This window comes from Canis lupus, chromosome 5 (genome assembly GCF_048164855.1).
Source record: "Canis lupus baileyi chromosome 5, mCanLup2.hap1, whole genome shotgun sequence".
Lineage (NCBI taxonomy): Eukaryota > Metazoa > Chordata > Mammalia > Carnivora > Canidae > Canis > Canis lupus.
In genome coordinates this window covers 58,723,845-58,845,318 of record NC_132842.1, presented here as the reverse complement: position 1 = coordinate 58,845,318, position 121,474 = coordinate 58,723,845, and the positions used below count along the sequence as shown (strand labels likewise).

The following is a 121,474-nucleotide window of genomic DNA, read 5'->3' as shown; positions in this document are numbered from 1 at the left end:
CTACCAACTGAACCAGCCAGGTCCCCCACTTATTTACAGTTCTTATCACATTATCTTACCAATCCTTATGTGTTTTTGTTTGTTTGTTTTTTTAATTAGCTAGTGAGGAAGAGCAGCGAAGAGGGGGAAGTAAAAGGAGAAACAGATTCCCTGCTAAACCGCAGCCCGGTGCTGCGGGATCCCAGGACCCCAAGATCATGACCACAGTTGAAGGCAGATGCTTCACTGAGCCACCGCCCAGGTGCCCACCCATCCTTACGTTAATTCCACATGGTATATGTTATCTCAGTTTCACAGCTGAGGAAACAGAGCCTCAAGATAAAGAATTTGCCATCTTATTAGGCTTCTTATTAAGCCAAGCTGGGAGCTGGCTTTAACATTGTGTGACTGCAAAGCCCTCTATATTCGCTGCTTCAGTTTCTTAAAAGTATTCTACTTTCCTGTGTTTAACCACCATTTCTGATTCACTCATTTACTTAATAGATACTGCGTACCTGCTATGTGTCAACTAATAAAGCACGTAAATAAAACCCCATGTATACGATGAAAAACCGAGGGATATACTAGCAAGTGCGGCGGAGGGGCTATTCCAGCCCTGGGAACTCTTCCCGTGCCCCTTCCCGTGCCCCTCGGAAACACACACGCACGCGCACACGCAACCTGCTCTTACGGAGCAAATAACACGGGTTGGACGAGTTGAGTGGCTGGGACTCGAGATCAGGAAGGCAGACTCAGACCCTCGCTCGATGCGGGTCCTCTGGAGGGACCCGACCGCACGTCTTCTAGACCCCGCTGGGGACACCCCGGCCCCGGGAGCACGTTCCCGGGAGGAGCGATCGCGCAGGCTCCAAGCCCCGCTCGCCCTCCACCCCGCGGCCCGGGCCACGTCACGTGGCCCGCGTCCCCGCCCCCGTCCCCGTCCCCGCCCCCGTCCCCGCCAGGCCCTTCCCCAGACGCCGGAAGTGCGCGCGCGGGGCTCTAGGGCCGCGGGGCCGCGGGGCCGCGGGGCCGGGACCATGGCGACCCGGGCTAAGCGCCGGCGGGTAAGTCGCAGGGTCCTCCCCGCCGCGCCTCGTCCCTACCCTGCCCGCAGCGCGGCCCCCCGCCCCCTCCCTCCGCTCGCGCAGGCCCCCGCCCTCTCACCGCGCCCCTTCCCCCACCCAGAGCACTTCCTCCACGCGCGCCTCGGCCTCCTCCGGGGCGGGCCGTCTCCGCGGCGCTCGCTCGTTTCAGGTGGCGGGGCCCGTGCGCGGTAGCGACCCGGACCCGGACCTGGACCCGGTGGCCGGCTTCCTGAGCTGGTGCCGGCAGGTGGGGCTGGAGCTGAGTCCCAAGGTGAGGCGGCGGGGGCGCGGGCGCGGGCGCGGGCGCGGGCGGGCGGGGGCGCAGGCCAGCTCGGACCGGCCGCTCCCCCGTTCAGGTGACGGTGAGCCGGCAGGGCACGGTGGCCGGCTACGGTATGGTGGCCCGGGAGAGCGTGCAGCCCGGGGAGCTGCTGTTCGCCGTGCCGCGGGCCGCGCTCCTGTCGCAGCACACCTGCTCCATAGGCGGCCTGCTGGAGCGAGGTGGGTGCGCCTGCGGGAGCGGGACGGGGAGGCGGGCCGCGGGGTGGCGCCCGGGCTCTCACCTCCCTGTCTCCCTCAGAGCGAGGCGCGCTGCAGAGCCAGTCGGGCTGGGTGCCGCTGCTGTTGGCGCTGCTGCATGAGCTGCAGACCCCAGCCTCGCTCTGGAGCCCCTACTTTGCGCTCTGGCCGGAGTTGGGCCGCTTGGAACACCCCATGTTCTGGTGAGAGCCTCAGTACGGGTGGGGAGCACCAGCACCATAGCCTAGCTCAAACAGCCCTGGCCCGGGGACAGGGCTCCCAAGCACTAGTCTCGGTGGGATGTGTGAAGGGAACCCGGTGGGGTCTCCCTGCAGGCCCGAGGAGGAGCGCCGGCAACTGCTGCAGGGCACGGGCGTACCGGAGGCCGTGGAGAAGGACTTGGCCAACATCCGCAGTGAATACTATTCCATCGTGTTGCCCTTCATGGAAGCCCACCCGGATCTTTTCAGCCCCAGGGTTCGCTCCCTGGATCTCTACCGCCAGCTTGTGGCTCTTGTGATGGCCTACAGGTCAGTGAGCAGAACGAAGGACTTTTTTGCTTTAGAATTCTATTGAGGGATGAGAGGGGAAAGAACACTGAACCACACCCCAGTCTCTGGGCTTTAGCAAAGTTCTCTTTGTGGCAGCTTTCAGGAACCACTGGAGGAAGAGGACGATGAAAAGGAGCCAAACTCCCCTTTGATGGTGCCTGCTGCAGACATACTAAACCACTTAGCCAATCATAATGCCAATCTAGAATACTCTCCGGTGAGTGGATCCCTCTTAGTTATTCCTTTAAAAAAAAAAATTTATTCATGAGAGAGGCAGAGGCAGGCTCCCCATGGGGAGCCCAATGCTGGATTGGATCCCAGGACCCTGGGACCACGACGTGAGCAAAAGACACTCAACCATTGAGCCACCCAGGTGCTGTTATTATTGCACGGATGATCAGGCATTTGATTCAAACCAGTGCTTGTCATTTATGCTGGTGGGACAGTTGGGCTAAGTGGGCTCCATTCTTGGCATGGTATAAATGCATAGGTGAAATTAGCTTTTTTTTTTTTTTTTTAAATGTATCTTCAGTTTGTGTATTCCCGTCAAATAGTTTGAACACAAAACCTCAGCCCACAAAGAAAGTTTTGGTTAAGTCTCTGCTAAGCTACTGCAATCATTTTTTTGGTGCTGGAGGTTGGCTCCTCTATGCAGTCTGTACCAGTGAGCCAAGGCAGTGTTGGGGCCCTCCTGACATCAGCCTGGAACAGCTATACAGTCATTACTTTTGGGGAAGGGGGAGAAAAGGGCATGGCCATAGGTCAGATCTAAGATGATACCAGTGTTATGTATCAATTCCATTTGCTTTGTGGAAAGTTGCAAGAAAAGATCCGAGTTCTTGAAATTAGGGAATGGCTGTTTTTTTAATCCTAGCCTCTGTCTGCCATTCCTACTTTGATCTGAGTTTAACTGTTCATTTTTAAAAGCTAGTAGCTTTAAGTTCTGAAGAGGACTAAGGAGAGAGACTTACTTAATCAAGTAATGGGGCTAAACTTGACCTTTCTAAATCACACCTCTTTCATCCTATTGTACAGGCATGCCTCACTTTATTATACTTCAGATAGATTGTGCTTTTTACAAATTGAAGGTTTGTGTCAATCCTGTGTTGAGCAAGTCTATCAGTGCCATTTTTCTAACACCACATGCTTCACATCTGTTTTATTTTGGGAAGAATCTTAGTACAAAATTTCTCATTACTATATTTGTTTTGGTGATCTGATCAGTAATTACAACTCACAGAAAACTCAGATGGTTAGCACAGTTTAGCAATAAAGCTGTTTTCTACAATAAGATTTTTATATGCACTGGGATGTCAAAGTTCATTTCACTCGCATTTAAAAAAACTTGTTTTGTGGTGGTCTGGAGCTGAACCCTAAGTACAATTTCTGAGGTGTGCCTATACAGGATCATAATAGGAACTAAAAGTAGAATGTTGGTAGGTATGTGATCAGTCCCATTGTTGAACTGTACCCACTGGGAGGCTTTTCCTAAGAGGGAATTAATCTTCATGGAGCTGCCCAAAGAAAGGCCAGGTCCCAGCTTCTCCCTTCCACCCTAGAATTGTCTTCGGATGGTGGCCACTCAGCCCATTCCTAAAGGCCATGAAATTTTCAACACTTACGGACAGATGGCTAACTGGCAACTGATTCATATGTATGGTTTTGCTGAACCATATCCTGACAACACAGATGACACAGCTGACATTCAGATGGTGACAGTTCGTGAAGCAGCATTACAGGGTGAGTGTCTGATTGATCCAGTCTTGGGAGACTGGTGGACAGGTCTCTATCCCCACCCCGGGTGCTCTTACATAGCAGCAGTTGTCCTGTTTTTTGGATACTGGGTTGTAGACTAAAAAGCAATGATGATTTTAGACGGAGACTTTCACACTATTACTATCTACAGGAACAAAAGTTGAAGCTGAAAGGCTCTTACTGTTGGAACGGTGGGATTTCTTATGCAAACTGGAGATGGTTGGGGAAGAGGGAGCCTTTGTGATTGGGCGTGAGGAGGTACTGACTGAAGAGGAATTGACCACAACACTCAAGGTAAAGGGCTGAGAATGGCTAAAATGTTTAGAGGTAGATAAAGCTAGATGAGAAAGGAAAGGTGGGATGGAGGGAGAAGACACTTATTAAGCTGCCAAAATAGGCTTCTCTAAATTCAGAAATTGACAAAGGGCAATCAAATTCCTAATCAAAAGGCCCAACAATTGCTTCTAGGTACTATGCATGTCTGCTGAGGAGTTCAGAGAGTTTAAAGACCAAGATGGATGGGGAGATAATAAAAGGGAAGAGGACAGCTTGACAATCAAAAATATCCCCAAACTTAAAGCATCATGGAGACAGCTTCTTCGGGACAGTGTTTTGTTGACCCTGCAAACCTATGCCACAGACTTAAAATCTGAACAAGATTTACTAAGTAACAAGGAGGTCTACACCAAACTCAGCTGGAGGGAACAGCAGGCCTTACAGGTTCGCTTTGGTCAGAAGATGATCCTAAACCAGTTGTTGGAACTGACAAGTTAGCAGGTTCCCTGTTGTCTGAAGGAACATGCACGAGAAGAATTTTATTTGAAGCTAATATTCACTGATATTTGAAAAAAAGGAAATTTGCATCTTTTGCTTTGGTTTCCCTTTATTAAATACCAAAAGGAAAAGTAGCAAAGATAGTGTGCTAGGTAGGGTTAACTAAGAACTGTGTAAGAACCGGGCATAGCAGACTCGGGAATTGCTGCTGGTCACTAAGACCAATAAATTTTATAACTATTTTGTTCTTGGTTTGAACCAGAGTTAGCAGAAATGTGATAGTAATAAGGTCTTTAGTATAAGCTAGCATTTAGTAACATGGACTTTGAAAGTAGACCTGGGTCTGTTTTGAGCAAATTTTTCCCCGCAAGACCTTGTTTCCTCTTTAAGGGAAGAAACCCTAAGACACCAATGACATTCAAACCTCATTAAAATTTCTATTTAATCTTGAACCTTTTTGTCCTCTGTGGCCATGAAACTTGACAGTCATTAAAGGTAAGGTATATTTTAAGTGGCATAAATTTTAAATATTTTTTAAAAGGAAGAGGTATATATCAAAATACTATGAGGATAAAAGGGTAAGAAAAATAGTTTTTTAAACTGTTTAACCACAGAAACCTGCTCCAGTGATTTCCTACTGTTGTAACACTGTACAAAATTCACTTCCTTGCTTGTTTAAACAGCCAGATTAGTGGGAAAGATCTATCATTCAGTAAGAAGTGATGTTTCCCAGTGGCCCCAGGCTCTGAGAGACTGGGTTGTCCACTTCCTCCTCACCACCAGCACTGGCTGCTGCTACTGAGAAAGGCACAGTGGACGACTCACATGTGTGTCATGACTTTAATGTTTTGACTACAGTATGCATACACATACAAGAAAGGGAGCTAGAGCCCAGGAACTAGAAAGGCTACAAAATACAACACGTGGACCAATACATTTACAAAACATTCAAAATCCTTACAAAAGGGGCTGTATTGGTCCTTTTGACTTTTTTGTTGTTGTTCACCATAGCCTGTATGGCTATTCACTGGGATAATAGGGAAGGGTAATTCATCCACTATTTGTTCCCTTTCCCACAATTTACAAGTATGAGAGAGCTAGGGGCACTTTTAGGCCTGGTCTGGTTTCCCTTTATAAAAAGAGGTGACTGCATCTCACAGGGCCTAAGGGGGTAGTTCTCCAGTAGAAATGAGAAAATGATGCTCTCCCAGCAGTCAGCTTTAGATTTGGGGAAGAGGCAAAACAAAAACCCATGGGATCTCCATTGTGAGCTCTTCCCATGTTCCCTAAGCATACCAAATAGTAGCACATACACATTTTTAACAACTTTGTGATTTTTCAGGGTCCCCTGTCCACGTTAAAAAAATAAGTTACACAATATTTAAACTGGCTTTTTTGCTATTCTTTGGGACACCAGGAATGTCAGAAGACATGGAGCTATGTTATGTCCCCGGACAAGTGCATGGCATCAACAGCCTTTTCAATTACAAGCTGGGCAGGTACCAGTTTATCTACTTGCCTTGGACACATTTTGCACAAACCCAAGAAGTTCCAGACAAAGGTTTTGTCTTTCATATATTTACACAAGTTCAAAATGATATTCACAGCATCTTCCAAATTTTGGCCAAGAGTCAAAAAAATGCATTTAAACTTTGGAACGTGCCCACATAGACAGGAAGCTGACCCAAACAGTAATTGGGACAGGTACCCGAGAACCAAAGGGCTGGGAAAGTCAGGAAGAGCTGAAAGGATTCTTCAGCCGGTTTATAAACCTGGTGCAGTGGGACCTCCAGACTGACATGTTTACAGCAGAGATGCAGTTCCATCTAACTGGCACCTGTCCCTTCCATTACTTGCTGAGCCTGCTTCTGTCCCATGCAGCACTGTGCAACCGATTGGAATAACCTGAAGAACAGAGACAGTTAAAAGTTTGAGAAAAACTTCAGGCCAGCAATATCTTGTGTCACATTAGCTTTGACTATTATTACCTTCTTAATCACCCATCCTAAGCTAGAGCCATCATATGTTTCTCATTCTCAAACAAATTACTTTGAACTCACTTTTCAATTTCTGGGGCACAGTGTACAAACTCATGGTTCCAGAACTTAAACGCTGGATTTTTAATCAGCTCAATGAAGGTAATAAGAAGACCCCAAGGATGTGGCCTATTTACAATCAACCGTTCCAAGAGAACCCTGAAGGGGAAAAAAAAAGATTAGTTAATGCATAGAGAAACCTACAAATTTATAACCACACTTCTCCTTTACCTTTTTTCCTAACTTTTCTCCTTGATTACTAAACCACATGCAAAAGTTATTACCTTTACAAAAGACAAATGGATTAATGTCTACATACAGCATGGTTACTGCAGATGGATTCTAGAATTAGAAATTCTGCCTCTTACCATTAGTGAGCCTAGAAAACTAAGTTACGGTAAAGGATAGTATTAGATTACATGGTTCACAGAAAGTAACACACACAGTGAAAGAGGAAATGAATTCTACCACCAGTGGATGTGTAAATTGCTGTTTTTCTGAATGGTGGTCACTATTAGCTTACATCTTCCTATCTTTTGCCCTAACCAATTATACTTCTAAATTTACCATAAAAATACAAAAACAAAGATTTATGTACAAGAAGTTCACTATAGCTTTATAATCACAAATAGAACATTCTCATTTAATAATGAGAATATGATACATAATACACAGACTATTGGGTAAAGGGACACATTTTTAAAGTCTGGCCCACTTTTTAAAATGTGTTATATATATCTCTATCACCTACTGTCCAATATCCAATGCTATACACAGTCCAAGCAATCTGCAATAGATTCCTATAATTAAACAAACAAAAAAAACTACAATCTTGTTATTTCTCCTTCAAACCTCTCATCTTAGAGGATGAAGAAAAGCTCAAGCTCTTTAATGTGGCTTTTGGAATGCTTGGGTGGCTCAGCAGTTGAGAGCCTGCCTCCAGCTCAAGTCATGATCCTGGGGTCCAAGGATAGAGTCCCACATTGGGCTCCCCGCAGGAAGTGTGCTTCTCCCTCTTTCTATGCCTCCGCCTCTCTGCATCTCTCATGAATAAATAAATATTTAAACAAAAACAAGAAACATGGCTTTTAATAGGCTTGTGCAGATTCAAGACTCTGGATAAGAATGTTCTCATTAAAAAAAAAAAAAAGTTGGGATCCCTGAGTGGCGCAGCGGTTTGGCGCCTGCCTTTGGCCCAGGGTGCGATCCTGGAGACCCGGGATCGAATCCCATTATCAGGCTCCCGATGCATGGAGCCTGCTTCTCCCTCTGCCTGTGTCTCTGCCTCTCTCTCTCTCTCTCTGTGACTATCATAAGTAAATAAATAAAAATTAAAAAAAAAAAAATTGTCATCACCACCTGAGACAAATTGATTTATAATCAAAATGCTGGTAACAACCTTCCATTGAAAACCATTTATTTTAGTAATGATTAGAATCTATAATTCTCTGCTTGTGATTTTGTGTCCATCAGACTTAATTGCTAGGGCAGGAACCATGTCCATTTTGTTCACAACTGTATCTCCTATTTAACACATGTAAAAGATGTCTTAAATGGACATGTAGAAGATACTTAATGAACACTGCACAGGAAAAAAAAAGATTAATAAGAAAAGGGAAGAGGCATTACTTTAAATTATCAAAACTTCTCCCTTACCTTGTAATCTGTTCTTGAATAGCTTCAGTGTTGGCTTCTGCAAAAAGGTACAGCATGGTACAGCTGAAGTAGTGAGTGTGGCTATTTGGGTACCGCAGTTGATTTGCAATGGCATTCAGGAAGAGATACCGACCTAGAAATTCAGAAAACTTAGTTTATTGCAAACCTACTGTGAAAAGCCAATGTAAAAAGGATAAATCATTCTAAGTGGCTAGGGTTTGATTTTCTGATACAGGCTTTCGTAGTATCCTTTCAACCAGTGGTACTTGGGATCCCCAATGCTCCCATTTCTGGGGGGTTTATTTTGTATTTTCCACATTAATTTTTTTTAATATTTAAAAACAGGTCCACTGCATATAAATATTTTCCAAAACAATGTAGGTAAGAATATTACTGTTTTACATTTCACAGGTTTCTTTAATGTCACTTAATAGGAGACAGCTAGATTCTTATTTCTGCCTCTGTGTTCAATCTGTTCCAGTATTGTTTCATGTAGCTCTGGAAAACTCCACTGTATACTCATGACAACATGAGTGCAAACAAAACAATAAAACACAAATGTTGTCATTATTTTGAAAATAGTTTTGACCTTACAACTCTTCTAAAAGGTCGGGACACCCTCAAGGGTGTCCAGACCACATTTTAACAACTGCTAATTTAGACTATAATGGAGTATTAACTGGGTTTGGCTGTCTGCCTCTGCTTGGTATTAGTCATGTGTGATATGGCTATATCCAGGTGAGCTTTAACACTAAGGGCTACCTTTTTAAAAATTTTTTGCTGGGCTCTGGATAATCAGGTATTCAATTTTGTTAAATCTTGATTTTAAGCTATCTCAAATCCTTTCTACAAATAGACAAGCAAGTGTATGTATATCTCAAGATTAACCTCTCAAGAACTGATAGCAAAGTAGGCATCCATTCTAAACTATGCGTGTTTTAAGGGCACCTGCATAGCTCAGTGGGTTAAAGTGTTCAACTCGATCTCAGAGTCGAGTTCAAACACCACAACACCACATTGGGCTCAAGCCATATGTGTTCAAATAAGCAAGACTACGTAGTTGGTTAGTACCTACTGGAGTCTCTGTAATAAGAATGAATCTAGAAGCTCAAAAGAAATGTGATTACACCATGCAAGATGCAACTTATGGGAAAAACTATACTGCCAACTTTCTGCAAAGCAGGTAGGGAAAGTCTCATGCATTAATTTGTATATACCTAATACTTAATACATTGCCTAACAGACACTAATAAATGGGGGGAAAGGCAGACTAACAAAACAATGTAAAATGAGCTTATTTTTAAAGAGAGCCTAGTAAAAAGAATGTTGTTTATTTTCACACTTAAATAACACTGTAATCATACACATTGAAGTATTAAGTGATGTGGTAAGGATTCTGGATTATTTCTTTCCTTTACATTTTCTGAATTTTCTGCATTAAGCAGATACTATGCAATTGAAATAGCCAGCAGAGAAAAAACAAATAACATGATTTCACATGTATATGGAATTTAAGCAACAAAACAAGCAAAAAAAAAAAAAAGAAAAAAAAGACTTTTAATTATAGGAACAATCTGATAGTTATTAGAGGAGAGGGGGACGGGGAGATTGATTAAATAGATGATAGAAATTAAGGAATGCACTTAGGATGAGCACCAGGTGATGTATGGAATTGTATTACTATTATACACTGAAACTGCTATAACACTGTATGTTAACTGGATTAAAATAAGAAATTTTTTTAATAGAGCCATAAACCTGTTGACAAAATATTTGTCTGTTGTGGCTAAAGCATTTTATGACCAGACTGTAGCAAAAAGTGCAAAGAACTTAACTCTGAGAATTGTCTGGCTTCACTCACCTTCAGTGTCCAAGTCCACAGCCAGGTTCTGGAAGATGTCCATGTGAGCCGAGTGGGTGATCGTGCTCATTGATGGCGTGCTACCCTTGTTGTGGATGTGCGCAATGGCCTGAGTCCCTACATAGAGCACCAGTGCATTGATGAGCTGGAGGTTGTAACGATTGCCAGGCTCATTGGATACCTAAATGAACAAAACAGAAAGCTCCTTATTCACAGAGGATTCAGTATTTCTAAATCGTTTTTATGCCTTCACAGAAAAGGTGAACTGCTCTCAACAGTTTTTTTTTTTTTTTCCAACAGTTTTTGATTTAAATTTTAGAAATCTGCTGGACTTTGTGAGGTTGCTGAACAAAATACACAGCAGCCTAAGGGTGGTTGGGTCAATAACAGAAACAGGAGTTCCTTTTAGAAGCCAAAGCTTCAACAGGTACCAGCAAAAAAAAAAGTTTGTAAAGTCAGACTGCATTATCTTAATTACAGAAAGTATTTGGAGGGGTGCCTGGCTGGCTGTGGGTGGAGTGTGTGACTCTTGATCACGAGGTTGAGTCTGAGCCCCGTATTAGGTGTGGAGATTACTCCATGAAATCTTCTATTTGGAGGGGGTAAGTAGTGTGGTGTGGAAAGACTGGAAGGTAGTAACACAATTTCAAGTCCTCTTCTGTATAGCAAACTAAACTAGAATCCATTTAGAACAATCTTGAGCGTACTAACAGGTGCCAATTATCAGCAGTACAATTCTTACAGAAAATAAACCTATTTCCTGGTTGTCTCTTCCAAGGCAATAGCTTTGTGTTGGTGATAAGACAACTAGTAAAATGCATAATCTAGTTAATCTCATCCAACCATTAGAAACAGTATGTTTTAAAAATTTTAAATCCAGTTGAAAACACTGACTTCCAAATAATATTATACATAGTGTTGTGGGTAGCCTGAGTGTTTTTCTAAAAAGGCAAACAAATTAACCTGTAGGTTGCTTCGCAAATCAGACAGAAAAGTGACCGGTGATCGAGTTTTAAGATAAGAATCCAAATCCTTTTTGAACTGAGGTGGCATCACTCCAGTAAAATTGGTAAGAATCCGGGGTGCAATGTTAATTTCACTCAACATATCCACCTGCCAGACAGATAAAACAATCAAAACCAGAAGCATGTGTAGGAGTTAACAGCAAATTTTCTCTGCCTTAAAAAAATAAACTGCACATTGTAAATGTCTTGATAAAAGCTGCCACTTTTTATTAATTTTTAATTAAAAGAATCTATCTACAAAATGATAAAAATCTCTCATTCTATAATAAATTATCTTTTCAAATTAAGGCAGGATAGGTACCTTTTGTGAAGAGGTCTAATGTATATTACTAATTGTTTCCTGGACTTGGATTTCAAAGAGTACAGAGGAAATTCCTCACACCAAGATCCCTAGTCTTTGAAAAGATGCCCCAGCAGAACAGAACATCATACTTGTTACTTTAAAAAGAAAATAATGTATTTGAAATAGACAAAATACATAAAAATTACAGTAGCCAAATCAGGGCTATAGACATAAAAAACACCTATGGAAAAAAAAAAAACACTTATGAAATATGAGCATTACAAAGGTCTATCCTGCAAATCTATGCCATCAGGGCCAGCCAGCAAATAATACCTCAGTTGAGGTTCTATAAAAATTAATTGAAAATAGCAAGTAGGCAAATACTGTGAACCAATATTCAGCAAGCTTAATATTAATAACATGATCACCCCCGCAAAGACCATCCTTACCTAACAAATGTGTGCGTGTGTGTGTGTGCAAGGAAAGGGGTTAAATAAGTCTACTACCAGAGAAAGGACTAAAATACTAAGACAAAACTTTCTTTTCCTTAAATTGTTTGGAATTTACCTTCAGATTAGGAGTGAATGGGTCCGGGAGCCTCATGTTTCTTGGGAAGGCACTCAGAATGAGATTTCTTAGCTGAATACAATTAGGTGGGATCACATCACAAAATCCATAATGGTAATCACAAAGGAACTCAGGGAAATCATGCAAAAGAACCAGCAGCACCCTCAAAGTGCCCTATTTTTTAAAAATGAGAAAAACATTGGCTGTTTCCACATTGTTAAGAAATGAGAGTAACATTTATACTATTATGAACATAACAAGTAAATACAAAAGTATATACCTCAGTAACAAATTACAGGCTTAAATCACCAATAACTAGCTCTGAGGAGTTTATACATTAAATGTATATGCTCAAAGAGGCTGGCAAAAAGTAATTAAAATGACATAAGTCTGCAGAAGATGGAAAAAGCAGCTAATGAAAACCAAGAAAGTAAAAGAGCCAAAATCAATTACATGTTTTAAAAGTACTGAAGGAAAGATGAATCAAAGCTCGTTCTTTGAAAAGATTAAAATCCAGGCCTCGATAGCTTTACTGGTAAAAAATTAATTATCAATATTTAAGGAAAAATGAATACTATTTTCATGATCTCAAAAATAAATTTAGAAAGAATATTTTCCAGCTCTTTCAATGAGATTTGCGTAATATTGATACCAAAACTTGATGTGAAAAATCACACAAAAATGCCAAATATCGGAACTAGAAATCACAATGATATATCTGACCAAATGGCCCAAAATGTAATGGCAGTTTAAGTATTTGTTGGAGTTAACAACAGAAAAACGTTTTTTATTTAAATATTTTATTTATTTATTCATGACAGAGAGAGAGAGAGAGGCACAGGAGAAGCAGGCTCCATGCAGGGAGAGCCTGACATGGGACCCAATCCGGGGTCTCCAGGATCACACCCTGGGCTGGGAGGGCACCAAACCGCTGGGCCACCGGGGCTGCCCGAAAAAATGTTTTTTAAAAAAGATGTTACTGATTTATTCATGCAAGACACAGAGAGAGAGGCAGAGACGCAGGCAGAGGAAGAAGCAGGCTCCCTGCAGGGAGCCCAATGCGGGACTCAATCCCAGGACTCTTCAGATCACGACCGGAGCCAAAGACAGAGGCTCAATCACTGAACCACCCAGGCGCCCCCAGAAATAATATTTTACATAATCTTGAAAAGGCACTCAATACCCATTGAATGATTTCAGAACTCAACAAATTATGAATAGCAGGGCATTTCCTCATTTAGATAATGATACCTGCAAAACAAAACCGTAGATTTATAAAAACATTACACTTAATGCTGAATTACTGAAAGCTTTTTTTTTTAAGGAGCATTAATGAGACAAGCATGCCATTATCACTCTTCTATTCAACACTGTCCTGGAGTTCCTGGCCACTGCAGTAAGGTAGGTAAAAAGCAAAACAAAAACCCACTGTTATATGCAGATTTAATGACTGTGTATACAGAATATACTTCTCCCCACAAAAGACACAAGAAAACTCGCAGAGAAAGTAAATATTGCAAGGTAGCTGGCCAATATACAAAAATCAATTTTGTTTCTATACAGGATCAACAAATACGAAAAAATTTAAAAGCTGTTCTACCACTTTACAAAAAACATCAAATATCTACAGATAAGTCTAAAGAAAGAGGCTGAAAACTTCTACGCTGAAAACTATACAAAAGCACTGCAGAGAGAAATTAAAGACCTAACTAAATAGAAATACACATGTTCAGGATTGAAAGTCTCAATATTATTAAGAGGTCTATTTTCTTCAAAGTGATCTACAAATCCCCTGCAATCTCAATCTAAATCCCAGCCAGTTTTCAAAGTCAAGCTGACTGCAGTTCTTTATGCAATGGCAAATGACACAAAATAGCCAAAATAATTTTTAAAAGAGAGCAAAGTTGAAGAGCACTTACTCTGCTTGATAACTCTGACTTTATAAGTTTTATGAATCAAGACAGTTTGGTACTGGCCTCTACAAACAGATAAAGAGATCAACTAAGACAGCCATACACAAATAGTCAATTATTTTGACAAAGGTGCCCAATCAATTCAATATGGAATGAAGAATGGCACTGAAAAGCCTTGTATTATTTATTGGGGTGGGAATATAAAGGAAAAAGAAGGAAAAGAACCTCACCATACACAAAAATAAATACGAGACACAGATCATATCACCTAGGCATAAAAGCCAGAGTAACATGGCTTCTTGGTCAGTGAACAGAGTGTATACAGAACAGATTGCAATTTGGGATTGGCAAAGATTTCTTACATGAGATTTAAAAAGAAACATTTAATGAAAGCAAAAACTTGATTATTTTTGAAAACTTCCATTCCTCAAAGGACACCTAACGTTTAAGGGAGTTAACAGGCAAGCCACAAGAGTGACAACGGTTTGAATACGTATTAAAGGGTTTATATCCAGAAATACATAAAAAATTCCTACAAAAAAAATACAGATAATCTAGTGGAAATTTGAGCATAAAACTATAAAAGGAACATCACAAAAGAATACCCAAATGGCAGGGTGCCAGGGGGGCTTAGATGGTTGAGGTCGTGATCTCCAGGTCCTAGGATGGAGCCCCACATGATAGGCTCCTAGCTCAGCAGGAAATCTGCTTCTCTCTCTCCCTCTGCCTTTCCCACTGCTTGTGCACCCACATGTGTGCTATCTCTCTCTAATGAATAAATAAAAAACTCTTAAAATCCAAATGACTAATCTATACTCACAAAAAGAAAAAAAAAACAAGAATATACAAAATAAATCCATAATGAGATCCTACTGTACAACTGCCCAAAACAGTTAAAACAAAAAGCAGACAATAATAGGTATATGCTGGTGTAAGAGTTAATGGACATATCTATTTAGTAAAACTAGTAGTATATACTAAAGTTGAACCTATGAATCCCTGTTCAGGGACTGACTGCGCAAGCACATTTGATTTTTGTACTTTTCTGAATATGTTATCCTTTAAAGGCTTTATAAAAAATTGGGGTAACTGGGTGGATCAGTTGGTTAAGTGTCTGACCTGAACTCAGGTCACGATTTCAGGGTCCTGGGATCTAGCTCCGCATCAGGCTCCCTCTTCCTTTCCCTCTGCCCCTCTCCCTGCCCTCTCTTGCAAATAAACAAAATCTTTTTAAAAAACCCCCGAAACAGAAAACTTAATAAAAGAAAATTAGGCTTTATAACTCCAAATTAATTACCTTATAGAGGATTTGCATAGGTTTGGTGAGTTCCACATTTCTAAGGAAAGGAGCCAAATATTTGAACAAATCTATCAGTAGCTGGGCATACATAGGCCATCCCTGAAAGAAAGAAATATACATGAGTCATAATTATACTCAGCTGCTGATCTACCACCAAAAAGTTGCCCAAGCAGCTACATTGTGACTTATTATCTTCCTCTTACTAATATAACTAGAGAATACTGACATATATACCTCTCTTAAGGACTGACTGACATTAAAAAGGAGTAAGCGTAACTATGGCAATAGTGAGAAATGGTATTTAAAACAAAATTGCTCCAGGGGTGCCTGGGAGGCTGAGTTGGTTGAGCATCTGACTCTTGATTTCGGCTCAGGCTGTAATCTCAGGTCATGAGACTGAGCTTCCCGGCCAATTCCACACTCAGTGGGGAGTCAGCTTGGATTTCTAGCTCTTTTTCTCTAAAGATAAATAAATCAGGGGATCCCTGGGTGGCTCAGCGGTTTCGAGCCTGCCTTTGGCCCAGGGCGCGATCCTGGAGTCCCGGGATCGAGTCCCGTGTTGGGCTCCTGGCATGGAGGCTGCTTCTCCCTCTGCCTGTGTCTCTGCCTCTCCCTCTCTCTCTATCATAAATAAATAAAAATAAATCTTAAAAAAAAGATAAATCAATCAATCATGGGCGGGGGGGTACTCTCCAGAAATTCCTATAAGCAAAATTTAAAGAGGAGGAGATAACTGAGAAAATTTCAGACACAACACAGAACAGTCAACTAAGAAACTGACAGAGGTCTGTTTTAATTCCCTCTTTTAATTAAGCCCTAGGTCTCAATCATTTTTCCCCCACTTCCAACTCCTGTCAAATAACCTAATCCAGTTTACAAAAAGTTCACAACATAAATCCTCTATTTTCAGCCAAACTTGGACTGTCACCATCTCCCAATTATATTAATCATGTTTATTTTTGGACAATTTTATTGTTATTGTGTTCCTCCTCCTGAAATACCAAATAAAACCCACTCCATTTAAGGACTGTCTCACTTTCTTTTCTGCCAAGCATATTAGTCACATTTAATTGGAAGGGCCAATCAAGAATACTTTCTACAGTATTCATTTGCCATTTTCTCCCATTTAAATGGGAGAAAAATTTCTCATGTTAACTGTGTTTATTTGCAATTACACAATTAAAAACTCTTTACTAGAACTTGATCCTAATTTTCTTCAAATATAGACCAGTGGTCTTCACCCTTGAGTGTGAGAGCTTTAGCATTTAGAGTGAGAACTTATAAAACTGGCAGGCTGTAGAGCTCCATTAATTATCCAAAGCTTTATACAAAGGTGCTCCAAGGTTTTAACTTTTTTTTTTTTCAAAGATAGATTTATTCATGAGAGACACAGAGAGAGAGGCAGAGACACAGGCAGGGGGAGAAGCAGGCTCCATGCAGGGAGCCCGATGTGGGACTCAATCCTGGGTCTCCAGGATCACGCCCTGGGCTGAAGACAGGCGCGAAACCGCCGAGCCACCGGCGCTGCCCAGGTTTCAACTTTTTAATAAAAGTCCTTAAGAGAGATTAATACAGATGGCTCACAACAGACTTGGAAAAGCAATACCCTTATCATTGAAGAGTGGCTTCTAGGCAGAGGCAGTCAAGTACTGGTTAAACCTCTCTCCATAACTATACTCCACATTAAATAATTCTCGACTAAGCCTGGGAAAAGTGCAATTATTACTAAATGACTGAGTGCTAATAATAAGCTCCAAGTAGTTACAGTCTTCATCTGTAGAAGATAAACTGCAGCCACACCTTCTGCTGTGGCGTATGTGCCAGCATTCTTGCAATAAATATCCGGTGGGAGATCAGTTCAAGCCAGGCATACACAAAGCCAGGAGCTTTGGTAGGCCTCAAGATGTGGAATGTATTGCTGAAGGGAAAAAAGACTTAGTCAGAACCAAGGTCCAACTTAAATATAGTAAACAATAGATCAACATAAGTAAGTAGACAACATGGAAGCTATTTTTCAAATCAATATGCTTCAAAATCCACAAGATTACTACTTCTCAATTTTACCACTAAAACAGCAATCCTTAACAAGAACGGTCTATTAAATTCAACAATACTCACCAGAAAGCTGTAAGTGTCTGGAAATTAATGGTTTCCAATACATGCTCAGGTGCATTGAGTTCTAAGAGCAGCATGATAAAAATTCGATGGTAGGGAAGCTGCTGAAATTCACTTTGCCGAACATCATGGTCCTGCAGGAGAACTCCCACTACTATACCAAGGACCTACAGAGTACATATATTAGAGCTTATAAATTATGAAGATAATTCACTTATCATTCACTAGACATACTTTGTTATCGTACTCTTAAGCCCCACATTAAAAGAAAGGATATATACCGTTTGAATACACAATTAAATGCTGGCAGCCAAGGGGGCCACCAAACACTGGTTTGATGTGGCCTGCAGATTTGTGTATTTTCTTTGAATTTCGATAATCTTGGACCAGAGATGTATACTCTTCACAAACACCCACCAGTATTAAAAGGTCTAGAAATGAGCGTGGTACATCATATTCTATTAGTTAATACAATCTAAAAACCTAATTTTTCTGGTCTGATGTGAAGTTGCCAAGAGGCGAAATGGTTGGCATTTAGTAGATGGAGGGCCAACCAGGAAAGATCAAGGCTGTAGAAATGTGTCAAAGGACCATCCTGCATTCCACCTGATTTTCCCACTTCACAGCAAAGGACAGTCATTACCAAATATTAACATACTGAAATATCCTGTTCCCCCCACCATCTTTGGTCTTTTAGTTAAGGCACCACACTCTTCAAGTATTTAGTGATTATCTTTATAATTTAATTTCAAGACAGAAAAAGGATGTTACTAAATGTTTTAGGAAATGGGTTGGGCCCTGAGAACCACTGTTGTAGATTTTAAGTGTACCAAGACTAAGGCAAAAGAGAAGTTCAGACCTTGTTCAGCAGATTAATCTTTGTGACAGTGTTGGTGGCTTCCCCTGAGTGCTTCACTAGCAGTGCAATGAGTCGGACAAAAGCATCCAGGTTGTGATAACACTTGGCTCGGATCATGGTAGGATTAGCAGCAGGATTGTGCTGCTGCTCTGCCTGAGCACGGTAACTGATTTCAACACACATTTCAGTACATAGACGAAAGAACCTTGTTATGAGGTCATCAGTCTTCAGGATTCCTTGCTGGTGCATCTATCAAGGGAACAACAACAACAATAATATATACACACACATATATAAAAAACAAAAACACAGTAAGATAAATACACAAATTTTAAATTTTCATGCTTAAGAAATATTCACTCATTTATTCCTTGTCACATTTCTAATTCTTACTTTAAAAAACGTGCCATGAAAATGATTTCTCCATTAAGGACTGGTGACAGAATTCCTCAGTTTTAAGTTTAATGGAGAACAAAAAAAGACTATAATTGAGAAAGATAATAACATGACAATTTATTGTCATAACATGAACAATAGTCCACAGCCAAATATTGTGGAAATTTAACTAGGCAAATAGACAATTTTTAGGAACCCACTGAAATCATATAAAGACATTCTAGACAACTCATTTCCCCAAGTATGAAATTAAATTACATATATTTCACTTTCCTACAGAATTTAAGATAATTTTTTCCAGCTGACTTAACCAATGACAAAATTTTCAAAACGCCAACTAGCTGCAACAGGAAAATCAAGTAATAATTTGTACAATTAAGTGGGTACACCAAAGAAAATAGCCACAGATCATATTTGGCTATTTTAATGAAAACTAAAGTTTATTTTAATGTAAATTCACAGTTTAAAATAAAATGTTAAAGGATAAAAGTACAAATTTTATGACATGATTTGCAAGTGAAGCGAAGCAGAGCAGTTACTTGGCTAGTACAAAAAAAGGCAGCAGCATAACAAAGGTTAAGGCTGCAGACGGAGAGCAAAGTCAGTGCTTACTTAAAGAAACCAAGCCCAGAATGAAAACTTGATCATTATCTTGGAAACTTTAAAACAATTTCACTGTCCCTTGATAAAAATAAAATAGCTGAATTGACATTAATGTACCCTAAGGCAAGACAGGAGGTCAGCAGAGGGACTTTTGTACATTGAAATCTGAAAAACTAAGGGGTGGTGGTGGTAATGAAGACAAACTGCTGTGATCAAAAGGGAACGCAAGGAGGAAAGAATTCTCAAAAGGATGCAAAAGGGAACAAAAAGTATAAATTATCCTTTTTTTTTTTAAACAGAGAGAAGAAACGAGTAAATAAGCCAGCAGGAAGAGCTGAGACAGGTGCCACATCCATACCCATGAAATACTGATGATCACAAAAACCAACTGATTTAAAGTTCTTCTATCCAAATCAAGTATCAAACTATAACATTCAATAACAGCTTTGCATTAAGGTATATTTTAGAATTCTGTTATGGTACAGACCTACTTAGTATGATTTATTTAAATAAGTTAACATTCATCTTGAAAAGTAAATTCAACTTTAACTTCTGAAATTCAAATCAGCTCTTCCACATTCCATTGTCATTTATGTGATAACAAATCTAATTTGCAATCTTTGGTAGCACACCTAAACTCTGGTCTCAGTTTAAAGAAATACAATGGTCAATCTGCAGAAATAACCAGATAAATATCTCTCCCTAAACAAAGAACAGTTCTACTAAAGGAATTCTAAGGCCAGTTCAGCAAAAGTACCATTCTTGCCATTAAGTAATATGATTAGTAGGACACACTGACTAATGGGTATGAATCCCTCACAGTGGCTGAAAACAGACAGTAATGATCAAAAACAGAATGCTAAATGGTACTATGGTTCTTTTCCTACATTTTTGTTCATCCTGTTCACAAATACTCTTTCCAAACCTAATTATTCTAGGAACTTGTTTCTTAACACTTTAACTCAAAGTCCAATTTAGATCAAATCAAATGAAAATAAATACTGGAAACTATTTCCCAAAAGAATATGTTAATCAGTTTTAGGTAAGTAAGCTACTTAATAATAAAAGGCTCTACCATTTAAATATTTTAAGTTTTTTGTTGTTTTCCTATTTTTTTAACATGAGCTATTATGAGAATTTTATTTATTAGCCCATAATCCCCTCACTACTGATTATAGAGCTAGTGTAATTACTACATACATCTGGCAATTTCATTTTTCATTATCTGATCCACTGTACTTTGTAATTGTGACAACTGAAATGGGATAAAGTAGAACTAAAGGGGACATGAAATGTTGAATTTACTGGTTAGGGTCCAAAGATGAGGAAAGAAATAGGCTTTATCAATTTAACAGAATAATGATGATGACATTTTTGGTTTACATGAGTATGGAGGTAAACTGTCTGACCACAGGTACATAATACTGAGCTTAAATATTGGAGGCATCACACCCTACTTATGTTGAATAAAAAGCACCTTTCTTTCCAAAAGCTCTACCTGTCCAACAAACGCAGAGAAAGCTTTGGTACTGTCACGGCCAGCTGCTGCTGAATGGTAGAGATTCACCCATTCCCTCAGAAGATACTCTGCCTTCTCCCTCAGGCCTGGAGGATCATCGTACTCTGAGGCTTGAGAGATTCCAGAATGCATCATGAAGTTAGGGCCTCCATGAGCACGATCAATCATTGCTTCATAGTTGGATCGCACTACTTCCATCAGCTGGGGCAATCTAGTACAATAAATCCAGAGTGAAAATCAGTCTACTCATGGTTGTGACTTCACAGACATACAGTTGGACAATTTGTTTATTTAACAGAAACCACTTTAGTGATTTCCATACATAAACAAAATTATCCTTGGGTTCTTCTGTTTACTCATGACCACATAACATGCAAAAGACCAAACTTGGGTATGCCACTTCTTGACGCGCCCCCCCCCCCCCCCCCCCGCCCCGCAAAAAGTGCCAGTTGAAATGGAGCTAATGTTCATGGTCAACAAATACTGACAGTTTGCCTACCCTGTGCCATGGTTTATTATTTATCTTATCAACAATTCTTTGAGATATTTTACTTCTATTTTATTTAAGAAAACATAAATCAACTTGCCTAAAATCAGATTTTAAAAGTGCCCTAAACACAGGGCTCTTAATATCAAGTCTAGTACTGTGTGTACTACATGCTCTATAGCAAGAAGCCTTGTCAATTAGTTAAGCTTTCATACTTCAAGGGACAACATCAGGCCTCATTAAAGTTTTCCCACATATTGTAGGTACAGCAGTTGTTAACAGGTATTGTTAGTAAGTCTGCACATTCATTTCTAAAGCTCCTTCATAGACTACATACACAAAGATCCCAAAACATTTCATCCTCACCCTTCTGGAGCATTGCCTCTGGAGTGAGCATTAATCCTCATGAGAGTTTCAATGGTGTGGAATAGATCTGCCTCAGTAACATGAGCAACACTCCTTTCATCCACCAATAGGATTTTTACCAATTGCATAGCAAATGCCACGGCCATGTAATTTAAACCATTCTCCATTGACTGGCAACACAGAAAGCACAATGTAAGATAGACAACACTTAAAGCAAACACACTTCCCAACTACCAGAGTCTCTTTTCCTTTTTAAGAAACTTTCTTCGGGACACTGGGGTGGCTCAGTGGTTGAGCCTTTCAGCTCAGGGCATGATCCCAGAGTCCCAAGATCGAGTCCCGCATCGGGCTCCCTGAATGGAGCCTGCTTCTCCCTCTGCCTATGTCTCTGCCTTTCTCCCTGTGTATCTCATGAATAAATAAATCTTAAAAACAAAAAACAAACTTTCTTCCATACCTGAGCTAGGTGAAGATCATACTGCTGCATATTAACCAAATGATTGCGAATGAGCAACTCCACTGCTTCCACATTATATTTATACTCATCCCGACATTCAATTAGGCACCTAGAAAAATTATGTCTTTAGAGAAAAGACCTAACCATACCGTATCAAGTAAAATAACCCGTTTTATCCAATTGTAATTTGTTCTAAATTAAGGATGCTTTGAGAACCAACTGCAAATTAGTATCTAAGGTTCAAAAGAGCCAATAATGAAGTAGAACAGACAGCCTAGTGTTATAACTCAAGTTTTTCTTTCAAAGCCTAGAAAACAAAGCATTCCACTTAAGACACTGAAATATTTATATATGAACACCACTGCTATGAAATCATCGAAACCTTCTAAAACCAATGATCTACAATTTATCCCCCAATGCAAGGTACTGGTTTTCCATACTCATCATGTGTACCAAATGGGAAAAGGCCAACCAATCAACTATTCTCAGTACTTAGAATTGGACAAATGTCCCATTTACCTTCTAGAAAAAGGAAATCTCTGGACACAAACAGGGCATGTATGTTAGAAAGCACTCCAATAAATAGTACTCTTCTAAGATGGCTACTAACCTTGTGATCTGTTTGTTACACCACGGAGACCCATATGCCCGGCCATCTTGAAGAGCTTTTAACACCAAAAGGTGGCACTCCCTGTAGCGCAGCAATAGGTCAGCATCAGCACCACTTGTGGCATCTAATAAACCCTCTACAGCCTATGGAAGAAAAACAGTAGTCACAAACATGGAAAATACAGGACTCGCGGCCCAACCATCAAAGTCAAAAACCAAACCTTAACAAAAACCACAACATAGCTTCTAAAGCCTCCATTTAACAATGCCTGCACTCACCAAAATGCTTTTCACTTACCCTAACACACACAACTCTTTAAATTTTATCTAGTTTATATTCAGTGTTCTACACAGGAAATGCCCCACCATCCCTACAGGGTGAAAATCCAATGTTCCCCACCAACCCTCCCAACATCACCCAAGTACTTGGATCAATCTATTTCACCAAATCTAAAGTGCTATCTTTTAAAGTTTCTTAACTATATTTTCAAAAACTCTTAATGAAAAATTTCTGTCCCATTTCACCATTGATGACTGTCATGACTACATTCTAGAGAAAATTACTTGCCTTATTACCAAACAGAATTTGTTTTATCTGAATTCTAAAATCTTAGGATAACTTAAGGAGATGGTGGTGTGAGTCACTATATTTTAGTCTCTTCTTAAAAGTAACATTTAAGGGGATCCCTGGGTGGCTCAGCAGTTTGGCGCCTGCCTTCGGCCCAGGGTGTGATCCTGGAGTCCCGGGATCAAGTCCCATGTCAGGCTTCTGCATGGAGCCTGGTTCTCCCTCTGCCTGTGTTTCTGCAAACCGCCCCGCCACCCCCCCGCCGTATCTCATGAATGAATAAAATCTTTAAAAAAAAAAAAGGTAACATTTAATAACTAACCTTCTGGAGCAATCCAAGAGCAGCTATGGCATCCCGAGAGTTTCGAGATAATACTACAACCTCCAAAAGACTTCTAAGAGCCTGGGCTTGAGGATTCATGGCCAAAGTTGGTGGGATGGCATGCAGGTGCTGCTCCAATTCTGTAATGCACTTATCATAAATCTGAGCTACATCATCTGTTGCCCAAGCTTGCTGTTTTACAGAAGGAGACAACCAAAAAGGAAAATTTTAAAGATTTTTCGTGCAGCAATTAAAAAGTCATTTAGTATGTTTACTCACTGAATTTTTTTCTCATTGAAACATAGAAGGGTTCTCTTCCTTTCCCCTTCCTGAACTATTCAATCTTAATAACATTAGGTGGGGCAGTGAAGTGCAAGGCAGGGATTGCCAGTGGGGGTGGGTGGGGGTGGGGGGGTGTATTTCATTTGACTGAGGAAAACCCATCACACAATCAAGTAATTAAAGCAAGCAAGATAAATAATGGGATAGGATACAGCCTAGGAAATTAGGTAATCCAAATCATGGAAAATAGTATTCAGTCCAGCTATCAAAGCCTGATAGAATAACACAAAATCATTTCTGTGATAAACCTATCAAAAATGCACTATCTATTCCTGAGAACATATATTGGACAAACCCAAATCAAGCCGTTCTAGAAAATAACTGGCCTATAGTCTGTAGAAGTCTTGAGATCATAAAAGAGGAGGAAGAAGTGTTCTAACAGACCAACCTGGGGTGAATTTAAAAAATATAACTAACTGAAATGTGCGATTCTGAAATAGGGCCTTTTACTATAAAAAAGTGATACTGAGACACTTCATAAAACCTGAACGAGGACTAATTAAGTATCAATATATCGGTGTTAACTTCCTGATTTCAATGGCAGTACTGGCAGGAGAATGTCTTTTTAGATAATACAGACCAAAGTATTCAAGAGTGACTGGGACCTAAGGGTCAGCATTGTATATTCAAATGGTTCAGGGGGAAAATGTTTCTTCCTATATATTCAAGTTTTCTGTATATGACTATTTCAAAATGTCTTTACAAAACAAACAAAACCAAAACAAATAAAAACAGGCGAAGCCATGTGGATCACCCATGTAAATTCCTCTAGTTAGGCCAAACATGAAAATCAATTTCATGGGGGGGGGGGGGGTGTCCCCCATATGCCAGTGCTGAGCTGATACAAAGAACAGATATACTCAATAATTGTGGGGTTAAGTTTTCCTCCTAACTTAAGCTCACAGGAAGCAAGTGATAGGTTAACAGATAAAAACATTCAAAGTAAAATGTAAAACACTCAATTTAATCCCAGGCAATGACTTACCTTCATGGGTTGAGCTAAAAATCCCGTGGGCTGACTTAAATCATTTGTGGGCAAGAAGCCAGGCACATTGCGTGCAAACTCCTCATAAACAGCCAGCTGCTTTGGGTCCACACCACCAACCTGGAAAGAAGAAGAACAATTTTGACAGGATCCTCTTTACAGAACTGAACCCAAGTTTTTTGAAAGTGGAAAGTTTGCATAGGAATAATCACGGGGGTTCTGAGAGGGGACTGAGGAGTCACTGCAACATATTGACGTTGTGTGCATGACTGAGTACGGTTTGCACGCAATTCAGTGTTTCCCATTTCCCTGATTCCTGTCAAGAGTCCCCTTCATTGATAAATTCATTTGAGTTTTTCCACTGGAAAATGCTTCAGATTGGACCAAAACAAGTCCCAATTCTCCAGTGGAGCTGGTAAAATTATCAGATTTCTCACATGATCTTTTCATAGTAAGTAACTAGCAATAAAAACATAAGTACCAGAAGGAAAGACCAAGTTGTAAAACCAAACAAGGACATGAACTCTTTATGGTAACACTTCAACCAACTGGGAGGTGCATACATCTAAGGTTATCCTTTTTTTTTTTTTTTTAAGATTTTATTTAATTATGGGGGGGCGGGAGGCAGAGAGAGGCAGAGGCATAGGCAGGGGGAGAAGCAGGCTCCATGCAGGGAGCCTGACATGGGACTCAATCCGGGGTCTCCAGGATCACACCCTGGGCTGAAGGCGGCACTAAACCGCTAAGCCACCTGGGCTGCCTCTAAGATTACCCTCTTTAAATATATACGTATTTGAAAGATTTTATCTTTAGGAAATCTTTTAAAGTAAGTAACTTTAAGTAATCCCTCACATGAGGCTTGAACTCCATCCCTAAAGTCAAGAGTCACACTCTACCAACTGAGCCAGCCAGGCACCCCCATCTAAGTTATCTTTCATGCCTTCTCCACAGGTAGCCTTCAAATGATATGCTACTGAGGTAGGATCTGTCTCAGAAATATACAACCCCACTGTCTTAGTGAAGAGCTTAAGCAACAAGAATAGAAAGAAAACAAAGATGGTCAGAGAAAGACAAAGCCCCGATTCTCACTTTCAGCCTGATTTGCTCTGGCATCCGCTCAGCTTGGTATGTTAACACAACAGGATCACAGTACCTGCGCCCTTCTTGCCTAGCGTGTTTTCTCAGCTCAAATTCCTGCAAATAAAAAAAGTCACTGAGGTTCTTGTTATGAGGCATTTTCTTAAATAGGAAAAAAAAATACTTAAATGGTAAATGTAAACACTTACAGTTGCTAATCTCTTGTCCATCTCAGGGCCCGCTTTTTCTACTGCAGTCTTCTGAATAAAACAGCAAGCTAATTCACAATTGTCCTGAGCTAACTGAGCAGCTGCCTGATCCATCATTTCCCTTTGTTGTGGGGATGCAGTCTATTGGAAGAAGAAACAAAAAGAAAACAATTTAAAGTTTTCTGTGGATGGTTAAGACATAAGAGTGGATGTCTTTCTGTGGATGGCAATACCTAGACAAATAAAAAAAACAAAACGAAACAAAAAGCCCTGACTCCACTTATGACTCATCAGCTGTGACCATGAAATAGCCTAATAATCATTTTCATCTGTATACAAGATGAAAATACTATTCACCCAAAACATTTTACTTATCAGGCTGTTCTGATATGCACAATACGAAAACAGTAAGCAATGAAAGAAAGAAAATATGACATGCAAGACTCAAAACAAATGAGTTACTGGAGTGTGTGCTTCTGCGTGTGTGTGCACGAAGTCACTTTCCAAAATTACTTTGTACTATCCCTATTCCAAGTGCTTTAATCTAAATTTTTAGTGATAAACAAGATTGCTAACTTAGACACTTTTTTCTATCCGTCACTTCCTTAAACCAATAAATATTTGGAGATCTACTATCTGCCAAACACCATACTGAGGACATAATAGTGAGCAAAAAACAAATGTGATGCTTCACCTCATGGAATTTACAATCTGAGAGAAAGGAAGGCATCAAACAAATGTGATATGCAAAGAAAAACTCTTTCAGACAAGAAATAAAGAATTGTGTACTACACCAAGAACATAATCAACGTACACGTAGGGCTGAGGCAAAACTGTTTTTCAGGTTGGTAGATATGCTCATTAGCAAAGGTTCCCTGCAGGTAATCATAGCCATTCCAGCTGTTAAATTACGCATCATGTGATGAGCTGCTATTCGCATTCGAGATTCCTCAGAATCCAGGGCAAAATCCTTCCTGACTATTTGCTCACAAGTAGTCATGGCAATCTTAATTGATCGATCCACCACAGGATGGACCAGCTCCTGGACAGCCCGTTCAATTGCCTGGCGCACACACTGCTTCAACTGTGGATGGGCCTGAAACAACGGAATCTAGGTGGGGAAAAAACAAGTTAAGTCAACAGTTGTTTAAGACAACCCAACTTTCATCGGTAATCACACCCATGACTTTTGGAAGTTACTACAAATTAATCATTAACTACCAGTGTCTACCTTAAATTAAGCAGTGAAAAACACAGGAAATAGAAGCTAAGCTACAAAGAGAGTAGTATTCAGTATACCTTGTGATATGTGACAATAGATGTATCTTCAATTTTTTTAAAAAAGTCTAAGACAGATGGGCAAATTTTTTATTATAGGGTACATTACATGCTTGCTTAGTTAAAATCTGTGGCTTAAGTACTTTTTTTTTTTTTTCCTTAAGATTTATTTGAGAGAGAAAGAGAATCTGTCCAAGCACATGAGCTGGGGCAGAGAGGGAGGGAAAAGGAAACTCCCTGAGAGGGGAGGCCAACACGGGGCTCAATCCCAGGACCCCAAGATCATGACATGAGCCAAAGGCAGATGCTTAACAGACTGAGTCATCCAGGCACCCCATGTAGCTTAAGTACTTTTTTAAGGTTTTATTTATTTACGAGAAACACAGAGAGGGAGGCAGAGACTCAGGCAGAAGGAGAAGCAGGCTCCTCAATCCCTGAATCCTGCTGTGAATCACACCTAGAGCCAAAGGCAGATGCTCAACCACTGAGCCATCCACGCGTCCGTAGCTTAAATACTCTCTTAAAGAAAGTAATTTTTTTAGTTGCTTGGAGAATTGCAAAAAGAATCAAGTTTACAGTGAAAAGGATTTCTTAAAAAACATTACTACAAATAATTCAGAATAGCAAACATTTATACTACCATATGTTGAAAGCCATTTTGCTTTACTTTAAAGACTATTTACAATCTTTTATCTCAGGGAAACAAACTATGCCCTAATACTTCATCTATTTAACTTAATGGCTTTGTAGGAAATTTTAAAAATATTCATGCTGGATACAAAAAAGTATTCAGATTACTGACAGTGTCATAAAGGGAAATCACGTTTTCTAGATCCAGGTCTGCCCCCTCTCCCCAAAACATAGTGCAGGGGGCAGGTTAAAATGATCTCTTTCTTTATGTCCTTAAGGGGGGGAGGGGAGGCTCGATGTATTAATGTTATTTACTCCTGTATTTGTGAATATTTTCAGTTTCTAAAAAACAAAGATCAGGGACCCCTGGGTGGCTCAGAGGTTGAGCGTTTGCCTTTGAGCGGTTGAGCGTTTGCCTTTGGCTCCGAGTGTGATCCTGGATTTTGGGATCAAATCCCACATGGGGCTCCTTGTATGGAGCCTGCTTCTCCTCCCTCTGCCTGCCTCTCTTTCTCTGTCTCTCATGAATGAATAAATAAAATCTTAAAAAAAAAAAAGTAAAAAATAAAAAAGACCATTATCATACTCCAAGTATCTGATTTTGAACAAGTGTAAAGGAGAATAAAAACCAGAAGATAATCATCACTCTGAACATACCAGAATAAAATACTACCTTTTAAAAATAGGAATCTTAAAAAAAAAAAAAAGAAAAAAAAAATAGGAATCTTACAGGACTTCAAACTAAACTTCCTCCTATAACCAAGCTACAGAAATTTAACTTAAAGTATTAAGTTCCACTTCTAGACCCTTGCCTAGAGATTTAAATACACACATAGGAAACAACTCAGTTCAAACCGTCTGCCAAAAGAAATGGCATAATGTAACGCTAAAGATGGCATGACAACGAAAATAAAGAGCAAAAAAGCTATGAACACCCCAAGGATCTTTTGATTTCTGGAAGGAATTCCTGGTGACTGTAATTATATTGCCAGCTGATTAATCTCGGGATTTAGATATGAGGAACAATACAGATGATACTCTACTCTTAGAGTAGAAAAAAATCCAAGCTGTACTACATAGCAGTTCCCAATTCCTGCTCTTTGCTAAAAATCCAGAAGAAGGGGGAAAAAGGAAAGGAAGGTGGCCAATTTATCCTGTCACAAAGTAGGAACTGGGGAATGGAGCAGTGTTTACTTACTGTTGGATTTAGGGTAATGTGTGGTGCCAGGCCTGCAAGGGAATAGACATTGATGTCGTGGTAGCTGTACTGAGGTTGTGGTGGAACCGTGGCTGTACAAGTGGTACTGGTAGCTGGTGTTGTAGAAGTTGCTAAATATTAAAAGATAAAACAAGAGCTAATAAAAAGCAAACTTCTTTACTGTAACATTAGCAGGCTATCAAGTGATTTTTCATTAGATTAACTAGATTTAGTTTCCTGGGGGACCGGAATACAGGTCAGATTTTTTCCACCCTAAATTACAATAAGAAAACTTCTGTTGTTTTAAAGATTTGAACAAAGTATGTAAAACTATGTCAGTGACAATGCCCCAGAGCAAGTAAATCAACTGTGAGGACATGCTGCATTAGTAAACCCAAGCCTTGCTGGATTATTCTTTGTTCCAGTCTAGGCTGTTGCCTGGTTTCATTTGGGGATTGTTAGATACTGCAGACTAAGAGAGAATGAAAAGCTAGTTTATTCTAACTCACATCTGAATCTTTCATTCAACACTCCCATAGCCCCCATACTTCCAATTTACATGATCCAAGTATAATAATTCACTCCCCATGCAGTCTAGTTGGTAGTCTGGCCAGCCTAAGATTTGAGGAATAACATAGACCATCATGCCATGCAGTTCTGAGAATTCAAACAATGTAAAAGATAATCTGGCTTATTTGGGATATGATTAATGATACTGAGTTAAGAATATTTTATGAATTATTAGATGGCTTCTAATACCTAAGGCAATGCCTACCTAAAACTAACTTTTCCTTAATAATTTAGATAGCTTACCAAAAAGTTTGTGAAATTTCAGCACCACATTATGTGGATATTTTTAACTTGCTATATGCATGAAGATGAACCATTTAAGAAGATTCTGGTAAGCAGAGGGCTAATTATCACACTTACTTGTGGTTGTGATGGGAGGGAGTTCTTCTGGCTGCTTGACATCTTTCTTTGGAGCAGAGAGTTGCTCATCTAAGTTCTTTAGGCGATCTTTATCCTTTAGGAGGTTTCCAGGTTTTAGCTCATTGATGTCTAATGCGAGGTTCTTACAGAGGACCTCAATTTCAAACTTCAAGTTTAACTGCAGGATTCAAATATTTGAATAGAATTGTTTTAATGTAGCTTTATTCACAACATCTACTGTTCTCACCCAAATGTTACAGTGCTTCCCTTCCCCCCACCAAATACTCTACCTTTCCTGTAAATTTTAATAATGTGAAGGCAGAGAATGCCCCAAAGGATAAAGCAGCCTTTAAATTTACCTTTAAGTCATGTTCCTGATGTAGCTCTGCTAATACATTCATAATTGCCATTGTCCAGGGGTTGGGTGGCCTAAAAACCTAAAGAAAAGCTACTATGTTAAGCTGGCCCCAAAAACCATTATTTAATTTGTATTATTTAAAATAGTTAAGCACTTATGTGCCCATTACAAAATCCTTACTTTTCCAATCTATATCATATTTTACGAAAACACCAAAACCAAAAGCCATCCATTAAAATCAGATTTAAAATAATGTTACCTTAGCCTCTCACACTGGAAATCCAAGTTTCTCTAAGACTGACTAAACTAGCTCTACATTCCTAAGAACTAAGGATATAATCTCTTGCCCTTTTGCTGAAACAAACTAATTATTACAAATTAACCATCAATAAAGTATTAAAATCTACTCACCACACTACGAATGCTAGATTCTAAGACTTTGGCAACAAAGGGCACTACATAGAGCAACTCCTGCTGTCCTTTTACATAAGCCTCTAACAGCAAAGATTTTACATCCAAGTCCTAGAATAAGAAAAATATTTTAAAAGTTGGGAATATACTTCAAAACCCCTCAAAAAGTACTAAAAGAAAGGTATCTTGCCAAACGGATTCCCAAATTAGGAATCAATATAATAAGACCCTGCCTTACAAAAAGGAATGACAGCCATCCCTTACTGGCTTGTGTTTATCCTGCTAAATAATGTAGGATCATAAGCATGCCACAATTTGATTCAAAACATGCGCCAAACTCTTACAAACACCCAATAATCATTAAAAAAATAGTACCAAATAAAGTCCAGATTTTTAGACATAATATGCTATATATGAACATTCTCAAGTTTTACGTAACCTCTGGCTGGAACTCACAGTGTGTAAGATGGGTTTATTTTTAGCTAGAGTGATCATTCCTAGCCAATGTCCCAAATTCTTCAGCAAAGAACGATCTGAAAAATTTGCTGCGGCTTTATCAGAGGTCAGGAGCACCTGAAATGGTATAAGATTAAGAAAGACAGAAAATGAGCTTAAGAAAAAAAATTCTCAAAAAAAGAAAAAAAAGAAAGAAACTCAACTGAGAATTCCACTTTATCCTACATTTAAAATGAGCCATCAATTGTGAGAACATGTCCCCAGAGTAGATCTATTCCATATAACTCTACAAAGGCTCATTTATAGTCCCAGAGAAAAGTATTTGAAAACTGATAATTTTAGCTAGGTTTGAAGCAGACACCCAATTGCAAATCTAGTTTTGAAGAGCAAACATTCAATTCAAATGATGATTAAAGCGATGCTTCCAAGTCCTTCAAGACAACAAGCATATGGAAAAACGTAACCACGTTCACAATTACCTACTGCAGTCTTTAGTATTATCCAGGTCACTATTTATCACTACAGAGAACTAAAACAGCTTTCTGAAACACAGTATAATAACACTTCTTTTAAAATTTCTAGAATAGCTATTTCTTTAATTCTCTAGTTCTTAATTTCCAATGTGGGACATAACCATCACATGAATGTTTTGGGGCATGCACATTACATACATCTACTATAGGTTACCCCATAAAATTTATGGCTACAAAGTTATAATTTAAATTTGTTTAAAAGTATCTTGAAATTTTGCTTTAGAATATGTGGAAACTTTCACATCCCAATCACACTGCAATCAGATAAAAAAAGGTGATTATAGTTATGTTCCTTAACTCTATTCAGCAACAGCAGAATGGCACAATGTCAGCTGTGCAGCATAAAGAGCCAGGAATTCTTTTGCACTACAGCGTAACCAAGAATGGGGAAAATTCCCATCCACAGGTTTAAATATAGTGCTGATTCCTAAACCAATGCCCCAAGTTTTTTTTTCTTTCTTTTTTTTTTTTTTTTACCAATGCCCCAAGTTATGCAAAGAATAATTAGAGCTGTATGCTGCTTTCTTGAAACATTAATCCTCCTGAAAAATAAAATACCTAATTTTATGGAACAAGTGTTAGCACACTAGGAAATCTCTGACTCTAAACTGCGGAGAATCCTTCACAATAGCTATTCCACAAATAAGGCTAGAATATGTGGCACTTAAGAAGACATAAAAGGGGATCCCTGGGTGGCGCAGCGGTTTGGCATCTGCCTTTGGCCCAGGGCGCGATCCTGGAGACTCTGGATCGAATCCCACATCAGGCTCCCGGTGCATAGAGCCTGCTTCTCCCTCTGCCTATGTCTCTGCCTCTCTCTCTCTCTCTCTCTCTCTCTCTCTCTCTCTCTCTGTGACTATCATAAATAAATAAAAAAATAAAAAAAAAGAAGACATAAAAGATTCACTGCAACATTGTCTTTTTAACAAAGTTATTATAAGTTATTAATCTTTCTATAAGACCTGAAAAAGAACCTGAGGGACTCCAGCTAAGAGCCTATTACATATATGAAGGGGAAAAAAGTTAAAGACATCAATAGAAGATAAAGATTCTAAATTGTGCATGGAATGATGAAAATAGAATAGTATAGCTACTTTCAAAATAAACAGTACACGTCTATAAAACTAAATTCTTTTAAAAAATAAATAAATAAAAATAAAAACAAATTCTTCGTGAATTTTAATTCCATATTTGAAACAAACCCTAGGGCAACTTTCATAAATAACCTAATATAGACAACATATAGGAAAAAAACAGCCAACCTATCCCCCAAAATTCTGCTTGTACAATCAGGTATTTCCAAATTCAGAACAGTAACGAAAAGAAATACAAGAACTAAATTTTACTTTGATGTTTCTGTAGGTCTCGTTCAGAACCATCTTATTAAATTCAGGGTTCTTCAGCGTGTCAAGGAAGTTTGAATAGAGGCTGTGGAAGTTTGGCTCAATACTGACTCTCTTCATAACCAGGTATTGTGAAACCCAAGGCATAAATTCTTCCTTCACAGTTTCCTTTAGTTCTTCAACCTAGCCAACCAATATGACAATTAAAAGATAAAATACAGTCTTGTGTTTTTTCCTGTGATCAATACCACAACATGTGGCTCCTTGCAAAATTTGATGCTAAAGCACCATGCTTTATTTGCTCCCCATATCAGACATATGCCATTAAGTATATATATTCAATTCCATGTTAGTACAATCAGTCATCTCTCAAACTGTGGGAGATAAGGACTAAAACATCTATGGCCGCTTTCAGCTTTAAAATTATAAAACATGAAGTCCCTCACCTCCATTTTACTCAACTCTCCATTTGACAAAAATTGAATAAATTATTAATGTACAACCTATCATAAACAGACCTAATGCCAAAACTTTTTTTTCCCTAAATTTCCATCTCCAGGAAACTTCTCTTCCAAAAGGACAATAACAGCTTATTTCCCCCTAATCAATTCTGGTGGGATTTTGAAAGATGGCATATGGATAATATCTCAAAAAATACTTGTTCAGGCTAATCTTACTGGCTAAAGTACACATTTCCAATACCTTATAATATAATCTTGAAAGGTAAGGATTTCTTATGCTTTGCACAAAGTCTACCTCAGTTCTTAGACACTTAATAAAAACTCTGAATGGTCTCTGGGAGGACATGAGTTGCGATGAGACAGAAGTGAAACCTTCCACCATGATGAGACCATTACTTCAAAAGCCTGTGAAACTAACTGCAAAACTAGTGCTGTTTAATGTCTACAAAAACCTTAGCCACTAATTGTATATCTACATTCTCCTTGTTTTGATTCTATCAACCTTTAAAGTATTACAAAGGGTGCAAAACATCAAGAATAAATCCCCCCAACCCGTTATGGGTAAGAATAGACAGCATTCATAATGGTATATAAACTATTACATTGTGCTCACCTTTTGGGTCATATTTGACTGTGAGAGATTATTGAAGATAAAAGCAATCTTCTCTTGGATATTTTCTGGGGGCTCTACAATTCTCTCAGTTTGATCTGTGGCCACAAGCAACGTGTCTATATTTGTAGTATTAATAGAAGGCTAAAAAAAATAAAGTACAGAACATAAACTGAAATGCCTGCTTGACAAATCCCAGGGGAAAATGTATACTGATTCCTTTAGTAAAAAAACATACACATGGTATATACACAACTGTACACTGGAAAGTGTTGGCAAAAATATATATTGAACTATTAATAGTGCCTGCCTCTGGGAAATCTGGGGAGGGGAGATAATAAAGAAGAAATGCTGGTCTTTACATTTAGTAGGCATGTGATATTTATATTAAAATTAAAATAATGCTCACTACTGGAGACATTACAACATAAAATACCCGAGAAAAGAAAAAAGATCTACTTACTGGCACATCTTTCTTAAAGCTGACTCCGGTTGGCCTGGTGACTGTAACCGTTTTAGCAACAGTGGTGGTTGTTGAGGTGGTTACCATCGTGCTAACCTGACCAGCAAGGGGAGCTTTTGCTGGAACCTGGGCCTGAGCCTGGGCCTGAGCCAGTGCAATACTTCCAGGGGTTGTAATAGAGCCCTGCATTTTCACAGGAGGATCTCTAGATTGTTGTCCATACTCAATATACTAGGGACAGGGAGAGGGAAAGACATTAAAAGACTTTACAAAAACTGAAAATTCAGAATTACATTCCCCTCACTTCTCAGAAGGGAGAAATCCTCAGACCACTCCTCTGGTTCATCTATATCCCTCACTCCTTGCCTCATTCTGGTCCATATTCATATATATATATATATATATATATATATATATATATATATATATTATACATAAGTAGATACCATGAACTCTTTAGGAGGTAAAATATTGGTATGTCTTAAAATATTTACAAGGGAACTACTCTAGAGAAGAACTTACAAAACAGCCGCCACCGATACCTTCATATATACTTCCATAAATCCCTTAATACATGTAAACTTTAACATTTTTAATTTCTATACTGAATTGATCTCTTTTATTGGATGCTGATGAGAAACCTAAGGCCTAAAAAAATACACTGTGAGTTACCTCCCAATAAAGCTATAACTACAAAATAAAGGAACACATTGTAGAAAGCCCAGCCAACGAGAGAGTAATAAGCAAGAGGGCAGACTTCTTTCAATTTCACAGACCACTCAACCACCTTTCCATACACAAATTAGAAAACTGATAGATGGTTCCTGATCCTATTTCCAGCAGTTTAGGCCTGAACAAAACAAAAAAAATACTATCCAGAGGTGGCTGGGTGGCTCAGTCGGTTAAGTGTCCAACTCTTGATTTCAGCTCAAGTCATGATCTCAGGACTGTGATATCGAGCCCTGCACGCATCTGGCTCTGAACTGGGTGAAGAGCCTTGCTTAAGATTTTCTTGCTCCCTCTGCCCCTCCCCCTCCCTTTCTAAACAAAAAACTATCTAGACATATAACTTTAATCAAAAAAGGACATTTTCGATGCACCTGGGTAGCATAGTTGGTTAAGCATCCAACTTTTGATTTTGGCTCAATCTCAGGGTTGTGAAATCAAGCCCCGTGTTGGGTTCCACACTCAGCAAGGCTTCTGTTTAAGACTCTCTCCTCCGCCCTTCCCCCCCAACCTCACTTTTGAAATAAATAAATCTTTAAAAAAAATAAAGGGCATTTTCAAATAGGAAAGGCAATTTCTGAATAAAGTATAACACTTTAAATTGACTAAGTATAGGGACGCCTGCGTGGCTCTGAAGTTAAACATTTTTCAATGTTCAACCTTCGGCTCAGGGTATGATCCCAGGATCAAGTCCCACATCGGGCTTCTTGTAGGGAGTCTGCTTCTCCCTCTGCCTCTTTCTGTCTGTGTCTCTCATGAACACATAAATAAAATATTTTTAAAAATAAATAAATAAAAATAAATTGACTAAGTATAGAAATACAAATAACCTCTCTCTCACCCTCTAGCTATTATCTTGTTAAGAGGGGTTGCTGGAGACCACTATTTTGTGTGATCATTTCCATGCCACTTCTCTTTGTCTTCACTTTTCCAAGGTCTATATTCCCAGATCTGAATTCCAAACACATTTTATTGTGGTAAACCTCTGACTTCTCATGTTAGTATTAAAAACTCTGCTTTCCTACATCGTACTACAATAGTGGCATATTCTCCCAATCCCTCACATGAATGAGCAATACTCGTGGCTCATATTAATATTTTTTAAAAGATTTTATTTATTCATGAGAGACAGAGAGAGGCACAGGCACAGGCACAGGCACAGTCAGAGTAAGAAGTAGGCTCCTTTCAGGGAACCCGATTGCAGGACTCGATCCCGGACCCAGAATCATACCCTGAGCCAAAAGCAAATGCTCAACCACTGAGCCACCCAGGCATCCCACCATGCAGGAATTCTTAGCAATAGCACAAGATGTATATTCTTCAACAGCATTATAAAGCTAAAATAGCTGATAAAAACTTTTATTATATGAAGCAAAAGCACTAAGATAATCCAAGCATGACATTTTTCATGACCTATTATTAAGCTGCAAAATGGCAAATAGTATATATCCCTGTATCATGCCAATCATTAAGAAATCTTAATGCCAGTCCCAGAAATTCCAAAATCAAATTAAAATAAACTCTCCAACTAATAGATTTTAGATATTAAAGACACTTACCTCCTGTAAATGATGTGGAAATTGCATAAAGTGACTGATAGAAGCCAAGTGCTGACAATACTGGGGATAGTCCTTCAATCTGTCAACAAAAACATTTACTCATTCATTATTTCATGTAAGGGTCCTATTTCAGTTAAAATTTGATTACAATGAACCACTAAAATTACTATCTGGAAATAATTTCAAATGTTCATGAACAGGTAAATGGAAAAACAATTCACAGTTAATCCAAACAATGGAATGCTACTCAGCAATAAAAAGACACAACTACTGAAACATACAATACAGAATAATTTCAAAACCATCATGCTAATTCCAAGAATACTGTGCAAGGTTCTGCTTAAAGAACACTGGAAATACTAGAGAGAAATCAGATCAGTGACTGCCAGGGACCAAAGATGATCACAAAATTACAAAGGAGGAAACAAGAAAACTGCTTGGGAATGACAAAAATATACAGTATCTTCATTACGATAGTGGAGGCCACATAACTGTGTAAATTTTGCCAAAACTCAAAGAACTAAAAGCTAAAATGGTGACTTTCACTGTATCTAAAGTATATTTCAATAAACAGTAACAAAAGAACTATTTTAGTTTATACTTTTCCTACCACTTCTTTGATAATTATAAAGAAATTTTTTCAATTCCTCCTCTTTTACTTCATACAGTTGTTAAAATACATATAATAATAAGGCATAACAAGAACTAGTTGATAAATGATAGTTATTATTTTTTATTATATTAAAAAAGAGATGCTTCAGGGGTGCCTGGGTGGCACAGTAGTTTAAGCACCTGACATTGGTTTTGGCTTAGGTCAGGATCTTGAGGTGGTGAGATCAAGCCCCAAGTTGGGCTCTCTGCTTAGTGTGGAATCTGCTTGAGATGCTCTCTCCTTCCGCCCCTCCCACTCTGGCATATGCTCTCTCTAAAATAAATTAATTAATTAAAAAAGAGAGAGAGAGAGAGAGAGATGCTTCATAGAAAACCTATTCACTCACCTATTTTTAAATCTATCTAGTGCAGCAATCCCAAAATAATACATTTTGGAACCAAAAGGCTTGCGTAAGGCTTCAAGAACGTATCGCAGGGCAAGACCTAATGCCATGTAAGTGACCAGTCCTTTTTCAATTATCCCACCAAACAGGCAGGCTGTTATATGTAACTCTTTATCAGGGTACTGGGGGAAAAATCGATATTCTTCAAATAAGTTCCTCAGCATACAGTTAAAGACTTCTCGTTCCCTCTTTATGGTAGAATCTTTAAACCTCTGTAACATTTCTAATACCTAGAAAAGGCAAGACAAAAACAAAACACGCATAAAGAAAACTATTATGGAAAGCATTCCTTACATATTCTTCAAAGAATTGTTAAAAAGAATATACTTTTAAAAACAAAATCTTTAAGGTTGGAGGAGGCTGGCTGGCTCATTTAGAAGAGCAAGCATCTCTTCATCTTGGGGTCGTGCATTCAAGCTCCACATTAGGTGTAAAGATTACTATAAAGAATAAACACACTTGAAAAAAATCTTTAAAAAAAGAATTGTTAAGCAAAATATTTAACAATACACTGAGCCTGAGATGAATGTTAAGATTTCAAAGGGTACATAGATATAGGAGAACATTCGGAACTGAATTTCTAAAAACTTCGAAAGAGATATTTACTTTCACATTTACATAAAGTATTAGAATACCCTAGACACTTACCTCATCAACAGACATAGTTGGATGTGGTGGGTGATTATATATTCTCTGAAAATAGCTGTTTGCTTCATCATCTATCTCTTTACTAAAGTGCTGATTTGCCTCTGGCCACACCTGAGACAAGTCCGCTGTTAGAACAGAAAGGCAACCAGTGGGCATTTCAACTTATTCCCCAGTCGCCCATAAAACACACAGGATAGCCAAAGAGAACAATACGATTTTAATTTTAAGGGAAAAAATGAAGAAAATGAAGAAATTATTAAGTGGCCATGGATCAATATTCAAGTATTTTAGGTACATATAAAAGATTTTATCAAAATTGTCTTGTGACTATAGTTCTTATTATTTCTTCATCAGGCTTTAACCATGAAAGCTCACTACATTCAAATTCACAATGCACTTACCCTTAACCTCACTTGCCATGAACAAGTCTTCACTACTTTATAATAAAAACATCTAACATGTAAGAATTACCAATGCATGTGCATGACACACTGATATAAAACACAAAGCATGCTACAGAACATAACATTCAGACAAGCCTTTCACACTAACATTTTCAAGTCAACTGGTATACTTTCAAATCCTGTATAATGAGTATTTTGTCCAAAAACACGGGTATTTGTAAGTAAATCACACTTATGTATTTACAAAGAGGACTTCTGACTTTGAGAGTTAACTTACATTAAAAACTGTTTTCCAAGTTACATCATACATGTTATATGGCAATATTTATTAAATATAAGGCTAGACATATCATAAAAGCTTTAACCTTAAAATAAATTGCTTTATAAACTGCCAGGCTGAAACAGAAATCTGAAATTCTCATGGCTGCTCCTGTATTGTTAAAAACAAAAACAAAAACCACCACCAACACAATTTTAGGGCAAGTATAAAATTTATATACATACATTTAAATTCCTAAAAGTGACTTTTTACAGTATTTCTTACTTTTAGAGTAATGCCCCTAAAAGATGCTACCTCTTACTAACCGTCATACTTTTCTAACAATCCAGATCAAAGGTGGAATGATACCTTAATTCATTTTAGTAACTCAAAGTTTGTAAAAAGTAATTCCTACTGATCCAGGAGGCACATCAACATATGGCCCTAGTAACAATATATTAGGATAAGTCAATATTTTTAAGTTAAGAATAAGTCAATGTTTATTAAGTCCACATAACTCTAGTGGCAACAAATTGGAAATCTAAAGAGCTTTATGTGCATCAGTCACACTTCACAATCACAGACAACACTACCACTTACAAGGTTTCATCTTACTCTGCTGGAATGTAGGCTGGTTCAATCCAGAGGTGCCCAGTTTCCTCTGTACAAAAGGATCGTTATTCACTGCAGGGAGTCCGAGAGCCCCAGTTCCTATACCAGTCAGGCTGCCTGTGCCAAGACCACCTACTAGAAAGAAGGAAAGCAGCCAGAAGTCTTATCATTACTCATATTCTTGACTTCACTTACATCACAGATACAGTATCTCATTTGAAAGAGTGATCTTTGTAAATTCCCTTAGAACGTCTATTTTATAGAGAATCTAAATTAATAAAAGTAGATAAAAATGGACAATCCCTAAAATGTCATCAGCATTTAGAATTATTCATGAGTCTACTTTCTTAATAAGATTATAATGCAAATCTTTAACTGTATATTCTCATGTGATATGACAAATAAGGGAGTCAAAATAAAAGGAACTGATTTGCTTTTCTAAAGAATTTCATACTATCTTCCAGGTGGCATGAGCCGGGACTTTCTTATTCCTCTCAACTCTGGCAAACAGAATTCATAATAATTAGAACTATGCTAAGAAGTTATTTCCTTCCTTATGAAGGAAGTTAGCTTTGACTTAAATAAATCAACAATCAGGGCTAAAACCATATAGCAGCATTGTTAATTAGGTTACAGTCATACATTTTCAGTCCTTAAATTTTTGTACACTAAAACTTACACTCTGAAGATAAAAGATGCAGAGAGCTTAGGAGAAACAAATGGGTAAAGGAGAAGAGAAAAAATGTAATCTTCACTTCAATATAAAGTTCAAAGCCAAAATACTTGCAGTAACTGAAAAAGTTTTAGGGTTTTACTATCATTTTCAAGGTAGGTGAGGTGCAATGAAGCAGAACATATACCTCAATCAGATATGTGAAATATTTTCTACCTTTATTATACCAACCTTGAATGATTCATAAAGCTATGAATTCTTTAGCTAAACCCCCATCTTTCAGAGTGTGATTAATAGTTGTTACTGTCTATACTATCATTTGGTAATACAGAATCCTTACAATTTGAATATTATCATAGTATAGTTTTCTCTTCCCAGCTTTGAAGATTGAAACAGCCTTTATAATTTAAACAGCTTTCATTATCAAATTGATTCCAAACACTTTACCACACACTAAAGTGAAGTGAGATTTACAAATAATCTGCACTCTCATCAGCCACCACTACCTCCCCTCCCCCCTTACCTGGAAGCTGTGACGAAATTCCTCCAATAGCACTGAATGCAGTTGTCTGATTTGGGGTTGAAAGGGGTGGAAATGCTTTTGCTGGTGACTGAGGGGTACTGAATGCAGAACCCAAATTTGGAGGAAAACCCTGCATACTCTGGGTGTGAGGGGCAGCTGAACCACCTATACTAAGAGATGCCATTCCAGCAAGAGGGTCAATCTAAAGAAAAACATTATAAAAATGTATTAAACATACTTCAAGAACATACAGACATATGACACAGGTAAAGAAATCTTTAGCTCTTCATATAAAACTGCAAAACCCCGAGCAATCATGATGATACCTAAATCCTCAAATCAAGTCAACTGTGCTAGTTGTTTTTCTTACTGTATGACAGTAGGTTTAAAGAGTTAGCCTCTGCCAAAGGACCAGAGCCATAATATGAGGAATACAAAACTTCATGAATAACAGTTAGTAACATTTAAAAGAATTGCCCTGAGGCCATAGCACTAAGCACTTAATAGTGACACAGGACAATTGTTAAATAAGGTCTTTAAATTTTCCAATAAACCCCTTTACAACAGAAAGAAACTATGTTATTTAATTTTCAACATAATAAAAGTTTAGCAATTAGAAATAAATCTTTCAGTCAAAACAAATAAATCTACTCAAAATGTGAAGATCTTGAGGGTTGGAGATCAGCTCTAATTTAAAACAAACAAAAAACAAGGTATGCTATTTACCAAAAGATCTTTTAAAATATCTAATAACTGAACTTTCAAGTTTCTTAGTTTGTGGCATTCTTTTCAAACCTTCATGACACAGAAAATGGTAAACAAAATGCCTTTTATATAAAGTGGCCCCTGCGGAATCACTAAATGTTCTTTTTTTTTTTCTTAAACCCCAATCTGCCAATCAATGCAGATGAAAACAGAAGTAGAATATGTTGCTCCCAGAGAGAAGGGGGGTGGTTGGTGTCAGGGAGTAACTTAAATGTACCTTGTTTTTAAAAGAGCAGTTCAGTTGAGAGCTGAAGAGCCCCAGTTATAACAAGTCCTTATGCTCTAGCACTGTTGCTTGGCCCGTGAAGCTACAAACAAGACACATCAGGTTCAAAGGCAGTGCTTATTTCTCAAGTCTACGTTATTCTTATTTTAAAAAGCCCTTACCATTTACCTAAATAAACTGTTTTGCATCTTTCCTCTCAGAGTTATGTTCTATTTAATTATTAAAGTCTATCCTCAACTACAATGCCTATTTATGGATCTCCTTTAAAATGTAGTAGTGGATGCTAGACATGCAGGTATCTATAAGATAATAAATTTAGACAAATTTTCCTTTAAGAGATTACTAATGATGTAGAAGTTTATTCTATTCCAAGTCTATGAACAAATGCAGATGTACCAGTTGTAGCACTCATTTACCTGAACAGGAGAAATGGCATCTAAGCTGCTAGCACTAGGAGGGCGTCCTTTTGGCATAACTCCAGGTGGTGGCTGTCTGGCCTTGTTCATAACATTACTGCAATTGGCTACCATGGTGAGAATGGTTTCTGATAACTCCTGAGAAACACTCCTAAAGACAGAAGAAAAGTGAAAAGTGTCACTTTCTATTCCTCAGAACACCTAAATAAACAAATCTGATTTTTTTTTTTTTTTAAGTAGGCTCTATGCCCAACCTGGAGCCCAATGTGGGACTTGAACTCACAACTCTGAGATCAAGTCCTGAGCTGAGATCAAGAGTCAGATGCTTACCCAACAGAACAGGTACCCCAAACCTAACTTTCTTTTTTAGGATTTTATTTATGTATGTATGTATGAGACACACAGAGAGAAGCAGAGACACAGGCAAAGGGAGAAGCAGGCTCCCTGCAAGGAGCCTGCTGCGGGGCTCGATCCCACGTCCTCCTGAGACAAAGGCAGACGCTCAACTGCTGAGCCACCCAGGTATCCTCCAAACCTAATTTTCTAATAAAGAAAACCTGCTAAAACATATAGCTAAATTTCCACCATACTCCATGTCTTTGCAACTATCACTAATCAAAAGGATTTTCTGAGCCCTGGCTCGATCTTGAAGAGACCTAATTTATACCTCTGAAACTAAACTTTGTATATGGTACAACAAACATATTTTAAAACACTGTAAGAAACATTACATATCCTCAACCAAGTTTTCAAAACTTATGCCTACACCTCAACATACCAAACAGAGAAGAAATTTCAATACTATTTTCTCATAGTTGAAGACAACACATTTACTTAAGTATAGATAAAAATACCACATGCATAGTCACTACACTTGACAAGCACGTAAAGAATTGACTTCTAAAACATCAAGTAGGATAAATGTTTATTTAGTGAAAAACTCACCTTCCTTTCTTAAGGTGTTATTGCTTCATAAAACTGTAGAAATCCCTTGTACTCCTCAACCCTAACAAACTTGATACCATCTTAAATCTTCCCTCCTAAATTCAGAATCTAACTATTGGGCATCAAGAGATAAAAAGTAGTCACTCAAGAGAACAACGCGGTTTCAAATTTGGGGGGAAAAAAACTGTACATTAAATCACTACAGCAAAATCTACAAAATTCTTGCTTGTAAAAAAAAAAATTCTTTCTTGTGCCAATATGAAAGACACAGTGACTCCAATATAGATTACAAATTTAAATGAACAAGGAGTTATTTTTTTCACCCATTAAAGAACGCAAGGAAGAAAAATATTAACATAACATGGAAAAGAAGAAGCACATGCCAAGTACTAAAGGTGTGAGTCTACTTATTTACCTTAGTAATAAAAATTAAAACTGTTAATTTCCAAAAGATGCTGCAAACACAGTTCAAATAGGAAAAATGTGAGTAGCTCTCTCTAGCCTCTATGTATCTAGGTTCAAAATACCCACTCTCCTACAATTAAAACTTCATGGACATATGAGTTTCATCTTTCAGATTAGCAAATACTCCATCAGCAAGGCTACGGGGAAACAGATATTTTCATCACTACTGGTAGTTATATAAAATGGAAAACTTCCTATGGAGGGAAATTTTGCAGCACCCTAACAAAATTATACATGCATTTAACCCAACAGCTCTACTTCTTATGATCCCAAATATATACTGGCAAAGACAATGGATACAACATATTATTTACTGCAACACTATTGATGATACATAGCAAAAACAATCAGAAATCTCACCAAGGAGACTAGTTTACTAAAGCATAAGCATCTATTCAATGGAGTACTATGCAGTAATTAAAGGAACAAGGAAGCTCTCTAATTCTATGGAGTGAACTCTAGGATATATGATCAAATGAAAGCATATTGCAATAGTATATAATATACTGCCTTTCCTATAAGAGAGAAACATACAAATAAATATTTTTAAAAATGCAAAGATAACATCAATATAAATGAAAATTATTACCTATAGAGGAAGACGGGGGTAAGAGCCACAAAGAACCCTTTTAATTAAAAAAGAAACCATTCCAGGATGCCTGGTGGCTCAGTGGTTGAGCATCTGCCTTTGGCTCAGGTCGTGATCCTGGGGTCCTGGAATTCTGGGGTCCTGGGATCAAGTCCTGCATCAGGCTCCCCACAGGGAGCCTGCTTCTCCCTCTGCCTATGTCTCTGCCTCTCTCTGTGTGTCTCTCATGAACAAATAAATAAAAAATATTAAAAAAAAAAAGAAACCATTGCAAAAATACCTATGCCATGAGTTAATGACTTCTAGTAGTAAATAATAATCATTATGCTGCACTGAAAACAAAATGCCTACAATTTTAAGACACATTATTTTATGTATTACACAAAAAAGAAATGATTAGCTAATTTTAACTATCAAGATGTCACTAATGATAGGAATCATTTCAGGTGTTAAAATATTAATTTAATATACTGGGTATCTTAAATTCATCAACTATGGTTAAAGTATTTTTTACTATTTGAAAAAACTTTCAACTTTGTGAAAGAACTTTCTTAGACAGTTTCAAACTAATAGGAGGCTAGAATATCATTAGGAACTCTCATAAATGCTTTACTCACTAATTAGATACATTTTGTCCAATTTGTTTAGCCATTCTTTCTACACTCTCCTCCAAAAAGTTTGTGATGACATTATCTTTTGCCCCTAAATACTGTACTATGTTTTTCTAAGAACATGGACATTTTCTTATATAACCACGTAGAACAATAAACACCAGGAAGTTTATAACTGATAAAATAGGCCATATTCAAATTACATCAATTATTCCCACAATGTACTTCACTGATATTTTTCCCCTGGATCAGGATCCAATCTACTACATTGAGTTGTCACCTCTTTAGTTTCTTTAAATGGAGAAATTCATCAGCTATGATTTGTCTTTCTTGAACTTGATTTTTTTTAAAATAGATATTGTATACAATATCCCTTGGCTTGAGTTTGTCTGATACCTTAGATTTTAGATGCATTTATGGCAGGACTACCACATAAGTTATATCATATTCTTCTCAGTGCATTGTTTTAAGTAACCTCTGCACCCAACATGGGGCTTAAACTCACTACACCCCAAGAACAAGAGTCACATGCTCTTCTAAGCCAGCCAGGTACCCCTTTAGTGTGTTTTATTAGGAGGCACAAGACAGCTGGTGATCACTTTGACCACTAAATTGTCAGGTTTCTCCACTGAATTGTTACAACGCTCCCCTTAATAATAACATTATTAAGTAATTTGTGGGGAGACCCTCCAAAATCGGGTGCTTGTCCTGATCCTCATTCTTTCACAACTTTTATCATCCACTGAAGTTTAACTCCATCATAATTACTTCTATACATATTAACTGGAAGAACTTTCCTTCTTTGGCATTTTACATGCATTATTTCATTAAATTTCTCAAGAAGATAGGTTTTTCTAATACATCAACAAAAGAAACTGAAACCTAGAGTTAGGTAAATTACCTTCTCAAAGATAAAAAAATAATTTTCCCAATTTCAATATGCTCTTAAATTTTCCAATATTTAATTCCAGGTGGATTATAATATATAAATGTGAAAGGCAAAATTCTAAAACTTTATATTTTAGAATATTAAGAATATAAAGCAGTGTTTCTCAACGGTTGCACTATTAGCACTCTGGACTTGACAACAAAGAAATATCCAAGTGTGGGAGGCTCTACTGTGCATTATAAAATGTTTAGCAGCAACCCTGTATTTTATCTGCTAGATGCCAAAAGGACGTGTCTCTCTGATTATAACAATAACAATATCAAATGACTTTGAGGGAGCAACATACTCCTTGGCTGAGAACACTGTGTTAGGGATATATATGCGTAAATTTTCTTAAAAGCACAGAAAAGCAAAATAAAATTCAAGATCTACATGGGAGAGGTTTAGAAAACAGGAATGGAGAAGACGACAAAGTGAGCTCCAAAAAATGTTATAGTTTAAGCTGCACAGCAGACTCACAGGTGTTTAATGTGGTTCGGAACTTACAAAAAAATAATACAGAGTACATAAGAAAAAATGGTGGAGTAAAAAAAAAAAAACAAAAAAACAAAACAAAAAAAAACCCTCCAATATTCTTTCCTCCATAAAAAGCAACTAGAAAAGTGGCAAAAACTATCAGAATCAACTTTATCAGAACTCTGGAGACTAAAGGCTTACAATAATCCAGAAATTTTTATTTCAGGAAGACTAGATCTTAGTAATAAAAGAAAGCTTTCTGGCATCTCAATTTGCTTTATTCCCATGCCCCCTTCTCCAGCTGCACAGCAGCCTTGAAAATTAATAGCCCACAATCACAGAGAAAACCAGTGGCAGGACAGTCACAGGACAGGGTTTCAGGACTGGTTTGAGGCATATTCAAAGCCTCATTCTGCGATAACTGTCATTATTTCACAAAAGGATTCCCTTTGGACTACAATGGCACCCTTATCTTTATCTGACCTAAGAGCTGGTCAAGTGCAAACAGCCTTCTCCTCCTGAGGTATTTGTTGATGACTGTCTTTTAATTTTCTGGCTGCCTGGGGTGGAAGATAACAGTTTGAGCAAACAACAGGTTAATCAAAAAGTTTAAAAGGAAAACTTGGAAAAACTCTCATTTTCCCAGAGAATCAATTAGTCCTCAGATATGTGTAGAACATTGCCAATACCTAAATCTGTGATAGCCCCACAAAAGACCTGAAAAGGAACAAGCTCTCGCCTCAAATTGACCTTCATGCTCTATGAAGTAAAGGCTAACAAGGAATTGTTAAGTGACTGGCTTAGTGTTAAGATGTGCCCCAATATGCACACAAAACCATAAGGTGAAGAGTAACTTACTGATTCTGACATTTAAGAAAATCACCCAATCTTAACTCACCACAAGGTTACCCAAACATAGACATCAGTGCCCAAACATGACCAAAAAAGAATATGGACACCACAGAAATAATTCAGAAAAGTCGCTAAACAAAAGAATAAAAGTAACAAAACAAAAAAATCCAGGTGAAGGGGGAGAACCTGATTTCAAGAACTGCCACATTATTTAAAATTACCAGTTTTCAACCACAAATTACAATATATGCAAAAAACACAACAAAACACAGCCTGTGCACTGCAATAAAATGCTATCAACAAAAACTGTCCTGAGAAAAAGACATGTTGGACTTAGTAGACAAAGACTTTAAATCAGGTATTTTAAATATGTTCCAAGAACTAAAGAAAAACAGGTTAAAAGAACTACAAGAAAAAATTTAAAAGATGCCCCTCAAAGGATGACCAGATGGCTCAGTTGGTAGAGCACAGAACTCTTGATCTCAGGGTTTTGAATTTCAGCCCCAAATTGGGCGTAGAGATTGCTTTTAAAAAAAAAAAAAAATCCTTATAGGTGGCGGAGGGGTGCACAGAGATGGATGACTCAGCCAGTTGGGCATGTGACTCTTGGTTTTGGCTGGGGTGGTGATCTCAAGGCTTGGGATTTTCTCTCTCTCTCCCCCATCCCTTTGCCACTCACTCCAAATGAGCATGCTTTCTCACTCTCCATGAAGTAAATAAATCTTAAAAAAAAAAAAAAAAAAAGTTCCTCAAAGTAGAGGATGTCAATAGAAATTATTTCCTAAGGCATTTGGCTGGTTGTTATAAGACTCCTCATCTCAGGGTCCTGAGTTTGAGTCTCACATGTAGATGTAGAAATGGCTTGAATAAATAAACCTTAAGAATTATTTCCTTTGAGGATCCCTGGGTGGCTCAGCAGTTTGGCGCCTGCCTTCGGCCCAGGGCATGACCCTGGAGTCCTGGGATCGAGTCCTGCATCAGGCTCCCACAGGCAGCCTGCTTCTCCCTCTGCGTGTGTCTCTGCCTCTGTGTGTGTGGGTCTCTCATGAATAAATAAATAAAATCTTAAAAAAAAAAAAAAAAGAATTATTTCCTTTAAAGTTGAAAAATATAGAAAAAATGAATAAAATTGAAAATATAGTAATTGAAAACTTCATTACAAGTTCCCAAGGACAGATTCATGCAAGCCAAAAGAGAATCTATGAACTTGAAGATAACTAAAATTATCTAGCCTGAAAACTGAAAGTAAAAAGAAGGGAGGGAGAGAAAAGGACATAGAGACAGGTGGAACACTACCAAATGTACCAACATATATATAATGGGAGTCCCAGAAGAGATGAGATGGAAAGGGAGAAGAAAATATTTGTTGGGATTCCTGGGTGGCGCAGCGGTTTGGCTCCTGCCTTTGGCCCAGGGTGCGATCCTGGAGACTCAGGATCGAGTCCCACGTCGGGCTCCCGGTGCATGGAGCCTGCTTCTCCCTCTGCCTGTGTCTCTGTGCCTCTCTCTCTCTCTCTCTCTGTGACTATCATAAATAAATAAAAATTAAAAAAAAAAAAAAAGAAAGAAAATATTTGTTGAAGTAACTTCAAATCTATTGAAATAACAGCTGAAAACTTCCTGAATTTGATGAAAACCATTACACTACACACCCAAGAAGCTCCACAACTCCAAGTAATATAAACACAAGTCCAAACCTGGAAACCATATAATCAAACTGCTGAATTAAAAAAAGACCGTGAGAGTAGCTTAACAGCAAGGAGGAAACTCAGTGCACACAAAGGAGCCTTAAAAAAATTTAACAGCTGATGTCTTATCAGAAACTATGGACTCCGGAAAGCAGTGGAATTGCATAGTCAAAAAGCTGAAGGAAAAGCAGAGTCAATCTGGAACCCTATTTTACAAAACTGACCTCCAAAAACAAAGAAGAAACCAAGACATTCCTAGATAAACCAAAGCTGAGGAAATTCATTCTTAAAAAAGACCCACCCTAACAAGAAATAAAATAAAGGGGATCCATAACTGAAATGAAGGACACCGCACAGTACCCTGAATCAATATGAAAAAAATAAGAGCATCAGTAAAGTAATATAGATTAATATAAAAACATAGTACAGAAGTGTGGTTTTTTTTGTTTATAATCTTTTTTTTAAATCTCCTACTTGTTCTTTCTTTTTTGGCTTGGTGAATAAGTTTATTACGGTCTTTAGCCAAAAAAATCTTCATAGAAATTATAGTTTATTAGTTCTCAGTGGCCACTTCCTAAAATCTACAAAAGCTTGTGTTCTTCTAGGCTACCTCATCTTTCTTCAGAGCGAGACACATTTTGGGACAGTTCCATCTCTTCTTTTTAACTTCTTTCTTAAGCTTCTTCTCATAGATTCAATTCTCTCATATAGCACTGTGAGCTTTCTTATACATCCCCTCCACCATGTTTAGAGTTACTTTGTTCTTTATATATTTAGAGAATGGTTTGGGTTTTTTTAAAGATTTTATTTTTAAGTAATCTCCACACTTAACATGGGGCTTGAACTCACTACCCCAAGATCAAGAGTCACATGCTCCATCAGCTGACCCAGCCATGAGAGCGGAGAATTGTTTCATGTAAGCATCTTCCTCTTCTTCCATTAGATAATACATATAACCTGCAACATTCTGACCCATAATGTGCTTCTGATGTACTTAGCATTGAATTCCCTGCTTTCTATATTATAAGCAGGGAACTGTTTGGTACTATGAGGGACAGACAAGAAAGCCTCTATCTGCAGCTCCCATGAGGATCCCAAAAACTTCATTTCCAGTAGTAGTTCTGGCCAACCCTGCATCCAAATAGCAGGTGAAGGTACCAGGCTGACCATCAATGCTTTCCACATTGTATTCATCTTCAGTCATCTCCACTTGGCCTTCATAGATGCTGTCCAATCCAAACCTACTAATAATAATAAGTCTGTAGGCCAGCAGCCGACCAGTAGAATATGCTGCAGCATAATTTGTCAAGTTAAACTTCACACTATACTTTGGTATTCGTAAGTATAAGCTGCAGAAAGTATCGTATCTCCTCCTATACCAGCATAAACAATCTGACAAATGACATCTGTTATGTGAACTATCATCCTATATTTGGATGTGCTGTTCTTATTTTTATCCTAATTACCAAGACTTTTTAAGCATAATAATCAGTTTTACCCTCTTGTCTTCTAAATTTCACTTGGTATCTCTTGAGATAAGCCTTATTCTTGACAACTTTAACAAACCCATCTTGCAGAACAGAGACCAGTGTCCACAGCTTGCCACAGACCTAGCTCCTACTTAAAGGACATTTACTGTACAAGATAATTATACATTTTTTGATAGACACACAACATACAGAGGTGTAATCTAACAGCAGCCAATGAAGGAGAAAGGGAACCTAATTGAGTAAATTTTTGCATTCTACTGAAATTCAGTTGGAATTAAACAGAACTAGGTTGTTTTATGTTAAAATGTTAATTTTAATACCAGGTAACTACTAAGTAAAAAAAAAATTTTTTTTTTAATTTTTTTTAAAAACCTCAAAAGCATATATTCAAGGAAATAAGAGACTTAAGATGACACACTACAAGATATCTACTTAACAGTAAAGGAGGCAGTAACAGAGGAATGAAAGAAAAAAACTGACATAAAATATATAGAAAAATAGTGACATGAATAAATTATCAGTAATCACATTAAATATTAATAGATTAAATACTCCAGTTAAAAGAAATGGTCAAAATGGATTTTAAAAAAATTATCCAACTATATGTTGTCCTGTAACTTGAAGGTAAAAGATGAAAGAAGATACCATGCAAACATTTACAAAAAGAGAACTACAATGGCTCCACTAATACCAAACAAAATATAGCCATTAAGAAAAAAATTAACAGGAACTAAGAAAAGCATTTAATACTAACAAAAAAAGCCAATCCTTCTTACAGGAAGACATGTAATAATCATAAGCATACATACCTTTAAAAACAGAGCCCCCAAACACATGAAGGGAAAACTGAAGGGAGAAATAGACAACTCAAAAATAGTTGGAGGCTTCTATACCCTACTTTCAATAATTGATAGTCAGCAATACTGTATTATACAAGTCAAAGTTGCTAAGAGACAAGAATTGTACCTACCACAAAAAAGAAATGATAGTTACATAATGTGACAGAGGTGTTAGCTAACATTATTGTAATAATTGTATATTGCAATATATAAATGTATCAAATCAACACATACACAAACTAACACAATGTCAAGTATATCTCAACTTTAAAAAAATAACAGAACCACAGAGCAGTTAAACAAGGAATAGAAGACTTCAACAACAGTATAAAACCAACTAATCCTAACAAACATATACAGGACACTCTACCCAACAGCAGACTACACATCCTTTTCAAGGGCACATGGGAAATCCTCCAGGATACACCACAATTAGGCCATACAATAAGTCTCCATAAATTTCAAGAGACTAAAATCGTATAAAGCATATTCTCCACTCCCAATTGAATAAAACTAAAAATCAGTAACAAAACAAAAATCAGGTAGTCCCCAAATATGGGGAAATTAAATACAACATATTCTTGTGGGGTTAAAGGAAATACAAAATACTTTCAGATGAAAACAAAAAATATGTAATACCAAACTTAAAGTATTTCATAGTGAAAATTCAAAGCCATACATGCCCCAGTTAAGAACAATCTCAAATAAAAAGCCAAACTTTCCATCTTAGCTTTAAAAAGTTCAAACTAGGGGATCCCTGGGTGGCTCAGTGGTTTAGCGCCTGCCTTTGACCCAGGGCATGATCCTGGGGTTCTGGGATCCAGTCCCACGTCAGCTCCCTGCATGGAGTCCACTCTGCCTGTTTCTCTACCCACCCCACCCCCCGTGTCTATCATGAATGAATAAATGAAAAATCTTTAAAAGAAAAAAAAAGTTCAAACTAAACCCAAAATAGGAAGGAAAGAAAATAATAAAGTTGAGAATTGAAATAAATGGAGAACAGAAAAACAAGAAAGAAAAACAAACCAAAAGTTGTCTCTCTGAAAAGGTAAACAAGATTGACATCCATTTAAGCCACAAAGACAAGAAAGGGGTCAAATAACTAAAACCAGGAACTGAGAGGATATTGCTACCAAACTTAGAGAAATGAGAACGATTACAAGGATATAGTATAAAGGAATAAAATGAAAACTCCTAGAAAAGACACAAACTACCTAAACTGATTCAAAAGGAAAAAAAGAAAAGAAAAAGAAAATCTGGATAGGGGCACCTGGTTGGCTCAGTCAGTACAGCATGTGACTCCTGATCTCAGGGTTGTAAATTCGAGCACTACATTGGTTATACAGATCACTTAAAAATAAGAATCTTAAAAAAGAAAAGAAAATCTGCATAGATCTATAACAAGATATTGAATCTGTAATTTAAAACTACCCAGAAGATAAAGCCCAGGACCAGATGGTTTCACTGCTTAATTCTATAGAACATTTAAAGAATCGACACCAATCTTTCTCAAAAAATTAAAAGGGAAGAGAAAGAATACTTATCAATTCATTGTATGAGGCTTTTATTATCCTGATAATCAAAATCAGACAAAAACAACATAAGAAAACTAGGATACAACATCTCTTAGGAATGCAGACGCAAAAATGCTCACTGAATACTAGCAAACTGAATTCAGTGGCATATAAAAAGTACACACACAGACCAAGTGAATATAAGATACATCAACAAAATAAAAAACAAAAACCACATGATCATCTCAAGAGATGCAGACATAAAAGCATGTGACAAAATACTTTCATGATAAAACATGCAACTAACTAGAATTAAAGGTAAGGAAGCATTAACCTGAAGGGTATCTACAGAAACCCACACAGCTAACAACAAACTTAATGTTTGTTAAAGATAGGAAAAAAAGATAGGAAAGGAAAAAATAAAATTCTACTCAAACATGACATGACTTTTACAAAATACTTCATAAATGCAACAAAAGAAGACTTGTACATGAAAATGATGAAACATCACTGAAAAAAATTAAAGATCTAAAAAGAATTCATGAATTAGAAAACTTAGTATTTTAAGATGGAAATATTCCCCAAAATAATGTAAAGATTCAATATAATTCCAGTGGGTTTCCTCACAAAGTAACAAAAATTAACAAGCTGATATTAAAATTCATATGGGAATATAAGGGACTCACAATAGCCAAAAAAAATCTTGAAAAAGAACAAAGTTGGAGGAGTCACATTTCCCAATTTCAAAGCTCACTGAAATGCTGCAGTATCAAGATGATGTGGTATTGGCATACAGATCGACATGTATAAGTCAGGAGAACAGAACTAAGAATCCAGATAAAACATTTTGTGCAACTTATTTTTCAGAAGACAAGTCAAAAGAGAAAGACCAATCTTTTCAACAAATGGTATTGGGACAAATAAACATCCATATGAAAAACAATGAATCTGGACCTCGTATAGTATATGAAAAAAATTCAAATAGATCTATTATGTATTTTTAGTATATTACTTTAGACTTAAAAATTATTGGATTATCAAAGCTGCTGTCACTTTTAATCATTCAATCCCTCTTTCCCTCCCCAAACAAGTTATTAATATAATCCAATTCCAACATTAGTTATTCAAGCATGCTCTTCTTACCCTGCACAAGCTTGTAAACAGGCCAACATTGTTGCCAGAGTTTCTGGGGGAAGTTGAGCACTTTTGGGCTGATCTTTCTCTGGAGCAAGTCCACCCAAAATGGAAGGGCATCGTCTCTTTAAAAAAGTCATACATGCTTGGATAAAGGGCTCCTGAAAAACAGAAAGTCTCTTGGTTTATTTGAAATTGACCTTAATTGCTTTGAAATTTAAGATAAACTGCTTTCAGATTACAGACTATTAAAGACAGTATGACTAAAATCCACAAGTAACATCTTCATTGCCATTTAAAAAGGTTGTTTCAAAAAAAAGGGGGGGGGTGTTTCTTTAGCTATTTTAGGCATCAAAATTTTAATGCAGTAACAAATGGACAAATCCTGCTTACTCCATGCTCTCGAATTTTATCTGTGAGCCACTTGTCAAGTTTGAGGTATTCACGACGTGAAGCAAGTGCAGCAAGGTCAATAACAAAGGCAAATGGAGTACCATTTAGCAGCATTGACAAGGCCTAAAACAAAAGAGTATTAGAAACTTTAAGTCAAGGTGTCTAGGTGTCTCAGTGGGCTAAGCATCTGACGTTTGATTTTGGCTCAGGTCACAATCTCGAGGTTGTGAGATCAAGCCCCACAGCGTGCTCCCTGCTCAGCAGGGAATGAAATTCTGTCTGTCCCTCTCCTTCTGCCCCTCCCCACTCCATATGTGTGCCCTCTCTCTCAAACAAATCAATAAATCTTAAAAGAAACAAACTATAAATCAAGCAATTCCATATCTATCATCTATCCTAGTCTCTGTTCCCTGCTTTTATTTTCACAAACAAGTCTAAATAAAACATATTGCTAATATTTTATTGGTCATAATTTAAATAGCTCAGTAAAATTCAACAGTGACATTAGTTCTTACTTAAAATAAGATCACATCTCAAAGGTGGACAGACACATGACTTTACCCTGTGCTTCTTAAACTAAACCTAAATAAGAGCAAGACATAATACATTAAAAAGGATCCTTACTCCATTTTTTTTAAATCTAAACTCAGGCTTATTCTAACCTAAGCCCAGCCTCAACATAAGTACTAAGCACCTACTGGTCAAAGACATCAAGTGAATGAGAGAATGCATGGGGGGGCGGGGACTGAGAAGGGGGAAAAGAAGACTCCCCATTTAGCAGAGGGCCTAATGCAGGGCCAGATCCCAGGACCTCAAGACCATGGCCTGAGCTAAAGGCAGATGCTTGACCAACTGAACCATCACGGCAGCCCCATTTTTTACATTTCTAAAACCACTCTCCTTCCAATACATTTGAACTTAAAAGGCAAACTGTAAATCTCAACATAATTTAGCTAAAAGTTAGTTACATTTGAATTATTCTTAAGGCATATGTTAAATGAAAAATTTTGGGGGCACCTGGGTGGCACAGTTTTAAGCATCCAACTTGATTTCAGCTCAGGCTGTGATCTCAGGTGATGAAATCAAGCCCCGCGTCAGGCTCCATACTCAGCAAGTCAGCTTGTCTGCTTGAGATTCTCTGCCACTCCCCACCCCCCACATGCCCACTCAAGCTAACATATATCTTTAAAAAATAATGTTGTGATTTTCTTCTCGTTAATATATAAGTGCTAACCTGTCCCTCCAAGCTCACCTTCAAGTCTTGGGCCACATCAAGTATTCGAGACAATTTGGCCTGGTCATACTGCTCCCCTCGCATGTACCATTCTGCCATTGCATGCATGATAAGTTGGCGGATTGAGGGAGACTGTCCCTAAGAAAAGAAAACGGGGGTTACATATCAATACTGATTAACATTTTCATAGGCACTACTGCAAACACCCAGCTAATTTAAATTGTTATATTTATGTAAAATTGAAATGCATCAATAAAGACATTAAGTTTAATCCTCAAGCAGTGATGCAGTGACATTCTCTGTAGTAAAGTTACTTCCACATCTTCCAAATGAAAGCCTGTCCCTAAACCTTGGGTCAGAGTCATTCAATAAATGTCCTATAAAACGTCTGTCAAAACATTTTCAAACAGAATAGAATATGATGTGAACATACGGGTACAAGAAATTTGTATAAATTCCTTATTATTTAAAAAAAATTCCTTATTAAATTATAAATTAATGGTCTATAAATTTTTAAAAAATATTTTAAGGTAATAAGTTCTCATGTCACACAATGCAGTGTTCCATCAGTATTTCCAAGAGTGGTATTCTACATCTAGCTATTTTCACAAATAAGAATGTTTTTTTTGGTAATCATTCAATTTCCTTTTTTTCCAGAAAACAGTCTGGCTTTAAGGACTGATCTAAAGGCTTGCAGCTGAATGATAGAAATAAACAGTTGGTATTTCGGGAACAGTTCTCATAGAAGCAATGGCAAAGCAACTGCTATCACTGTACACCTAAATCCCTTTCCAGTAACTGTCCTAGAGCAACAGAAGATCCAAATGAAACAAATATTCAACAAGAAGTGAGGAGATGCAGCTCCTTTTGGCCTGCCCTTCATACCCTCATAGCTATGGCAAGAAAGACCTTAAAATATCTGGGCTGCAAACTTTTGAATAAATGTTTGTTAAACATTCTGTAACCTGTAAGTTTACTATGTAATATGAATCTCTAGAAATGGAGGGCTGACTGAATAGCACAGAACCAAAGCTAACACTTTCATTTATAAATGAGAATCTTAACAAATATTTTAAAGGGCTTGTGTATGGGCAGCCCCGGTGGCTCGGCGATTTAGCACCGCCTTCAGCCTGGGGTATGATCCTGGAGACCCAGGATCAAGTCCCACGTCAGGCTCCTTGCATGGGGCCTGCTTCTCCCTCTGCCTGTGTCTCTGTCTCTCTCTCTTTCTGTCATGAATAAATAAAATCTTTAAAAAATAAGAAATAAAAAAATAAAGGGCTTGTATATGTCAACTATTGAAAATAAAATGATTAAAGAAAAAAGTAGCCAAAACAAGGCACTTGAGGGACACCTGTGTGGCTCAGTCAGTTAAGCGTCCAACTATTGGTTTCAGCTCAGGTCATGATCTCAGGGTGATTCGATGTAGCCCCATGTGGGTTCCACACCTTGCAGGAAGTCTGCTAGGAGATTCTCTCCCTCTGCTCCCTCTCCCATGCATGCTCTCTATTAAATAATCTTTTTTTTTTTGTCTTATAGGGATAAAGTGCTTGATAACTGCTTTTCCTAAGCTTCTGCATTATTAAAAATATAGGCTATTATGGGAAAAAATTTCAATGAACAAAAAATATTTACAGGTAAAGTAAATTCTACAGGAATAGGGAGTAAAAGCACAGAGCTTAAAAGGCATTTTCAGCAGAAACCAAAATAAAATTTAGACGTTGGGCTTGGATAAAAGAAAAATATCAATTAATTTGTAATCTCCCATTTACTATTTAAAAAGTGACAGGAGCACCTTCTCGTTTCATGGTAAGTAATTAAACTCCTTACAATTATCAAAAGCATACTGATGCCTCGTAGTACAGAACTTTCATGATACTGAATGTGGGGCTTTTTGCCTCCTCCCTATTTTTCTTTGAAGTCTTAGATTTTAACACCCATGATGCTAAAAGATAAAGTAAGTTTGATGGAAGAGCCACTTTCCATAAATGTCATAAACTTAAGATTGACAATTCTGTTGAACATCCTCCAAAGAATGTCAATTATTAAAAGAAAGAAATGCTCATGTCTTACCTGTCCATGCCATGCATAGTGCAAAATAATAGCAGAGTTGGGATGGTTTCCAAGGAAAATTGGCATCAGTGTGGAGATGAGCTCATGGCGCAAGGTGTGCCAAGAGGTGTTGATCTGTAGTAAGGCCAATACCAGCATGTCTGGACAGTGTTTAATGGGGAAGCTGAAGAGCTGTTTGACTTGCTCATATTGCCCCACCTCTGCAAGCCTCAGCAGAGATTCAATCAAATCCAAGCTCTTCCTAACAAGAATGGAAGTAAGATACTTCGTCAATGAAGACCTAAGTATACAAAAATCCATTTTTCCAAATGAGTGATACCAGCTATTAAAACAAAATTGAGTTATCAACTTGAAAAATATTTAAATTGGAGGTGTTCATACTAAAATTATATGCTGGTATACTTTCAAACTAATTTCAAAGGCAGTCCAAGTTGACAGTAAGTGATGAAGTAGGGGGGGACACCACAGACCAGTAATATAATCATGGATCCTTCTTACCAAGGAATTAACATCAAAGATTTTTGTGATTAGTGTAAAAAATAGAAACATCACAAACTTTAGAAAGTCAAAAATCCAAAATATAAACATAGACCTAATTTATACACACACAAAAAATCTACACAAAAATATAGCCTGAACACTTACTTTGGTAATACAAAGGTATAACTTAAGTGCCTCCTGATGTCAAGCAAGTTCAGAAGTCCACAGCATCCCCTATGCATTATTCTTGCCCCAAGAAGCTGAATTTGGTTGACTTTAATCAAATCTCAAGATCTTACTCTACCCTAAGTCCATGAAAACTATGGGGATAGAGATCAAATTAAATGCCATGAGGAAACATAAACCCCCTACCAATGAGTAGACTAAAAGATAAATTATCCTATTACTTCATCAAAGCGATAGAAAAAATTATACTTCAAAAGAGAATGAGAAAAGGAAGACTTACAGAATAAAAGAAACTATGTGAATCCTGTCTGGATTCTTCATCATACAAACTGTTAAAAAGACGTTTTTGATACAAATTTGAATATACAGCTATGTTAAGGAATTGTTAAATGCACTATGACATTTCAGTTTTATAAAAGAAATACTGCTATACTATTAGACTGACAGAGAAAAAAAAGCAGCAACTAAGCCTTCATATCCAATCTTCTAGCACCTGCAAAAAGGACACACTTTAAAACAAACTACTACAAGGGGGGGGGGGGGGTCAATCTTTTGGAACAGGGATCAGCAAACTACATCCACAGGACCAATCTTACCTCCTACTGCCTATCAGTAAATGTTTTATTGAAAGAGCTACACCCATGTTTATACTCTGCTACAATAAAGATTTAAGCAGTTGCTACAGAGACCACCTAACCAGAAAAGCCAGACAGATATTAACTAATCCGTTACAAGAAAAGTTCACCATCTTCTACTTTAGTAGATCTGGCAATGCCTAAAGGGTTTTACACTGCCCTAAAAATCCCACCCATAACCCTCAAAATGCAATGATCTGCTCCATGTTGGAAAAGGGTCTCAGAAAACTACTTAGAAAAAATGTAAGAAACAAAGTAGTTACCTTTGAGGAGCAAGCTGGCCCATGTGTCCCCCCCCACCCCACCCCCCCGCTCAGTTGAGCTGCGGATATGTGCGTGTGTGTACAGTAATGGAAGAACTTTCACCATCCTTACCTCACATTCCTAGAGGAGGGACTTGAGTTCCAGGAGAAACGTACTGGCCCAGAGTCAGATTCTCCCTCAGAAATTAGGAATTGGAACTCAAATAAACTAGGTAATTTAGCTGAAAGGATTAGAATTGATGGGTTGGCCATCTTGAGCTACTTACAAAGGAAAGAAAACAAGCAAATCTGTACACAGAAGAAAGGGATCTAAACTAAGGGAGAAGTAAAACCTCATTCCAATATGTGACAGTTTCAGAGAATACCCACTGGCAGAACTTAAGAGTAAAAACATAACTATCTAAAGATAAAGAAACTAAAAATGGATGTTTATCCATCAACATCCCTCTATAAAAATTTAAAGTTTAAATAAGCTCATTAAAAATATGGTTTTGGCAAAAACCTTTTAACTAAGTAATTGCTCCCTGTTAATTTTGTACTGCAAAGAAAAAGCAAGCAGAAGTGGCCCTTGCAAGAAAAGCTAGTGGAGAGTCTTTACCATGTGGCAATTTCTCGATTGTCATCCTCTGGTGGTGCTTTCAGAATATCAGTGGCAACCGTATGACAGGGATAGTCAGCAAAACAGAAGATCTCTGGATTTATAAGGGAATGCTGAATGAAAGAGAGCTGGAACAAGAGAACAAAGTCCTTACCACCATAAATGGCTGCAAATGCTATAAAAATAGGAAATATTTTTATTAGGCTACTCTCAATCTTACTAGAACAATTCATCTTTTAAATCTTAATTACGTGCTCTTTCAAAACCATAGACAATTCAAACACATGAAAAGTATGAGATAAAATGGTCTTGGAGACAGCTGGGAAAATGGTTGCTATACATATTTCAGTTAAGTCTGACCGTACTAAACTATGATGATATTTTTTTTCAAAATTTATTGACAGTCTCTGCTACTCTGCACTGCACAAAGCAAATTCTACATTAAAACAATAATTTAGGGCAGCCTGGGTGGCTCAGCGGTTTAGCGCCACCTTCAGCCCAGGGCCTGATCCTGGAGTCCCGGGATGGAGTCCCACGACAGGCTCCCTGTATGGAGCCTGCTTCTCCTTCTGCCTGTATCTCTGCCCCTCTCTGTGTGTGTCTCTCATGAATAAATAGATGGAATCTTAAAAAAAAATTTTTTTAATGAAATAAAAAAGTAATCAATGGATAGATGGCACTATATTATATAAGGAAGAAGTCATTATTTGCTTCCCCTTCTACAATGAAACAGCATTCACTTACCTGGCCTTCTGCATGTTTCCAAGGTCTATATATGAGGTCTACTGGAAACACTTCCATACCTAAACCCCTCTGAATGCCATAAACCACATTATGAAGTCCTTTACTATCACGAATTTGAAATCCAGGATGGTCCAGTTCATAAGTTACTTCCTTGAAATTCAAACTCGGGTTCTAAAACAGAAAAACATTTTATAATCTAATGAACAAAAAGTATACATATTTCTATGCTTTATCCAAAGAGCCAAATTAAATCTAAAATTAAAATGTTCTAATTATAAACTCAAAATAATCATAACCTGGCATTTCTAGAGACTTAGAAAAGTAATTCTTAATATTCAAAATGAACTGGTCCTGGGCACCTGGGTGGCTCAGTGGTTGAGCATCTGCTTTTGGCTCAGGGTGTGGTCCGAGGGTCCCAGGATTGAGTCCCACATGGGGCTCCTCTTGAGGAGCCTGATTCTCCATCTGCCTATGTTTCTGCCTCTCTTTTTTTCTGAGTAAATACATAAAATCTTAAAAAATAAAATAAAATAACTGGTTCTACTAGCAAGGCATTCCACCTTTTAGATCATGATATATTCTGACCATTGGAGTGTGTAAAGGGGATTTCTCTCTTCTGTACTTAGTCCAACAAACAATCCTACCCCAGTTTGGCAAAACTCTTCAGTTAGTGCCTCTTTGTTTTTACACCAAGATTCTACTACCTTGAAACAAAGTGGTAAAGATAATTATCTCAAATATCAGTTTTTTTGAAGATTTTATTTGAGAGAGAGAACACATGCACCCATGTGTGGGGGCAATGGCAGAGTCTCAAGCCAACTCCATGCTGAGCACAGAGCCTGATGCAGGGCTTGATCTTACAACCCAGAGATCACGACCTAAGCTAAAATCAAGTTGGACACTTAACAGATTGAGCCATCCAGGCACCCTCCCAATACCATTCTTAATTAACTGAAGATCTCCCCCTAAAAAGTATATCAATTTTATGCATCAGGATAAGTGGTCTAAATTCTTTAAGTCAAAATGATTGAAAATTCCATTTAAAAAAATGTTCTATGAAAAGGTATTCAAAAAAGTAGTATGAGACTTCAGAAAACACAAAGCAAAGGCAACAAGTTTATAGAAGTTAATTTACCAAATAATCGGCACAAAGTACTAAGTTTATTTTATGCTTGAAAAGAAAAAGGCTGGGATGCCTGGGTGGCTCAGCAGTTGAGCGTCTGCCTTCAGCTCAGGGCGTGATCCTGGAGTCCTGGGATCAAGTCCCGTATCGGGCTCCTTGCATGAAGCCTGCTTCTCCTGCCTCTGCCTCTGTGTCTCTCATGAATAAGTAAATAAAATCAGAAGAGAAAAAGAAAAAAAGAAAAAGGCTGTCCAAAGTTTGTATTTAAAACTCTTCAAAGCACCATGGATAATTTAGTTTTGTTCTGTGACTTCTTGTAAACCATGAAGACATTAATGCTTGCTCTAAAACATAATCATCTCATAAACTTCATTACTATGAAGCCAATGAAGTCGGGACCCCCAAAACTGCTGCTCTCATTCGGCTGAGCATTTTATTTATTAAAAATTGCTTTCTTTGATCTATATTAACACCAAAAATATAAGATCATGATTTACATGTACTTACCAGTTCCTTGAGAACATCAATCAAGACTTCTACATTCCATGTGTGTGCCTGTGCTCCATCACTTTTATCTTTTCCATCACTCCAGATCCCACTGCCAGGAGCAGAGATACTCTGTACAAGTAAAATTTGAATTAAACAAACCCAACTACTTAAAGTACTTAGCTCTAGTTGGTAGATCAATCATACTGTAATTTGATAAATAAAATAAAGAGGGCAGGATATTAATTCACATGGCAAACCAGCTGATTTCTGTATTTACCTGTAATGGAATTCCATCTGTCAATCCTGAATGGGTGCGAGCCATCATTCCCAAAACCCTGGCAACCTGGGCAGCTGTGACCTCCCGAACACCAAATTGCATGATTATACTGCGACATTCTTCAATACTGAAACAAAAATTAAACCTCAGGAAAACGCTACCACCTTCATTACCAAGGTTAAGAGATGCTAGTATGAAATAAGCCCTAAGTGAAACCCTCGACTTTTACTAATAAGCTTCATTCCATGTTATTTTATATAGCTATAAATATAAAAAAACACCTACTTAACCAAGAAAATAGGAAAACTTTTCTTTTCACTTTGTCTATATGATAAGATGGATATTAGCTGAATCTATCATGGTAATCATTTCACAATATATGTAAATCAAACCATCATGCTATATGCTTAAGCTGGTACAGTGATGTCCATCAATTACTTCTCAATAAGACTGGAGGGAAAAAAAATAGAAGAAGTTTCAAAGATCGATGGAAGAAAAGCCAAGCCAAAAGGAATGATTATCTTTCACACAAACAAAATTTAATTCATCTTCAATATGAATCAAGTTGCTCTTTAAAATACTGATACTTAAGAGTGCCTGGGTGGTCAGCTGGCTAAGCATCCAGCTCTTGATTTCAGCTCACATCATAATCTCAGGGTCATGACACAGAACCCAGCAGGGAAATTAAGATTCTCTCTCTCTCCCTCTGACCCACCCCTAACCCCTCAAAAAAGATAAAAAATAGAATAATAAACTAAAATACTGAAAGTCAAAGTGAGTTTGATTATAATACATACAAAGTGAGTTTGATTATTATAATACATACAAATATTGAAAATATATCCTAACTCTTCTACTTTTTTCCTTGAAGTTTAACTAAACAAAAGTTTTATAACAGGCACATATTCACACCCACAAATGTATTTTCAAAATTGGAAATTTGGTTTGTATGAACAGTTTGAAAACATTAAAAGTTACACTGAAAGTCAAAGCAGAACGCATTAATGCCCTTAACTCTCAAGAAAACATTGACAATCTACTTTATCACGGTCATAAATTCCACTAACAGTGGAATTTAGTGTATTCTAAATACACTACAGTATTTCCTTTAGTGTCCCTAGCAAGTGAGAAAAAACCTTCAAGTGGCAGCTATGAAACAATAAAAAAAGGAAGCTTGGGGGAAAAAAAAGGAAGCTTGTAGAAAATGAAGATACAGTGGGGATTTTGAAGGTGCAAGGAGGGAAAAGACAAACACATCCAGTAGGAATTGATACAGTTTCCACAAATACTCCCCTTAATGCTCTCTCCCCTCTAAAGGCTAAAAATGTCTATCCTGGCAACTAGACTAGGAAGCTCTGATTTCTAAATTGAGAAACTAGGGGAGGAAAAAGAGACAGAAATTTAGCCACCAGGATATTTACAGCTGCCACCAAAACTAGTACAGGCATATCCAGGAGATTTTATGAATTAGGCTCCAGACACAACAACAAAAAAAAAAACCAAGTCAAATGAATTTTTTCATTTACCAGGGTATTTAAATTATGTTTACACTACACTGTAGGTCTACCGAGTTTGCAATAACATTAAGTCTAAACAGAAATACTTTTTTGCTTAAAATTTGCTGACCAACATCTGAGCTTTCAGTGAGTTATAATCACTGATGATAGATCACCATTAACAGAGTAATAAAAAAGTTTGAAATGTCAAAACGTGACAAAAAGGAGACAAGAATAAGCTAATGCTATTGGAAAAAATGTGCCAAGACTTGCTTGACACAGGGTTGCCACAAACCTTCAGTTTGTTTAATGGGGGGGGGGGGGGGGGGGGGGAAGCAGCCCTGGTGACTCAGCGGTTTAGCACCGCCTCCAGCCTGGGGCGTGATCCTGGTACCCAGAATCCAGTCCCATATCGGGCTCCCTGCATGGGGCCTGCTTCTCCCTCTGCCTGTGTCTCTGCCTCTCTCTCTGTCTCTCTCATGAATAAGTAAATAAAATCTTTAAAAAGAAAGTGCAGTATCTCTGAAGCACAGTAAACTGAAGCATACAAAACGAGGCATGCCTGTATGTGTAAGATTAAATTTAGAAGCATGGGACGCCTGGGTGGCTCAGGAGGTTGAGCGTCTGTCTTTGGCTCAGGGCATGATATCGAGATCCCAGGATGGAGTCCTGCATTGGGCTCCCTATGAGAAGCCTGGTTCTCTCTCTGCCTGTGTCTCTGCCTCTCTCTGTGTCTCTGATGAATAAATAATATACATATGTCTATATATATATATATAGAGAGAGAGAGAGAGAAAGATATCTATAGATCTATAAATCTCTCTATATATAAATAAATAAATTTATAAGAGAAATTCCTGAGAGGCAGAGATAATAGCACATTAACTAATCTTAGGAACTTGCCTTAAAAAAATTACATATTTGGCACAAGAGTAATCAAAAGTTTAATATGTCTTACTACCAACCTTGCACAAAAGCCATAGCCTACTTCCTGCATAAAATCAGCCAAGGAGCTCTCCATCATGGTTTTAGCTACCCCTCCGGAATCAGGCAGGATCCTGTCCATTAGAATGTCCCGTTTTTCAGGGTATAAAAGTGGTGCAAGCACCACGGGACAGCGTTCCTGGGGAAAATCTGAAGGAGGAAAAGAAGATTATGACTGCTATCCCGATTAAAAACAATCCTAAAAGCGCCTCAAACTTTAATCTTCCATAAGTTCATTTTCCAAGTTTTTTCAGTGTTTTCCAATCCAACAAACCCATGTTATGACCTTAACACCAATTCCAAAATATGAACATTTTCTCATCACAAAATCTGCTTGAATAATTTGTTTGTATTAGGATCCCAGTATCTAGTGGCCAGTTCACAATATCACTTTAAGTTTTCACAGGACTACCAGTTCCCAAAGACAACATTAGAGAGAATCAGAGTATCAATGTAACTTTACTGACAAGAAGAAAGCTTTCTATCATTGAGAAAGTTAATGTAGTTTAAAATTAAATTATACAGGGGGCACCTGGCTAGCTGAGTTGGAAGAGCACGCAACTCCTGATCTCAGGGTTCTGAGTTTGAGCCTCTTGTTGGGTGTAGAGATTACTTAAATATAATTAAACTTTAATTTTTTTTTAATTAAGAAGCACTTGGATGGCTCAGTTGGTTAGTCATCCAACTGTTAATTTCGGCTCAGGTCATGGTCTCAGGGTCCTCTGGGATTGAACCCCAAGCTCAGCGGGGAGTCTGCTTCTTTTCTGCCTCTCCCTCTGCCCCTCCCCCACCTGGCTCAGGTGTGTTTTTTCTCTCTCTCAAATAAGTAAATCTTTCCAAAAAATTTTTTTGAATAAACTAAGCCATAAATAGTCAAGTTTTAACAGTGAAAATGAACAGCAGTTAGTGTACAAAGATTTGTTTTTAAAAGACTACTTATGTCTCTAAAATAAAGATCTGAGAAAAGAATAACAACAGGACCAGGAGTTATCTTAGCACAGCAATACAAAAAGTCCACAAAATGGGGATATCAATAATGATCAATTTTTTAAAGTAAAAAGAACATACCACAACAATGTAGTCTCCATCACCCTAAGGTGATGGAGTCTAGACTACATGGAAATATACTAAGTCATAACTTAGACTGTATTTACAGAACAAGATTATTGAAGTCATGTTCATTTTATAACTTTTCCTATGAGGCTTTAGTCAGTTTCATATTTGAAATTACAAAATACTCTCTTTTTAAAAGTTAAACTTAAGTACAGAAATCATGGTCTTCACTTGTATTCTAATGTGTTTGTGTTCATCCAAAGAAATAATCTTTTGTAGGCAACAGATACTCCTTTACCTCTGCGCAACGTCTTAAGAAAAGCGTCTATTTGTTCCTGTCCAACTCCAAAGGCTCCCTTCTGCCCAAAGAGGAGATGGGAGAGGAGGAGATGTAGAACCTCTATTGCTATATCTTGGAAGCCACCTTCTTGATTTCCACTGACGTCTGCGTCAATGTAAGAACGCAGAAGATCAGGAAGCTTCTGTTTGATAAACTGGGCAGCTAGAAGTCAGGTAAACCAAAAACCACAAATTACTTTTGCACCACAATAGGTAAAAAGTCACATCAGAACACAGATGACCATCATTCTTATTCACCAACTCACCCCTTACCCTCTAATGTTTTCATAGTTATAGCTGGCAGGTATAAAATAAAGCCAATTGCCAGGGGCTGGGGGACGGAGAAATGGAGAATTGTTCAGAGGGTTTACTGTTTCAGTTTTGCAAAATGAAGAAGTTCCAAACATCTATTACACAACAATGAATATAGTAACACTACTGAACGATACACTTAAAAATGGTTATGAAATTAAGTTTTTTATGGCATGTTTTTACCATACATATATACATTCGAAAGACCGGCCAAAAGAAAATAATCCTGGATTATCTTACACTCTAAAATTTAAACTATGGAGCCTCAAGATTCAAAAACTCATGGATTTTAAAGAATTAACTTCACTACAGGATCTTTAAGAAAAAAGAACTTACCAAAACCTCTGAGATCTGAGCTGGAAGAATTCAAGAGGGCAAGGCCAAAAATTACCTGAAACAAAAGGGTCAGATTGACCGAAGAGTCAAGTAATTGTTTTTAATTCAATTTTGCCTCTCTTCTTTAATCACTTACCTCTTGTACTTTGCTTAACTTGAGAACTTTACTCAGCTGGGCAAATAAGTGGGGTGCAGGTTTTAAACTCTGAAACAAACCAAACTTTATTTTAAAACAACAAAAACTTAAAAAAGAGAACTTAAGATTTTCAGCAAGTTTATAAAAGCATCTATTCACCCAATTATGCTGCTACAGAGGAGTGACAGAATTCTCTAGTCATGCTAGAAACAATACACCATATCCTAGAACTGTGTGTGGACTGACCATTTTAAACCTTCAAATTATCTGGTTTTAGTGCATTTCTATTAATTATCAAACAGTCTTGATTTTGCTAGAAAATTTTTAAAAACCCAAGTAACTACTGAAATTTTTTAATTAAGACATGTCATTATGACATCAAGGTTTAAGGCCTTTCTAGAAAGTCACATTCTTAGGACTACTAAAGATAAAAGCAATACCAACCTTCTGATAGTGCAATGGATTATCAATGGCATAGGACAGCGTCGAGATAAAATTTGGCTTTGTAATCAGCGACGCACACTCCTGAATCAGAAACTGAGTCTTTAAAAATAAAAAGTGAATTTTCATTAGCAAGCACAAACATTCATCTTCTTCACAGACACAGAGGTGCTCAGAACATTAAAGTGTAATTCAATATTGCACATTTTTTCTAAGCATTATCAGAATTAGCTCTTTAAAAATCCCATTTAAACTAGAGTCCATTAGCAACAAGTCAACACCAACACCTCTACAGAATAGTTTCCACTGACAAGAAGATAACTCTAAGGAACAACATAATGACAAACTATTGTCATACTGAAAATCAAGCCAGAGAAACTTTATCTAGAACAAAGATCCCTTCTCTGTCTTATTTATCAAGCAGGACTTCCCCCACATTCCTGCTTCCTGTAGGCAAGTCTGATCCCCAGCAATCTAAGCCTGAACTAGGCAGCTATTAATGGTCTGCAGCCAGGCAGAAGGGAGGAACAAAAAAAGAACAAATCCCAGTATCTTTTAGCCATTGAGCTAAGATTATCTCTGGAATGATTTATATGTGTCGTTTGCTACACACACTATGCCCAAAATGCAATTCATTGAACAACTAGATCTAAGTAAACATAAACTCTAAGTCCCAATACCTGATGAAAATCTTTGCCACTGCTTTTACCATCGCCACTGAAATCCACATGCGAAAATAGGCAGCGTAATAAATGCCTGTCTGCCTCAGGACCGTGCCGATTCACAATCTAAAAAGACCAAAAATATAAATTTGTAGTCACCATTAAGGAGGATTAAAAAAAATGTCCCTAGGCAAAATCCCAAACTACATTAATTATTCATTTTGAGTAAGAGTTACAGGAATTAATAAAATGGAGATACCAATATTTTATAATTAAATGTTTCCTACAGTCATTGGCAGGAAAAATAGAAGAAATTAATCAGTCCACATAACTGTGTGTACTTTGGTCAATATCTAAACCAAAACACCAAGTAGCATAAATGACATGTAGTAAGAATACAAAGTTTTTAATTATAAGGCAACAATTTTATACCAAACTAGAGTTACGAGAAAATCACTTTTTCTATGCAGTATTTGTACCCTAAAAATATAACCTGAACTCTAACACAACTGTAACTCTTTAGCTACAAGGCAACGTGCTTAAAAACAAAACAAAAAAGTCTGGAGACGCCTGGGTGGCTCAGTCAGTTAAATGTCCAGCTCTTGATCTCAGTTCTCTCAGTCTTGAGAGTCTTGATCTCAAGATCTCTCAGTCTTGACTGAGAACTGATCTCAGGTCAGTTCTTGATCTCAGGGTTTTGAGGTCAAGCCTTCAGTTGGGCTCAGCACTGGGCATGAGCTTAAATTAAAAAAGAAAAAACAAACAAACAAAGTCTAATAAGTTCAGTACTTTAGTGCTGCCCCCAAGTTCCATTAGTTTTTTTTGCTATTTCTTAAATTTACCTATGTTTGTACTCACTATTCTAATTAGAGAGCTTCAATTATCTATACATGAGCTGTTCTCTCAGCTCCTAACTACATGACCTGCCCTCCCATCACCCCTTCACACTGCTTTACTTTTCCTAATAGAGCTTATGACCATCTGAAAATTTATTCTCAATATCCCCCACTAGACTTTAAGTTGCATGAAAACAGGAAATTTGTGCAGTTCAGCTAGCTTCTTCACACCTGGAAAAGAGCTTAGCACACAACAAGGACAGAGTAATCATTTAAATATTACAAATATTTTCTTACACTTTAGGCTAAATATGGTACTGAACTTCCCTGGTTTAATCTTCAACAACTCTGCCAAAATCTACTGCAATTTTATAGATAAAGAGATGGATACTTGTATCAGACTAATGAGCCTTAAATCCTATAGTCCATGAACTAAGAAATCAAGATCTGTAGTCCAACTCCACTGTACCATAATTACATGGCAGCTGGCTAAGTTAACTTATTTTAATTTCAGTTATCCCCACCCAGAAAATGCAGCAGTTAAATAAGACCTTGTGGGGAGCCTGATGCAGGACTGGATCCTAGGACCCAGAAATCATGACCTGAGCCAAAGGCAGACAGACACTCAACCAGTGAGCCACCCAGGGGTCCCCAGATTTTTTTAAATTTAAAATGAAGGCAGGGGATCCCTGGGTGGCTCAGTGGTTTAGTGCCTGCCTTTGGCCCAGGGCGTGATCCTGGACTCCCAGGATTGAGTCCCACATCGGGCTCCCTGAATGGAGGCTGTTTCTCTCTCTCTCTCTCTGTCTCTCATGAATGAATAAATAAAATCTTAATAAATAAATAAATAAACAAACAAACAAACAAACTGAAGGCAGTAACTCTCTACATTCCAATGATCACAGTTTTGGACTGTAATATATGCAAGTAACGAAGCATCTTCCTAGTAATCATACTTACTAAACAATTTTAATTCTTAAAAATACTGATTTCTAGGTTTTTATTATATTATCTGTATGAATACTTCAGGTTACTTTATTTAAAAATACTGCATGGGGATCCCTGGGTGGCGCAGCGGTTTAGCGCCTGCCTTTGGCTCAGGGCGTGATCCTGGAGACCCGGGATCGAATCCCACGTCGGGCTCCCGGTGCATGGAGCCTGCTTCTCCCTCTACCTATGTCTCTGCCTCTCTCTCTCTCTCTCTCTGTGTGACTATCATAAATAAATAAAAATTAAAAAAAAATACTGCATGTATTTGAAACTGTTTAGTATAATAAAAAATGAAAAAATTGTGCATCAAATATAAAGGGTAGTTCTAACTTGAAAATCATTAATTTAAAGGACAAATTTTTCAAACCCTTAAGTAAAACATGGTGAAACTATGAGTACTTTTTTCTGTTCTTGAATAACAAAAAACTTAATTTCCATTTTCAGTAAAACATACTCTTGAAAAAAGTGGTCCAGGGAGAAAAGGAATAGTTCATTATTACCACCCTCAAATGACAGGCCAAATGTAGATTTCTACCTGGGACTGAGAATTCCAGAAATAAAACTGTTAAGGACTGATGAATGTCCCAAAAAATGTCCCTCTGTTCAAGTGATGAATCTGGGGCACAATGAGCCATTAAAGAAAAGAGACTATACATTTAGAAACCTAGATCAACATACTGCATAAATGACAAAGGAGGTAGAGCTGAAAAAAACAACAAAGCTCAAGATACCGCTTTTAACGTCTATGAGCAAGCCATCTAGCCAAAGGGGAATGCTGGAGAAGCAGAATGAAGGAGAACATGGGAGGTAGCAACCATTACATAATTAGAAAACAGAAATGACACTCTACCACAACATACTTCCCTGTCCTCAAACATCCCTAAGATTGTTTACATTTGAGTAAATAACGGAGTTGATTCAAAGATGAGCAAAAATCCAAAGACTTAGCATAGAACCTATTGAAAGAACTGTAAAATAAATGGAGCAAACAGTTAAGACAGATGAAAAACATACATTTAAAGGACTTACCCAAATAAACAGAAGAATTTAGATAAATAATATTTCATATTGTCAAAGAAATTATATGAACTGTTTTTAAGGGGAAAAGTCCTCAAAAAACACTGGTCCAAGGACAAGATAAGGAAATGCAAGTAAGCTTGCAGTACTTAAGAAAGAAACTTAAGGCAAAAATCTTCAGAAAAGATAACCACGTATCAGTAGATCTCAATCCACATGAAAAAAATTCAAAGATGGGATACCTGGGTGGCACAGTGGTTGGAGCACCTGCCTTCACCCCAGGGTGTGATCCCAGAGTCCCAGGGTCAAGTCCCACATGGGGTTTCGCTGCATGGAGCCTGCTTCTCTCTCTGCCTAGGTCTCTGCCTCTATCTACCTCTCATGAATAAATAAATAAAATCTTAAAAAAAAATTCAAAGAAAACAACAAAATCCAAAAAGATCTGAATGGGAGTATTAAAAGATATACAATAGGGGATCCCTGGGTGGCTCAGCGGTTTGGCGCCTGCCTTTGGCCCAGGGCGTGATCCCAGGGTCCTGGGATCGAGTCCCACATCGGGTTCCTCACAGGGAGCCTGCTTCTCCTTCTGCCCATGTCTCTGCCTCTCTGTGTGTGTCTCTCATGAATAAATAATTAAAAAATATATAAAAGTGAAAAACATATTCTCAAGCATAAAAGAATTTCATTAACACCACTCAAGTTCAAAATGAAACAAATCTGACAATAATCTGCAGCCAAAAAAGAAATGAACGAAAATAGAGGGCTTTTGGGGAATACAGAAAAAGGACAGGAGGCAATAAGAACTGAATCCATTCAATATATAATACACTTCTAGTAATGGGGCTTGATGGGCTCAGCTGGTGGAACAGAGAGGACTCTTGATCTCAGGGTCATGAGTTCAAGCCCCACATTGGGTGAGAGCCTACTTAAAAAAAAAGAACACATGTCTAGTAAGACTATATTGCCTTTTGAATAAAAGTTGTCTTACAGACTTAACTTCGGGAACAAAAATTTTACATAATTACCTAGCAAAATTAAATTCTTAGAAGTATTCCCTAAATACTGAAAGTAATATGAAAACAATGAAGCCAATTGTATATCCAGTTGGTAGTATAACGATGCCAAGAACTTCTCTTAATACCTCAAAACATTAATTTGATGGTATATCTCTAGTGAGATACACAGCTATACCTCATTTTATTGCACTTCACAGATAATGTTTGTTTTTCAAATTGAAAGTTTGTGGCAACTATCAGTGACATTTTTGCAAAAGCATTCACTCATTTCTTGTCTCTGTCACATTTTGGTAATTCTCACAATATTTCAAATTTTCCCATTATATTTCTTATGGTGATCTATAATCTGTGACCTTTGATGTTACTACTAGAATTGTTTTGGGGCACCATAACTACACCCACATAAGACACCAGACGTAATAAACGCCATGTGTTTTCTGACTACTTCACCAACCAGCTGCTTCCCAAACTCTTTCCCTCTATTACCTGTGACACAACAGTATTGAAGTTAGAACAATTAATAACCCTACAATGAATGGCCTCCTAAGCGTTCAAATGAAAGAAGAGTCAAACATATCTCACTACAAATCAAAAGAAATGATTAAGGTTAGTTGAGCAAGGCATGCTGAAAGTCGAAACTGACTGACCAAAAGCTAGTCCTCTTGTGCCTAAGTCAGCCAAAATGCCTATGTCTGCGCCTCTGTGTCTCTCATGAATAAATAAAAATTTTAAAATAAAATACAATTGAGTATAAAGTCAGTTTTGGGGGGCAACTGAGTGGCTCAGTCTGTTGAGCTTCTGACACCTGATTTCAGTGCAGGTCATGATCTCATGGCTGTGGGATTGAGCTACTATCTGGCTCTGCATTCAGCGGGAGTCTGCTTGAAATTCTTTCTCTCCCTCTTCCTCTGCCCCTCCCCCTCCACACTTTGTCCCTTGCTCTCTTTCTTGCGTTCTTGCTCTTTCTCTCTCTCTCTAAATAAAATTCTAAAAAAAGAAAACAAGTCTTTGGAAATCACATCACATGCTTGTAGTCCCTGCTTTAGTTAAAAAGTAACACATGCCCCTCATCCCCAGTTTTATCAAGAAAAATTTCACATGTATAGAAAAATCATAGTAGTACAGTGAACAGCTGTATAACTGCTGCCTAGATTCAGCAATTTAACATCTTACCATAATTATTTTTGTTATTTATATATATTTTTGTATCAAAGTATGGTTGACAGTACGACATAGTGATCTGACAATTCCATGTTCTGCTATGCCACCCAAGTGTTGCTACCATCTGTCACCATATAACATTACTACCATACTATTGACTATATTCTAGATCTTTCATTCCTGTGACTTACTCATTTCATAACTGGAACTCTATTTCCTGCTCCCTTTCACCTATTTTGCCTCTCCCTATTCATATTTCTTTTACTGGTTTGATGCTAGACACTTGAGTATGTTATTTCCTGCAAATGAAGACTTTTTCTTCTTTTTTTAAGATTTTATTTATTCATGAGACACAGAGAGAAGCACAGACATAGGCAGAGGGAGAAAGAGGCTCCCTGTGGGGAGCCCCAACTCCATCCCAGGATCCTGGAATCACAACCAGAGCCAAAGGCAGATGTTCAAACAATGAGCCACCTAGGTGTCCCAAAAACCACAGATTTTAAAAGAAATTTATTAAGGGCCAATGCAACAAACACTTATTTTATTTGGATCCTAATTCAAGCCCAAGTGTTATAAAAATTTTTTAATGAGGCAAAAGAGGAAATTTGAGTATTAACTAGACATTACATGTTTAAAAATTATTGTGCATTTTCTTTTAGAGAGAGAAAGTGCACATGCCCAAACGAGCTGGGGAAAGACTAAGGGGGAGGGAAAGAGAATTCCAAGCAGGCTCCACAACCAGTGCAGAGCACCCACATGGGGTTCCTTCTCACCTCCCTGAGATCATGACCCGAACCGCATGTTTAACCAACTCAGTCACCCACAGAACCCATAGCTTTTTTTTTTAAATATGTGACAGTGGGGGGGGGGGGGGGGGGGACACCTGAGTGGCTTAGTGGTTAAGTGTCTGCCTTCAGTTCAAGGGCATGATTCCAGGGTCCTAAGATTGAGTCCCACATCAGGCTCCCCACAGGGAGCCTTCTTCTCCCTCTCGCTGTCTCTGATGAGTAAATATTTTTTTTTAAGAAGATGTGACAACAAAAAAATAAATTAAAAAATAAAAATAAAAAAGATGTGACAGTAAGGGGCACCTGGGTGGCTCAGTTAAGCATCCAACTCTTGATTTTAGCTCAGGTCATTACCTCAGGGTCATGAGATCAAGCCCTGAATCAGAAGCTCAGCATGGAGTCCAAATGTCCCTGTATCCTCCCTCCCTTTGCCCCTCCTCCAGCTCCATCCAGCACACTCTAGCTTTCTCTCAAATAAATAAAGGCTTAAAAATTTTTTTTGAACAATAAATGTGTGGTACAGAGCAGATGCTTAAATAGCTGAATGAAATTGTCAGGTCACATTCTGACCAACACAGCTTTCAGAATTTATCCTGAAGAATTATTCCAAATAAAGACGAAAAGGGGTAAGTCTTCACTAATGAGATATTATTGGATTTGTTTCTCCAAAATGGAAATTCCAAGATTTAAAAGGACTTAAAGGGCCCTAAAATTCAGATTGAGATTAGATTTTGTTCTCTAATCAAAGGACCCCTGAGCCCGGGGGGCTCAGAGGTTTAGCGCCGGCTTCAGCCCAGGGCCTGATCCTGGAGACCCGGGATCAAGTCCCACATCGGGCTCCCTGTGTGAAGCCTGCTTCTCTCTCTGCCTGTGTCTCTGCCTCTGTGTCTCACATGAATGGATAAATAAAATCTTAAAAAAATAAAAAAGAACAATGAACTTAACCACTATAATTCATCAAAGCAGCATTAATTGCAATAAACCCTACAAGCATACAAAGCTGATATTTCAGGGATCCCTGGGTGGCGCATCGATTTGGCGCCTGCCTTTGGCCCAGGGCGTGATCCTGGAGACCCGGGATCGAATCCCACATCGGGCTCCCGGTGCATGGAGCCTGCTTCTCCCTCTGCCTACGTCTCTGCCTCTCTCTGTGTGTGTGTGTGTGTGTGTGTGTGTGTGACTATCATAAATAAATAAAAATTAAAAAAAAAATTTCAATATACTACATACACTGAACTACATGAAAAGAAAAAATAAGTACTGAGTAATTCCAAGAATTGAGCTTTTCCATTAGAAAAGAGTGACCCAAGTTTGAATATCTAAGAATTTATTCTACAAAAAAGCTAACACACGTAAAAAAAATGTTGTAACAGCAATGTCAATAGCAAAAACAAAAAATAAAGTATACAGGGATCCCTGGTGGCTCAGCAGTTTAGCGCCTGTCTTGAGCCCAGGGCATGATCCTGGAGTCCGAGGACCGAGTCCCACATCGGGCTCCCTGGGTGGAGCCTGCTTCTCACACCTCTCTCTCTCTCTCTCTCGCTTCTCACACCTCTCTCTCTCTCTGTGTCTCTCATGAATAAATTTTTAAAATCTTAAAAAAAAAAAGTATATAACCTAAATGTCCATCAATAGAGAAATAAATTATGATCATTCATATAATGGTGTCCTACACCGCCTTAAATGAAGAAACATCTTACGTATAGAATAAGGAGTACTTTATTTTCTTCTTTTTCTTTCTTTCTTTTTTTTTTTTTTTTTTGAAAGGCAGACTCCATGTTCAACCGGGCTCAAATTCACTACCCTAAGATCCAGAGTCAGATGCTCTACCAACTAAGCCAGCCAGGCCTGCAAGGAATCATTTCCTTTTTTTTTTTTTTTTTTCTTTTTTCAAGGAATCATTTCTAAGACAGACTGGTAAGTTAGAAAAGAAAAAACCCAAGATACAGAAAACTATCATATGCCAACATATGAAAAAAGGATGGAAAATATTTTACTATTTTCTTCATTTTTAAACTTTTTAAGAATAATTTTGTTTAACATGGTTCAGCTTTATCAGAATAATATTTTACTGTTTTCTATGTGCAAGTATCTTCGAAAGAACAGTTAAGAAACAGAAAACATCAATTGCCTAGGGCAAAGAAAAAACGAGTAACTGGGGTAATCAGGTTAATAGATGATCTATTTTAAAAATAAAATTAGGGCACCTGGGTGGCTCAGATGGTTAAGCACCTGCCTTTAGCTCAGGTCATGATCGCCAGGTCCTGGGATCAAGCCCCCACATCAGGCTCCTGGCACAGCGGGGTCCACTTCTCCCTTTCCCCACTTGTACTCTCTCCCCTGTCTCTCAAATGAACAAATAAAATATTTTAAATAAAAAAATAATAAAATAAATAAATAAATAATAAAAATAAAGTTAAACCACAACCTCTACATATCCCAAAAACAAGGAAAAGAGAAAAAACTTACCATACAAACTCTTCTTATATTTACCTGAAATAATTAGGCACCTGTTTCACTTAAAAGCTTGTACTTATATACTACCCACCTTATATAACAAATGTAATTTGTAACGGAGACAAAGGAGAATTCGTATTTTTTTTTAAATAATGCTTATGACAGGAACTGTATTAGGTGCTTTTTTTTTTTTTTTAAGATTTTATTTATTCACTCATGAGAGACAGAGAGAGAGAGAGAGAGAGAGAGAGAGAGGCAGAGACACAGGCAGAGGGAGAATCAGGCTCCATGCAGAGAGCCCGACGTGGGACTTGATCCTGGGTCTCCAGGCCCTGGGCTGAAGGTGGTGCTAAACCGCTGAGCCACCTGGGCTGCCCCTAGGTGCTCTTCTTAACTTCATTTATTCCTAACAAGGATGTCAGACAAATTTTATTTTTATCCTTATTTTGCAGATGAGGAAAATAAAGTTCAGAAAAGCTACCTACTACTATCACACAACTAGTGTAAGTTTTAATTTAACAACATATACAATTCTAAGTATGGAACTCCATTTGATTTATTTTTTAAAGATCTTGTTTGTTTATTCATGAGAGATAGATAGGAGCAGATAGGCAGAGGGAAAAGCAGGTTCCCTGCGGGGAGCCCGATGTGGGACTCAATCCCAGGTTCACAACTTGAGCCAAAGGCAGATGCTCAACCACTGAGCCACCCATGCATGCATCTCTCCATTTGATTTATTAATAAGAAAAGGGTACCATCACTAAAACTAAGATACAGTATACTATTTAACTTTCATAAACATTGCATGAGGGACACCTGGGTGGCTCAGCAGTTGAAAACCAGCCTTCAACTCAGGGTGTGATCCTGGAGTCCCATGCAGGGAGCCTGCTTCTCTCTCTGCCTATGTCTCTGCCTCTCTCTGTATCTAATGTCTCCATTCTTCCCAAAAAAAAAAAAAAAAAAGGCATGAAATGCTCAACAAGTCAAAACTATACTTGAGAACAAGGATTTTTTAAAATTGAAGGTCAACAGTGAAAACACTGAGGCAAAAGATTTGAATTGAACACTTCTCCAAAGAGGAGCATGGGAAAAGATGTTCAACGGCATTAGCCACACTACCAAACAATGTACTTGTCCATACTCATTAGAATGGGTACAAAGATATAAAATAACAAGTGTTAGTAAGGATAAGGAAAAATTGGAACCCTGGTAAACTACTTGTGGAATTGAAAAGTGATCGAGTGAAAAGTCTGGTAGTTCTTCAGAAAGTTAGTGTTACCATATAACCCATCAATTCCATTCTTTATTATATATCTCAAAAATTGAAAACAAAGATCCAAGAACTCATAAACAAATGTTGAAACTCTTAATAGCCACAAAATGGAAATAAATTAAATATCCAACTGAATAAACAAAATGTAAAATATCCACAGAACTATTTGTTCGTTATTATAAATAATATTCATACAGTATTATTACTCATAAAAAGGAATGAAATACTGGCACAGACTCCCAACATGGATGAAACATCTTAAAGGGGGGGGAAGGAAGAGTTGAGGAAGAGAATCTCAAGCAAGGGTCCACATTCAGTGCAGAGCCCCACGTGTGGCTCAATCTCATGATCCTGAGATCATGACCTGAGCTGAAAGTTGGACATTTAAGTGACTGAACCACCTAGGTGCCCCCACGAGACAGATGAATCTTGAAAGCACTGTGCTAAGTGGAAGAAGGCAGACACAAATGGCCACATCTGGTATGATTGCATTTATATGAAATGTCCAGAAAGGCAAATCCATAAAAGCAGAAAGATGAGTGGTTGCCAGGGTCTGGAGGGAGAAGGAAATGGGAGAGCAACTGCTAATAGATTCAAGTATTTCTTTTCGAGGTGATGAAAACATTCTGGAGTTAGATGGTGATGATTAAGTAACTTAGTAAATCCACTAAAAACTACCAAACTGCACATTCATTCTAAGGGTAAATTTTAAAGTTTGTGAAGTACATCTTAATTTTAAAACATAGATAAGGACAGCACCTGTGGCTCAGCAGTTTAGCGCCACCTTCAGCCTGGGACGTGATCCTGGGGACCTGGGATCAAGTCTCGCATCGGGCTCCCTGCATGGGGCCTGCTTCTTTCTCCCTCTGCCTGTGTCTCTGCCTCTCTCTCTGTCTCTCATGAATAAATAAATATTTTTAAAAAATAAAAAATAGTAAAACATAGATAAGAAAAAAATGAGACTAAACCAAAACAAACCAGACATTTCATAATTTTTATAGAAAAATTTAAATCTGTGGCTTCTTTAAAGAAAAAATTGAGGGGGATTCCTGGGTGGCTCAGTTGTTTGGCACCTGCCTTTGGCCCAGGGCATGATCCTGGAGACCCGGGATCAAGTCCCACATCAGGCTCCCTTGCATGAAGCCTGCTTCTCCCTCTGCCTGTGTCTCTGCGTGTGTGTGTGTGTGTGTGTGTGTGTGTGTGTGTGTCTCACATCAATAAAAATAAAATCTATTAAAAAAAAAAAAGGAAAAATTGAGGGGGCAATTGGGTGGCTCAGTTAGGCATCGCTCCCTGCTCAGCAGAGAGTCTGCTTCTCCCTCTCCTGCTTGCCACTTGCTTATGTACGGATGCACGGTCTCTATGTCAAATAAATGAATAAAATCTTAAAGAAAAAAAAAAGGATGCCTGGGTGGCTCAGCGGTTGAGGATCTGCCTTCCACCCACCAAGGCATGATCCCCAGTCTGGGGATCGAGTCCCGCATCTGGCTCCCCACAAGGAGCCTGCTTCTCCCTCCTATCTGTGTCTCTGCCCCTCTCTGTGTGTCTCATGAATAAATAAAATCTTTAAAAAAAAAAAATAGATTGGGATAAAATCTTTTATATATTAAAGCTGAGGAGAACCTTCTTTCTACTGCATACTCATTCCTCTAATGGCACTTGTTTTCTAAGTTTACTTACATGCTGTATTTCCTGCTGGCTGGCTCGGTAGTTTTTCTTGGTTAAATTGTCCACCAGGTAGCTGATTTGAGACAAGGCCAGCGAGAGCGAGTCAAGATTCATTGCTGGTTGGGGCGGAAGCAGGCGGCCGAGCCCGGCGCAAAATCACCATTATTCCCCTTTAGTCACCTCAGAGGCAGGTTAATGCTTTCTTTGTAATTAGCCTATATCTGATGTCTGTACAGTGTCTTCAGTTCTTCTTTACCAGGGGTATTACTCTGTCCTGAAACATGGCACCTGTTTTTTTTTTAAAAAAAAAAAAAAAAAAGAAAAGAAAAATCAGATTTTTAAATTAGTTTTTTTATATAGAGAAGAGTTGAATAGCCATTGTCTCTCCAACTTAATACCTGAAAGACCACTAAGGACTCAAAAAAAAAAAAATTTTTTTTTAAGATGTCTCGACCACTAGTTACAGAAGAAGATGCCAAGTTGGAAAATTAGGTAAGGCCAGTATAAGCAGGAAATATCCCCCCTCAAAAAAGTTGCAGTTTAGCAAGACAAAATATATGGATTTCTATTTTATCTACTTGAAAATGATTGCTTATACTATACTCTTCAGAAATAGCAGGAAAGTACTTAAAATTAGGACTAATGGAAAGAAACTCATCTGACATTTTCAGTTCCTCTACACACACCATCTACAACCTACTTTTAAGATTTCATTTATTGACTTTACTCCTTGTGTACTACACTTCAGAATCAAGTATGATAGTTTGGCCCTAAAGCTGTACCTTAGGGTGTATGTTTTAGGTTTTAAATGGCTGTCATAAATGCAAGTAAGAGCTTCAGAACCCAAATTCCTTCCCACATTGTTGAAAATATTACTAAGATTTAGAAAAGGAAGCCCTAAGCAGAAAATGACAGGATGCTTATCTGTTTAATTCCAACCTGGGGCTGAGTCAGAAAAACTATTCTGTATTAAAAAAAGGGGCGGAGGAAAAAAAAGGAGGGGAGAGAATCACAAGTTTTTCTTAGGAATTCACCAAGTACCGCTGATGAAACACAAAAATCTTTAAAAACAAGGAGCTGAACTTATGCAAAACTTCATGTTCTAAAATCCCCAAATTTCATTATAATCAGAAAATTCACGAAGATTTTTATTTTTTTTATTTTAAAGATTTTATTTATTTATTCATAGACACACAGAGAGAGACAGGCAGAGACACAAGCAGAGGGAGAAGCAGGCTCCACGCAGACAGCCCGACGTGGGACTCAATCCATGGTCTCCAGGATCACACCCTGGGCTGCAGGTGGCGCTAAACCGCTGCGCCACAGAGGCTGCCCCACAAAGATTTTTTTTAAAGATTTCATCCATTCATTTATGAGAGACAAAAAGAGAGAGAGGCAGAGAGACACAGGGAGAGGGAGAAGCAGGCTCCATGCAGGGAGCCCAATGTGGGACTTGATCCCAGCACTCTAGGATCACACCCTGAGCCAAGGCAGAAGCTCAACTGCTGAGCCACCCAGGCATCCTGAAAATTCACAAAGATTAAAAGGCTCTCTTAGAGACAGTAAAACCTTTACCTTTAACAATTTCTAAACAAATTAGAAACACTACATTGTTTTGGTGTTTCAACTTTATACAAAGCAAAAGTTCAACCTATGGTATCACTCCACATGCTCCCTAAAGAAAGAGAAGGAGCAGGTAGCCCGGGTGGCTCAGCAGGTTAGCGCCGCCTGCAGCCCAGGGCGTGATCCTAGAGACCTGGGATCGAGTCCCACGTCAGGCTCCCTGCATGGAGCCTGCTTCTCCCTCTGCCTGTGTCTCGGCCTCTCTCTCCTCGTGTCTTTCATGAATAAATAAATTTTTTAAAAAAAATTTAAAAAGAGGAGGAGCTTGAAAATGTGCCAAGATGTTTTGTTCATTCTAAATAACACATGAATTGTTTTTATCTATCCATTACTTGCAACTAAACTAGCCTGTTATAAATCTTAGAGAAGTCTCCTTCACATTCTATTTATAGCAATATTTCCTATATCTGACTAGTAAGACATCCAACTTTGAGGGCCTATATAAGTTTACAAGCAAAGGGCAGCCCCAGTGGCACAGCAGTTTAGCGCTGCCTGCAGCCGGGGTGTGATCCTGGAGACCCGGGATTGAGTCCCACATCGGGCTTCCTGCATGGAACCTGCTTCTCCCTCTGCCTGTGTCTCTGCCTCTCTCTCGCTCTCTCTGAATGAATAAATAAATCTTAAAAAAAAAAAAAAAGTTTACAAGCAAAGAGAGGACTCATCAGACTGTTAACAACAGTATTAACTGTACAACCTTTCCTAAAATTCAAAATAAATAAAGTATCCCTCCAGATATAGAAGTTCTTTTTGCATCAAGAACTCCAAGGACACAGATTTTCAGGGAAGTCTATCTCAGCAAAAGGAAAAAGTAAAGTAAAAGAGTAAAAAGTAAAAAAAATTAAAAAATAATAAAAAATAAAAATTAAAAAAAAAGAGTAAAAAGTAACTCTTTAGGGGCTCCTGGGTGGCTCAGTTAGTTAAGCGTCAGACTCCTCATTTTGGCTCAGGTCATGATCTCAGGTGGAGAGATTGGCTAGCCACAGGCTCCCAGCTCAGTTAGGAGTCTGCTTAAGATTCTCAACCTGTGGGGACCCCCGGGTGGCTCAGTAGTTTGCACCTGCCTTCGACCCGGCTTGTGGTCCTGGAGTCCCGGGATCGAGATTCACATCAGGCTCTCTGCACGGAGCCTGCTTCTCCCTCTGCTTGTGTCTCTGCCGCGCGCTCTCTCTCTGTGTGTCTCTCATTAATAAATAAATCAATCTTGAAAAAAAAAAAAAAAAGATTCTCTCCCTATGACCATCCCCCTGGCTCCCACAAGCTCTCTCTCTCTCTCTCTCAAATAAATAAATAAATAAATAAATAAATAAATAAATCTAAAAACAAAAATCATTTCTTAGTTGAGTCTAATGAAAGCCCTATACAATGAAACTACAAGACTTTGTTGAAAGACATCAAATATGACACAAACAGCCACCCAAAGGGAGCCTGCTTCTCCCTCTGCCTATGTGTCTACCTCTCTCTCTCATGAATAAATAAAATCTTCAAAAAAAAAAAGACACAAATGGAAAGACATATGTTAATGGGTTAGAATAGTTAATACTTTTTTTTTTTTTTTAATAGTTAATACTCTTAAAATGTCCACATCACTCACAGAGTTAAGCATCTGACTCTTGATTTCAGTTCAGGTCATGATCTCAGGATTGTGAGATGGAGCCCTGCATCAGGCTCTCCGGTGGGCATGGTGCCTGCTTAAAATTCTCTCTCCCTCTCTAAAAATTAGTAATTTAAAAAAAAATTTAAATTAAATGTCCACACCACCCAAAGCCATGTAGATTCAACAAAAACCCTGTGAAAATTCCAATGGCATTTTTCACATAAACAGAAAAACAAAAGTCCTAAATTGGTATGGAACTATAAAAGATCCTCAAGAGCCAAAGCAATCATGAAACATAAGAACAAAACCAGGGGGACACCTGGGTGGCTCCGCGGTTGAGCGCCTGCCTTCGGCCCAGGGTGCAATACTGGAGTCGTGGGATTGAGTCCCACATCAGGCTTCCTGCATGGAGCCTACTTTTCCCTCTACCTATGTCTCTACTTCCTTCTCTTTCATGACTAAATAAATAAAACCTTAAAAAAAAAAAAAAGAACAGAGAGTATATACAGTCAACTAAAAACTTGATAAGGGAAGCAAGAACAACCTATGGGGAAAGGACAATGTCTTAAAATGGTGCTGGGAAAACTGGATAAATCCATGCAAAAAAATGAAAACAGACCTCTATCCTAACACCACTCACAAAAATTAACTCAAAACTAAACAGAAGACCTGATACCAAAAAAATTCCTAGAAGAAGGACACCTGGATGGCTCAGAGCATGATCCCAGAGTCCCAGGGTCTGGTCCCGCATGGGGCTTCCTGCATGGAACCTGCTTCTCCCTCTGCCTATGTCTCTGCCTCTCTCTCTCATGAATAAATAAATAAAATCTTTAAAAAAAAATTCCTAGAAGAAAACGCACAAAGGATACTTTTCAGGGCCAGTCTTGGCAATGATTTTTTTTGGACATGAGGCCAAAAACACAAACAACCAAAGAAAAAAATAATAAACGCAACTACATCAAAATTAAAAGCTTCTGCACAAAGGAAACAATTGACCAAATGAAAAGGCAATCTACAGAATGAGAGAATATTTGCAAAACATGTACCAGATAAAGGGTTAATACACCCCTCTTTTTAATTAAAAAAAAATTCCTACAACTCAGTAACAACAAAAAAAGTCACAATCCAGGGGCACCTGGGTGGCTCAGTTGGTTAAGCTTCTGCCTTTGGCTCAGATCATAATCCCAGGGTCCTGGGATCAAGCCCTACATCGGTCTCCCTGCTCAGTGAGTAGCCTGCTTCTCCCTCTCCTACTCTCCCTGTTTGTGTTCTGTTGTCAAATAAATAAATAAAATCTTTTTTAAAAATCACAATCTGGGCAGCCCGGGTGGCTCAGCGGTTTAGCGCTACCTTCAGCCCAGGGCCTGATCCTGGAGACCCGGGATCGAGTCCCACATCGGGCTCCCTGCATGGAGCCTGCTTCTCCCTCTGTCTGTGTCTCTGCCTCTCTCTCTGTCTCTCATGAATAAATAAATTAAAATCTTTAAAAAAAAAAATCACAATCCAATTAAAAAATGGGCAGAAAACCAAAAGATGTCTTTTTCTCAAAGACATCTGCAAAGGTGCTCAACATCACTAATCATCAGGGAAATGCACACCAAAACCAGGATAAAACACCATCTAACACCTGTAAGAATGGCTACAACAAGAAAAGGGCTGGAGAGGACATGGAGAAAAGGGAACCCCTATGTACTGCTGTTTGGACTCTAAAGTGGTTCTACCACTATGGAGAACAGTGTAGATCCTCAAAAAATTAAAAATAGAGGTGTCTGGCTCAATCGGTAGAGCATATGACTCTTGATCTCAGGGTTGTGAGTTCAAACCCCACATTGGGCATGGAGCTGACTTTAAAAGCACAATAATAATTAATAATAAAACTACCAGAGAACCCAGTAATTCCACTTCTGGGTACATATCCAAAGGTAATGAAAACAGGTTACTGAAAAGATACATGCACTCCCATGTTTACTGCAACATTATTCACAATAACCAAGATATGAAAACAACCTGGATGCGTGGCTGGCTCAGTTGGTAGAACATGTAGATTTCAGGGTTCAGAGTTCAAGCCCCACATTGGGTAGAAAGATTACTTAAAAATAAAATCTTAAAAAAATATATGGAAACAATCTAAGTGTCAACAAATGAATGGAAAATATGTGGTGCATATATACACTGGAATACTTTTCAGCCATGGGGGGAAAAAATACTGTCATTTGTGACAACATGGATGGCCTTGAGTATATTATGCTGAGATAAATCAGACAGAATAAGACAAATACTGTATGATATCGGTCATATGTGGAATCTTAAAAACAACTCTGAAACAGAAAACATATTGTGGTTACCAGAGGTGGGGAAGGGTGGGGTATAGGCATGGGGGTGGTGAAATGATGAAGGTGGTCAACAGATTAACTTTCAATTATGATCAGTAAGTCTCAAAGATATAATGTATGGCATGGTGATTAAAGAGTAAATCTTAAAAGTTCTCATCACAAGGAATAAAAAATTCTTCTAGCTATGGGTGGTGGTAGATTTCTTGTTGTTGTTCTTATTGTTGTTTTTAAGTAGGCTCCAAGCCCAGTGTGGAGCCCAGCATGGAATCCAATGCAGGGTTTGAACTCATATCCTGAGATCGAAGACTTGAGCTGAGACCAAGAACCGGACACTTAACTGACTAAGCCACCCAGGTGTTCCTGGATAGTGGTAGATGTTAACTAGATTTATTAGTGTTCATTTCACAATATACAGAAATACTGAATCATTATGTTGTACACCTGAAACTATTATAGTGCTCTATGTTGACTCTACCTCAAAAACAAAATAAATAATTTAAGTACCAAATGACAAAACAGAGTGAGGGGCACCTGGGTGGCTCAGTAGGTTAGTGTCTGTCTGCTTTTGTCTCGGTTCATGATCCCAGGGTCCTGGGATCCAGCCCCGCATCAGGCTCCCTGCTGCACGGGGAGCCTGCTTCTCCCTCTGCCTCTGCCTGTCATTCCTCCTGCTTGTGCTGTCAATAAATAAAAATAAAATTAAAAACAAAAACAAAAAAAAAGCAGAGTGAAATAGTCATAACCAGGAAGTGAAGACAGGAATGTTTAAGGGTACAAACTTGTGATTTGTAGGTAAGTCTTGGAGATCTAATACACAATACAGTGATTATATACAACAAAACTGTATTATAAACATTAAACCTGCTAAGAGACTAGAAAAAAAAAAGATTTATTCATGAGAGACACAGAGACAGAGGCAGACACACAGGCAGAGGGAGAAGCAGGCTCCATGCAGAAGTCTGATGTGGGACCCAATCCCAGGACTCTAGGATCACACCCTGGGCCGAAGGCAGATGCTCAATCATGGAGCCACCCAGGTGTCCCAGAGACTAGATCTTAATTGTTATCATCACTAGAATAATCATTTGAAGTGACAGAGTATTAGCTAATGCTACAATGGTATGAATGTAACAAATCATGTAGCACACCTTAAACTTGTATGTCAACTATATCTCAATTTTTTTAAAAACATACCCTACTGGCGCCTGGGTGGTTCAGTGGTTGAACGTCTGCCTTTGGCTTGAATGATGATCCCAGGGTCCCCAGGGTCCTCAGATTGAGTCCCGTATCAGTCCCCCCCCACCCCCGCCCCGCCCCCCCGTGGGGAGCCTGCTTCGCCCTCTGCCTATGTCTCTGCCTCTCTGTCTCATGAATAAATAAAATCCTAAAAAAAAAATAAATGCCCTAGATAGAAACAATGATATCCCAAAAGCAATGCACCCATGTAACTCCTAAATCTTGGTTTCTGAACACTAAAAAGCAATGGTTTCTTAGAGAAATGACTAATTCCAAGAGTCTGGATAAGGAAAATAAATACAAGGTTAGTTTGTATCCATTCCGTGACAAAAGGAAACACTCAAAAATCCAAGAGGGATATGTCAGGAAGATACAAAAGCCAATTAAAGGCAGTCTCACTTAATTCTGGGTCCATCTGGACATCGAAAAAGGACTTATATTATGATCAATGACCAACTGTGTATTTTGCCCCCAGTGCAACATCATTTAGAAATGCCTAAAGGAGAAAAGAAAAAGAAAAAGAAAAAGAAAAAGAAAAAGAAAAAGAAATGCCTAAAGGGGGAGCAAAATTCAAAATAATGTGCATATTGTACTACTGTCAACCAATACATTCTAAATTCTTAATTTATCAAAACATATCATTTTGGGGGGCACCTGGATGGCTCAGTTGGTTAAGAGCCCAATTCTTGGTTTTGGCTCAGGTCATAATCTCATGGGTCATAAAGTTGGCTTGGGATTCTCCCCCCCTGCCCGTCCCCCAACTTGCACACAAAATCACAGACACCCTCTCTCAAATAAATAAATCTTAAAAAATATATATCATTTTTGAATGCATGCCAGTGAATACACAAGTTTATTATTTGGTGTCACAAATTTCTTTCTACATGTTGTAAGTTCTTCATATATGTACAGATATAAATAATCTAACACAGGGCACCTGGGTGGCTCAAGGGCTGAGTGTCTGCCTTTGGCTCAGGTTGTGATCCCAGGGTCCTGGGATCGAGTCCCACATTGGGTTCCTCACAGGGAGCCTGCTTCTCCCTCTGCCTATGTCTCTCATGAATAAATAAAATCTTAAAAAATAAAAACTAACACAATTAAATATTCTAACATAAATATATGATTAAAACAACAATGTGTTACTTAATCTGCAATTTCAGTAAAACACTATGGGTAAAAATGTCCTAACAAATCATAGCATAAAAAAAACTGAATACAGTAAATGAGAATCCCTGAATCCATGATTACACTTAAAGAGGAAGATGTACCTTTTACTAAAAGATGCCAACGAATAAATTGAAAAAGTAGGAAAGAAAAATAAAGATACCATTTTGTAACACCTGTAACCTGTATAAAAGTTGATTCAGGCAACTGGGGCGCCTGGGTGGTTTAGCTGGTTTAAGCATCCAGATCGTGATCTGATGGTTGTGGGATCAAGCCCTACATCAGGCTCTCTAGTCAGCAGGAAGTCGTCTTGAGATTCTTTCTCCTTTCCTTCTTCTACCCTCCCCTCACTCGCTCACGTGTGCATGCAACACACTTTCTCTAAAATAATCTTTTTTTTTTTTTTTTAAGTTGATTCAGGCCAAAAATTACCAATGCCTAAAAAACATCAGGTGCAAGAGTGCTGGGACATTTGCACACTATCACCCAACAAATTACCTACTAACTAGAGAAGGAAAAAAATGTCCCTTTACAATACACCCTGTACTGAAGGCGGCACTAAACCGCTGAGCCACCTGGGCTGCCCTACAATACAGCTATGGCAGTCACTACCTTAACCAAATGAGTAACCAAATGTATTACTAATGGTAAAACTGCCCAACATATAGGTCTACTGATGTGTTGCAATATGAAGTTATCACCTTGACGTATTCTTGCCAAAAATAATTACCATAAGCCTAACCATACCTCCATACCTATCAATTCCCAGGAAATAAAGAGGTTAAAGGGACAAGTTTATAATACGCATGAGACTCTAACAAATATATCCAAATACTGGTTCATTCTACCAAGTCACTGGCCTGCACTTGTCAAAACATCAGCAGGGAGAGAAAAAAATGGGGTCTGTTCTACATTACGAAACTAAAATAAAGCTCCTCTATAGGGAGCCTGATGCAGGACTCAATCCCAGGACCCCGGGATCACGCCCTGAGCCAAAGGCAGACGCTCAACCACTGAGCCACCCAGATGCCCCTCTCAATTGTATTTTAATTTTTAAAACTATAAAGTAGTTTTTACAAACTTAAAGTTTAAGATAAGTAATAGCAATTTTAGGGGATGCCTGGGTGGCTCAGCAGTTGGGCTCAGCTCAGGGCGTGATCCTGGAGTGCTGGGAAAGAGTCCCACATCAAGCTCCCTGCATGGAGCCTGCTTCTCCCTCTGCCTATATCTCTGCCTCTCTCTCCCTGGGTCTCTCATGAATAAATAAAATCTTTAAAAAAAAAAAAAAGTAATAACAATTACTTTTTGTAAAACTTGGGCATCTTCTAACCAGAGCTTCCCCAAAAGGGTAGATCTTTAATGGGTAGGAGGTAGCACAGAGAATTAAGAATCTTCTAAGCCCTCAAGACAGTCTCGTAGAGCAGCTAACCCAGTCTACCTTCTGATAACATCAGGCGAATAGCAAGTATTTAGCATAAGCACAGTGGATGAGATATTCTATCACCTCATATCTGCTTTAAGAGTTTGCTGAAAAGTGAGCAGCTGGGGCACCTTGGTGGCTCAGGGGTTGAATGTCTGCCTTTAGCTCAGGTTGTGATCCTGGGGTCCTGGGATCGAGTCCTGCATTGGGCTTCTCCCTCTGCTTGTCTCTGCCCCTCTGTCTCTCATGAATGAATAAAATCTTTAAAAAAAAAAAAAAAGGAAAAAGAAAGAAGGGTGAGCAGCTGTCAGTCTTCAGTGGAGCTGTAGAAGTTTATAAAACATGTAACAAGGAGCATAGCCAGGCTGGACAAGATGTGACTAACTGGTGCAAAGTGATGATAGGCTGAGTGGCAGGTTCTTTTCTTTTCTTTTAAGATTTTATTTATTCATGAGAGACACAGAGAGAGAGAGAGAGAGAGAGAGAGGCAGAGACACAGGCAGAGGGAGAAGCGGGCTCCATGCAGGGAGCCCGACGTGGGACTCAATCCTGGGTCTCCAGGATCATGCCCCGGGCTGCAGGCGGCACTAAACCGCTGCGCCACTCAGGCTGCCCTGAGTGGCAGGTTGAGAGAAGGAATTAAAACTCACATCTCTTGTCGTCTATGTTTTAGTGGCATGTGAGATAGCTGTAACGCCTTACAATGCTGCAATGTAAACAAATTCTCATATTAAACATTTATCAGGGGGCAGCCTGGGAGGCTTAGTGATTTAGCACTACCTTCAGCCCAGGGCATGATCCTGGAGTCCCAGGATCGAGTCCCACGTCGGGCTCCCTGCATGGAGCCTGCTTCTCTCTCTGCCTGTGTCTCTGCGCCTCACTCTGTGTCTCTCATGAATAAATAAAATCTTTTAAAAATAAATAAATAAAATAAAAAATAAACATTTTTCAGGGACACCTGGGTGGCTCAGTGGTTGGGCGTCTGCCTTTGGCTCAGGGCATGATCCCAGAGTGCTGGGATCAAGTCCTGCATCAGGTTCCCTGCAGGGAGTCTGCGTATGTCTCTGCCTCTCTCTCCCTCTGTCTCTCATGAATAAGTCAAATCTTTAAAAAATAAATGAAGAAGGACAAACATTATAATTATATGGTCTCATTCATTTGGGGAATATAAAAAATAGTGAAAGGGATTAAAGGGGAAAGGAGAAAAAATGAGTGGGAAATATCAGAAAGGGAGACAGAACACGAGAGACTCCTAACTCTGGGAAACAAACTAGGGGGGGTGGAGGTGACTGGGTGACGGGCACTGAGGGGGGGGCACTTGATGGGATGAGCACTGGGTGTTATTCTATCTGTTGGCAAATTGAACACCAATAAAAATTAAATTTATATATAAAACAAATAAAATAAAAAATATAAAATAAAATAAAATAAAATAAATAAAATTTAAAAAATTTAAAAAATAAAATAATAAAATAAAATAATAAAATAAAATAAATAAATAAAATAAATTAAATTTAATTTAAAAATTAAATTAAATTAAATTAAAAAATAACATAACATAACATAACATAACATAACATAACATAACATAAAATAAGGCAGCCCAGGTGGCTCAGCGGTTTAGCACTGCCTTCAGCCCAGGGTCTGATCCTGGAGACCCGGGATCGAGTCCCACGTCGGGCTCCCTGCATGGAGCCTGCTTCTCCCTCTGCCTGTGTCTCTGCCTCTCTCTCTCTCTGTGTCTCTGGGCTCAAATATTATTTACAAATTTTTGAAAGTTAATTATTACATTTTGTTAAAAAGAAAAAAAAAGAAGAAAGCCATTACCTTTAAATATTTCAATTTGGGGGCACCTGGGTACTGCAGTCGATTGAGCGTCACTCTCGGTTTTGGCTCAGGTCAGATCTCATGGGTCCTGGGATTGAGCCCTGTACTCAGGGGAATCTACTTGAAGATTCTCTCCCTCTGCCCTCCCTCTACTTGCATATGTGCACACTCACTCTCCCTCAAATAAGATCTTAGGGACACCTGGGGTGGCTCAGTGGTTGAACATCTACCTTTGGCTCAAGGCATGATCCCAGGGTCCAGAGATCGATCCCACGTCGGGCTTCCTGCATGGAGCCTGCAACTCCCTGTGCCTATGTCTCTGCCTTGCTCTCTGTGTCCTTCATGAATAAATCAAATCTTTTGTAAAAAATAAAATCTTAAAACTCTCCTCTGCCCCTTTTCCTGCTTATGCACCCTCTCGTTCTAAGATAAATAAATCTTAAATATTTCCATTTTAAATCTTTGAATGGATCTAAAAAGGTCTTAAATATAACACCCTTATTTGTGCAAATGAGACTTCCCTTTGAGGTCAACTATCAATAATTTGGAGATGATTAAAATGTACATAGGCTTTTCAAGCATAAAACCATCATAAACCTGACTGCAGAAACAAGCTCAAATTCATTCAACTTTGAAATTATTTTTTAATTGGGCAAATTTACTATTATCCCTTATTTTATCAGGATTATATAAAATGTCCCAAATGATCTCCTTCCATTTCACTACAGGATTACTTCATAAATACCTTCATTTGCTAAAGATGACACTCCTATTAATACAAACACTTGAGCCTAGCTCTAAGCCATGTGACTAATTATTTACTTTTTGTTTTCTAGAACACCTACCTCAAGGGGCTTAACAGAATAAATATAGATTTTACTATAGTGCTATGTAACTAAGGCAATTATATATATAAGAACTGGGAAACAAGGGGGCACCTGGCTGGCTCAGTCAGAAGAGCATGTGATTTTATTTTATTTTATTATTATTATTTTTTTTTAATGATAGTCACAGAGAGAGAGAGAGAGAGAGGCAGAGACACAGGCAGAGGGAGAAGCAGGCTCCATGCACCGGGAGCCCAATGTGGGATTCGATCCCGGGTCTCCAGGATCGCGCCGTGGGCCAAAGGCAGGCGCTAAACTGCTGCGCCACCCAGGGATCCCGAGCATGTGATTTTAGATCATGGTTTTGAGTTTGAGCCCTACGGTGGACGTAGAGATTATTTAAATAAATTGGGGGGGGTGGAGCTTAAAAAAAAGAACTGGGAGATGGGAGAGACCGATTTAAAATGCTAAGCACCACCTTACATCAAAAAAATTAAAATCCTTAAGTACAGAACACTGTATTTTAAACACTCTGTATTCTTACACAATTTATTATTTTTTTATACAATTTTATTTGTCCATGAGACACACAGAGAGAGGCAGAGACACAGGCAGAGGGAGAAGCAGGCTTCATGCAGGGAGCCCGATGCAAGCATCCCAGGACTCCGGGATCATGCCGAGCCAAAGGCAGACACCCAACCACTGAGCCACCCAGGTGTCTCTCTTACGTACTTTAAAGACTGAGAACCACTAAACTTACTAATAGCTCTGGGAAATGTTTTTAGAAAGTATACCAGGGGTGCCTGGGTGGCCCAGTGGCTGAGCATCTGATCGTGATCTTGGGGTCCTGGGATGGAGTCCTACAACAAGCTCCCCGCAGGCAGCCTGCTTCTCCCTCTGCCTCTCTGGGTCTCTCATGAATAAACAAATAAAATCTTTAAAGAAAAAAAAAAAAAAAAAGCGAGAGAGAGAAAGTAAGTATGAATACCAAACTGGGGGACCTGGGTGGCTCAGTCAGTTGAGTGTCTGACTTCAGCTCAAAGTTGTGATTCAGAGTCCTGGGATCAAACCCCGCATCAGGCCCTGAACTCTGTGTGGAGTCTGCTTCTCCCTCTCCCTCTTCCCTCTACTCCTATTCTCTCTCTCTCATATAAATAAATAAAACTTTTTTTAATGGAATATTAAACTTTAATGTAATCTCTAAGACAACCAGGAAAGTCCTTCACATCTATTCCTTTTCCCCTAACATCCAGTTATGCCAGTTATGCCAAAAATATCTCTGTAAAAGCAATTTGGTGTCCCACTCACTTCTGCCAGCAATCTTGGTATTATCTCCTAACTGGCTCTAAGTATCAACAGGTACTTCAAGAAGCCAAAGAGGCCAGATCCAAGGCTATCAGTTTTTTAAAACTCCAAATGCCAATATTAAAAATATATGGGGATACCTGGGTGGCTCAATCAGTTAAGCATCCAACTCGATTTCGGCTCAGATCATCATCTCAGAGTTGTGAGCCTCCATAAGATTCTCTCTCCTTGGGATACCTGAGTGGGTTCAGTGGTTGAGCATCTGCCTTTGGCTCGGGATGTGATCCCAGGGTCCCAGGATCGAGTCCCACATCAGGTTCCTCGCAGGAAGCCTGCTTCTCTCTCTGCCTGTGTTTCTGCTTCTCCCTGTGTCTCTCTCATGAATAAATAAATAAATCTTTAAAAAAAAATAATTAAAAGATTCTCCCTCTCCCTCTGTCCCCACCCCCACTTACACATGCTCTCTCTCTAAACATACATATATATGTATATATGTATATGTACATGTATATGTATATGGAGGGGCGCCTGGCTGGCTCAGTTGGTGGAACGTCCAACTCTTGATTTTGGAGTTTTAAGTTCAAGCCCCCTGGTGTGTGTAGAGATTATATAAAAATTATCAAAAAAAAAAAAAAAAAGCCAGAATACTTAAGTCTACCAACACTACAGACTGACCTTGAAAATTCTTACCAACTCTTATAAGTAGCATTCCAATTTATAAGTCATCAAGCTGAGCGATCTCTTTTCTCCAACTATGGCAATGCTCTACATCGGTACTGTCCAATGTGGCAGGTACTAACCACATGTGGCTCCTTAAAGTGTGTCTAGAGTGACTAAGGAACTCAGCTTTCTTAAAAATTTTATGTAATTTTAACTAATCTTAGTATAAACTAAACAGCCAACATGTGGGTAGTGGCTACCATATTGTACAAAGTTGTAAATTTCTAATGATCCATATAAATCAAGAAAGGTAGCTTATTTTAGCATCCAAAAACAACCAATACGAATTTTCCTAGATGCCTCACTTTTCCCCTTGGTTTCCTTAAAAGAAAGAGCTCACTATTTCCTATGGGACTTTATAACCAATAACTAAATACCAACTCAAAACAAAATACTCATCCTGGTATTTAAAATTCCTTCAAGGGATCCCTGGGTGGCGCAGAGGTTTGGCGCCTGCCTTTGGCCCAGGGCGCGATCCTGGAGACCCGGGATCGAATCCCACATCGGGCTCCCGGTGCATGGAGCCTGCTTCTCCATCTGCCTGTGTCTCTGCCTCTCTCTCTCTCTCTCTGTGACAATCATAAATAAATAAAAATTAAAAAAAAAAAAATTCCTTCAAGAGGCAGGGATTCTAGATTTACAGTACATAGTTCTGAACCCAAAATGTTGGTTCACTTATTAAAGTCTTAATTATAATTACTGTGTACAAAATAGAGCAACTTATCGAAGTATAATCACAACAAATACACAGAATTGTTCTAATCATTTTTCATATATTAACTTAAACCTGTTAAACTCTTTGTGAGAAAGGTATTATATCATGTTTATAGATGAAGAGGACTGCCTGGCACCCTCAGTTGGTAGAGCATGTATGTGACTCTTGCTCTCTGGGTTTGGAGTTCAAGCCCCACTTCAGTCCTAGAGCTTACTTTAAAAAAGAAAAACATACATACATAACATATGTATGTATGTAAAGAATAGTTTGACTTGCCATTACTAATAAAATTTTAAAGACAAATTTTTTTCTTGGGGGGGGGGTGGCGGGGCACAGAGGGCAAGAGATAATCTTAAGCAGCCTCTACGTCCAGTGCAGCATCCAATGCCAACTCAATGCAGAGATTCATTTTTTTTTAAGATTTGATTTATTTATTCATAGACACACACAGAGGGAGAGAGAGAGAGAGAGAGACAGAGACAGAGACAGAGACACAGGCAGAGGGAGAAGCAGGCTCCATGCAGGGAGCCTGACGTGGGACTCGATCCCTGGTCTCCAGGATCACACCCCAGGCTGAAGGCGGCGCTAAACCGCTGAGCCACGGGGGCTGCCCTCAATGCAGAGATTCAATCTCACAACCCTTGAGATCATGATCTGAGCCAAAATCAAGAGTGGGGTTGAGCCAACCAACTAAGCCACAGATACCCCTAAAGACAGTATTTAATAGAACTTTAAAGAACTGGACAGTAGAGGTAAGATGATTCAAAAAACAACATAAGCCCTTGTATTGTACCTTCAAAATCATTGTCTAAATCACTGTTTCATTTATTTAAAGATTTTATTAATTTATTTGAGAGAGAGAACATACAAGCATGGGGAACAGTAGGCAGAGGGAGAAGCAGGCTCTCTGCTGAGCAGGCAGCCCAACGCAGGGCTGGATCCCAAGACCCTGGGATCATGAACCAAGCCGACAGCAGATGCTCAATCAAATGAACCACCCAGGCAACCCTAAATAATTGTTTTAATACCAACTCCTAAAACAAGCCAACCCTGATCTAAGTAACTCCAACCTTACATAAAGTATAAAGAGTAAGAGTTTTAGAATTCTAAAGCCCCAATTCTGCAATGAATACTCAAGAGTCATCTTTAATTCATTTCCTTTTCATCCAGGAAATGAACTCTTTAAAAACATATCATGTGAAAATGGCCTACATATCCATCAAAAGGGCACTGGTTAAGTAAACCATAAAAAGGAATATTATGTAATAACAAAAAAAAAAAGTTATAAAGATTGGAAATTATCTATTGGAAGGAAAACAAGTTACAGAATATATATATATATATATATATATATATCCTTATATGCAGATATCTAGAATGATACAAAAATAACTATCTAAAAAGATAGGTGAAAGGAGCTAAGGGGAGGCACCTTGGTGGCTGAGTTAGTTGAGTCTGCCTTCAGCTCAGGTCATGATCCCAGGGTCCTGGGACAGAGCCTATCACACTACAGGAGCAGGCTCCCTGCTCAGCGAGGACTCTGCTTCTGTTTCCCTCTGTTCTTCCACCCACTTGTGTATGGGGGCATGTTTGCTCTCTCTCTCTCTCAAATAAAAGAAAAAAGAAAAGAAACTAGGAACTTTCTTTCCTACTGAAACAGAAAAAAAATTTTTTTTTTCAAATTTTTATTTATTTATGATAGTCACACAGAGAGAGAGAGGCAGAGACACAGGCAGAGGGAGAAGCAGGCTCCATGCACCGGAAGCCCGACGTGGGATTCGATCCCAGGTCTCCAGGATCACGCCCTGGGCCAAAGGCAGGCGCCAAACCGCTGCGCCACCCAGGGATCCCTGAAACAGAAAATTTTTAAGACAAAATACCAAGTCAACTAAGTTTTGCATATTCCTAGATTCTCTCTACAACATCCTTTTCAATGAAGATCATTCACCTTACTCACTGAGCAGCAAAGAGTTTAACACAGAAGGTCTGAGATTGCTATCCTTAGAAAGACATGCCAGGTTGGCCTTTGGCTGTTAGAACTTCTTTTGTGGAAAACTAATACACACTCCCAGAACCAAGTGAGAGTGGTTCCCTGTGCCTAAGCTGCACACACACACACACAAAATATATGGTTTATGTTGAACACCTGCCTTCCCTCCAGGAATCTGGAATTTTAGTGTGTAGTAGGTAGATGATGCCCACATGACAAGTTCCCAGGAACAATCCTAGGCACTGAGTCTCTAACGAGCTTCCCTGTTAACATTTCACACACGTGTTGTCACAATTCCTTGCCGAAGGAATTAACTATGTCCAGTATGACTCCACTGGGAAAGGCACTAGGAGAGGTTCAGCTTGAGAGCATGAGTGCAGTTTCCTTAGACTTCCCCTTGGTTTCCTCAAAAGAAAGAGCTCACTATTTCCAAGGGGGCTTTATAGCCAATAACTAAATACCAACTCAAAACAAACAAATAAAAAAATAATATAAATGTCTACTCTGTTAAGCCACTGGTATCTTGGGGTTGTTTGTTACAACACTAACCTCATATGCCTTTTCCCTTTGCTGATTCTGCTCTGTATTCTTTTGCTGTAATAAATCACAGCCCTAAGTACAACCCACAAACTAACCTTGCCAAGGGCCAAAAATGAAATGTCTGCTGGAGGTAATTGAGACCCAATTTGTGCCTTTTTTCTCTCATGTAGATAATCCATTTCAGACTTCTGGATTTTATCATAAAGACGATCCTGGAAGCTATGTGGATTGGTCTGAGTATATTTTAGGGAATAAGTGAGTAAGAGAGACATGATCACCAAATCTGTTCCCTCTTCTTGGCGAAACAGCTAAACTACATTTCTCAGCCTCTTTTGCATAGGTGTGGCCAAGAAACTAAGTTCTAGCCAATGAAATGTAGACCATAAGTGATGCCAGCCACTTCCAGACCCGGTCCAGAAAACCTCTTACTCATGACCCTTTGGTTTTTTTCACAATCTGCCAGCTAAATGAAGAGGACTCCCTCTAGAGAAAACCAGAGCTATAAGCTGCAAAGACTCTGGTTTCCTGAATTACCCCACAGAAGGCAACCTAATGAACACCCAACGAAAGTTATCTGAGGAAAGTTATCTGAATATAAATGTCTAGGGACACCCAGGTAGCTCAGCGGTTAAGCATCTGCCTTCAGCTCAGGGCATGATCCCAGAGTCCCGGGGTCTGGTCCCACATTGAGCTCCTTGCAGGCAGCCTGCTTCTCCCTCTGCCTGTGTCTCTGCCTCTCATGAAAAAATAAATAATTAAAAAAAAAAAAAAAAAAAAAAAGCACTGGGTGTTATACTATATGTTGGCAAATCAAACGCCAATAAAAAAATATACAAAAAAATAAAAAATAAAAACCTTGCTGTTCTGAGCAGGTGAAGAAAAAAAATTAAAAGAAAAAGAAAGCTAAACTAACATAAAACTATTTTTTAGAACAGAGCTGAAGCTGACAAGGGTTATGGAAATATTCAAAAGCATAGTGGTCACCAAGTAGTAAATAGATTTGAAATAACAAAAAGAAAAAGAAAAAGAAAAAGAAAAAGAAAAAGAAAAAGAAATGAGATAACAAATGGAGAAAGAGCTGCAACTGCTTCCTAACCATGACACTTTTTTTTTTTAAGATCTCATTTTCTTATTCATGAGAAACGGAGAAAGAGGCAGAGACACAGAGGGAGAAGCAGGTTCCTCGAAGGAGGCCAGATGCAGGAATCGATTCCCAGACCCCAGAATCAAGACCTGAGCCAAAGGCAGATGCTCAACTGCTGACCCACCCACGCATCCTCTAACCATGCCACTTTAAATAAGCTATTTTACTGGAATCAATAGAATCTTAATACTGTTAAAAAGAACCTTTCATAGCCTTTTGTAGATACTTTCAGAATTTTACAAGACTTAATCGAATCCATACATTAGCACAGCATGACATATTGTTAGTGTTAGCAAATAAACCATTTTACTTCTATATTTATTTATTCAGGTAAGCTCTACACCCAACGTGGGGCTTGAATTCATGACCAAGACCAAGAGACCCATGCTCTATGGACTGAGCCAACCAAGAACCCCAATAAATCCCTATTTCTTAAAAACAGAAAGTGAGGGATCCCTGGGTGGCGCAGCGGTTTGGCGCCTGCCTTTGGCCCAGGGCGCGATCCTGGAGACCCGGGATCGAATCCCACATCGGGCTCCCTGCATGGAGCCTGCTTCTCCCTCTGCCTGTGTCTCTGCCTCTCTCTCTCTCTCTGTGTGACTATCATAAATAAATAAAATCTTTTAAAAAAAAAAAAAAAAAAAAAAAAAAAAAAAAAAAAAAAAAAAAAAAAAAAAAAAAAAAACAGAAAGTGAACCAGGAAAAGTACTCCAAAACCAAAAAAGAATCAAGTTCTTTTTTTAATATTTTTTTTTAATTTTTTATTTATTTATGATAGCCACAGAGAGAGAGAGAGGCGCAGAGACACAGGCAGAGGGAGAAGCAGGCTCCATGCACCGGGAGCCCGACGTGGGATTCGATCCCGGGTCTCCAGGATCGCGCCCTGGGCCAAAGGCAGGCGCCAAACCGCTGCGCCACCCAGGGATCCCAAGAATCAAGTTCTTGATCCGAAATCAACCGAATATTAAGAAGCACCAACCCAGTAGTAATTACAAAATTATAAAGCTACATAGTATATAATATACTTGACTACTAAAAGATAACGGAGTATCCTTCTTGGAGCTACTTAAAACTACACCAGGGATTCCTGGGGGGCTAAATCAGTTGGGCATCTGACTCTTGGTTTTGGTCCAGGTCCTGGTCTCATTGGAGGTAGGACTGGACTAGAGCCTGGCTTCCTGCTCAGCGGGGAGTCTGCTTGGGACTCTCTCTCTCCCTCTGTTCCCCCTACACACTTTCTCTAATAAATAAGTCATACACACACACACACACATATATAACTACACCAAGAGAAAACTTACTTGTATCTGTCAGAATTCAATTTATAGTGCTCAAGAACATTTTAAAACCTAAGTCCTTTCCTATCCTTTGGTGGTCTTAACAGAAGTGCGAGTTAATTTACACTAAGGTTAACTAATGACCACTCACAATAACTGTAACTGAAAAGGTCGACTTTTTGTCAGTTTAGAGTTTTATATTTTCACAGTGAAGAGAAGAAACACTCAAATCTCATGTCTTATCCTACAAAAAATTTCCGGGGGGGGTGGGGGGGTGGATTTTGTTTCCTTTAGTCACAACTAAGAAAATCTTCTCCAAATGAACATTGGAGGTATCTCACAATAAAGGTAGGTCAAGTCATTACTCTATACATATGAAACATATACAGTCCTGCGTGTCAATTATGTCAATAAAACAGGAAGAAACACTCATTAAAAGTAAAGAAAAGGGATCCCTGGGTGGCACAGCGGTTTGCGCCTGCCTTTGGCCCAGGGCGCGATCCTGGAGACCCAGGATCGAATCCCACATCAGGCTCCCGGTGCATGGAGCCTGCTTCTCCCTCTGCCTATGTCTTTGCCTCTCTCTCTCTCTGTGACTATCATAAATAAATAAATAAAAAATAAAATAAAATAAAATAAAAATAAAATAAAATAAAATAAAATAAAAGTAAAGTAAAGAAAAAAATCTCCCTAGGTAATTAATTACCCAAGAAACAATTTAATTCTGTAGAAAACTATTTTTAATAGATATTCATGATGTGCTAAAATCCAATCCACTAAATGAAAGTGAAATCCTGAACTACCAAACCAACCTCCAGAGATTTTAATTATACAATGACAAACTCCTTCAAAAAAACAAATGGTTGGGGAATCCCTGGGTGGCTCAGTGGTTTAGCACCTGCCTTCAGACCAGAGCGTGATTCTGGAGTCCCGGGATTGAGTCCCATGTCGGGCTCCCTGTGTGGAGCCTGCTTCTCCCTCTGCCTGTGTCTCTGCCTCTCTCTCTCTCTCTCTGTGTCTCTCATGAATAAATAAATAAAAATCTTTAAAAAAAAAAAAACAAAAAACAAATGGTTAACCACAAAGATTATGGGTTTTTTGTTTTTTAAGTAGGCTCCACACCCAGCATGGAGCCCAACGGGGAGACTGAATTCACACCCCTGAGATCAAGACCTAAGCTGAGATCAAGAGCCAGATACTTGGGGCACTTGGGTGGCTCAATCAGTTGAACATACCCTTGATTTTGGCTCAAATCATGATCTCAGGATCATGAAATCAAGCCTCTCATCAAGCTCTGCACTCAAGCCAGGAGTCTGCTTCCCCTCCCCCGCTCATACATGCACACTCTCTCTCTAAAATCAATAAATCTTAAGGGGAAAAAAAAGTCTGAAACTTAACTGACTGAGCCACCCAGGTGCCCCTATGCTCTTCTTTGATTAGTAAATTCATACATCTTTCTTTTCCTTGTACTGAACTCAAGCAGAATATGGAAAGACAGAATGAACATCAGGATACAGTAGGAGGGACACCTGGGTGGCTCAGCTGTTGAGCATCTGCCTTTGGCCCAGGGCGTGATCCTGGAGTCCTGGGATTGAGTCCCACGTCTTCCTGCAGGGAGCCTGCTTCTCCCTCTGCCTTTGTCTCTCCCTCTCTCTCTGTGTCACTCATGAATAAATAAATAAAAACTTAAAAAAAAGAATACAGTGGAAAACCTGGTCTGTCTGACCTTAAACTAAGAAAGTCACCTTACTTTCCTCAGCTTCTATTTCCTAAAGAATGATACCATAATTCTGTATGACTAGCTCTCAAAGTGTAACCATCTAAAAGATGTCAACAGAATTATAAGTTTATAGTTCCAAGAAAAAGGCTCTATACATCTACCCTAGTGGAACAAATGAAGCATTATCCAATTACAATTCAGGGCAATGAGGCAGAAAAAATTTACAAGGCAAAACAGTATATGCTATATGTAACAAAACTGACCAAGAGGTATTTAAGAAACCAATCTTGTTAGGAATATCAGTGCAAAGACTTCTATAGACAGTATATTTGAGTTTGAATGATAGATGTTTTGGTAGACACAATGACTTTCCAGATAAAAGAGATAAAGGATAAAGATATATTTAGGAACCACTATGTAACAGTCTTTTGACTACTACAAGATAGTAATATGATGCCACAGGTAGGAAAAGGATCAACACACAGCTCCAGGCCAAGGGATTTGAAGGACTTTTGAGCAGAGAATGCCTATTTTTCAAACCAGTGACTTAGGAGGCAATCTGGCAGTAAAGAATTAATTATATTCCTGGAATTATTTACACTTGGAATGTATTTACATATTACTTATGTAATTAAAAAACACAATCAATAAATCATGGGGAAGATACGGGAGATTAGTTAGAAAGCTACTGCAAAGGGGTACCTGGGTTGCTCAGTCAGTTGAGTGCCAACTTTTTTTTTTTAAGATTTTTTTTTTTTTTTTTTATCCTTGAGACACAGAGAGAGAGAGAGAGACAGAGACACAGGCAGAGGAAGAAGCAGGCTCCTCACAGGGAACTCGATCCCAGGACCCTGGGATCACACCCTGAGCCAAAGGCAGACACTCAACCAGAGCCACCCAGGCAGCAACTTCTGATTTTAGTTCAGGTCATGACTTCTGGGTCTGGGGCCCGGGGTGGGCTCCATGCTCAGTAAGTCAACTTGAGGAAAAAAGAAAGCAAGCTACTGCAAAAAGGCAAGGGTGGGCTTCAGGGGGCGCCCGGCTGGCTCAGTAAGTAGAGCATGGGACTCCATCGTGGAGTCATGAGTTCAAGCCCCACACTGGGAGTAGAGAAGAGAAAAAGAAAGAAAAAGTCTGAAACAAAGGGTTAACTATTCTTAGGATTAATCTAATAAAAATTTAAAAGTAACACTGCATTTCAATTATCTGAAAGGGAAAATGCTGAGCTCTTAATGAGGATTAAGAACAGAAGATAAAAAAAAAAAAAAAAGAACAGAAGATGATGTCTTTTGAAATATGCTTTCATTCCCTTCTATATTTTACATAATTAGTACAACATACACACACACAAACACTTCTCCGGCAGACAATTTAACATCTCATTCAATTTTAGGAATTTCCTAACAACTGTTAACAAAATTAACCGAAACATTTTATCCTGGAGGTTTATGCTGAGCTTTCCAACATTAAAGACAGAAGTCCATTTCTTAAATCAACAGTCTACACTTCCAAAAGCTGTACTTTCTTCAAATCTCAACACAAGGTTTCAGATTAAGTCTACGCCTCTAATTACTGACTTCTTAAAGGTGCTTTTCAATTAATGTTTTATTTGCTTTGCTACAGTCTTACAAACATAAGAGTAAAAAGAACAACGCTAAACTATTGTGTATATATAGGGTGCTAAGGGTTTTGAGCCCCTTTTAGCTTTGAAACATGCTTCTTAAAAATTGTGAGCAAACAGAAAAGGAAATGTAGGACTTTGCTATATATAAGGTCTTAAAATAAGACTCGGTGGGATGCCAGTTTGAAATGTCCCAGCAGGAAGTTCAGTTTGGTCAGAGGGCCATTTAAAAATGCTTCAGCTAATATTTTTAAATGACCTGAAAGTTAGTTTTGTACTAATAAAGTATACCAAAGTTCATAAAATACAGCATTTCAAAATGGCAGGCTATTATTTTTGGTCATTCCAGAAGCATAAACATCTTAACAAAAATTAGTGCCTTAAAGAATGTGTGAGGGGATCCCTGGGTGGCTCAGCGGTTGGACTCCAGCCTTTGGCTCAGGGCGTGCGTGATCCTGGAATCCTGGGATGGAGTCCCACATCGGGCTCCCTGCATGAAGCCTGCTCTCCCTCTGCCTGTGTCTCTGCCTCTCTCTCTGTGTCTCTCGTGAATAAATAAATAAAATCTAAGAAGAAGAAAGAAGAAAAAAGAAGAATGTGTGAGCATTTAATTAGAATTATGGACAAATTCCCTTCCACGCACTGAATGCCCAAAATTTTGTTACCTCATGGAATGAAAAAAAAAATTCAAGTTCATCAACTCAGGCTGCTCAAAAAGTTTTTCATAACTACGTATCAGAATCTAACAAAAAACATGCTTAGAGAAAGCAACATGCAATGATGAGATCAGTCTTTAAGCAGGGTCTTGAACAGACAGCATTTCCTCTTGTGTTCATACAGTTATACAGTTTGTTTCTAAACGACATAACCCAAAGTTAAAACGTCACAGTACTTAGCCTGACAAGATTCCATTTTGAAGAGAGTGGGATTTAAACAAGCCTAGTAGAAATTTAGAGATTAGAGGAAAAAAACTAAGCCAGAAACTAATATATTTGACTTAGGAACCAAAAGCATTTCAGTCCCACCAAGATGCCACAAAACCCTGCTTTAAAACCTCTAAGGTTATATCTTAAGCAAGAAAGGGAAACGCTGTCAGTTATTAATGGTCCAGTCTTTGTTCCTTGATTCTAGAGTTAAGTTTCCAATAAAGGTCTTGGGACCAACACTTGTTGAAAAGGGACCAACCCTCTCAACAGGTTTTATCAACATACTACCATTTTAAAGTAAAACTGGATGCCTAAAACTTTATGTATCATCGGCTCATTTTCTGCTAAGACAAGGTAACAATTTGCAGTGTCCCAAAACAAGACTACTTAAACTGTTACCATATATATTAATAGCAAAAATACCACGCTGCCCAGCTTTAGAAGGATAAAGTCAACCTGAGCCACACATTACTAACATATTAAACCCAAATACCCCAACAAAAACAGGCTTGCTCTAAATGTTTGACCTTTCTAATTTTTTCCTTGTCCTCCCCTTTTTTCATATATGTATCCTTATTCCTATCAAACGGATTGTCACGAGGGCCATGATCAGAATTTTTTACCCCCCAAATACTCAATTATAGTTTATTCAAATTACTGGCTGTTAAATCTTCCAAGGCAACAGAATTACAGAGAAAAGGGGAAAGAAGCATCGTTACTCTGCTTACAGGAAGAAAACACTTTTTTTATTAGAGTCCTAAGCAATGGGACATTTGATTGGGTGGCTTCGGGGGGGGGGAAAGCCTACTTCTCAAAGTTTACTTTAAACACAGCATTTCCAAACCCACAGGTATCAGACATTTTCTTTCTTTTTTTTAAGCTACAAACCTCACTCCTAGCGGGGATAATGATCTGTGTGAGGCTAGCTGGGCAAGTTTTGCAGAGGAACTGGTACCGAATGAGTTATTTTGTGTTTGGCCTCAAGCAACCTCTCTGCTAGAGGTGCAGGAAGGAAGTCTCTCCCCAGCGCCCAGGCCTACAAGCGCTCCGCTCACTGGGGGGACACTTGGGGGGGGGGGGGGGGCGCCGAGCCGCCTCTACAGCTCAGACTCACCGGCCCGAGTGGGCGACGGCCGACTTCGGAGAGAAGTCGGAGCGCCCCGGCGCGCGACTGGAACAAAACCTGTGGCCAGAAGTAATGAGGAAGTGCTGGCTCCCGCCCGCCCCTCGCACCGGCGGGCACCGAAACACCCGGGGGGTGACAACGTGCTGGGGGCGCAGGGAGCGGGCGGCCGGCTCCGCATCCCCCAGAAAGACCCAGGCGCCTGCAGCCACTCCAGCCACGGACCCTCGCCTCGGGAACTAGGCCTCGGGGGCCGGAGCCCGCTGCACCCCTCCGGAAGCCCGCAGAGAAAGGGGCAGTTGAGGAGCTCGTGGGGTCCGACGAGGGTGCAGCGGGCGCCCAGCGCGGCCCAGCCGCCCCCCCGGCCGCCCCCGCGGCCCCCAGGCCCTGCCGCCTGCCGCCGACCGCCGCGGGGCTCACCCCGCGCTCTGCGCTCCGCTCGCTGAAGCCTCCGCCCCAGCCTCCTCTCTTCAGAGCCCGAAGGCTCCGCCAGCCGTGGAAAGAGCCCGCCGTCTCCCGCCTCCCCACTTCCCGGTCCCGACTGCCCCTCAGCCCGCGGAGCTCCGGGAAACGCTCCCAATGGCCCTGGACCGCCCCCGTCCCTTCGCCCAGGGGCGCTCGCGCCCCGACGCTGACACCGCCAGCCGGCTGCAGCCGCCGACCCCGGCCCGCCTCACCTCAGGCGGCTCCGGCAGCGCTGGACACAGGAAACTCCTGAGTCCCCGTCTCCGGCTCTCGTCGACCCCCTCTTCGGTTAACTCCGCTTGTTTCTCTACAAAATGGCGCCGGAGGTCGCGCGCTCACGTCGCGGCCTTTCCCCTCCCCGTTCCCATTTCATCATTCGCTGCCCGCCCGAGGAGGGACGGCCCCGGCACCAGCCAATGATGGGCCCCAGCCCGGGGCTCCCGCCCAATCACCGTCAGGTGCCCGCGGATTTAAACCAATCATACACTATCACTTGCAGAAGTCAAGGAAGAAACCAGGCTCCTGCTAGCAACTACCAATCCGGACTCCTACTTCGCGGGCTCGGGCCAATTGCCGCTTCCCCGTCCCTGGGGACGGGAGTCGGGGCCCTCGCGCCTGCGCTCGAGAGGAAGACCAATGGGGAGACGCAGACAACTTCGATTTGGGGCTTCACGGACTTCCCACCTGCCCTCGAGGTCTTCGACCAATCGGAGCCTGGCAGTGCCTCTGAGAAACAATAAATATGGGAGGGGCCCCATAAACCCTCGCCACCCCGCGCGGGAAGTACTTTGAATGAGCGTTAGACACTTTTCCCGACTCTCCTAACCCCTTTCGAAGTGCCGGGTCCGGTATACAGCGGGGCTGCACCCCCCTCCCCTGGCGTCCCTTTGGTAAGAACGCCAGTTGCCGGAAAACAAGCCAGGAGCCAGGCTATAACTACGGGCGGGGGGTGGGGCGGGGGGGGCTCTGCGTTCTGGGACGTGTAGTCGTCCCTCTGCCCCGCGCACCATCCTTGACGCTGAAGTATCGCGTCTTCTTCCGCCACGGACTGCGTCCTAAGGGTGCATTGCATGCTGGGGAATGTAGTCTCCTACCTGGTCCTAGTTTGCCACACGTTTATCAGAACTTTCTCCTTATCTAGTCCTGCCTATTGAAGAAGGGACCCCTTACAGAAAGATGGGAAGCTAAGATTCTCTTTTTGACTTAGCCCTATTAGCAGTATCAGGATACCTATCAGAGAGGTATCAGAAAGGCTCTCATTAGAAAAAGCATAGAAACATACCTTTGCTGCGATTTACCTATATCGGATTGTAAGATTTTATGGTCACCTGTTCCCACACAAAGGTGGGAGGACGGGGAAGGAAGTGATGACTGCTTGGTTTTTCTACCTTTTGGGGGGGAAAAAAAAAAAAAAGACCCTCCTCATCACTCCATCCTGCATCCTGGGCTAGACTCAGTGGCTTGTCTCCCAACCATCTGTCTCATGCTACCTTTTGTGTCTAAAAATACTTTATTTTAAGATATTTATTTATCTGAGAGAGAGCATCACAGTGAGCGACCACAGACGGGATGAGCAGCAGAGGGAGAAACAGAAGGAGAAGCTGATCCAGGACCCCGGGATCACGCCCTGAGCCAAAGGCGGATGCTCAAACACTGAGCCACCCAGGCGTCTCTTTTTAAATTTTTAAAAGAGACAAAGTGAGACCCATAAAGGTCAACTATCTGAAGTCAACTCTGAAATTCTACAACTAGTTCAGGCCTCAAACATAGATCTCCTAAAATAAGTTGAAATAAAACTGAGTTGCCTTTCCCCACTTCAGTCTGTCTTTGCCAGAAAATGGTTTGCTACTTTATATTGAGGCTGTTCCAGGACATTCTTAACCCACCGACAGTCCCTCCCCTAAAACGACATCAATGCCACTCCTAGAATTTGACTTGCCTTGGGGACTTAGCCAAGTAGCTGTAGGATTCACACAGTAGCCTGGAGATCAAAGTTCTTCAACTGTATGTTGTCAAGAATTCTGGGTGGCTTCTGTCCCTACTCGAAAGCAAAGAGACTTATAGAATGTTCACAAACTAAGAAGTAATGGAGATCATGTGATGTACCTTTTTCATTTTACTGAAAGACATAGTAGGAAATCATGCCCAAACTATTTTACTAGAGACCTTCACAAAGGATTCACTGAATCACCTTAAATAACTCAGCAATTATGTGTCCTGGGGTTCAAAGGTATTTGGAAACAGGATATTTCAGCCAGCTGTTAATTACTCACCTGGCCTCTCCTCAGCCTTCATCTTCCAGTCCTTCACCCTCCAGTTAATTGTGCATCCCAGGCTCTGGAAACACTGGACAAACTCTTGTTTCCCAAAACAGCATGGAGGAGAAAACCTACCAGTTAGGAAACAAAAACCTTATGGAAAACAAAAAAAAAAAAAAAACCTTATGGAATTGGGTTGCAGTCAGTGGATGCAAATTTACTCAGAAGAGGAAGGACTTTGAGACTTTAAGACCCGTGTGAACTGTATTACTTTTGAAATGCTTGAAAGAAGGGTAAGCAGAGTACAAACCTTATTATTTCATGCTCCTATTTTTCAGTCCCATTTATCAAGTGATTCAGTAAATTCAATTTATAGTAGTTTTGACTACTTTACAACTCTCTGTCCAAACAACTTCCTGACAGCCTAACCCTTCCAGCCCATCACTACTGCCTAGTAACAAAGTTCCTGACTCCCCAGGCACACATGCTTTGGTATTACTCTGGTGGCTCTACCCCAAAGGGAGGATGTCTGGGGAGGCATATTGCAAACTCACAGAAAAATATTCTGAAACCCAAGTCCCAAACCGGGCTGTACCCCCAACTTTCTGTGTAACCTTGGGAGGGTCATGTACCCTCCCTGGGCCTTTTTTCTCCCCTTCTTCTCTACTCTGAGGATATTGGACAAACATTACATGGCTCCCAAATTGTGGGCTGTTGATTCCCAGGAAGCCAAGGATTTGCTGTGGGGTGCTGGAATTCTTATGTATGCACAGGTTTCTTTAGTCAACCCATATATTCTAAAAGTACACTTTTACTTGCTTTATCTTATTCACATGTCAGGACCCTAAGAGGTAGAGTCTGAGTTATTTACCCCATTTTACAGATCATAAAACAGAGGCTTAGAGAGGTTGAGTCACTCATCCGAGGTCAAATACCTGGCAGAACAAGTGTAGGAACCCAAGCTGTCAGACTTCAAGGCTCACATTCTCAGGCACCACACTCTCAGCTGCAGTTTGGAAAAACCCCTGCCCAGGAAACCTGCCAGCTGTGACATTCAGTGGCCCATTAAAAACCAGATTACTTTCCCAGCAACAACAAAAAATGTGACATGTCATCTGACAGGGTGTTGTGAGTTAGTAATAATGGGTTCTTCAAATACTGCTATGTGTTTGATGTTTTCCAGTTGAAGTTACATTTGAATTATTAGGTCCTCTCCTTAACAGGAAATTTGTCCTAGGGCTGTATAGGAGCTCCTGACTTAAGGTTATTTATCCCCCTGTCTCTTTTCATGAGAAAACAAGAAAGAAGCTAGGAAGTAAAAGGAAAGGCCACACATCTCCTCTGGTTCATAAGTACTTTAGAACTATCTAAATGGATGCTTGCAAACAAATTGGAGCAGATCTAGGAAGCCTGCCTGGGATCTAGACAGATGAGTGAAACATAGGACAACTGACAGAATTCTGAGCTGGACAGAGTCTGTGACTCTGCTCTAATTTTTTGTGTCCTCCCTGATTATAGACCTACTGTTTGAAGTGATTACCTGTAAGCTGGACCATAAGCCCAAATCCTTTTTTAATTCTATTTTTAAGACTTTATTTGAGAAAGGGAGAGAAAGCAAGAGCAAGGGATAGGGGCAGAAGGAGAAGTAGACACCCCAGTGAGCAGGGAGCCCAACTTGGGGCTTGATCCCAGAACCCTGGGATCATTACCTGAGCCAAAGGCAGATGCCCAACAAACTGAGCCATCCAGGTGCCCCAGCCCAAACTCTTCATCTTTCACCCATCTGAGCCCCTGCCTTAGCAGATAGTTCATTTATTATTATAGACTTCTCAAAGAACTATCTCAGCCCCAATTTTAAACTTCACATTTTTTTCTCCCTTCCCCAGACTCAACTTTTTTTTAAAGATTTTATTTATTTATTCATGAGAGACAGAGAGAGAGAAGCAGAGACATAGGCAGAGGGAGAAGCAGGCTCCATGCAGGGAGCCTGATGCAGGAACTCGATCCCAGGACCCTGGGATCACGACCTGAGCCAAAGGCAGATGCTCAACCACTAAACCACCCAGATTCCCCCCAGACTTAACATTTTTAACCTAAGATTCATCTCTACTATCATCTTAGGGACCTTAGAGATGTAAACTTATACCATATCCTGAACTTGGAGGTGGGAGGGGAGCAGTAAGTCTAAGGATTGTCCTCCAAACTCTTCAGCATTCCACATTTCTCTCTCTAAGGTATAAGTCCATCAGACATTTAATCTCTTCCAAATACAACATAGAGTCTTAGGAATCTGAGAAAAAAAGGACCCTGCCTTTAAGATGCTAACAGTCACTCTTTGGAGGAGCAAAAGATAAACCAGTTAATACGTAGTGAACAATTGAAGCCTGTATGTTACCTATAGAACAAATGGATCAAACATCTCAATGTTGGGACGCCTGGATGGCTCAGCGGTTAGGCCTCTGCCTTTGGCTCAGGATGTGATCCTGGACTTCCGGGATGGAGACCCACATTGGGCTCCTGCAAGGAGTCTGCTTCTCCTCCCTCTGCCTGTGTCTCTGCCTCTCTCTGTGTTTCTCATAAATTAAATAAATAAATAAATAAATAAATAAATAAATAAATAAATAAGAAACCTAAAAAAAAAAAATCTCAACATTGAGGGTGCCTGAGTGGCTCTGTCTGCCACACTTCAGACTCCTGATTTTGGCTCAGGTCATGATCTCAGGGCCATGAGATCAAGCCCCGCAGTGGGCTTACGTTCAGCCCAGAGTCCACTTACCCCTCTCTCTCTGCTCCTCCTCTGCTTGCACTCTCTCCCCCTCTCTCTTTTTCTAAAATAAATCAACAAACCTGAAAAAAAAAATTCTCAGGATGCCTGGGTGGCTCAGCGGTTGAGCATCCACCTCCGGCTGACGTCGTGATCCCAGGATCCCAGGATAGAGTACCACATTGGGCTCCTTGCAGGGAGCCTGCTTCTCCCTCTGCCTATGTCTCTGCCTCTCTCTCTGTGTCTCTAATGAATAAATAAAATCATAAAAAAAAACTCAGTGCTGGAAAATGTTCCAAAAGAAATACTTTTGTTGAAACTCTTCCAAGATACATACCTTAAACAAATGTAATAACCCCTTACCCAAAAAGGTGGGCTGAACAGCCAACCTGACTGACCCAAAAAGACTTCCTGTGACCAGAAATCCTTGAACTCAAATACACTACTGGGGGCCTGTGAACAGTATTTCAAAATGCATATCCTTCTTCATTCTTTTACTAAGTTCATTATTTTTGGTAGGTAAAAACTCCCAAATTCAGAACCCACAGGGAAAATAATAATCAAAGATCTTTAGAATAGGGCAGCCCTGACAGCTCAGCAGTTTATCGCCGCCTTCGGCCCAGGGTGTGATCCTGGAGACCTGGGATACATGCAGCCTGCTTCTCCCTCTGCCTGTGTTTCTGTCTCTGTCTCTCTGTCTCTCTCTGTGTTTCTCATGAATAAATAAATAAAATTAAAATCTTAAAAAAAAAAAACCTGAGCTTTGGTAGCCTCATTTGCTCACCTGAAGGTAGGGATATGCCCATATTTGTCTTTGTAGCCCTGTGGTGCTTGGTCTGTTTTAGAGTAGTGAAAGATGAAAGAATGTACATGAAGAAGAAAGCATTTTGAGAAGGGTCTTAGTCCATTCACGCTGCTATAACAAAATACCAAAACTGAGTGGCTTCTAAACAACAGAAATGTATTTCTTACAGTTCTGGCGAGGGAAAGCAGACGGACGCCTTGCTGAGCGCAGAGCCCAACCCAGGCTGGCTGGATGTGCAGCTGGATCCCAGCACCCCAGATCATGACCCAAGCTTAAGTCAGATGCTTAACCCACTGAGCCTCCAAAACGCCCCAAATCATTTCTTTTTTTTTTTAATCATTTCTTTTGTAATAGGCTATTAATCATATACAATAGCTAATTCTGCCACCTGATGCAGACAATAGACACAAACAGAAACATCTGTTCAGAAAGGGGGAATGGGTAGAGATGTGGGAAAGTGGCTTTCAAATTTACCTTTACGTGATAAAGCCTCTTAAAGTGCAACCTGTGTTAAGGTTTACTCTTTCCAAGTCAATGTCAAGAATTTGGTCCTTCCCATCAGCTCTGGGAGGCAGGATATGTGCAAGAGAAGGTTTCCTGTCACTCTGCAGATGGGAATACAGAGACTCAGAAGAGATTAGTGACTCCATTGAGGTCACATAGCAAATTAGGGGCAGGACCTTCACTGGAACCCAGCAGCTTCTGGAGACTTCCAGGAGCGGGCTACTGTCTATTCTCCTCACAGGAACCTTTTTTGTCTTCCCCTTTCCTTCTCCCAGGTCTCACTATATTAGTGACAGCAGCATAGAGCTTTGGAGAAGGAAAGTGAGAGTGCATGGAAGGGGATGCACCCCAAAGGAAGCAGATTGGGTATACAGGGAGGAAGACTCCAGCCTCTGGGGAACCTTACCCACAGCTGAGGAAGAACACAAGAAGGAAGTGCTCTTCAGGAATATCTTGAATGTCTCCAGGGACCAAACCAGTTGATATTGGAGCGCTATGACACCTGAGCCCTACCCAGAAGAAAGAAACAATTATCTGTTTTTGTAGAGCAGTGTTTCTCAAAGTGTAGTTCCCTAATCAGCAGCAGCAGCAGCAGCACCATCTGGGATATTGTTAGAAATGCACATTCCTTTATACTCCCGCTCAGACCTACAGAATCCAAAACCCTGGAGGGGGTGCCCAGTAGCACACACCCTCCTAGTGATTCTGATATGTTCAAAATTTTGAAAACCACTGCTCTAGAGTTAACATTTTATTTTTCTAAAAACATTTTATTTGAGAGAGAGAGACAGAGATAGCATGAGCTGGGGGAAAATTGAAGTAGGCTCCTCAGTGAGTAGGGAGCCCAACACAGGGCTCTATCCCAGGACCCTGAGATCATGACCTGAGTGGAAGGCAGACGCTTTCCTGACTGAGCCACTCAAGAGCCCTGAGTTAATTAACATTTTGTATAAACTTTTTTTTAAGCAGAAAAAGTAGTAGCTTTTTTTTTTTTTTTTTCTTATTCTACAGAGGCCTGGATAGAGAGATGGGACAGAACACTGGAGAAGTTTGGGGGTTTCTCAGGGAAGGTAGTGTTTGAATGAAGACTTGATGTCTCTAACCTCAGTCTTCCTAATAGTAGTCTCCGAGCTATGGGGCCTCTAACGCATCTACCTTCCTCAGTTCCCCAAACTGGGGCCACAGTGTTTGGGTCCCAAACCAGTCCTGAGGTCTCAAGCCAGGACTCTGGTTCTTTCTGACTGGGTCCTATTTGGCATCCTTCACTCACTGAAGGGGGACAAGCACCCCTGTCTACCCCCAGGAGGACCTAGCCCAGATGGAGTCCCAAGTCATCTCCCCTGTACAGGTTGTGGTGAGGCACTGGTGAGGAGTTGGGTGGCCCTACCTTGATTATGAGGAATGAGATCTCATATTGGGTTTTTTTTAAGATTTTATTTATTTATTCATGAGAGACACACAAAGAGAGGCAGATACACAGACAGAGGGAGAAGCAGGCTCCTTGCAGGAAGCCCAATGCAGGACTTGATCCCCGGACTCAGGATCATGACTTGAGCCAAAGGCAGACACTCAACCACTGAGCCACCCAGGTGCCCTGAGAGCTCATATTCTTTAAAGAAGCCAGCAGCCTATTTGTTCTAGTGCCAGGGATGGTGGGGGCTCACCATCTAGGAGACCAAAAAAGTGGGTAACTCAGCAACTGTGTTCTCTACAAGCTCTGCAAAGGGGTTTCTTCTTCGAGTAGTCCTCAGACCAATTGACTCCCATCTGGGTTTTCCGCCACAGTTATTGGCTCTGAGGAGATTGAGAGCTGGAGCCTCAGGTACTCCTCTATCTCTATAGCCACCACCCCTTGACTACCAGGGCAGAACTCTCATTTCTTCCACAAATAATCATTGATTAGGTATCCACTATGTCCTAGAATGTAGCTCGGAATAGTACAGGTGCTTGAGGTGCTGGTTGATGTTGCCCACAGACTAGCAGAGAAGCCAACTGTCGAAGAATTACAAGTGCATAAATGTTCATAAATGAGGAAGCACAGGGAGCTTTGGGGAGTCTACAACCCAATCTAGGGATTCAAGGGCTCTCTAAGGGTGTGCAAGGAGTAGTTTTCTGGATAGAGTGGCAGAGAGAGGATGCATCCCAGCAAAGAATTGAGCCTTACAGAGATGATACTGGCATCTTTGAACATCTTTGAGGAATTGAAAGGCCAGGAGAGATGGAGCTCAGGAGGTAGCAGGCTGCAGGTCTGCTAAAGCAGCCTTGGTCAGCCCTCTATCCTAAAGAGTCTGGGAGGAGTGCCAGGCTGGCTCAGCATGGGACTCTTGATCTCGAGGTAATGAGTTCAAGCCCCACCTTGGGTGTAGAAATTATTAAAAATACACAAACAAACACACAAAGAGACAAGCTAAGGGCTCTCAGAAGCCTTTGAAGGGTAGGGTAGAACAGGTGACATCCTAATATGGGCATTGTTTTAAGGTCACATTGGCTGTGCCCTGGAGAAAGGGTGGGTGCCCAACCAGAGAAGTTACTGGGAGACTAACCAGGAAGCTGCTGCCAATGCCAGAAGAGGGAGTGGTAGTGGTGAGAGGGAAGTGGGACCACCAGATATGTGGGAGGTAAAAGCATGGGGCTTTAGCAACTGGTGGGGTGTGAAAGATGAGAGAAAAAAAGTGAAGGATTGTGTGCTCCAGATGATTTCCCCTGTGAGGCAAGGAGACTAGAGGAGACTAGAGGAGTTTGAAAGCAGTGATGGTGGGTTCAGTTTGGGGATTGATGCTACCTGTGATTCACCCAAGTGGAGAGATTGAGAGGCCCTTGGGCTAAAGCTGCTGGAGATGGAGCTGGGAGCCTGACTTCTGCTGGGGGACTGAAGTCACCAACAAGAGAGCTGCAATGGGAGAGCCTTCAGAGAGCAGAGGCCCCAAGGCCCTGAGCAGAGCTGTCATGCTCCTGGTAGTGGAGGGAAGTGCTCTGGTGCCTGGCTGGCTCAGTCAGTAGAGCATGCAACACTTGATCTCGGGGTTGTGAGTTTGACCTCTACGTTGTGTGCAGATTACTCGGGGAAAAAAAAAATCTTAAAAAAAAGAAAGAAAAGAAAAGAAAAGAAAAGAAAAGAAAAGAAAAGAAGAAGAAAGAAAGAAAGAAAGAAAGAAAGAAAGAAAGAAAGAAAGAAAGAAAGAAAGAAAGAAAGAAAGAAAGAAAAAAAGAAGTTAGAGTCTAAGGACAGCCCAGCCCAGTAGGATGAGAACTAGTAGAAGCTAAGTAAGGTCACGAAAGCCAAGAGCATTGAGGGAGGCCAGCAAGAGCTTGTGCCATCCAGCAAGGAAGGGGTTGACAAGGCCTTGGGCTGTGTGACAGGACCAGTGGCAACCTTGGAGAGAACCATTTCTCAGAAGCCAGACTGGAGTGGGAGACTGGAGTGGGAGCTGTAGCTGGAATGGAAGGGAGAGTTTGGGTTTTTTTAAGATGGAGAGATTTGTGCACATTTAAATGCTAATGAACTTGTTTTGGAAAGAAGTTATCTCTCCGTTTTAGATAGCTGGAGGGACAAGGTCTCTTTCTTTGTTGTTGTTTTTTAAGATTTTATTTATTTATTTATTTATTTATTTATTTATTTATTTATTTATGAGAGAGAGAGAGAGAGAGAGGGAGAAGCAGAGATACAGGCAGAGGGAGAAGCAGGCTCCATTCAGGGAGCCTGACATGGGACTCGATCCGATCCGGATTCCGATCCCAGGTCTCCAGGATCACGCCCTGGGCTGAAGGCGGCTAAACCGCTGAGCCACCGGGGCTGCCCTCTTTCTTTGTTTTCTGAAAGGAAGAAAGAAATACTTTGATTTCTCCAGCCCTCCTGTTCCTGAGGATTCTTCTCCAGGGCAGAAGGGATCAAGGGCTGCAGCCCTCCACCCTCACCTAGCATCCTCTGGGGCATCAGGTCCTCACCTGTTCCGGGGCCTCCACACACCTCTCCCCACTCAGGAAGTTGCAAGCCAGGTCAGCATCCCCTTTGTAGACAAAAGGGGACAAGGGTCACGCTCCCAGCATAAAGGGGCCATGTCACATACCACCACTGGGAATGAGAGCTAACCTGGAAGCTGCAGGGAGAAGCAGCTGGGAACTGGGATTCCCAGGGTCCCTCTTCAACCAGGAAGAATTTGCTCCTCGACATGGGCCTTCTCACCACCCCAGAATTACAGCTCTTTCTCACTTTCTCTTCCTGGACCCAAGGGCCCCCACCTCTGTGTCTTCTGCTTCCAACAGCAACAGGTGCCTCTCAACCATTTCTTCTTTCAATAAATATTGGAGTACTATGTCCAGACACTGTACATGTACTGGGATTGTAACAGTGAACAAATATCCTGCCCTCCATTTATATATTCATTCATTCATTGATTCATTCATTCATTATTTTTAGAGACAGAGTTAGGGAGAGTGAGAGAGAATCTTAAATAGGTTCCATGCCCAGCATGGGCCCTAGGAGGGGCCATATCTCACAACTCTTGAATTGTGACTTAAGCTGACATCCAGAGTCAGATGCTTAACAGACTGAGCCACCCAGGCACCCCCTGCCCTACAGTTAATACCTCTCCCCAAGAAAACCCCTCAATCTTGTTAGGTCACAGCCTCGTCGTCCTGCCTTTACTACTGGCTGCCAGACCTCAGGTTCACCGCAGGGTTCCCAGGCAGGAAGGGAATCTGGTTCAGCTGCAAGTACAGGGTGGGGCATTGCTGCATTCAGGCCCCCCAGGGCTGGAACCATTAGGAGGCTGGAAGCAGTGAATGTAGGAAGGGGTTATAAGGTAGAAAACCTCAGACATTCCTTCCCTCCATCACATTATTCCAAGCTCAGGCCCTCAAACTCAGTGTGTCTCATAGAGATATTCTTGGAATTCTACAGACTCTTTCTCTGTTTTATACTCTTGATCTGTTTCTGTAACTCTGTTCATCCCCTTCACATACAGACTAGTTTTTCCCCTTTTCTATACCTCAGAATCTCCTCTATAAAACAGAAGAGTTGGCTCAAAGGATCTTAAAATCCTTTCCACCTGGAACTCTTCTGTCACAGGAGCCCTTACTCTACTCTGTACTCCAGTGGGAGGTTCTCAGGAAGAGTTACCTGGGAAGGCAGGACGGAGAGGAGGGATGGCCAGGTCACTCCTGCATACCTGACTTTCTGCCTCACCATCACCATGCGATAGTCCCAAGAAATAAGGACACCAGAACATACCAGTTCCAGATGGGGAGTGAGCAGGGGGATGGACTCTGGAAAGGTGCCCCCCGTTCCCTATTCCCACCACCCTGAGCACCACACCATCCTGAGTCCTTTCAGGCTCAGACCATGCTGTCCCACAGTCCAAGACTGCCCTGGCACAGAAGCACCCAAGTCAGACTCCTTAGAGTCATATTCCAGCTCTGCCCTATGTAGGGCAGCCTGGTCTGGTGGAAGCAGGTGGCACAGGCAGTGAAAGAATCCACCCAAGGCAGAACAAGAGAGATAGAAGTTTACCAAGTACACTTCAACAGTGCAGCAGGCAGGACAGCAAAAGAGAGATTGTCTGCCAGGAAGCAGTGGAGGAGGCTATAGCTAAGGGAGGGGAGGGGAAGGCATATGGAATTTCCCCTTTGGGTACCTGTGCCCGGTTATAAGTAGCCCATTGGTCAGCTAGGGCCTGTGGATATTTTGAGGAGGGTTGTCTGATGAACCTGTTTGCATTCAGCTCATCGTCCCTGTGGGCCCTTTGCCTCACTCAGCTTTCTTTTTTTCTTTTTTCTTTTCACTCAGCTTTCCACTGCTCAAGCCTGTTGCCTAAAATCAGCCTCTACATACCCACCTGACAGATCAACAATGGCAAATCTTTGGCATTTGAGCAGAGGTCTCATTTTTAGAGCCGCTGAAATGCTGGATGGGGCAATGCTGGATGGGGCAATGCTGAATGGGGCTTCCCTCCCCGGGGAAGAGGGGAGCATACTGTCCTTACCTAAATTTGTGGGTCCATCAGGGGTTCTGCACAGTTGTAGACAGAGCATGATATTATATTAATGTGCTGGTAGGTGTTTGAGTGAAATTCCTTGGTGGTGAGGTCCACAGTCTTTAGGGGGAGGAGATCCTCTAGTGATCTGGTCAGGAGTCCACTGAATCATCACTCCTATGTGAAGCTGTTGGATTCTAGAAGAGACACATTTAACAAAGAGAATTAAAGAGGGAGGACCAATAAGTAGGAGAACAAGTTTTGAAGCCTGGGATCCTAAGAAGGGAAGAAACCAGAATAGCCCTGACTCCTGACTAGGTTTCTTCCCAAGAAAACCATCTTTTGTGTTGCACGGTCCCAAAGGGAGGAAGCCAGTTGAAATCGAATGATGGACATTTTCTTGTATTTGTATTACAAAAAAAGAGTTCCATGGAGGGGCCCTATCTCTTGATCTGGGACTTTGTTTGTTTGTTTGTTTGTTTGTTTTTTGATCTAGGACTTTGTACTGGGGCCAGGAAACGTAATATAAAAAAATGAGACATTTTTCCTTAGGCCTTAGGCAGCAGTGTGTGTGTGTGTGTGTGTGTGGTGTGAGATGTGTTCCTTTTTTTTTTTTTTTATCTTTTTTAAAATTTTTATTTATTTATGATAGTCACACAGAGAGAGAGAGAGAGAGAGAGGCAGAGACATAGGCAGAGGGAGAAGCAGGCTCCATGCACCGGGAGCCCGATGTGGGATTCGATCCCGGATCTCCAGGATCGCGCCCTGGGCCAAAGGCAGGCGCTAAACCGCTGAGCCACCCAGGGATCCCTGTTCCTTTTTAAGAATACAGCCCAAGAGGAATGCCTGGGTGGTTCAGTGGTTGAGCAATTCCCTTCGGCCCAGAGCATGATCCTGGAGTCCCAGGATTGAGTCCCACATTAGTCTCCTTGCATGAAGACTGCCTGTGTCTCTGCCTCTCTCTGTGTCTCTCATGAATAAATAAATAAAATCTTAAAAAAAAAAAAAAAGAATACAGCCCAAGGGCAAGTCCAAAGGAACAGAGGGGGTTTGTCCCAACATGGGGAAGATCAGCTATTGATTCTCAAAGGGGTGTTGCACTAAAGGGAACAGAGCTCCAACCAGTGGTCACAATTTCAGTCAGGGCACCCCACTGACCGAGAAAGGACCTTTTGCAGGGCAACTGACTCTTCCTAGGGCAGCCCACCAGCGGAAGGTCATGGTACATGGTAACTGGAATCCCTGCTGGTATGTCCCCTACAACAAGGAAGTGAGTACCATTGAGCAAACCAGGTCTGAAAAAAGGAGGGGGACACTCACCACTCAGACACTTAGGAACATATTTTGCCAAGAGATCAGGGTGGCAGCTGGATCTGCGGAACAAAGGAGAAAAGGTAGGGCTCTACAGAAGCAGAGTGGCTGAAAGGCAGCCAGCATCAGGAAAGGGTTCCAACGGAGTCCGGGATGTGTGCAGATTCACCTTGGACAGACTGCTGCCGCCAAGGAAGCCACACACTGGAGGACAGAGGCCTTGGGAGGAATGGAGTGGGAGGAAAGGGGTCCTTCACCCTCACAGGCAGGGACAGTCCAATCTGCTCACCATGAGACCTCAGACCACACCTGGGAGCCACTCTCACCAGAGATCTTCAGTTGTCTGGGGAGTGGCAGGGTTAGACCACGCAAGGGCTGAAAAGAGAAAGAAGGAGGAAAGGATCCCTCCAAAGGGCAAGAGGGGGAAACCCTCACCCTTTTGGAGCAGTGGGTCTGGCGGGTTCCTCCTCGGACTTCACTGAGGAGTAGCTTCAGCTGGAGAATGTCAGTTCCCCAAGGAATACTAGAGTCAGTCCATGGAGAGGAAGTCTCCAGAAACTGCTGGAGAATCTGGGGGAAAGTCCCAGGATGGGCAGAGGGGCCCTGTGAGAGCCACCAAATGTGGGGGAGAGCCAATTGGGTGGAGGCAGGTGGCACAGGCGATGAAAGAATCCACCCAAGTCAGAACAAAGAGATAAAAATCTATCAAGTACACTGCAAGGGAGCAGCAGGCTGGATGGCAAAAGAGAAGCTGCCAGGAGGCAGTAGAGGAGGCTATTGGTGGGGAGGATGCGGAATTTCCTCTTTTGGCATCTGTGCCTGGTTATAAGTAGCCCATTGGTCAGGTAGGGGTGGTGGATATTTTGAGGAGGGTTGCCTGATGAGCCTGCTTGCATTCAGCTCATCGTCCCTGTGGGCCCTTTGCCTCACTCAGCTTCCCATTGCTCAAGCCTGTTGTGTAAAAGTGCCTTCTATACCCTAGGCAACCTTGTGCTAGGAGACCACCTCTCTAAGCTTCGGTTCCTTCACCTGTGAAATGATGGTAACAATAGCACCTGCGGTGGAGGTTCTTTGGAGGGTGAAGTGAGATGAAGTATGGAAAGTGGGATCCCTGGGTGGCGCAGAGGTTTAGCGCCTGCCTTTGGCCCAGGGCGCGATCCTGGAGACCCGGGATCAAATCCCATGTCGGGCTCCCGGTGCATGGAGCCTGCTTCTCCCTCTGCCTATGTCTCTGCCTATGTCTCTGCCTCTCTCTCTCTCTCTCTCTCTCTGTGACTATCATAAATAAATAAATAAATGCTCTAAAAAATTAAAAAAAAAAAAGAAGTATGGAAAGTGCTTAGTCCCAGGCACAGAAGTTCATGTATTCAACACATAGTCATTAGGTGCCTCCTGTGTGTGGCATTGAGAAGGTAGCAGCAAAAAAGTAAGTCCCTGCATTCACTGATCTTGCATTAAAACAGGGAGGGGCAGGGGATAAACAATAATAAATAAAGCGAGCTAGGGAATCAAAGGCTGTGAAGAGTAATGAAGCAGAACAAGCTGATGGAGTGACAAGGAGATGGGCACCTATTTTTGTCTAGGGAGATCTCTTTGAAGAGGATATGAACAGAGACCTAATGAGCTGAGGGAGGAAGCCAGGCAGGAATCTCATGGCAGAGGGTTCTAGGCAGGGGACCAGAAAGTGCAAAGACCTTTTTTTTTTCCTTTATCACTCTATTTCATAATGCTTTTCAGTTTAAAAAAAGTTGTTCAAAAAAAAAAAAAAGTTGTTCATCTATGTGAACACATTTCTCAGATAATCAAATGATTTAACTGATTAGCTCTTTTATCTACATATTATACAATTTTTATTTTTTTAACTTATTTTTTGTACATTTTTTATTTTTCATTTTTTTAAATTTTTATTTATTTATGATAGTCACAGAGAGAGAGAGAGAGGCGCAGAGACACAGGCAGAGGGAGAAGCAGGTTCCATGCACCGGGACCCCGATGTGGGATTCGATCCCGGGTCTACCAGGATGGCGCCCTGGGCCAAAGGCAGGCGCCAAACCGCTGCGCCACCCAGGGATCCCTATTTTTCATTTTTTTGTACATCTTTTTTTTTTTTTTTTATGATAGGCACACAGTGAGAGAGAGAGAGGCAGAGACACAGGCAGAGGGAGAAGCAGGCTCCATGCACCGGGAGCCTGACGTGGGATTCGATCCCGGATCTCCAGGATCGCGCCCTGGGCCAAAGGCAGGCACTAAACCGCTGCGCCACCCAGGGATCCCTACATCTTTTAATTGGAGCTCGATTTGCCAACATACAGTATCACACCCAGTGCTCATCCTGTCAAGAGTCCCCCCCTCTGGGATCCCTGGGTGGCGCAGCGGTTTGGCGCCTGCCTTTGGCCCAGGGCGTGATCCTGGAGACCTGGGATCGAATCCCACGTCGGGCTCCTGGTGCATGGAGCCTGCTTCTCCCTCTGCCTGTGTCTCTGCCTCTCTCTCTCTCTCTCTATCATAAATAAAAAAAAAAAAAAAAAAAAAAAGAGTCCCCCCCT

At 39.9% G+C, this 121,474-nt stretch overlaps 2 protein-coding genes, 2 long non-coding RNA genes, 2 other non-coding genes and 1 pseudogene across 13 annotated transcripts; 2 read left to right on the top strand and 5 right to left on the bottom strand.

Annotated features, from left to right (window-relative positions):
* Positions 1-944: 944 nt before the first annotated feature.
* SETD6 (SET domain containing 6, protein lysine methyltransferase) lies at positions 945-5,115 on the top strand. Of its 2 annotated transcripts, none has more exons than XM_072826875.1 (9): positions 945-1,043; positions 1,234-1,335; positions 1,421-1,565; positions 1,645-1,786; positions 1,919-2,113; positions 2,231-2,351; positions 3,694-3,874; positions 4,041-4,183; positions 4,358-5,115. In XM_072826875.1, the coding sequence occupies exons 1-9, from the start codon at positions 1,017-1,019 to the stop codon at positions 4,661-4,663; spliced, it is 1,362 nt and encodes a 453-aa protein (XP_072682976.1). In that variant the 5' UTR covers positions 945-1,016; the 3' UTR covers positions 4,664-5,115. The 2 variants fall into 2 exon arrangements, with proteins under 2 accessions (XP_072682976.1, XP_072682975.1); XM_072826874.1 differs by having other exon boundaries at positions 955-1,043; positions 1,165-1,335.
* Positions 5,116-6,225: 1,110 nt separating this feature from the next.
* Positions 6,226-105,688, bottom strand: CNOT1 (CCR4-NOT transcription complex subunit 1). Of its 7 annotated transcripts, none has more exons than XM_072826867.1 (49): positions 105,527-105,688; positions 79,760-80,035; positions 68,560-68,667; positions 67,883-67,981; positions 67,439-67,507; positions 67,303-67,357; positions 66,614-66,817; positions 65,244-65,412; positions 62,783-62,909; positions 62,524-62,634; positions 60,894-61,064; positions 60,150-60,277; positions 57,988-58,228; positions 55,933-56,052; positions 54,681-54,803; positions 54,297-54,448; positions 42,756-42,906; positions 41,349-41,550; positions 40,141-40,287; positions 38,878-39,002; positions 38,173-38,459; positions 37,175-37,253; positions 34,890-35,120; positions 34,430-34,570; positions 33,359-33,538; positions 31,480-31,596; positions 31,024-31,134; positions 30,614-30,691; positions 30,255-30,432; positions 29,325-29,455; positions 27,033-27,329; positions 26,219-26,359; positions 26,022-26,126; positions 24,933-25,052; positions 23,606-23,797; positions 22,717-22,859; positions 22,107-22,215; positions 21,650-21,819; positions 20,755-21,007; positions 18,279-18,527; positions 17,423-17,586; positions 17,105-17,222; positions 15,302-15,403; positions 12,092-12,265; positions 11,180-11,329; positions 10,217-10,397; positions 8,356-8,488; positions 6,724-6,858; positions 6,226-6,568 (listed from the first exon to the last, which is right to left on the bottom strand). In XM_072826867.1, the coding sequence occupies exons 2-49, from the start codon at positions 79,859-79,861 to the stop codon at positions 6,490-6,492; spliced, it is 7,152 nt and encodes a 2,383-aa protein (XP_072682968.1). In that variant the 5' UTR covers positions 79,862-80,035; positions 105,527-105,688; the 3' UTR covers positions 6,226-6,489. The 7 variants fall into 7 exon arrangements, with proteins under 7 accessions (XP_072682968.1, XP_072682971.1, XP_072682970.1 ...); XM_072826870.1 differs by having other exon boundaries at positions 20,776-21,007; XM_072826869.1 differs by having other exon boundaries at positions 40,156-40,287.
* LOC140633808 (uncharacterized) lies at positions 12,875-14,071 on the bottom strand. The gene is made up of 2 exons (XR_012031409.1): positions 14,011-14,071; positions 12,875-13,342 (listed from the first exon to the last, which is right to left on the bottom strand). It is a non-coding gene; the product is annotated as an uncharacterized lncRNA (long non-coding RNA).
* Positions 13,403-20,368, top strand: LOC140633807 (uncharacterized). The gene is made up of 2 exons (XR_012031408.1): positions 13,403-13,492; positions 19,577-20,368. It is a non-coding gene; the product is annotated as an uncharacterized lncRNA (long non-coding RNA).
* LOC140634544 (small nucleolar RNA SNORA46) lies at positions 32,297-32,434 on the bottom strand. The gene has a single exon (XR_012031984.1). It is a non-coding gene; the product is annotated as a small nucleolar RNA SNORA46 (small nucleolar RNA).
* LOC140634548 (small nucleolar RNA SNORA50) lies at positions 42,323-42,458 on the bottom strand. The gene has a single exon (XR_012031987.1). It is a non-coding gene; the product is annotated as a small nucleolar RNA SNORA50 (small nucleolar RNA).
* LOC140633104 (large ribosomal subunit protein uL18-like) lies at positions 50,036-51,607 on the bottom strand (annotated as a pseudogene).
* Positions 105,689-121,474: the final 15,786 nt, after the last annotated feature.

Coding starts and splice junctions, on each gene's coding strand:
- CNOT1 (XM_072826867.1), bottom strand. CDS start 79,861: ATGAATCTTGACTCGCTCTCGCTGGCCTTGTCTCAAATCAGCTACCTG. Junction 65,413..66,613: donor TCTTAAGACGTTGCGCAGAG/GTAAAGGAGTAT, acceptor TTCCTCCTTCAG/ATTTTCCCCAGGAACGCTGT. Junction 58,229..60,149: donor AATCGAGAAATTGCCACATG/GTAAAGACTCTC, acceptor CATTCTTGTTAG/GAAGAGCTTGGATTTGATTG.
- SETD6 (XM_072826874.1), top strand. CDS start 1,017: ATGGCGACCCGGGCTAAGCGCCGGCGG. Junction 1,044..1,164: donor CCCGGGCTAAGCGCCGGCGG/GTAAGTCGCAGG, acceptor TCCCCCACCCAG/AGCACTTCCTCCACGCGCGC. Junction 1,787..1,918: donor TTGGAACACCCCATGTTCTG/GTGAGAGCCTCA, acceptor GTCTCCCTGCAG/GCCCGAGGAGGAGCGCCGGC.